The sequence below is a fragment of the Emys orbicularis genome, chromosome 3 (assembly GCF_028017835.1).
Source record: "Emys orbicularis isolate rEmyOrb1 chromosome 3, rEmyOrb1.hap1, whole genome shotgun sequence".
Classification (NCBI taxonomy): domain Eukaryota; kingdom Metazoa; phylum Chordata; order Testudines; family Emydidae; genus Emys; species Emys orbicularis.
The window spans coordinates 162,094,061-162,205,330 of NC_088685.1; the positions used below are offsets into that span (position 1 = coordinate 162,094,061).

At 45.6% G+C, this 111,270-nt stretch overlaps 1 protein-coding gene across 1 annotated transcript; it reads left to right on the forward strand.

The window, feature by feature from the left end:
* The first annotated feature begins 4,361 nt into the window (after positions 1-4,361).
* On the forward strand, positions 4,362-81,559 carry CAPN13 (calpain 13). Its single transcript, XM_065401481.1, has 20 exons — positions 4,362-4,598; positions 20,675-20,744; positions 21,725-21,843; positions 32,364-32,497; positions 34,324-34,498; positions 35,723-35,797; positions 39,118-39,203; positions 41,255-41,329; positions 42,466-42,632; positions 44,282-44,427; positions 44,756-44,767; positions 48,492-48,703; positions 51,818-51,854; positions 62,936-62,993; positions 63,927-63,994; positions 66,235-66,303; positions 68,116-68,194; positions 70,333-70,449; positions 71,025-71,135; positions 81,480-81,559. The coding sequence occupies exons 1-20, from the start codon at positions 4,362-4,364 to the stop codon at positions 81,557-81,559; spliced, it is 2,127 nt and encodes a 708-aa protein (XP_065257553.1).
* The last annotated feature ends 29,711 nt before the right edge of the window (positions 81,560-111,270 follow it).

Genomic DNA, 111,270 nt, shown 5'->3' on the forward strand with positions numbered 1-111,270 from the left:
ACTGGCCACCACATACAGCCCCCAGCCAAAACCTCTCCAGCACATCATCAACGATCTACAACCTATCCTGGAAAACGATCCCTCACTCTCACATGCCTTGGGAGGCAGGCCAATCCTTGCTTAGAGACAGCCCCCCAACCTGAAGCAAATACTCACCAGCAACTACACACCACACCACAGAAACACTAACCCAGGAACCAATCCCTGTAACAAACCCCGTTGCCTACTCTGTCCCCATATCTACTCTAGCGCCACCATCATAGGACCCAGCCACATCAGCAAGGGCTCATTCACCTGCACATCTACTAATGTGACATATGCCATCATGTGCCAGCAATGCCCCTCTGCCATGTACATTGGCCAAACCAGACAGTCTGTACATAAAAGAATAAATGGACACAAATCAGACATCAGGAATGGTAACATAGAAAAGCCAGTAGGAGAACACTTCAATCTCAGATTTAAAAGTAGCCATACTTCAACAAAAAAACTTCAAAAACAGAAACTGCAGAGCTACAATTCATTTGCAAACTTAACACCATTAATTTGGGCTTGAATATGGACTGGGAGTGGTTGCCTCACTACAAAAGCAATTTTCCCTCTCTTGGTATTGACACCGCCTCATCAGTTATTGGGAGTGGACCACATCCACCATGACTGAATTGGCCTCGTCAACACTGGTTCTCCACTTGTAAGGTATCTCTCTTCTCTTCATGTGCCAGTATATTTATGTCTGTATCTGTAATTTTCACGTCATGCATCTGAAGAAGTGGGTTTTTTACCCACAAAAGCTTATGCCCAAATAAATCTGTTAGACTTTAAGGTGCCACCGGACTCCTTGTTGTTTTTGTGGATACAGACTAACATGGCTACCCCTCTGATTCTTAATTACACGATCACTTATTATATTTTCATACGACCCCTGCCTATCTGACTTACCTCTTCTAGATAGCATCGTCTTTCCCTGTGAATCTGTGGTTGTCCATGATGGAGGGTGTTTCGGGATCTTCATAGTGCCATGCTTTGCTCCCTCCAAACACAGACGTTGGTTTGAAGAAACCTTCTAATGCTCAGAGTGAAATTCCTCCTTGCGGAGGGGTCCAGCACAAGGGGAACACAACACACGCAAGTCTCATTTAAACCCCAAGAGCCTGATTCACCATTGCCCTGCACCTTGCATAGTCTTTCACATTAGTGGAAAGCAATTGTAAGAAGCTGCCAGATCAAAATGGTGTCATTTTGTGCCCCCTCTGCACAGATGTAAATAACTATGCACAGTGCAAGGCAATAGAAAAACCGGGTCCGAGTGTCTGATCCTACGCATTGAAGTTGACTTCAGTGGGTGAAGGATTGAGTCCTGCCAGCTTAAGTGGAACTCACATGGTTCATGGGCCTTGTGTAGGCTCTCTTTCAGGGGTGAATTTCAGCCAGACAGAGCAATATCTTGCTTGGATATGCACATGCGCAGACATACATGATTCCCGCAAAGCTGATGAAGTTATTCTGCAAGAGGAGGGTAGTTTAACTGCCTTATCTTCTACATGCCAGTTGCTAAATTATTCCCAGTGTGTTAAACAATGTAATTAAACACATACACGCACACTAAAAACCCTTGTTCTCCGTCAGAAGAGAGAGAGAGAGCGTGCGTCAGCCCCAGCCTTCAAGCTCTGTTAGTTTTAATTTGAGTTGTGGAATTAGTAATCAGTTTTGCTGGAACACTGTTGCGGGAAATAGATCTTAGCATGCACAAGGCCTAGGTACCGTTTCAAATGAGTATTTGTTAAGGAGAAACCATTCCCTGTCGTGTTATGGTACATTACATGAGATTTATTTCCATTGTATTGAAAAATGCAAGCCAAAAAGGAATGTTCTTTCTCTATGTCAGCTGAGGGCTATTTCTGAATTTCATCTGATTTCTTTGAAATGAAATTGCTTTTTTAAATTAAATAACAAGACAAGACACTCCTAGTCTTTCCAGGGGATTGTTAAATCCCTAAGAGGAAAGGACTTTAACTACCTAGAAGGGCAATAATGCTGTCTAAAACATGGGGAAGCTATATTAGCAGTTTCAGTGAATCTAGATGAAGTTTTTAATAATCCTGTGTGAAATGTTCACAACAAAACCAGAAGCCAGGTTCTCATCTAAATATCAGTGCTTCTGCTCTCCTTACCCAGTGTTGGGAGTGTATCGACCAATAAAGATGATCATCTGATAATAGAAGTATCTTTCATCTAGCAAAAAAGGCATAACAAGATCCAGTGGTTGGAAGCCAAAGCCAGACAAATTCAGACTAGAAGTAAGATGCAGATTTTTAACAGTGAGGGTAATTAACCACTGGAACAAATTACCAAGGGAGATGGTAGATTCTCTGTCACCTGAAGTCTTTAAATCAACCCTGGATGCCATTCTAAAATATATTCTATAGCTCTAACAGAAGTGCCAGACGTTGTGCAGGAATCACTTGGGTGAGGCCATTTGGCCTGTGTTATGCAGGATGTCAGAGTAGATAATCACAGTGGTCCCTTTTTGACCTCAAAATCTATGAATCATCTGCCCAAAGTGACCAGTGGGCTTAAAAAACAAAATGCTGTGAATGAAGATGGCTGGAATGGAATTCAAGGGAAGGTGGGTTGTGTTTGTTAGAAGGGATAGGACTCAAAGGAACGTTCGGTACTTTTAGAGAAGGGTGAAATGGCTTAGGTTAAAAACAGAATGACACTGGGGTTAAAATGTGACTCAGAAATATGTGGCTTGGGATAAAAAAGCCCTTGAGAGCCTTTGTGAAGCAAGGGGCTCTCAGTAGGTTTTATTCCTCTGAATGAGTGTTCTTTCAATAACAGAAGGCCCCAGGTGACAGTGTGTGAATGCATGTTTGTGCCCACATGTGGCTTTGGGAAGGCCATGAGACCGGTACAAACAAAAATCCTCACACTCCGCTTTTGTGCAGAATAACAAAGTCAGGAACCAATTGCTCTTTAAAACTCTGGAGCTCTGGCAAAGCCTTGGAGCCTTTGAAACCTCTGCCCCCTCCCTCCTCATCTCATGGCCGGATCAGGAATGGAGCTGGAAAATGATGCAGAAGACCCGGGAGGATACTTGTTTGTCTGAGCTCCCATATCGGTGGATTCAGGGCTGGTAATATAGAGGGTTCTTCTGAGGTGGCCCTCAACCTTTCTTCCCTATCATTCCTGACTGTTGGTGATGCTTTCGCAAGCTGTTCTACTTCTGTGCTCTTTGGCAATCCTAAGGGGGAAGGGGCCCGCAGCAAGAGTCACGTCTACTTCAATTCTTCACCAGCAGCGGTGCTCAGTGCTGCATCAGCCCAGAAGTAGACAGAATCCCTCCGTCTAGCGTCAGGACTAGTCATTTGCATGCATCTGGCACATGACTGCAACCAATGAGGAGTCTCACCCAGCTGTGTGAGGAAGCGCTTTTCCCAGCTGACAGCTGCTCTTTGCGCAGAAGGAAAGGCACTCCTAGTTGAGATGGACCCAAACAACATGAGAACACCCCCAAATCTGGGCAGGGCAGTGGGTTTCCAAATCTGGATATGACTCTAAACTTCACGCTAAACCCTAACTCAGCTCTCCAATTGAATCAATGGATCTAAATCCCTCAGACTTTGGAAGGTGTGGATGAAATGCAGATTTTGATCTAGGTCTGGATTTTTGCCTCCTAGTTGTTTGAGAAATTGATCTTAAGACACAGCCATCCCTGAGTCTTTCCATTAACATCAACGGACTTTGCACCAGACCCCAAGGCAGGGCAATGGCTGGAGGGGTGTTTGTCTTGGTTAGCACTCTCAGCAGCACAGTGAATGGTGGAGCCGTATGCATCTGAATGTGGACTAAGCCACCAAACATTCAAAAATGAGTCAAAGAAGCTCAGAAAATAAAAGTAAACTCTCACAAAAATACACCGTGCACAAAAGTAACCAACAGCGGAAAGTGTTTTTTGGGCCCACTACAAATGCCTTAGGTTACCATGGCTTCTCATGAAACACCCTTCCCTTCCCTCCCCTCCCTTGTTGTCCAGCCCCCCACAACCCACCCACACACATACCCCATGTTCTTTTAGATTCTCTATATAGTAGTTCAGTGTTTCCCAGACAGTTTGCTCTGCCTGTCTGCCAGGAAGACTTAGAATTGAATCTGAAGCAATGGCAGAGCTGGTTTAAGATAAACCAGGTGGGATTTTCTCTTTCCCCAGGCGTTTCCAGCTAGGAAGGATTTTGTCACAACTACCTCCGTCAGCCTTGTGAGTAGCTGCTCCAGAATCCGCTCTGGGCACTCCCTGTGTGCTTGGAGGGCAGTTAACAATAGCTGACACTCTTTCTCCTTCACAGGATAGAGACATGATGATGCCTGCCCCTGGCCCGTATCAGAAGCTAGAGCGAGGCTGGCAAACCAAGGGGAGGACTGGAAGCCTTCAGAGCCCCCAGAAATTTAACAATCAGGACTTCACCCACTTGAGAGACTACTGCCTGAGCCGAGGCCTGCTGTTTGAAGATGACACCTTCCCAGCACATGTCAGTTCCATTGGTCCCAATCTGCTCTCAGAAGACAAGCTGAGCCGCCTACAGTGGAAAAGACCAATGGTGAGTTCCTCCGGATGGCTTTCAATAGCAAAGCCGATTTCCTGAGTGTAAAATACAACAGCTTTGATTTGTCTCGTGGCTGTTAGCTACATCCCTGCGTGGAGGGTTGTGCCCAGCTGTGCTGACCCGAGGGAAGCACTGGGAAGCATTGCGTCTTATGGACAGACCAAGGCTCCCAGGCCTGTGGGGAAGGGTGCCTGGTGTTACATCTCCATTAGAGGGTGAGGGGGTGAAACGTGTGTGCTTCTCCACTGGCCAGCGCACGGGGGCAATGAGCAGGAGAGCACAGGGACTGAGATCACAGCCAGCCCTTGTGAAAGGGCACTAAGGGAGGGTGTTCCTGGCATGTCCCCCCCCACACACATACACCTGTGCAGGGATCAGCCAGAATCTTGCCCTTAGTTTGAACCACTTCATTACAAGTATTTGTCCCAAAGCCCCATGGGATGGTGCCCTGCCGTCCTTTCAATTTATCCCACAACCTCTTCTCTGCCCTGAAAACCTCCCCGCCTGCTTTTAAATTAGTAGACGTCAATAGAAATCACTTAAGCTGAAGTTTTTCATTTATTTAGGGTTGTTTTAAGTATATCGGATCAGGTCCTCAGCTGATGCAAATTGATGTGGCGCCACTGACTTCAGCTGAGCGACCCTTGATTACATCAGCTGAGATCTGGCTCACTTTTAAGGCACATATTCAGATCATTGGTCAGCTTGCTCCATCATTTCCCTAAAACCTTGAGGGAAAGCTTTGCAATCAGTCCTAGTTCTGCAAAGCCATGGGGCCAAATTCTGGGTACAACTCCACTGAAGTCATAGGGCCAGATGTAGGGAATGGTGTAAATTAGACCCTTCCCTTTCTCTTTAACCTAGATATCTATGCACTCAGACTCTCTTCAAGCCTACTTCCACTTCTCCTACAGATGGGTAAGGAAGTCACCGGTGTTGTAAAGGGGTCTGAAACTGACAACATTTTAGGATTTGGCCCCTAGAATCACAGACTGTAGAAACGGAAACAGCCTGTTATCCACTCCCATCCCCATGCCAATTGCAGGATTGCCCCTACTTTCTAGTGCTTTGTCCAGCCTACTTTTTAAAAAAGTCCCAAGCAATGGGACTTTACCACTTTCCCAGGCAGGACTATTGTACACATCTTTCAGTCACCCAGTAGAGCTGCACCTTCTTGCAGCAAATGTGCCCCATGACTGTATTTTCTCAACCACTTTCCTTAGCTCCCCCAACATTTAAAGTCTGGTTAGAAATCTGACTGCAAAGAAAAATAGCACCTTGGTCCTATTCTTCTCTCCTCATTCTGTATCTTCTGAGTCACATAATATCTGGTTATTTAAGTGACAGATCATTTTTACTGCTGTCAGTGTTCCAGATCCAATATAGCAGCTGAGGAGCAAGCTGCCTTCTATTTTACCCTGTGCATCATCAAGAGAATTGCCAATTACATTCAGAGTCTGGGATCTTTGTATCTGGTGCTAATGTGCAAAGCAGAAAGAAAACAGCTTGATTTTCAGACACCAGGCAGTGGTGACAGTTAGAGACAACTTGTTTTGACTTGTAAAGTGAGCCAATTTGATATGGGAGTCCTTGAGGGGGAATAGATTAGGAGCACCACGATGTCATTTTTATTGTCGCTTTTCTTGATTATGTAGTAGCTGCACTTGAACAGTAGCTGTGAAGATTAAGGGCCATGTTTTCAGACCCAGCCTCTGGTTTTGTGCCCACAGAAAGGTGTGTGCTGTTATTTGCACCTTCAAAACTGTGTGTTCACATGTTCTACATGTGCAATTTCAAGCATTGTTGTTCTAAATAGGGGTGATTAACACTGAATTAGGCAGGGATCCTGTGGAAAAAATATGTGATTATCTCATTACAGACTCTCTCATAATTACAGCTGGACAAAAAAAATTGGCCGAATATTTTATTCACCAAAAACGTAGTTTCAGATGAACCAAAATTATGAACCAATTCATGTTGAATTCGGCAAATAGTTTTGGCAGAACAAATAAATACAAAATTTTTAAAAGTTGGAATATTTCATTTTAATTTTTTTAAATGAAACATTTTGTTTTTTCATTTTCAGACAATGTTTCATTTTGAAATTTGCCTAAATTTAATTGATCCCTCCCACAAAATCATTTTGGGTCAAACAAAGCATTTTGGCCAACTCCAAAATAATGTTGGGAGAGGGTTCATTTTGCCAAAAAAAAGTTATTTCAGGTTAATCCAAAACAGTTTTTGTTTTGGTTCAGGCAACAAAATGAATGTTTACTTATTTGCACAGCTCTAAGCGTAATACATATGCACAAAGAGGCTAAATCAAGATTGCACAGGCAACTTTAATTCTGGCATTTTCTGATTTCTGAGTGCTTGACTTTGCAATCTTAAAAACATTCTTTTAATGTAGGGTGGGTGAGTGAGTGTGTGATCATTATACTGCAGTAGTGCCAGGATGCTGCAACAGAGATCAAGATCCCACTGTGCTAGGCACTGCACAAACACCTCACTAAAGTCCATCCTTGCCCAGAAGAATATGCAATCTGAATAGAGAAGCCAGACAAAGGGCGGGTAGAGAAACTGAAGCACAGAGAAGTGAAGTGACTTGCCCAAGGGCACACAGCAAGTCAGTTGCAGAGCCAGAAAAGAACCCATGTATCCTGACTCTCAGGCAGAGCTTCTATTCACTGAAGAATGCTGCCTCTCTATTAGTATGTATCACTTGTATTGTAGCCAGCCCTAGAGGCCACATTCAGAATCAGGGCCCTCCTGTGCTAGGCATTGTGCAAACACATTTAAAGGCAATCCTTGCACCGAAAGAGCAATCTAATAGTCAGTTTAACTCAGGTTGAGTAGCACATTGTCCCACTGTTCACGAAGGAAGGCGCCATGCAGCATGAATTAGGGCATTGGAGTTTGGCCCTACCGTGAGATAGGACCAGCAAGTGGGTGTGCCAGGCAGCTGGAAGGGCTGTCTGGATGACTCAGGGTGGCAGCGAGAGACGTATGTGGTTATCAATACTAGCTCTGTGATGATTAGTAGGTTTCAGGTAAAAAGAATCATTTAAAATGGGTGACTCGGGTTTTCTCTGGTCACACCATCCCAGCCTCCAGATGGTGCTTGAGGCCCTTTGGGAACAAAGATTCCTATGGGCCTTCTCTCGTGTAACCTGCCTCCCTGTGCCAGAGGACCCCTGAAAGGGGGAGGTAGGGTCAAAGTGGGAACGGGTCACTCCTTGGCATGTAGCACAGAGAGAGCCCCCAGGCCGTAGGCTGACCCGGAGAAAGGCTGCAGAAGGAGAACGGGGGCAGAGGTGCTGCATTGTGCACATTGCCACACACCCAGGTCTCACTGATCCCTGGCTAACTGCTGCTACTATGCTGAGCACTGTGTAGGATGGGCCCAGCCCTGCTGCCTGAACAATGTAGCCTGTTAGTTTATGTTATTGATGATTTATTTCGCTCGTTGTGCATACAGGGCTTACCCACAGCGTTAGCTTTCCCACCCTCTTCCTAAATAAAGTGCCACCTTCGTTAAGAAACAATCTGCCCATTGCTTTTTTTTTTTTTTTTTAATCAGAGTTCTGCACCGGGCACAGACATAATTTATTTCCTGGAATTTGCAGGTGGAGGCCTGAGCGGCTAGCTACATTCACACCCAGAGACCACGTCTACCACGGCCACAGTTCTAGTGCCTGTAAAATCAGATGGGTGCTACAAATAATGAAGCCGGCAATATTAATGTTCACAATCCCTATGACCACCTAGCAGCGTGCCCGTAGCTTTTGGGGGGCATTTATCCAGGCACAAAATCAAAGACTGGTTTGAAGCCACCTTAAAAATGTGGCCCTAATACTGCTGCACGATAACCTGAAGAAATAAAATACCCCCCACTTCCTCCCCTCCCCCACCATTCACAAAAGAAGAATTCAGGAATTCGGAGTCTAATTTGAGATGCCCCAAGCTCCTGGGAAATATGGGAAACACACAGTGGCAAGGACTGCAGCTGTTGTGTGCTACCTGTCCTTCAGTCAGTCTACAGGGCTGTCTTCTGGTGTGAGCAGAGGCTGCTGGGCTGTTCCAAGCTTGGATATTTTTTTGGAGGGTCACAAGGGTGTGGAGCCTTAAGATCCCACTCAGTATTTCCGTTTGCCTGAAAAAGCAGCTTGATGATGTGGAAACAGCATTTCCACCCTGTGATTGTTTCACGCAAGAGGCATCTTTGCCTATTCAAGCTGATTGAATCAGACTGAGACTTCAGACTCAATTGATCTCTGGACGGGGGAAGCCACATGATGGACTAGTCTACGCTCAAAAATTTTGCCAGAACAGCTATACTGGCAAAACTCTCCGAGCATAGATGCGGTTATACCGGTACGAGTGTTTTGCGGGTATAGCTTATTCCTCTAGCCTTGGCTGCTTGTCCATAAAGAAAAATGGGGTACAGCCAAAAAGATCACATAGGAGACCCTAGATTTGGAGCAAAACAAAAGTGAAGAGTTGATGTATTAAATGCCTTTGTATTAGTGGGTTGCATATCTCACTGACCTCTCTGCTTACTAAGTAGGAGTGTAATCTATGTAGTGAAGTCCCACAGCTAACACAAGTAAAGGATTTAAGACCTCTTCTAAGCGCTGAATCTATGTTCTGACATGAGCTCACACATATGGCTGATGTGTTGTCATGAGACTGTGATTAATAACAACACTATATTTACTCTCTCTGTTTGCTGTTTTCATTCTTTTTGAACCTTGAACTGAGCAATCCAAACAGCCAGGTAAATATCTATGTGGAGGAGGGGGAGTCCTATTTTGTTTCTTGCATATCCTGTGGTTATTTGGCAGTAATTCTTTCTACAACACACCCTCTCTCTGGTACTTACATAATATCTGAGCACCTCCCAGTCTTTGTCCTCTGAGCTAGGGAAGTACTATTATTCCCCTCTTGCCACTCTTTCTTGGGGAACTGACACTCTCGGTCTGAATATTAAGTGACTTGTCTGAGCTTACACAGAGCCTGCAACAGAGCAGGGTCTCCCAAGTCCCAGGCTAGCACGTGAACTACCAAACAATTCTTCCCCGGCTAAGTGGCTGCTCTCTAGGCTTATTCCAAGATAGCGATGAGTAGTAGTAATGTATTATATATTGCAACTTTGGTGTGCATGGCACTCTATAAACAGTGATAGACAAGGACCCTGCCCCATGGGTTTTACGATCTCAGCCATTTACAGTGGTCTAAATCCAGAGTAACTCCGTTAAAGGCAATGATCTTACTCTGGATTAACATCCTTGTAGCTAAGAGCAGAATTTGGCCTTCCATCAATAGGCTCCTTTACAGCGACTCCAGAGGTTCATAGAATCATAGAAGATTAGGGTAGGAAGAGACTTCAGGAGGTCATCTAGTCCAACCCCCTGCTCAAAGCCGGACCAACCCCAGCTAAATCATCCCAGTCAGGGCTTTGTCAAGCTGGGCCTTAAAAACCTCTAAGGAAGGAGATTCCACCACCTCCCTAGGTAACCCATTCCAGTGCTTCACCACCCTCCTAGTGAAATAGTTTTTCCTAATATCCAATCTCCACTGCAACTTGAGAACATTGCTCCTTGTTCTGTCATCTGCCACCACTGAAAACAGTCTAACTCCATCCTCTTTCTAACCCCCCTTTGGGTAATTGAAGGCTGCTACCAAATCCCCCCTCACTCTTCTCTTCTGCAGACTAAATAACCCCAGTTCCCTGAGCCTCTCCTCATAAGTCATGTGCGCCAGCCCCCTACTCATTTTCATTGCCCTCCACTGGACTCTCTCCAATTTGTCCACATCCTTCCTGTAATGGGGGGCCCAAAACTGGACGCGATTCTCCAGATGTGGACTCACCAGTGCTTAATAGAGGGGAATAATCATTTCCCTCAATCTGCTGACAATGCTCCTACTAATGCAGCCCAATATGCCGTTAGCCTTCTTGGCAACCAGGGCACATTCTTGACTCATATCCAGCTTCTCATCCACTGTAATCCTCAGGTCCCTTTCTGCAGAACTGCCGCTTAGTCAGTCGGTCCCCAGCCTGTACCAGTGCACCGGATTCTTCCGTCCTAAGTGCAGGTTGATGGGAAATTGAGTTGAAAATAGAAGGGAAAGAAGTAACAGTAAACAAAGGAAAGGGCATACTGGTCTTTGGGGAGTCTAAAGTGTTCTGGGGGAGTTGAGGAATGACTCTTTTCACAACTCTTCCACAGCATCCTTTGGATGTATTTGCATAGGAGATAGATCTGTGTTCCTCTCTTTGCATCGCTGGTGATCATTTGCATGGTGTTTGCCTCTTGAGTTATTTTCTTGTTCCCGTCTGGCTTAGCATCATAACAATGTAGCTACAGCCGCACACGAGTAGATGGAAGGAGATACCCAGTTTAGTCTATAAAATCCAGGTAGGAGGAGCTGCTGCTCTGCAGACCCTGAATTTATCTGGACTTTGGGAGGCAATGTAAAACTCCGGTGGAGTGCAAAGATAAGGAGCGGAGGGTGGACACTACTAGTGAAAGTACCACAAGAAGTATCAATGGAGTTACTGCTGATGAGTGGATCCAAACCTCCCTACATCCCTATCTCAACAGTCAACCAACCACTCATCCTCGTCACATACAATCATCATAACTATATTTTAAAATATCTGTGTAGCTTCAGCGTTTCTCATGCTGGTGGACTGTGATGTCTGTGTGGTTTGCTTGGAAATGATTGGTTTCAGAGTAGCAGCCGTATTAGTCTGTATCCGCAAAAAGAACAGGAGTACTTGTGGCACCTTAAAGACTAACAAATTTATTAGAGCATAAGCTTTCGTGGGCTACAGCCCACTTCTTCGGATGCATAGAATGGAACATATATTGAGGAGATATATATACACATACAGAGAGCATGAAAAGGTGGGAGTTGTCTTACCAACTCTGAGAGGCCAATTCAAACTGTCTGTACTGGGCTATCTTGATTATCACTTCAAAAGTTTTTTTTCTCTTACTTAATTGGCCTCTCAGAGTTGGTAAGACAACTCCCACCTGTTCATGCTCTCTGTATGTGTGTGTATATATATCTCCTCAATATATGTTCCATTCTATGCATCCGAAGAAGTGGGCTGTAGCCCACAAAAGCTTATGCTCTAATAAATTTGTTAGTCTTTAAGGTGCCACAAGTACTCCTGTTCTTTTTTTGGAAATGATTGTGTGCCTTGCCACATTTTGCAAAATTCCCCCTTAAGCCATATTGATTAGCAAATTGCAATTGCTTGAGCTCTTTTGTTGTTCTTCTGTAGGGCACGCTGCTCAACATCCCACAACTTACCCTTGTGATATTTATGGCCTGATTGTCAAAGAACCTCAGCACTCAATGTGCACCCGGCATGCTGAGCTCTCCTGGAAAATCTGCTTCCTTAATTTGAGGCTTTATCCTGCCCCAGTCCAGTCAATGAGAGTTTTGCCATTGACTTGGTTGAGAGCTGGATCAAACCCTAAATAGGTACTGAGCCATTTTGAAAGTCTGGGCCTTTAGTCCTCAGTACAATATATCAGCCAAAGACTGCAGCGGTCGCTCCTCATTTCACCCACTGCCAACATGAGCTTTTCTTTGCTGCTACTATTGCCTCCTACTCTTCTTACGCCCCGTTCCAAATGTTTCCAGCATCCACCCTAGGCCAGGACAGTGTTGTGAAAAATGCAACCAGCTTTCCAGTCCCTCTCTCCAAAGCTTTTTGATACTGCCAGTTTCACTTTAGCCCCCAGGCAAGCTCCACTCTGGCTATGCTCAGAATTGCTAACTCTGTCATTACAACCTCACTCTCTGGTTTTGACCTCAGGGGACACAGTTCCGAGCTGAAAGAGGCTGCTATTATTCCAAAGGGAAGCATTTGCTTCCTCTCTGAGGTCCGTTAAGAGCTCCTGCTTTGCTGCTGTTGATAGATTCTCACTAACCTGAGCTTGTAAAGCTAATGCACAAGAAGCCTCTCTACTTCTCTGTTCAGTCTTCCCTTCCTCCTACATGCAGCTTTTCTAAAACACCTATGAGAATAGCACAAAATCCGTACCCCTCCCATCTATGGTACTTATAAGTCCTTTATTGACATAGTGTTTGAGAGCCTCACAATCTTTCATGCATTTATTTTCCTGACTTCCTCTGGGGAGTGCTGATCCCCCACTTTACAGATGGGGTACTTAGGCACAAAGAGACTAAGTGACTTGACCAAGGAGACATGGGAAGTCTGTGGCAGAGCTGAGAATTGAATCCAGGTCTCTGAGTCCCCAGCTAGTGCCCTAACCACTACACCATCCTCCCTCTCCTACACCATGTACTGGTAGGTGTAACACTTTAACTGTGAAGGGAGGTGAGGACATATACTATAACTCAAGCACCCTGGAAGAAGTGATCCCTTCTACTTATGCAATATTCTCAGTTAGATTCCTGGAGAGTATACCAAATTGGAGTTAGAGCTGAATCAGTGTTGGGTGGATTTTATTTTTAGAGTATTTTATTTTGCTTTTGTTTATTTTGTGTCACAATCACTAACCCATCTACAAACATGACTGAGGCATGTAGGTTGAGCTGTTTTCGTACAGTGTCTTTGTTTGGAGAGAATTACTGGTTGCCTCTGAGCGAGAAGCATCTCTAATGAGTCAGCCGAACTCTCACTTGAGAACCAAGTATTCTGATATCTCAGTGGGCTGCACTGAAATCTGCTGCTAAGTCCAATGAGTCAGTTTCAGAGTGAATCTCCATAATGTGCTCATATCATCTCTAGTCTTCTTGTGGGCTTTCTGGCTCCAATGTTAGTGTAAGCTCTGCTATTGTACTCTCCAACAACACTCAGTCCATTTCATTGGAACCAAAGAAAAGGCATTCCACCAGTTTCATACCCATAGCTATATCTGTTTATTTCACTTGCTTGTATGTGGTGTACAAGCAATGATCTGTAACAAATCCGTAGCTGCCTAGACTCCACAATTAGGATTATGCTGCCACGCCACAGCCCCTCATGGCAAAAATGGGGAAGGGGGAAACAATACAATGTTTAATTTATTAATTTATGGTTATTTTTAATTATGGTTCTTGGTCTCCCAGTAGTGCATTGGGGTCCCATTGTGCTAGGCACTATGCAAACACGTACTCAGAGAGACAGTCCCTTCCATGAATAGCTGACAGTGCAGATAGACAAATAGTGGGAGGGAGATGGAGAGATAAAGAAATGAGATTTGCCCAAGGTCATACAGCAGGCTAATAGCAGAGCTGGGAATAGAGCCCAGATCTTGTGATGCCCAGCCATGCACATGCTCTTGAATGGGAGGAGGGCACCCGCAGTGTTCCACGAGCCTGCAGAGTCTCACTATTAGGGGAGCCTGGGGGATTATTCACAAGAGCTTGAAGCACCAGTACTGGTGCCACGTACCATTGCTTGGGAAGAGCTGCTTTGTACCATCTCCCCGAAGGGGAGCTTTTGATGGGCTCCCGGGTGCTTTCAGTCACCATGAAAATGTTTCAGGAAGCTGACCCGTCTCACCGGAGTTCAACTCACCCAGCCACATGAGTCACGTCAGCTGCTAGTCTCATGTTTGTGCAGAGGGTTGTCAAATCAAGTGGGTGGGAGGGAGCACCCGCCCCAGCTTAAAGAAGAGCTGCTATGTTATTTTTTTTACCCCAGCTGTCAAATATTTTACACCTCTTGTGTCTTGTTGTTTCCTTAGGCGTTTTCATTTGCTTCTGCATTTAGGATTAAACACCATTTCAAAACAGACTGTCTGTTTTGAAATGGTGTTTAATCCCAAATGCAGAGGCAAATGAACATGCCTAAGCAAACAACAAGACACAAGAGGTGTAAAATATTTGACTCAGCCGGCAGATATTATAAGGGTCACTCGTACAGAAGACCCAGAGAGATATTTAAATGAGCATTTTCCTACCATAAATACTAAAATCCCATGGAATTATCTCTTTAATCCCAAAGCATCTTTACAGACCTAGGGAGTGGTACAGCATTGCCATTCATTCCTTTCCCTGGTTTGTCCCTCCAGTAAGCCCAGCCTGGTCATGTCCCTGCATACGATATCCCGCCGTCTAATCAATGGTCAGTCTCATGGTTGGACTGACTTCAGTTGTGTTTGCATTATTTCCCTGGGCGTCCTGTCATCTATTTGTCTTCTGCAGGGCCCCACTATCACAATCTTTTTGATTGTAGCTAATTCTGTACCCTGATTTCACATCCAACTCGCCTTATAACTTCGTCTTAAAATCATTCCCTTTTATACCTTCGGTTGTTCAAAAACACCCTCTCATCTCTACAGCCTCCAGCCGTCTGATGTCTCTTTCATTTAATGCAGCTGGTTCCAAATCATAGAGTAATACTGTTAGTACACTGGGCTTGATCAATTTTAACTTTGGTACCAAATAGAATGCTTTTATCAGTCCATAATTTTGTCAGTTTCTGTGCAGCCCTTGTAGTTAAGGGACATCCTCTTTTAAGCTCATCCTCGATGGACCGTCCCCACTGATCGAGCTTCCTAGGTACACATAAGATTTTACTTTGTTCTACAACTTCACCATTGCTTCATTTCAACACTTTATGGATTGTCCCTTTTCCAAGTTGTAACCACTTTGTCTTCTTAGCATTTACTTTCAATCCAAGTCGATTGCATTTCAATCTTCCAAGGTAGCAAAGAGTATCCTCGTTAATTCAAATGTGGCTGACAGTTGTATGATGTTATCTGCATAAGCTAAGAATCTTAAATCTAGCTTATCCAGTGTCACGCCCTGCAATTTGTCTAACATTCTTAATGTCTAGTTTAAAAACATGATGAAAAGCAATGGTGATTCCATGCCCCCTTGTCTTGCACCAAGTTTTGATTTGGAATTATACAACATTTAAAAAAAAATTAGGCATGCAGGGTTGAATTCAGAGGCTTTTGCTCTTTAATCATCCAGGCAGAACTCTTACTGAATTCAGGGAAGCTTCTGCCTGAGTGAGGCTTGAGTAAAAAACCAACAGTAAGGACTTTGGAATTTGGTCCACAGTAAATAAACCCTGCGTCCGTAGCTCCATTAACAGAAATGATGCAAAACAGCCCAGCCAGATCTAAATTAGGGATGTGTGACTCACAAAAGGCTCAGAGGTTTAGTCTGGAAAAGCATACACAAATCTGGATGCCTAGCCAAAATCGGGATGCCTAGCTAATGAGCTGAGCTTTCTGAGGCCCTCTCTACAGAAAGACACACCCAGGCCCAACTTCCTTTTCCCTTGGACTGATCCCAAGTCCCCCTACCTTCTGATTCCTAGATTGGAAGGCGTAAAGTTCTCCTCCAAAGCACGGGCATCCACTCCCCAACTCAAGGAAACAGCCTGGTTTGTTGGAGCTGCTCAATGCCCAGATGTCATGGTGATGAAGGCATTGAAGAACCTCACAGACTCTAAGGCCAGAAGGGACCATCATGATCATCTAGTCTGACCTTCTGCACATTGCAGGCCACCTAACCTCACCCACCCACTCCTGTAATAGACCCCTGACCACTGCCTGAGTTCCTGGAGTCCTCAAATCATGATTTAAATAGAAAGTCTCCCCCTCTTCCAGTGGAAGGCAGAATGGCTGTGGATGTCAGGCCAGGGAGAACGTAATTCTTCCTCCCCTTGTGAGAGGCAGCATGGTTTAGGGAAGGAAAGCCCGAATCTCTCATTTCTGTCTGCAGGTGGCCGGCAGCATGTGGAGAGCTCCAAGGTCTTTTTCTCACTCTCCAGGTGGCACAGTGGTTTCAGAGAGGTGATTTCTGTCCAGGAGGCTTAGAGGATGACAATAAAAATAACAATACTTAGCGCTTGTATAGTGCTTTCTCTTTGCAAAGCACTATACTAGCACTACATCATTCATCTGGACCAGGGGTCGGCAACCTTTCAGAAGTGGTGTCCCGAGTCTTCATTTATTCACTCTAATTTAAGGTTTTGCGTGCCAGTAATACATTTTAAAGGTTTTAGAAGGTCTCTTTCTATAAGTCTATAATATATAACTAAACTATTGTTGTATGTAAAGTAAATAAGGTTTTTTAAAATGTTTAAGAAGCTTTATTTAAAATTAAATTAAAATGCAGAGCCCCCCGGACTGGTGGCCAGGATCCAGGCAGTGTGAGCGCTGCTGAAAATCAGCTCGCGTGCTGCCTTCGGCACGCGTGCCATAGGTTGCCTACCCCTGATCTGGACTTTACCTCTGAGAAGCATCTGAACTTTTGGATGTCTGTGTGAAGCAAATCTCCAGGGCTTTTGCAGTTCTCCCATCACTGCTTTTAAACAGTCATGAATTTCAAATCACCAGGACGGTGAGGTAGCCTGTTCCTAGAGAAGGGCAGCAAAGGGCTGACAGGATTGTGATGATAAATAGTTGGCTAAGGGAGTGGTGCTATAAGGAGGGCTTTGGGATGTATGGCCACTGGGAGGCTTTCGGGGACAGACAACTGTTCTCACGGGATGGACTTCACCTAAGTAGGGAAGGAAATAGACTTCTGGGAGGGAGGCTGGCTCATCTCATCAAAAGAGCTTTAAACTAGGAATTCGGGGGAGACGGTTGGGAGATGTCCAGTTAATCTCCACGCCAGATTACAACATTGAGAAGGAGGGTGACGAGACAGGAACTGATATAGCCAGGGGGAAGAGATTGGACATAAGGAAGACGGGGGGGATGGATACTAGACTAATAGGTCATACTGGCAGTACGGTGTCTGTACCAAATTGGATAACTAATGTGAGAGAGGCTAAACGGCATAAATTAAGATGTTTATACACCAATGCGAGAAGCCTAGGTAACAAAATGGAGGAATTGGAACTCCTGGTCCAAGAAATGAAACCGGATATTGTAGGAATAACCGAAACGTGGTGGAACGGTAGTCATGACTGGAGTACAGGTATGGAAGGGTATGTGCTGTTTAGGAACGACCGGAACAAGGGCAAAGGTGGGGGAGTAGCATTGTATGTCAATAATGAGGTATTCTGTAAAGAAATAATAAGTGATGGAATGGATAAGACGGAGTCTGTCTGGGCAATACTCACATTGGGTAAAAAAACTACTAGAGCCTCCCCTGGGATAGTGCTTGGGGTGTGCTATAGACCACCGGGATCTATCCTGGATATGGACAGAGAACTCTTTAATGTTTTCAGTGAAGTAAATACTAATAGGAACTGTGTAATCATGGGAGACTTTAACTTCCCGGATATAGATTGGGGAACAAATGCTAGTAACAATAATAGGGCTCAGATTTTCCTAGACGTGATAGCTGATGAATTCCTTCATCAAGTAGTTGCTGAACCGACGAGGGGGGGTGCCATTTTAGATTTGGTTTTAGTGAGCAGTGAGGACCTCGTTGAGGAAATGGTTGTAGGAGACAACCTTGGCTCGAGTGATCATGAGCTAATTCGGTTTAAACTAAATGGAAGGATTAACAGAATTAAATCAGAGACTAGGGTTTACGATTTCAAAAGGGCTAACTTTAATAAATTAAGGCGACTAATTAGGGAAGTGGATTGGACTAACATATTTATGGATCTAAAGGCGGAAGGCGCCTGGGATTATTTCAAGTTGAAGTTGCAGGAGCTGTCGGAGGCCTGTATCCCGAGAAAGGGAAAACGGTTCGTAGGCAGGAGATTTAGACCGAGCTGGATGAACGAGCATCTCAGAGGCGTGATTAAGAAAAAACAGAAAGCGTACAAAGAGTGGAAGAGGGGAGGGATCAGCAAAGAAACCTACCTTATCGAGGTCAGAGCATGTAGAGATGGAGTGAGAAAGGCCAAAAGCCGTGTAGAGTTGGACCTTGCGAGGGGAATTAAAACCAATAGTAAGAGGTTTTATAGCCATATAAATAGGAAGAAAACAAAGAAAGAAGAAGTGGGACCGCTGAAGACTGTAGAAGGAGTGGAGATTAAGGATAATCTAGGCATGGCACAATGTCTAAACGAATATTTTGCATCGGTCTTTAATAAGGCTAATGAAGGGTTTAAGAATAGAGGCAGCGGGACAGAGGGGAATAAAGGAGGGGGGGTTGACATTACCGTATCCGAGGTAGAAGCCAAACTCGAACAGCTTAACGGGACTAAATCAGGCAGACCGGATGATCTTCATCCGAGAATATTAAAGGAACTGGCGCGAAAAATTGCAAGCCCGTTAGCGATAATTTTTAATGACTCTGTAAACTCGGGGGTGGTACCGTTGGACTGGAGAATAGCTAATGTGGTTCCTATTTTCAAGAAGGGGAAAAAAAGTGACCCGGGTAACTACAGGGCTGTTAGTTTAACATCTGTAATATGCAAGGTCTTGGAAAAATTTTTGAAGGAGAAAGTAGTTAAGGACCTTGAGGTCAATGGCAATTGGGACAAATTACAACATGGTTTTACGAAAGGCAGATCGTGCCAAACCAACCTGATCTCCTTCTTTGAGAAAGTAAAAGATTTTTTAGATAAAGGAAATGCGGTGGATCTAATATACCTCGATTTCAGTAAAGCGTTTGATACGGTACCACATGAGGAATTATTGGTTAACTTGGAAAAGATGGGGATCGATATGAAAATCCAGAGGTGGATAAAGAACTGGTTAAAGGGGAGACTGCAGCGGGTCGTACTGAAAGGAGAACTGTCAGGTTGGAGGGAGGTTACCAGTGGAGTTCCTCAAGGTTCGGTTTTGGGTCCGATTTTATTTAATCTATTTATTACTGACCTCGGAACCGAATGTAGAAGTGGGCTGATAAAGTTTGCGGATGACACAAAGTTGGGAGGTATTGCCAATTCGGAGAAGGATCAGGATATCCTGCAGGGAGACTTGGATGACCTTGTAAACTGGAGTAATAGTAATAGGATGAAATTTAATAGTGAGAAGTGTAAGGTGATGCATTTAGGGATGACTAACAAGAATTTTAGTTATATGCTGGGGACGCATCGGTTGGAAGTAACGGAGGAGGAGAAGGACCTCGGAGTCCTGGTTGATCGCAGGATGACTATGAGTCGGCAATGTGACGTGGCCGTGAAAAAAGCTAATGCGGTCTTGGGATGCATTAGGCGAGGTATTTCTAGTAGGGATAAGGAGGTGCTGCTTCCGCTATACAAGGCACTGGTGAGACCTCATTTGGAGTACTGTGTGCAGTTCTGGTCTCCCATGTTTAAAAAGGATGAACTCAAACTGGAGCGGGTACAGAGAAGGGCCACTAGGATGATCCGAGGAATGGAAAACCTGTCGTATGAAAGGAGACTCGAGGAGCTCGGTTTGTTTACCCTAACCAAAAGGAGGCTGAGGGGGGATATGATTGCTCTCTTTAAATATATCCGAGGGATAAATACCAGGAAGGGAGAGGAATTATTTCAGCTCAGTACTAATGTGGACACGAGAACAAATGGATATAAACTGGCCGTCGGGAAGTTTAGGCTTGAAATTAGACGACGGTTTCTAACTGTCAGAGGGGTGAAGTTCTGGAACAGCCTTCCGAGGGAAACAGTGGGGGCGAAAGACCTCTCTGGCTTTAAGATTAAGCTTGATAAGTTTATGGAGGGGATGGTTTGATGGGATAACGTGATTTTAGTCAATAGGTCAATAACGTGCCATTGCTGGTAATTAGTATCAATGGTCAATGTGGGTCTGGCTGGAGAATCTTGCCCGCACGCTCGGGGTTCTGCTGATCGCCATATTTGGGGTCAGGAAGGAATTTTCCTCCAGGGTAGATTGGCAGAGGCCCTGGAGGTTTTTTCGCCTTCCTCCGCAGCATGGGGCAGGGGTCGCTTGCTGGAGGATTCTCTGCGACTTGAAGTCTTTAAATCATGATTTGGGGACTTCAACTGCTGAGTCAAGGGAGAGAATTATTCCAGGAGTGGGTGGGTCAGCTTTTGTGGCCTGCATCATGCGGGAGGTCAGACTAGATGATCATAATGGTCCCTTCTGACCTTAAAGTCTATGAGTCTATGAGCACATAATGACCTCATAGGGTATCAGTTGAAAGTGACATAAGAGAGGCTGTGTGGTTGTCAAGGATGCACTGCTGGTAAGTGTTGGTTACTCACACTGGTCTTTACGTTCCCTCTTTTTCAGATGATTGAGAGAAATCCCCATTTAATCATGGATGGTGTTAGCAGATTTGATATCATTCAAGGAGAAATAGGTAAGATCAAAGGTCTGTTTCAGGGGGTAGCCAGCCTGAGCTGTAGACCGGAGTCCTTTCCTTTGCTGCTGTCTGAGAGCTTGGTTTGGTTTAGTGCACACATTCACAAATCCATAGGGAATCCATCCCAGATATTAAATGCCATTGTCTTTTACAGCGCCTTTGGGCCAAGGCACTTTGATGTCTCAATGACTCCCATCATCCTTTATGTCTGCAGAACTATGGGTGCAGAAGGGTAGACCCAGACCAGATAGAAAATGAAGTTCCATGGGCCAAATTCAACCCTCATATAAAGTGGGTACAATTCCCATTGTGTGCCCTCTTCTATCAGAATTGGATTTGGCCTCGTGACCTTCTCGTGACCCTGAAGTCCTTGTCTGGTGACTCTCAGCTTTTCTTTTCCACGCTCTTCTCTTTTATTGTCACTACTGACCTGCTTTTCTGATCCATGCATGAGGTATCTGTCTCTGTCCTGCTGTAGCTCCATCCCTTCCCACCCCCCACCTCCCCGATCATGTTTCCTTTTGAGAGTAACAAGAGTATTCCTCTTGAAGAAATAGCACTGTCATCAAATGGCTCATCCTAGCTCAGGGTCTGGCAGTTGCCTGCACCACTGCCTATCCTGTAGAACTAGGATACCCACAAAGGGAAGGAGCTTCTGTGTGATGCCCAGTGCCTCCGCACAGTGCCTTTGGCTCCCTCTTCCTTCATGGCAGTCAGATACCATAGCTATGGGTGCAGTATAGAAACATACATGGATGGGTGGCTGGATGGCAGCATGCTCCCTGAGGCCAAGTGTCTCTGAGTTTTGGACAGTCTGCCCACGTTTTTATTTTATCCAAACTGGTTCTTCCAGTCCTTCTGCAGTAACCCTGTTTCCTAAAGAAAAGTGTTAGAAAGATATAGACCCTGGCAAGGCAGAGGGAGATCATGAGGCAATACGTGTAATTGCATCTGGTTTGTTACTTGTCTCCCTGAAGGTGATTGCTGGGTTCTGGCTGCCCTGGGATCTTTGACATTACAGAGGCAATTTCTGGAAAATGTTCTGCCAAAGGACCAAGGATTCAAAGAGAATTATGCTGGGATTTTTCATTTCCGGGTATGTACTATGTGCGGTAGTGATTTTGCTCCACCTTGTTTGGGTGGAGTGTTCAGATGGTTCTGAACTACAACCCCAAATCCAAGCACCCCTGAATTTTGGGGAAGTTCAAAAGCTGATCCCCTGCACAGGATTTTGCAAATGGCCCCCTATTTTCTAATGGGCTGAACCAACCCTCTTGATCCAGACACCCACAATTGTCAGATTATTTGAACCTGGTTCTAAATGTTATGGTTTGAGCCCATTTCTAGTGAATGCTGTTCTTCTTATTAATTAGTGCAAATATGTATTTTTTACAGAAGTCCTGCCTCTGTTTCAAATCTGACAGTTGTGACTGATAGTAAATCTGGGTTTGTTGTCTAGTTGATCTTTTTATTTCTGTGTTCTGCAGCTTCACCTACCAGATTCCATCAGCTAGGCAGGAGTCGCCAGCCCTTTAACACTGCTCAGATAACTGGTTTTGATATTTTTAAAATGGGTCTGATTCTAAGGGACAAATCTCTTTGGGAAGAAACTGAAATTTACTAATCTTGAAATACTCAGAATCCCCCAGATAGATATGTTACTATTTTCCATTCATCACTTATTCAACTCTGAGAGATTGGATTGGGTGAAGGGCAAGTATCATATGATCTGTTCTTAGAGGAGTTGGCATAAGAGGGAGACTTTACATTGGAGTATCACAAAGTGCCAGAAACTAAAGATGGAAATGAACCATTAGATCACCTTGTCCTTTCCCCATACCCAATGCAAAATCGTTCTCAAGTGCATTCTCTTTTACTTTGTCCAGTTTAAAGAAGATGATGCTAGCAATGGCACTTACACAATTTCTCTTGAAAGACTATTCCATAGTGTAACAGATCTTTGTACTAGAATGTTCTTGCTAGTCCTTATGTTCCATTGCTCCTAGTAATACCAGGTGTTTCAATCCTGACTCATCTCCAATATGCAGAGGGGCATTATACAAGATAAACCAGCTGACCATACATTAAAATGAGGCAAACTAGAATTTCTTTCATGAGATTTCCCCAAAAGATTATTTAGGAGCAAACTTTAACTCTCAAGCAATACGAATACATTCCAGTATTTGAAAATATGTTTTCCCTGTCTTCTCACCTTCAAATCAATACACATCCTTCTCCTTTTCCTCCAACAAGCAGCCAAGACAACAAAAGACTGAATGAAAGCATCTCTTCGGTAATACCCTTAAATCATCTCACCAAAGATATTTTAGTGCTGTCCACATTGTATGTCTCAACATTCAGTTCCAAGTAACATCACAAACAAGGCATCACTTTCATTAGTAGATATAAACATGTCTTATCTTCCTATAGTGTCTTTCATCCTTCAGGATCTCAAAGCACTCTACAGTCCTAAGAGCTGCTGAAGGCCTCCTACCAAACGCTGAACCTGCCTCAACTCCCAAAGCAGTCAATGGGAGTTAAGGGGGCTCAGCATCTCACAAGGATTAGATTCTTGGGGTCAAATTTTATCCCTAGTGTAAGTACACTGAAGTTAATGGAGTTACATCAAGGATGAAATGAGCCCTTTGTGTGTACAGGAATCCCTTTACCCATTACAGAAGCACAGCTAGCCCTGGAGTGGAACATGGCAGCCATTAGAACAGTATACTGCAGCCCTGTGCAACAGCTCAGGATAAGAAATGAAAAAGTATTTCTTATCCAGTTGAAACCTCTGGAAGAATTAAGGTAGAGTGGAAGTGCCTGAGATGGAAACTAGCCACGGCACCAGGATTAATGTCCTTGTTCTTGTGAAAAGTTTGATGGGAGCTTGAATGACGACAAATGGTCAGAACTTCAGTTTCACGGTTCATCCAAGAAGTACCTCCTAACACCATAGTGGGTCACAACCCTGCCTACAGCGGAGAGTTCAATGGCATGAGATTTTTCTTCTTGGCTGCCCCTAGCTCCTGATCCTTGAAGTTTGCCACCTCTCCAGACAAATAAAGAAAGGACATAAAAAGGATGATTTTTTTTTTAACCAGCAAAATCTTTTTTCAGTTTACATGAATTGGCACAATAGTGGGTGCAGTCTGCCTCAACAGGACCCTTTTCTATTCAGTTCACAGTCACTTTCTCAGCTGCAGCACCTAAACTCCTCAGGGCTGCCTTCAAACTCTCAGAAATCCCACAAAGCCTGAGTCTCGGGCCAAAAGCCAGAGGTTAGGCCATGGTCACTGGTTCTTGGGTGGATTCAGAGGGCAGAATGCCCCTTATTGAGTGGTGAACATCTCTTCTAGCAGCATCCTGGGGTTTGCCTGGAGGACTCCCACCCAAGTACTAGCCAGGCCAGACCTTCTAAGCTTGTGAGACATGACAAGGTCACAGCCTGAAAGGGTATGGCAATCAGAACATCTGCAGCACCCTTTATCCAAGAGAAAACTAGCAAAAGGAAAATGTAATTCAATACTTGGATGCCCTCCTAGACTTTGTTAAACCCCAAACAGCAGGAAGAGTCATACTACATTCTGAACTTTACTTTTGTCTATCTGGATTCAAACTGCAGTAATCCCTCAGACACCTCCTTGTTTATACTCCAGAAAGACGTTTGCCTGCTATGTTTGCACATGAGGTGCTGCATGAAGGTGTGACTGATTCTCAAACCCAAATCCTTTGTACCTACAGGCCTGCTGCATGCAGGTTGGTTCTTGCAATGAGCTTTCCCCTGTTGAGCCAGTGCTCTTGGCTGTGGCAGAAAAGGGCTCCTCCTTTTGGAAGGCCAGTGCTTCAGATCTTCCAGGCTCTCTCACATCTGTGTCTTTCTCCTGTGCAGATTGCCTACATTAAAGATGGGCTGAACCCAGGGCCTTTTGTTCAGCTGGGCTCTCCTCAAACCTGGGTGGTTCAGAAAAAATAGAACCTGCATTCAAGCTGTCATAACTATAAAGGGAAGGGTAACCGCTCTCCTGTGTACAGTACTAAAATCCCTCCTGGCCAGAGACTCCAAAATCCTTTTACCTGTAAAGGGTTAAGAAGCTCGGGTAACCTGGCTGACACCTGACCCAAAGGGCCAATAAGGGGACAAGATACTTTCAAATCTTGGGGGGGGGAAAGGCTTTTGTGTGTGCTCTTTGTTTTGGTGGTTGTTCGCTCTTGGGACTGAGAGGGACCAGACATCAATCCAGGTTCTCCCCATCTTTCTAAACAAGTCTCTCTTATTTCAAACTTGTAAGTAAAAAGCCAGGCAAGGCGTCTTAGATTTACTTTGTTTTCTCAACTTGTAAATGTACCTTTTACTAGAGTGTTTATCTTTGTTTGCTGTACTTTGAACCTAAGACAGAGGGGGGTCCTTAGAGCTCTTTAAGTTTGATTACCCTGTAAAGTTATTTTCCATGCTGATTTTACAGAGATGATTTTTACCTTTTTCTTTAATTAAAAGCCTTCTTTTTAAGAACCTGATTGATTTCTCCTTGTTTTAAGATCCAAGGGGGTTTGGATCTGTATTCACCAGGGAATTGGTGAAAAGTTTCTAAAAGCTTCCCAGGGTAGGGAATGGTGGCAGCGGACCAGAACTAAGCTGGTAGTTAAGCTTAGAAGTCCTCATGCAGGCCCCCACTCTTGTACCCTAAAGTTCAAAGTGGGGATACAGCCTTGACATGGTGGCAGAGCGGTGGGATTCGTTTTAAACCCAAAAGCCAGTAAGATTTTTTTTTTCCTTCTAGCTGCTTAGAAAGCAGAGCTGAAGGTAGATGCATATCTTATCTCTCCTTGCCTGAAGGCAGAGGTGTTAAGTTTTTTTTAACAAGAGGCTTTGTTAAGAGAAGGGTTCAAAGTGAGCAAACTTTGACTGGTAAAGGCAATTTACAAGCTGAATTGTTTGTTTTTTTTTCTTTTTACATCCTCTTGAATAGCTAGTTAGAAAGTCTCTGTTAACTCAGCAGCAGCCAGAGCTGAGTACATCCCAGTTTCAGTCAACTGCAGAGGGGTGTGACCCAGCACAAGAAAACAGGAAAATGACTACCAAAGAAGAAAAAGCTAAAGAGGAGGCCCACAAAAGAGCTATGGAGCTGAAAGAAAAAGAGATAGAGCTGAGAGACAAAGAAGAGAAAGCCAAAGAGGGGGCCCACAAGAGAGAGATAGAGCTGAGAGACAGAGAAGAGAAAGCCAAAGAGGAGGCCCACAAGAGAGAGATGGAGCTGAAAGAAAAAGAGATGGAGAACAGAGAAAAAGAAAGGAAGCATGAACTGGAAGTAGCAAAGGCTAAGCCGGATACAACAGCCCATCCCAACAACCCCTCTCCAGGTACCACTTCCCATCCCAGAAAATTCCCCACCTACAAGGCAGGCGATGATACTGAGGCCTTCTTAGAAAATTTTGAAAGGGCCTGCCTTGGATACAGCATCGCTGCAGACCAGTACATGGTAGAGCTGAGGCCGCAGCTCAGTGGACCCTTAGCAGAGGTGGCGGCTGAAATGCCTAAGGAACACATGAACAGTTATGAACTTTTTAAAAACAAGGCCAGACTCAGAATGGGGCTAACACCCGAGCATGCCCGTCGACGGTTCAGAGCCCTAAGGTGGAAACCAGATGTGTCATTTACCCGGCATGCCTACCACATTGACAAAAATTATGATGCCTGGGTATCAGGAGCAAATGTTAAATCTCTGGAAGATCTGCTTTCCCTAGTAAAAATGGAGCAGTTTTTAGAGGGTGTTCCTGAGGAAATAGAAAGGTACATCCTAGATGGGAAGCCCAAAACTGTAACCGAGGCGGGGGAGATTGGAGCCAAATGGGTGGAGGTGACAGAAAAGAAAAAAGCTAGTAGCAGTTGGAGCGAATATCAGAAGGGGCAAGCCGAAACAAAACCTTATCACCGGGGACAACCCAAGGCCCCACCCACATCCCAAGGGAAACTCCAGACGCCTTCTCACCCCACCACACCAGTCTCCATCAACCAACATCGCCCCGGTGATACCTTAGCAGGGCGATGTTTTAAATGTAATGAACTGGGGCATATAAAGGCTCACTGCCCCAAGAACCCCAACCGATTACAGTTCATTACACCCCAATCACACCAAAGATCCCCAGACCCAGATGCCTCTCTCATACCCTCGGAGCGAAGGGAAACCTTGAGAGTGGGCGGAAAGAAGGTTATCGCTTGGAGGGACACTGGGGCACAAGTGTCAACTATCCACCAATCCCTAGTGGACCCCAAACTCATCAACCCGGAGTCTACAGTGACAATTCAACCCTTCGTGTCACAGTCTGTAACCTTGCCTACAGCCAAGTTGCATGTCCAGTACAAGGGCTGGTCAGGAATGTGGACTTTTGCAGTCTATGACAATTATCCCATTCCCATGCTGCTGGGGGAAGACTTGGCCAACCATGTGAAGCTAGCCAAGAGGGTGGGAATAGTCACCCGCAGCCAGGCTAAGCAAGCTTTCACCCCCATCCCTGTTCCTGAGCCGTCCACCAGGGCCCCGTCTGTGTTACCAGAGACCCAAACAAAGGTGGTGGAACCGGATCCCCTGCCAACGACTGCAACAGCCGTAGTGGATCCAATCCCAGAGACCCAGCCAAAGCCAGTCCCAGAACCGGAACTGGCAACGCAACCAGCACCAGAACCATTGCCAGCACCGAGTCCAGCGCTTGCAAGCCCGTCTACAACTCCAATGCCAGAGGGCACCAGCGAGTCTGAACTGGTGGAAGCAGCAGATAACCCTACCCAAGAGGCTCAGCCAGAGCCTGAAATACCACATAGTGCACCAGCGGACAGCGGTTCACAGTCAATGGAAACAGCCCCAGCACCTGCATCGCTTCCAGAGAGACCAAGCCCCAGTCCACAGTCCAAGGAGGAACTGATGTCTCCAGCATCAAGGGAACAGTTCCAGGCCGAGCAGGAAGCAGATGACAGCCTTCAGAAAGCTTGGGCGGCGGCACGGAGCACCCCACCGCCTCTCAGCTCTTCTAACCGATCCCGGTTTGTTGTAGAACAAGGACTTTTATACAAGGAGACTCTTTCTGGTGGGCACCAGGAAGACTGGCATCCTCAAAGACAGTTGGTAGTTCCCACTAAGTATCGGGTAAAGCTCTTGAGCTTAGCCCATGATCATCCCAGTGGCCATTCTGGGGTGAACAGAACCAAAGACCGGTTGGGGAAGTCCTTCCACTGGGAGGGAATGGGCAAGGATGTTGCTAATTATGTCCGGTCTTGTGAGGTGTGCCAACGAGTGGGAAAGCCCCAAGACCAGGTTAAAGCCCCTCTCCAGCCACTACCCATAATTGAGGTCCCATTTCAGCGAGTAGCTGTGGATATTCTGGGTCCTTTCCCAAAGAAGACACCCAGAGGAAAGCAGTACGTACTGACTTTCATGGATTTTGCTACCCGATGGCCGGAAGCTGTACCCTTAAGCAACACCAGGGCTAAAAGTGTGTGCCAGGCATTAGCAGACATTTTTGCCAGGGTAGGGTGGCCCTCCAACATCCTTACAGATTCGGGAACTAATTTCCTGGCAGGGAACATGAAAAACCTGTGGGAAGCTCATGGGGTGAATCACTTGGTTGCCACCCCTCATCACCATCAAACCAATGGTCTGGTGGAGAGGTTTAATGGAACTTTGGGGGCCATGATACGTAAATTCGTAAATGAACACTCCAATGATTGGGACCTAGTGTTGCAGCAGTTGCTTTTTGCCTACAGGGCTGTACCACATCCCAGTTTAGGGTTTTCACCATTTGAACTTGTGTATGGCCGCGAGGTTAAGGGGCCATTACAGTTGGTGAAGCAGCAATGGGAGGGGTTTACGCCTTCTCCAGGAACTAACATTCTAGACTTTGTAAGCAACCTACAAAGCACCCTCCGACACTCTTTAGCCCTTGCTAAAGAAAACCTAAAGGATGCTCAGGAAGAGCAAAAGGCCTGGTATGATAAACATTCCAGAGAACGGTCCTTCAAAGTAGGAGACCAAGTCATGGTCTTAAAGGCGCTCCAAGCCCATAAAATGGAAGCGTCGTGGGAAGGACCATTCACGGTCCAGGAGCGCCTAGGAGCTGTTAACTATCTCATAGCCTCCCCCATCTCCAACATAAAGCCTAAGGTATACCATGTTAATTCTCTTAAGCCCTTTTATTCCAGAGAATTAAACATTTGCCAGTTTACAGCCCAGGAAACAGATGACGCGGAGTGGCCTGAAGGTGTCTACTACGAAGGAAAAAGGAATGGTGGCGTGGAAGAGGTGAACCTCTCCACGACCCTGGGACGTCTGCAGCGACAGCAGATCAAGGAGCTGTGCACTAGCTTTGCGCCAATGTTCTCAGCCACTCCAGGACGGACCGAACGGGCATACCACTCCATTGACACAGGTAATGCTCACCCAATTAGAACCCCACCCTACCGGGAGTCACCTCATGCCCAAGCTGCTATACAAAGGGAGATCCAGGACATGCTACAGATGGGTATAATCCGCCCCTCTAGCAGTGCCTGGGCATCTCCAGTGGTTCTAGTTCCCAAACCAGATGGGGAAATACGCTTTTGCGTGGACTACCGTAAGCTAAATGCTGTAACTCGTCCTGACAACTATCCAATGCCACGCACAGATGAGCTATTGGAAAAATTGGGACATGCCCAATTCATCTCTACTTTAGACTTAACCAAAGGGGACTGGCAAGTACCACTAGATGAACCCGCTAAGGAAAGGTCCGCCTTCGTCACCCAGGCAGGGGTGTATGAATTCAATGTACTCCCTTTCGGGTTGCGAAATGCACCCGCCACCTTCCAAAGACTTGTAGATGGTCTCTTAGCGGGATTGGGAGAATCTGCAGTTGCCTACCTCGATGATGTGGCCATTTTTTCTGATTCATGGACAGAACACCTGGAGCACCTGGAAAAAGTCTTCGAGCGCATCCAGCAGGCAGGACTAACTGTTAAGGCTAAAAAGTGTCAAATAGGCCAAAACAGAGTGACGTACCTGGGGCACCAGGTGGGTCAAGGAACTATAAATCCCCTACAGGCCAAAGTGGATGGTATCCAAAAGTGGCCGGTTCCAAGGTCAAAGAAACAGGTCCAATCCTTCTTAGGCTTGGCCGGATATTATAGGCGATTTGTACCACACTACAGCCAAATCGCCGCCCCGCTGACAGACCTAACCAGAAAGAAACAGCCAAATGCAGTTCAGTGGACTGATGAGTGTCAAAAGGCCTTTAACCAGCTTAAGGCAACACTCATGTCTGACCCTGTGCTAAGGGCCCCAGACTTTGACAAACCGTTCCTAGTAACCACAGATGCGTCCGAGCGGGGCGTAGGAGCAGTTGTAATGCAGGAAGGACCGGATCAAGAATTCCATCCTGTCGTGTTTCTCAGCAAGAAACTGTCTGAGAGGGAAAGCCACTGGTCAATCAGCGAAAAGGAATGCTACGCCATTGTGTACACGCTGGAAAAGCTACGCCCATATGTTTGGGGACGGCGTTTCCAACTACAAACAGACCATGCTGCGCTACAGTGGCTTCATACCGCCAAGGGAAATAACAAAAAACTTCTTCGGTGGAGTTTAGCTCTCCAAGATTTTGATTTTGAAATACAACACATTTCGGGAGCTTCTAACAAAGTGGCTGATGCACTCTCCCGGGAAAGTTTCCCAGAGTTAACTGGTTAACAATTGTTCTTGGAATGAAACATATTGTTAGTTTTTATATAATCAGTAGTATGTCTAAAGGTACATGTGTCTTGTTAACTCTGTTTTCTCCTAGAACTCCAGGAAGAAATCACAGCCAGTGTGGAACCGAATGTCCAACACTATCTGTGATTTGGGGGGCGTGTCATAACTATAAAGGGAAGGGTAACAGCTCTCCTGTGTACAGTACTAAAATCCCTCCTGGCCAGAGACTCCAAAATGCTTTTACCTGTAAAGGGTTAAGAAGCTCGGGTAACCTGGCTGACACCTGACCCAAAGGACCAATAAGGGGACAAGATACTTTCAAATCTTGGGGGGGGGGGGAAGGCTTTTGTGTGTGCTCTTTGTTTTAAGGGGTTGTTCGCTCTTGGGACTGAGAGGGACCAGACATCAATCCAGGTTCTCCCCATCTTTCTAAACAAGTCTCTCTTATTTCAAACTTGTAAGTAAAAAGCCAGGCAAGGCGTCTTAGTTTTACTTTGTTTTCTCAACTTGTAAATATACCTTTTACTAGAGTGTTTATCTTTGTTTGCTGTACTTTGAACCTAAGACAGAGGGGGGTCCTTTGAGCTCTTTAAGTTTGATTACCCTGTAAAGTTATTTTCCATGCTGATTTTACAGAGATGATTTTTACCTTTTTCTTTAATTAAAAGCCTTCTTTTTAAGAACCTGATTGATTTCTCCTTGTTTTAAGATCCAAGGGGGTTTGGATCTGTATTCACCAGGGAATTGGTGAAAAGTTTCTAAAAGCTTCCCAGGGTAGGGAATGGTGGCAGCGGACCAGAACTAAGCTGGTAGTTAAGCTTAGAAGTCCTCATGCAGGCCCCCACTCTTGTACCCTAAAGTTCAAAGTGGGGATACAGCCTTGACACAAGCCAATCCTGGTTTTACTTTTGCAAAATCTAAAACACTGCTCCTCATCTATCTTCAACCTAAACTAAATGGAAGATTTGGGTTGAGAAAGACTAGGGAGAATTATCAAACCTGCATTCCATTTAGAACTCCAAGCTAGTTTGCCACTGAGGGTACCCACTGCAAATACCAATACTGTTCAAACAGAACAATGCATTCCTGTAATTTTTGCTCACACAGCCATGGAAATATAGCAATGCTGGGACAAATTTATCCCTGGCATAACAGCACAGAAGTCCTTAGCATTACTACAGGTATGGATTTGGCCAGTTGTGATATCAAAGTCCTGCTGCACTACATTAGTTTGCTAATGACTCTAGCAACAGTTCCGTTAGTTCATCCCCTGCTGATCACTCTCCAGCTGGATCAGTCAGAAGAACACCTGTTCTGTCCAGCTGTTGAAGTGGCCAATTGCCTCCTTTTCATTTGTCAAGCTGATGGATAATAGCCCCAACTGTGCTCTGCCTGTCCAGTACAATCCATGTCAAAGTTTAGAAAGATCTAGATCTAGAGAGGTTTCAGACACAGGAAAGAGAGGGAAAGGACTATCCAAAGACTATCTCTTGGTGAAGAGCATCTCTGAACCTGAGATGTACCCAAGAGAAGCTCCATATAGAGCTGAGTAGCGAGGCGTACCACTTTGTTTGGACACTTAGTTTTCTGCCCTTTTCGAAACACCTACCGTAGTCCAGTCATGGTAATACTTACTCACCTACATGTACTTTTCCTCCCATGTAATTCCAGAGCTCTTTGTGTCCAGAAATGACCCACCACTGAAACATAGCCACTTCTCAAATGAAATTCAGCACCTAATTAACAGTACACAGCAACAGTACAAAATAGCTTATGAGAGAAAGCAAAGAAGTTACTTACATTCCTGGTTTACATTCACTCTTGGACTATTTCTGGAGACTGTCATTTGGCAGCACTATTTATTCTTACAATAGGTTTTTTTTTTTTTTTTCTTCTTTTTTTCCAGTTCTGGCATTTTGGAGACTGGGTGGATGTGGTGATAGACGACCGGCTGCCTTTTCTCAATGGGAGGTACCTGTCTGTTCAACCGCGCAGCAGAAATGAATTCTGGCCATCCCTGCTAGAAAAAGCATATGCCAAGTAAATATACCCGCCAAGTCTGTCTTTCCTGCCATCGCTTAGTCTTGTGCTTGTGTGGCTATATGTTGTGCCAGCTGCTTTGGACAAAGTACCTTGTGTAGTGTTGTTCAGGACCATGGTCCAATATTTTGAGCACTGGATATGTAATGAACGGTGGTTGCACATTCTTGCAGATATTACAGGTTAAAGACTGTAGATTTTAAACTGAAGATCTAAAGTTCCCTGGTTCTCTTATGTGCTTTTCTTTCCGAGAGGCAGTATGGTCCAGTGGATAGGCCATTGGTATGGGACTCAGGAGACCTAGGTTCTATTTCTGGGCCAGCTACCAATCTGCTGTTTAGCCTTGGAGAAGTCACTTCACCTCTGTTTTCCCTCCCACATTTTCTCTATTTAGACTGTAAGCTTTTTAGGGCATGGGTTGTCTCTCAATGAGTGTTTGCGCAGAAAGGGCCCTCAGTCTCAATTGAGGCCTCTAGCTTCTACCTTAATACTAATAATGAATAAAACTACAGTCATCAGTGGGGACCGAACTTTGGATTCTCAGCATCAAAAGCAAAGTCCTGTCTTACTTGAGTTAAAGAAGAACACTTCAGCTGTGAGTAAGTAGCAAGTTGTTATACTCACTGAGACCTGCAACTAGGAGCTATGACATAAATTAAGTCAGTGTATTACCTATATAACACAGGGAGTGCATTAAGCACATAGTGGGTAGTTTAACGAATTCAGCAAGGAATAAGCAAATGTTAAAATGGTAACTGGGAGACACAGAAGTGGAGAATTTTGCCACAATGTACTTTAGAAAAGTTGACTCCGAAGTAGGTACCACTTTGCAGTGTGAGATTTTAAACAGAGCAAACTGAACCTCTATTCAATTGAAATTGCAAGAGTTGCTATTTTATGCGATTCCTATTGAGAAGTTTTCCCCAGCGCATATGGCAAATTCCTTTCATCAATGTAGGTCAAGGACATCGTTCCAAAATACAATTAGCCCTGGATTTCATTTTCTGATTCTCCAGTTTATGAAATTCACTGTACACTGTGGTTTTTAATGATGTATATATTCATGCTCTAACTACAGTACAGTCTAACTCGAGATTTTTTGCAATTGCAATGAAAGCACAAGATAAGAAAACACAGATCCTGCTTGCAATATGACCTGTGAGATCCCTAGTGCTCAAACATTGTTACTATCAGATGGCTCTTCACCTGCTGATGCACAACCAGTGGTGGTCTCAGTCCACTTCTTTGGGCATAAGTGGGATTGAAATGGTGCATGCTGGCACTCTACACAGTGGGGGATTTCCTTCTTTGTGCATTACACACTAGCCATGTGTGTGTGTATGTGCATATGCACACACACATTTGATCATGCTCCCTCCACTGGCTGATCCCAATGTCTAGACAACCTCATAAATTCTGAAAGCTAGAGGAATCCCTCTTTAGCTCAAGTGGTAGAGGTTTCTTCTTCTGGTGCTGAAGGAACCAAATTCAATCTAGGGGTTACCATTGTGTCTGCATGTAGGGTGACCAGATGTCCTGGTTTTATAGGGACAGTCCCGATTTTTGGGTCTTTTTCTTATATAGGCTCCTATTACACACACACACACCCCAGCTCCTGTCCCGATTTTTCACACTTGCTGTCTGGTCACCCTATCTGCATGTGCATTTCAGCCCCAGCTCATGACACATAGTACATTCGTAATATGTTTGTGCACCACAGAGAGTATTTAATGTGCATCCATTCAGTTAATTTCTTCTATGCATTGCTTACTTGGGTGGACCATAGGAACAAATCCATTTCCCCCTTCTTCTTCTTTTTTTATCAGGTTGCGAGGCTCCTATCAGAATTTGCACTGGGGTTACATTTCCGATGTGTTAGTAGACTTGACAGGTGGAGTCCAAGTGCAGTTTCCTTTACAGAAACCTCTTTCTGATCTGCAGGAGATAATAAAAGCAGCTGCCAAATCACAATGCCTGATGGGATGTACCACGCCAGGAGGGGTAAGCAGGAGGGACAGGCCTTCTTGCCTTTACCATATTTATATTACTTTTTTTTTTTTGAGGAAACCAGGAATCCATATCTACCCCTGTACAATAGGTACTCTGAGGGGGCCTGTAGTGTCCCTAGTGGTAGAGAAGAAATAATACTTAGCTGTATTGAATATAAAGGGATTTTTTTTTTATTGGGGTTGCTGGCCAGAAGTTTCCAAAGCTCTCAGACTGACTATGCTACCCAGCATCACCAAAGAGACTCTCACTAAATCCTGGCCAGGACTGAACCATTGTAGAAGGGATGACTACTTGACAGGGCTAATCAGCAAAGATGCCAGAAATCTAGGGCTGAGCTACTTGGATAGAAAGTGGATGCCGAAGCCCAAAGGAAGTTTTCCGACTCAAAAGTGCTTGATTCCATAACTATGTTTTTTTATAGCTCCTGATTGGCGCCTCAGACCAGCATAGAAAGTGGCCTTATGACTTCAGGACCAGAATTTGAGATGATCAGTTTCTAGGGCAGGAAGACCAAAAGGAGGTCTTTGGAGAAGACACCCAGTATGTCTGCTGCTAACAGCTATTGGGTATTGGCTGCTAGTTCAGTTGGTAGAATCGCAGGTTTACATTTGAATAAAGCAGGCTCCTCGTAGGCTGAAAACACACTTCTGAGATACAGGGAAAGAGATCATGCTGCTTGGTGGGACGCTGCTGGGCTGATGGGGCCATCATAAAAGCACTCCTGTTGTCTGCTAGTGTGCTGCAAAGAGACTTCCATGGATTTATACAGACTGTGCAGTGCGCTGGCAAAGTGTGTGTCATGCCGCCTCTAGTGTTTGGTTCACTAAAAAATAGCTGCCAACTGCTGCTACCCACTAACTGAATTACCCCTTTAGTTCAAGTGCTGAGACTGGTGCTTAGGTCAATTCCTACCAGTGACCCACCCCAGCTATTGTCACAACTGCATCTGCTGTGGAAATTGCTCCAACACTGGATCCTTATGGGCTTTTCAGATGTGTGATGCCTTTGTAGCTCCATTAACTTGGTTGGATTTGCTTGGGGCCATCAGGGGAACAAACACCAGGCACTTAAGCACTATAGCTGAGCTGCTGATGTAAGTGAAGTCAGCTCCATTTTTCTTTTTCCCCCAAACTAACCAAATAGCGGTTTGGGGGGCAAACAAACGTATGTTTGCAAGTCTTTCAGGGAGCTCATGGCTGTGCTTTCTCTCCGCAGCAATCCATTGGTAACGTGGAGTTGAAGAACGGACTCGTGAAAGGCCATGCCTATACTGTCACCGGGGCTACAGAAGTAAGAACTGGGACCTTTTCCATACCTATCGTTCTTTCTGTATTATTCCATGGCCGTCTCCTGATTAGCACACTGACTGCTGCTCCACTCACAGTTGCTTTCAGAGATTTTAAGGTCAGAAGGGATCCTTATGATCATCTAGTCTGACCACCCGCATAACATAAGCAATTGAATTTCATCTGTAATTCCTGCAACGAGCCCCAAATTTCTGCAGTCTAGGATTGTGTGTGGAATAAAGGGAATATGGTCAGCTCTCTATTTTCAAGCAACGTATCAAAGCGATGGAGAGTAGAGCCCATCGTTAACACTCCTGGCTTCAGTCGCCCACAGCCAATGATATTGCCAAAGGTACCTGTTACCAAAAATGCAAGACCATAAGCAAGACTTCAGGGTTTTCAAGAGACAAAACCAAATTAAATGCATGGAGACTCTTGTATGTTCAGTCCATGAGTTAATTTAATTCCAGGCTAGCAGAGGTAATCAAATTAAGGGAAATTATGGCCCATTATGTTATATATTGTAAGGTTCCCACTCAAGGCCTACATGATCTTGGTAATAGCTGCCACAACATGAAAGGTTTGAAAAGAAGCCTACTCTATACTGATGGTTTGTCCATTCCACTCATCTAAATTGTAGAGGTGAGGAGTGGGAGTGGATAGGTGGAGAATTTGAATGTGATAATGGGTGGGACATGTGAGATGTATGCATGGCTTTCAGGGAAGGGAATGCCTGTGATTAGGATATGACAGAATGGCAAGGCTGCCACTGTTGGGGACTTTGGAGGAAATTCTGCTGTTGAAGGGTCAAAAGTTCCTCTCTGTTTAATAGGGGGTCTGATAGTAAAGCTGGTTAGGAATTTCCAGATGGAAAATGCAGTTTCTGCACAATCAAAATTTTCTGTGGGAAAAATCTCAATTTTGCTAAAAAAATCTTGATTTTTTCCCCTGTGTTTTACCTGAATCAGAATATTTCATTTTGTTGAACTGATTTGAAATGTTTAGAATCAGTTTAACAAAACAAAGTTGTATTTTCCTGTCATTGCAATGTCTTATGGGAGTTGTAGTTTGGGCCCCACATTCTTCCTTATGGGCTGAACTCCCTGCAGGACTACATCTCCCATAATGCAATATGGATTTCCCACTGACCAAACTCTGTGTGGTGCATCATGGGAGTCACATGCCTCAGAGTGCATCATGGGAGATGTAGTCTAGCCAGGGAGCCTGGTACTTAAAGGAACCCAAAGTACAGCTCCTTAGAGGCAACGTGCCATAATGGGAAAATGTAGTTTAATATTGAATGGCTTGAAATGAAGCATTTCAGGGCAGTTCAACAAACTGAAACAAAACATAGATTTGGGAAATGTCAAAATGTTTTGTTTTAATCTGAAATGTCAAAATGAAAGATTTCAACCCTTGTGAATCAACATTTCTCACAATTTCTGTTCCATTAATTTTTTTTTTTTAATTTCATATTTTTTGTCAAGAATCTGGACAAAGGGTAATAAAATCCCATTAAGGGTGAGGCTGTAGCATCTTCATCTTCTGTAATCAAGGGATGTAGCTTGCACTTCACAGATCCAAGAGCAAACTTTCTCTGGCTTCAAACTGTGGCCTAAAGTCAGGAGTTCAGTGCTGGATAAAAAAATGACTTTCTCTACTTTTTTAGCCTTATCCTTCCTGCACACAACCTCCCCTCCTCCCCTGACCAAATATTAATATTGACTTGGAAGGGATATGGACCAATCTGGCACAACAAAATAATCCAGGAAAGCAAATGACTTACTGCAGCCAGCACCTTTTCTTGTGGAGTGAGGACAGAGCTCATCCCGAGAAGCTGTCCCGATGGACTCACCATCAGGATACATGATACAGTAGTTTTTATCCCAGGATCTCAAAGCATTTGGCAAAGGGGATTGTTTCCAAAATTTGCCTTTTTTTTGGTCTAAATGTTTTCAAGTTTGACCCCTTTAAACACACACACTAAAGTCCGCGTGCTTCAGGAAGGGCTTTTGGTCCTGCTGCCCTAACAGCTTTGAACTGCCAAAGGCCTAGCTTTGATTCCTAGCTCCCATCACTCCCTCCCTTGTGACTCACTCAGCAGTGACCCCTTGGGCTGATCTAAGCATGGGGTTGCTGGGCTCCAGGGTAAGCCCCATTCAGCTACCACCGGGTAAAGGTGGGTTGCTGTGACCCCGGGCCCTGTGGGGGAGAGGAGCGGGTAGAGGTGAAGCAGGGGAAGCATGAGAGCATGCTGATGATGACCACTTGATGGAAAGAAAGAGAGGGTGGGTGAGTGTCTCAGCTGGTGTAGCTCCACTGAAGTAAATGGAGCTGGGAAGATTTACACTGGCAGAGGAGCTGTCCCAGCATGGCTGCTGACTAGACCACAGGCCTGAGAGTCAGGAAACCTGGGCTTCTAGTCTCAGCTCTATCCCTGACTTCCTGTGTGGGCACAGACAAGTCCGTTAACTTTCTGTTGCCTCAGTTTCCCTTCTGTGCAAGGGGGAAAATAATACTTGCCTACCTCATTGGGGTGGAGGGTTGGGAGGTTTTGTGTTTCGAAAGCACTTTGACGCCTACCAGAAAATGATGCCTCTTTGCCTTGGAAGGTGTTCTAGCCACAGTGAGCCAGGCCTTCATTACTTCCAGGAACTCTTTGTATCTGAACAAGAATTGGAAGCCACACAGAAGGTCTGGTTTTCCTGTCAGTTACACCAGTTTACCCCACCCCCGCCAACTTTGGTGGAGTTACTCTTCAGTTACACTAGAGAAAGCAAGAAGAGACTCAAGTCCAGATGCTCCAATTTGTGCAGAACACACAAGCTCACCGCCTTAACAGGAAACACCAAACTGGGAATAGAAGCCAGGAGTCAGGGATTGGATTCCCAGATGACAGGCATCTTAGAAATATCACAAATAGCCAGACAGACAGGTTCCCCAGTCCCTTGTTCTCAGCCTTATGCTGCAGTGCATCTCCCCACTCCATATAGATACATTTTAATCATGGGCGGCCTTGTACTATGAAGTCCCTGGCTTTGCTGGCAGTCGTACAGAATTAGCATATTACAGTCATGTGATGTGGCAAGGCAGTCAGTGCTTCTGACTCATGATGCTAAGGAAAAAATGGGTGCAGTGTTCTCTGATGCTTTGTTTCTAATACAATGTAGCAAAGAGACATTGATTTTTAGCTGCAGCCAAATGAGGGCAGGAGTTAAACGAGTCCTCAAAGATATATATATAAAAAGATACATTTGTATTACTGTATATCCTGATCACAGAAGGCTGTGACTATGGTTGGCTTTTTATTCTTTTCCTTTACAGATACCATACAAGAATGGCTGGGAAGATATAATCAGAGTGTGGAATCCTTGGGGTCACGGGGAATGGAGAGGGCCTTGGAGTGATGGGTACAGCTTTAAAGATTTGATCTCATAAGAAGGGTGAAACTTTTGTGGGTTTACTGCAAGGAGGCTCTGTCCAGGGCCCACTACAGTGGAGTAGGCAACTCTAAATTAATCTGCTTTAAGCCCTTTTTCCATCTGCAAACCCACCTCCCTCTAGAACCCAATTTGAGATTGAAAACATAAATGCAATGTTATTTTTATACTTACTCCAGACTGGGTCTAGTTCAGACATCCCTCTTTCTCTCAGCTAACAATTTTCACAGTGGATAATTACAGGTAAATCTCAGACTGGATAGCTACTGTTTTCACCTAATACAGGTTCTGGACATGCCCTTATGCAATTTTCTGCTGTTTAATGCTCCACAGGCATCCAATATAGGGTGCAGCTTGTGTGCTGCTGAACTTTCTAAGGATGTCAATGCAGAATGCTCCTGCTGCAGTTTTACCTGGGCTGCTTTCCCCCTCCAGGATGTCAAATCTGGAAGGAGAGTAGCCAGCAGGGGGAGTGGCCATGATCGCACTGATCTATTGGATGGATGGATGCTTGCAAGCCAAGGGGCGGAGGTGGGGGTGGGGAGCGCTGGAGGTAGTGCAGAGGCATGGAGCGTCCATTCACATACCCCTTCTCTTGCATGGATCTTCTAGGACCAGCATGGATGTCAAGGGGTTAATGGGTTTTGCAGGCCAGACCTCCTGGTTGTTCCATTGGGGAGTCACCCTCCCCTCCAAGTGTAAGAGACTGATCCAGAGGAAACACTGTGATGACTTTGTTGCACATAGGTATCAAGCGGGGAATCCAGTTTGGCTGACTGAAGCTGGTGTTCTCCTAGCTAGAGAGTTGTACAGGTGCCACTACAACACTGTGGTTTAATAGCAACAATTCTCCTCCCCTCTGTGGATGATAACACTAATAACTCCTCCGCTGAGAAAATAAGTCTGGCACTTAACGTCTGGATGGGCCGGTGGGAGTGTAGTAGGTGATGCAGACATGTTTGAGGCTGGGATAATAGCTATCTGCTCAGACAGCATGTCCCACTTTTTGGAAGGGTGAACTATAATCCTCCCTATAATTGAAATTTCGGTGGAGCGTGCTTAAAGGTAAACTGCATAAATCAATACCTTATTGATTCATGCTCTGTTTATTTATCTTATGCTCTGCAGAAAATACAATTATCACTTCATTATAAAACTGCTGTTTGGAAATAACACAACCAACTGGCTAATGTGGTCTCTGTGTGGCAGGGGCGCTGCAAAATAATATCAATGTAAAGCTTCAGTAGTTCACTAAACATTCGGATACCAAAGGGTATGTGCAGGGAACTGGAAAAGGGATGCAGAACGTTTCACTTCTAGATGGCCATTCAAATACAGTAGCTGCAAATCATTGCCACATGATAGCTGGTTGTTGGCCTGTGAGAAATGGGTAGCAGTCCCAATCTGGTTCTCGGCAGACAGCTGTCCACATAGCCAGAACCATCACTGCTAATTCTCTGGTTTAAAAGTCAGCCCAAGGACTGGCTAAGCCCATGGGGACAGAAGTACCATTCCACTCACTACAGCTGTCCCCTGCCCCTGCCAGGGGTGAAGCAGGTGGAAGTAGAACTGGTCAAAAGAGGGTTTTTTGATGGAAAAAGTTTCAAGAAAATGGAAACTTTCACCAGAAAATGTCCATTTTTGGTAGCAATCTTTCAGATTTTTGTCCAAAAACAAAACAACCCACCCCACTTTTTTCAGTATTTTGGCAACTGGACATTTTTCAGTTTTTTCAACAAAAACCTGAAAAAATTCACAGAAAAAATTCACAGAATTTGCCAAAGGGGGGGGGGGGACTGACTTCACCACTTCAAAATGGCTGTGGCTGGAAACACACTGTGCTGTCAATGCTCCCATTGTATTGGGGCTGAATGTAGGGTACCAATCAGGCTCTCAATCCATCACTTTTCATGTGCACTCCTGGAGCTAGATGGGAGCGTGACTCTGGGATGGAAAAGGTTGAGAATCACTGAATGAAGGCCAGGGCAGACCCCTCATTGCTGTTCTGTTGCCTTTCACAGCTCTCCCCAGTGGGATCGAGTTCCAGTTGAATATAAGAGAGATCTCTGTGAAGATAAGGACGATGGCGAATTCTGGTACGTTCACATTAGTGCTTGGATATTCCGGATTTTCCTTTTAGAACCCTGGGGCCCATGGCTCATTCACTTTGCTTAGGCGTCAACTTGGTCTCTGCTCTGAGTCACAGTTTGGAGCCCCATTGTGCTGGAAGCTCTATGAACACGTTGTTAGAGACAGTCCTTGCCCCTGCTTGCAATCTGACAGACCGAGGGTGGGAAGGGAAACAGGCTCACAGTGGCGAAGGGATGTGCCCAACATCACGCACACCAGATCAGTGGCAGATCCAGGAGTAGAACTGAGGTTTCCAGATTCCCAGTTCAGTGCCCTTGCCACAAGACCAGGCTGCCCATCACAAGGTAGGTGACATGTTAAATAAGAAATACAAAATCTGAAGGATTAACTACCCACGGGGATGCTGCGAGGAGCAGGGTACAGTAGCAAGGACTCCAGCCATCAGAGTTTGGGCTTTCCTGACAGGTCTAGGCTTGTAGCTTTTCATGTATCTGGTCAGACTCAGGTACAGCTTTGCCGCAGTTTTTACAGACTCTTTAACCACCGGGAAGTCTCCCTCATTGCAGACTTGTGTGGCCAGGCTCAGAGGGTAGCAGAGCAGAGGGAGCAGCATGGATATAGGCTGTGGCTAGAGAGAGAGTGCAGATTGGGATGTAATTTGGATGTGGGCCAGGATGGTGCTGGAGAGAGCAGTGTGGGGCCTGTGCTAGGGCACTGGAGAGTGCCATGTGGACATGGGCTGGAATGCAGTATGGGTGGGGGCTGGCCTGGGGTACTGGAGAGTGGATGGTGATCCAGCGTCTTCCTTTCTGGAGACCAACCACTTCACAGCCAAGGCTTGCTTTTCTCACCATGGTAGGCCCTGATCCTGGAGCTGGATGTGTACAGGTGGATCCCATTGACTTTAATGGGGTTCCACATAGGCACAAAGCTCTGCCCCCAAGGATCCAGTTATAGGATCAGGGCTTTAGGTAGTACGAATGTGATCACTCTGAGACTTCGCATCTTCCACAAGGCATAGTCACGATCAGCTGAAGCCTGCAACACCGCATTCCTGCCTTGGCTACAGATCCACTTTCCCACACAGCGAGTGTAAGCGTTAGTATCCAACCAATGTATCAAACTTCTCATTTTTTTCCAGGATGTCATATCAAGCTTTCGCAGAGCAATTTTCCTCGCTGTTTATTTGCAATAACACCCCATCATTTCTGGACTTTGGAGATCAGCGTGGTACAAAGTGGTCCCTGGCCATGTATGTAAACCAATGGGCTCGAGGACTCACTGCAGGTGGAAGCAACTATCATAATGGTAATGAATGTCCCAGTCTGATCTCCTACCCCATCCCCATTATCTCCCCTCCCTCTCACCAACACACACACACACACTCACACACACACACACACACACACACAAATAATAAGCCACTCTGAGGACTGGATTGCAAAAGTATTGATTAAAAATGGTTGAGCTTGATGTTTTCCATCCTCGCACTTAACTCCAAACAAAACAGGCAGAACTGAGGAAGCAGCAATGGCCACTCAGTCAAAACTGATGATATAAAAACCCTGTACTCTCTTAGATCAAAACTCACTGGACCATTATATCGGGCCTGGCTGACCCAGGGCTAGGATGGGGCTAGAGAGTCTGAGCTGGCGAGAAGCCAGCCTGTTTTGCAAAGAAATAATATTACAGAACACATATACATGTGGAATTAATTGACTAGAATGCCAAAGCTCTGTTGTAGTAGGACAGTACTTTGGGTAGATGAGGCCATCAGCGTTGCTGCCTGTGCCCTGATCGTTCAGTTGTGCCGAGCTTCAGGTTTTTTTGCTGTTGCACCTCTTATTCGGTTTTGTTATTTTAATCTATGAGAGCATCTTGTGATCAATAAAGGGTTGCTTTTATCTTCAACGCTGTTCCATTATTCAGCAATAGACAGGCTTCAGTCGCCTAGTAACACTGATTACAATTTGTCAACGTATTGTAAAAAACAGAATGAGATACTTTCACCACAATGTGAGACTGATAGGCACGGCTGTGTTAAGAGTCCATGAACACGTCAGTGCTCGTGGCTGTCGGATGGCTGGATGTACTCTATTGGCAGTGGGTAGAAGGAGGCCACTTTCCATGGACGTATATTTTGCCATCAACCTTCTAGTATAGTTTGTGACTGAACATGCCGTAATGCAAAATACAACCACTCGTCAGCAAACCATCATCTCTGAAGCCCAAACCAACACAATCAAGTGTTTGCCCCTGTGATTTATTAATACTTAAGGTCTATTCTATCTTAAGAGAGAGCTCTCTTCTCAGTCTTGTGTGTCCATCTTGAAAATGCACATGTTAGCCCAGCTCTCTTTCCTTGAGGCCATTACTTACCACTAACCAAAACCTTGGCTCCATTGTCTGACTGGTCTCCAAAAGGCCTTTATCTTTAGAGCTGCATCATTGCTACTGATACTCTATATTTTTCTTGGTGAACAATAGCCCTCTGGGAAAAGAAGAGAATTTATTTGGACCTCCTCCTTTTCATGATTGTGCAGCTATGACCTCTAAGCCACAATCCTCTCCTCCATTAGAGTATCCTTGTCTACGTGGGTTTCAATAGAAACTGCCCTTACCGGCTTGAGAATGGATGAGATTGTGGTTAAGGTCCTGGGTTTGAGACTGAGGTGATCTGGGTTAAATTTCTGACTCTGCCACGGCTTTGTTGGGTGACCACTGGCCAGTTACTTAATCTCTCTGTGCCTCAGCTCGCCATCTCTAAACTGGGGATAGTAACATTTCCTTCCTCTTGCACTTGGTCTTTGTCTGGTTCAGTTGTAAGCTCTTTGGAGCAGAGACCATCTCTTACTATGTGTATGTATAGCAGCTAGCACAACGGGGTCCTGATCTTGGCAGGGACCTTTAAATGTGATGTACTGCTACTACCACTAATACTAATCATTTCACAGCAGGTGCATTTTCAAGGAACCCCCAGTACTTTATCCAAGTGGAGGAGCCTGACCTGAAAAACTATAATGTGGTGGTGTCACTGATGCAAAAACCTGTCAATAATATGACAGATGCACAAAAATTGTTCACCGGCTTTTTGATCTTCAGGGTAAGCAGCATCCACTGGTATGGGGGCAAAAATAACACTTTGGGTGGGGGGGGTTGTTTTTTGCCTCTGCATAGAGATTAAGGGCTGAACTATGTCCTCAGAGACGCATGATCAGCTGCCATTAAGTGGAGCTGGTGTGAGTGTGGATGAGGGAAGAGGAGGTGATGAGAAGTGGGGGGACTTGCATGAACTGACAGCTTTGACATTAGATAACAGTACCAAGGAAATTTTTGTCTAATTAGGGGAGTTGAAATAGAGTACAGAGCTTTAGATCAGCTACATGCTTATTTTATATTTAAAACCTGCTTTTCCCCTTTCTTCCCCTCAGGTTGAACCCGAGGTATGTGCATTTTCTTTTCTTTTTCTTTGATTGATCAATAATTACCAGAGCTGGATGCGGGAGGGGAATCATCAGAAATTGAATTTTCAAAAATTTGATCAACTCCAATAATTGTGTGTTTTTATATCGGGGTGGGCAAACTTTTTGGCCCAAGGGCCACATCGGGGTTGCCAAATGGTATGGAGGGCCGGATAGGGAAGACTGTGCCTCCCAGTCCCCAAACAGCCTGTCCCCAGGCCCCTATCTGCCCCTTCCCATTTCCCACCCCCTGACTGCCCCCCTCAGAATACCCGACCCATCCAACGCCCCCTGCTCCCAGTCCTCTAACCGCCCCCTCCCGGGACCCTCTACCCCTAACCACTCCTTGGGACCCCACCCCCATCCAACCATCCCTCCCTGTCCCCTGACCGTCCCCTCCTAGGACCCCCTGCCCCTAACCACCCCCTATCCAACCTCCCCCCCCCCCCCCCGCCCCTTTCGGAATGTGGCCCAGCGAACATGGGCGGAGGACTCAGGAGGAGCAGGGGCAGCTGCGCAGCCGCAGAGAAGCGGCGGTTTCCCCTTCAAAGCGCCGCTTCTCTCCGGCCGGCTGCGCGGCCGCCCAGTGCTCCTGCCGCCTGCACCTCCGCCTGCTCCCCTGCCCAGAGGATTCAGGGGGCCTGGGGCAAAGTGGGGGAGCTGCGGCGCTTGTACAAACCCGGCGGCAGTCCGGGTCTTCAGCGGCATTTCGGCGGCGGGGGGGCCACTTACCCCCCACCTCTGGGAGGCCCTGCCCCTGCCCCCGTAGTGCAGCCCCTCCCCCCGCTGGGGGTGCTGCCCGCACGATGAGCTGAGGCTGCGGGGGAGGGGGGACAGCAGGGGAGGGGCCGGGGGCTCGGGGGCTGGGCAGGACAGTCCCATGGGCCAGATGTGGCCCGTGGGCTGTAGTTTGCCCACCTCTGTTTTATATATTGTTTTAGCTATATCACATATATATTCTCATGTACACACAGTCATATATTTGCATTGCATTCTCCATGACTATCACAGACAACATGAGCATTAACATTCAGGTTTTTGCTGTATTGTTTTCTTTACATTTACTCTGATATTTTAGCAAACACTTCCTTTTCTCATACTAACATTTTTCAAAGTTTCCTTCCCCCTGCTGCACTGATAGTAGATCTCCTTGTCTGCTATTGCACAAGTCCAAACATTAACATGGAAATATTTTACTTTTATATAGCACTTTTGATTCCAGGAGCATAAAATATAGAAACATATATACACATGCATCACTGAAATGCAGCCTTCTCTGGGAGGGAGAGCAGTTAACAACCACACAGTATCCTGGTGTGGAGATAGGGAATTTTGGCCAAGACCTTCTGGGTAAACCTCTGCTCTTTTAAAAAGTGTCAGAGGACCTTAGATATCCAGAAGGAGCAGAAAAGGCCTTGGTTTTTGAGGTCTTATTTTAAAGACCTACTTGCAGCAGGCCTGATTCTCCTGTAAACTGTTACTTCTCTATTGACTTCAGTGGGGGTTCTACTGAATAAAGCCGCATGAGCTAAAAGAGCATCAGGGCCAGTACTTAGAGCAGTACACAATTTATCTGCCTGAGATGAGTGAAAGATTGAATTAATCCTGCCAAGCTCTGAACACAAGTGTCGAGGGAATCTAGATATTTCAAACATGATACTTAGCAGTCCAAAGGGATGATTTAGTGGCCTAAATCTGAAGATGCCAGACATATGCACAGTGCTGAAAACTTTTCTGATGTTCCTATCAAGGGACCAGACCCTCAGTTGTGCATATTGCGAAAGCTGCATTGTTTTCAGTAGACCTATGTCAATTTATACCCATGGAGGAGCTGGATGTTAGGTGTTTGATCTATCCCTCAAATTAACCTTAAATCCAGTCAGTGCATTATTCCACTATATCACTCATAATTCATTTCTGGAACTCTGTGTTCAGATTTGACTTAAATCACAAGTGAAATGAGTTTGGTGGTCTCAGTATAGTCTCCAGTGGACATTTGCCTATGGCTCAGATCTTATCAGAAATCTAGCTCAAGCATGAATACTGGTACACCTCAGAATTGCGATACAATGTAGGTCCTTATAATGGGAAGCTCAAGAATTGAAGCGAGGTTGCTACAAGTCATTAGCAAGGGGCAGTAACAGAACTGTGTAAGGCTGTGTGTCTACATAGAAAGGTTTTACAAGTTATACTGGAATATAATCCCCAATCTGAACATTCTTATACCAGACTAAGTGTGTCTACATTGGGGTTTATAGTGCTATAACTATATTGGTTTAGATTCACACCTTAGGTTATCCCGAAAAAACCTTCCCACATAGACCGGGCCTAAGAAGTTTACATTGGAGCTGCTGGCACTGGGTCTGACTATAGCATGTACTAACGTTTGCTCCCAGAACAAAGCAGCAATATCATTATTAATCTCTCGATACACTGTGAGACGCATCATATCGCCACTCTGAAGCAGAACGGATGTTATGTGTTGGCAGTGTAACAGAAGTGCTGTGCAGGGTATATATAGACAGACATGGAGGGTTAATGTTGTGTGATAGAGTTGGGTAAATATTTAGGGTCGGATTCTGATGTCACACCAGTTTCAGTGACGTAAATGGGAGATACTTCCACTTTCCACCAGCAGGAGTTCAGAATAAGACCCGAATGCCAAATGACACCTCCATTGATTTCGGCTTATGCTAACTGTGGATCTGTCCCCTAATGCCTTGCAGTCCAGACAGCTCCCATGTCCTCTGTAACATGGCTTGTCTGGACGAGCACTCATTTCACAGCAAGCTGGGGTGTAAATCTACCTCGCACTAGCCTGCCCTGTAACTAACTGTCCATGCGGACCATGGTATCACACACTGGACATTTCCTAGTGCACATTCACCTACTCCCATTTCAAAGCGGGGTAGATCAAAGTGCACTAAGGAACTTTTAGTGTGTGGTAGTAAGGTCCAGGCAGATTGTTAGTGCACAGCAAGCCAGTGCTGTGTAGATTTACACACCAGCTTGTTGTGCTCTAACTGCTTGTCTAGACAAGCACACAGTCTTTTCCCCTTCCCCAAGATAGCAGATTTATACTATTTTCTCCCAAAGGCATGGCTCATAAATAACTGTCACACTGTATAGCCATTCTACATGGAATTTATACACTCCAATGTATTTGAGGGAATTTGTTTAGTAAGGGGTTTTTATTACGCTATCTTTACATGTGATCATAGTAACAGCTGTTACATTATATTTATTATTTCATCTCAGCAAAAGTATTGGAATAACCAAAGAAAGATCAGGCTACATTATTTTCTTATGAGAATTGATGCAAGGATGGCACTGCTGCTAAAGACGCTGTCTTCTGGATGAAATGTTTAACCGGGGCTCTGAGCACTCATGTACGTGACATACCCCAAGGAAATTTTCACAGGAATTAGGCTATTACCCCCACTCTCTTGGCACATTCCAGATCAACTAACTACACTCCACCCACCTAAAATTCCCCCAGCTTTTTTTCACTTCCCTAACTGTTGTGTAGCGCTGCTGTGCACTATTAACTGCCATGTTCCACCCCAGAGATGACTGCATTGCAGTGGTGAGTGAAATGATTCCCATATATGCAAGATTGACTATGAGAAGCTATTTCAGATCTTTGTGGATGAAAGGGGCTGTGGGAATACAGGACTGCCGTGGTACAATTAATCATTTCCTTCAGTTCCAGGGCCTGAGGGACAGATTGCCAGTTGCATTTTTCTCTCAGTATAAATCCAAAGTTCTGAAGTGCGGTTTGAACGTGTCAGCCCGAGATGTCACCAATTACTTTTACTTGAGCCCCGGGACCTATGTTGTTGTTCCAGCCACATCAGAAGAAGGCCAAGAGGCTGAATTCCTCCTACGAATCTTTCTGAGGTGCCAAGACTCCAATGAGTAAGATCATTATACATACTGTTTATATGTACCTTTTTTCCAGCTTCCAGGGTTGTCTCTGAACACCCAAGACCAGGGCCATTAATGTGGTGTTTTATTTTAATGTTTTGTGGAAGCTTATTGCAAAGAGAGTGGTTAGTGACAAGGAGTGTATTGGCAGGGATGCTAGGAGTTCAGACTGGGCACACAGATGGGCACGCAGGAATTGCCATAGCTGAACAGAGGAAGGGTCTATTTAGGAGCATCTAGTCCAGTAATGATTCCAGAACAGAGTGATTCTATCCCCTATAGAGCACCAAACGGAGCAATACTATGCTATACATGTGTGGGAGACTTCCCTCCAGCTTGGGATGGACACCTGCTCTAAGAAAGGAAGGCTGATGGCTTGTATTAGTAGTTCTTTAATATTTATATTGCTGGCGCACCAATAGGCCCCAGTCAGGATCAGATCTCCATTGCATTAGGTGTATGCAAAGACACAGTGCCTAGCCCAAGGAGTTTACAATCCAAGTGCCTGATGTCTGATCCATGTGGGTGGACTTGTTGCATAGATCCATTAATTTCAATGGGGCTCCACACAGATGTACGGATCCACCCACAAGGATAAGATTGTAGGTTTGGGGACACAGGGTGTAAGTTTTATCCTAGTCAGCATAAATGCAGATGTTTTCATAGAAATGGCTAGTCTTCATAAAAAAAAATTCTAAGCCACAGCATTCATCCTTGACAAAATTGCCGTAGGTAATATTGCACAGTGGCATTGCCTTGGTATTTTCAATCTACCCTGTAGTGGGGTTCCACGACTTTTACATAGCATGGCTCACGGCTTAATTAATGAGATTGTCCTGTGGACACATCTTCTCTCATTTGTCATTGCAAAGCATCCCCAAGCCAGCTACAGCAATTGCTTCTTTCTGGAACAGCTAGCTTGACTTCACTGGGACTGTTCATGTGAATAACTGCCCATCCCTGTGAGTAAGGGAATCACAGTCTGGGCCAATGTATTTTGAGCTTCTTCCAGTGAGCGGGATTCTGCCACTCTTACTCGGGTTCAGTAGTAACGTCCTCCACACACAGTCTCATTCAAATCCTGGGAGTACAGTAGTAATAGTACCTAGCTCTTATATAGCACTTTCCAGCAGTAGCTCTCAAAGTGCTTCACAATCTTTATCCTTGTAATGCCCCTGCAAGGTAGGGCAGTGCTATTATCCCCCTGTTACATGGGGGAACTAAGGCACAGGGAGGCTGAGTGACTTCCCCGCAGTCACACAGGAACTCTGTGGCAGAGCACAGGGTTGCACCCAGGTCTGCTGTGTCCTTGGCTAGTGCCCTAACCACTAGGCCATCTGTAGTGAGTTGGTGTGGCTCCCCGCCGCCCCGGAAGGGGAAGAGCCCATCCGGAGGCCGGAGTGGGCGGAGCTAGGGAGTTCTGAGCCCGCCCCTCAGAGGGTCAGGCGGCGACCTGGAAGTATAAAGCCGGGCCCTCAGAACTCACTCAGGCCCCAGCAGCCGGAGAGACCAGACGTCTCCAGCCTAGCTCGGGGCTGGGAAACCTCCGCGGTCCGGGGTGGCCACCAGGAGCCGCCGGGCCTGCCCTGCGTCCGCTACCCAGAGGAGCCGCCGGGCCTGCCCTGTGCCTCCTGGATTTGCCAAACGATCCCTGGCCGGACGAACCCATGGTCCAGGATCCCCCCGAGGCCGACGCCAGCACCCAGGTAGGCCCTGAGGGGGAGTGTGGAAGCAGCCCGGGGGCAGCCGACCCCAGTCTGGCTGCAGCATTGCCAGAGCCGATGTCAGTGTGTTGCGGCCAGGATCCCCACTGACGAAGCAGCGGATCTTCTGCTGCTGCTAGGGCCCCGGGCTGGGACGCAGTGGAGTGGGAGGGCCTGCCTCCTCCCTGCCACCCAACCTGTGGGTGGCAGTCTCCCCCTCTCCCAGGCCTGCTGAGGCTTAGGCCTATTACTGTTGCTCAGCCCTGCCTGAGGGCCTGAGCTCTGCCACAGTGTTTGTTGCCCCGCCCTGACCTAGGGCCTGGGCTTCAATACTTTATTTACTGTTGCTCGACCCTGACTAAGGATCTGAGCCCTGACACAACGTTGGTGCCCGCCCTGAGCCAGGGTCGGGCTTCCTGTATCTTTCAGGATTGCAAGGGCTGCCAGGCGAGACCCTGCAGCCAGACAAAGCACCCAAGCCCCAGCGGATAGTGAGTTGGTGTGGCTCCCCGCCACCCCGGAGCGGGTCGAGCCCCGGCAAACTCGTGTACACCATCCTTTCTCTACCTGAGTAGTAAGTTACTACTCATGGACAGTAAGGGTAGCAACTGGAAAAGTGGAGGAGCAGCTATCATCATTTGACCAGGTAGCTCACCCTAGGGGCCACTGGGACCCCAGTCTGGGAACTGCTGCCCTATAACAAGCATAGGGTTTCATAGGGAATGCTGCAAAGCCTGAGATGAGCTTGTTCCTTCATCTAAGGCAAAACTGGAATGTTAGGAGTTGCAACTGTATTTGCCTCAGTAACATCCTGTGGCAGTGAGGTCCACAGGTTAATTTTATGTTGGCTATAAATGTGTGCTCTATTTTAAATTTGCCTTTAAATGTCCTCAGGTATCCTTTTGCCTTTTTATTAATGTCCATCTTGTATTCACGTGCTAAAGGAAAATTAGAGACATTTCATAATGTTACAGCTCAGGTTAAGGTAACCAGGAGATTTTGCTCATGTAAGAGCTGACTGTGGAGATGGACCCCCTAGTGCCTCCTGGTGGTGAAAGCTCTGCCAAACTAGTCCTGCTGTTGCACACACTGCCCTGGATTCTCCTCTCCCCTACAGTGGTGTAACTCAAGAATGATTCCAGAGAAGTCAGTGAACTTTGAAACAGTTTGAAACCAATGTGAGCAGAGAATCAGGCCCACTGTGCTTACTAATGCAGCAGGGATAATTAGACAGAGTTCAAAGGCCTGATTCTGAACCAAAACACCTGAAAAGTGTCAGCACAATCACAGGGTGATTGGGAGTTTTCTGTCTCTCTCTCACACACACACACCCCTCCCTCCCTCTGCAAATAAATGCTAGAAGGCTGTCTTTTTCTGATGTGACTCTTGTGGTGTTTTTTAGGGACCTGAAAAGCAGGCTCAGCCCAGTGATGCCAAAGGTAGGAACATGTGAAAAATGACAGATACCGGAGGTGTATGAATCAATATTATGGATCTCCTGGCACCAGCCACTAACCAGTCTCTTTGCTGCAACCCTCCTCTCCCCACCCCACCCTGGCTGTTGCTTTCTCTTCTGCCACCTGCCTCACATCAGAAAATATCATATTGCCTCTATATAAATCCATGGTACACCCACATCTTGAATACTGTGTGCAGATGTGGTTGCCCCATCTTAAAAAAGAATATTGGAATTGGATAAGGTTCAGTAAAGGGCAACAAAAAATGATTAGGGGTATGGAACGGCTTCCGTATGAGGAGAGATTAAAAAGACTGGGTCTTTTCAGCTTGGAAAAGAGATGACTAAGGGGGAATATGATAGAGGTCTATAAAATCATGACTGGTGTGGAGAAGGTAAATAAGGAAGTGTTATTTACTCCTTCTCATAACACAAGAACTAGGGGTCACCAAATTAAATGAATAGGCAGCAGGTTTAAAACAAACAAAAGGAAGTATTTTCACACACAATGCAGTCAACCTGTGGAACTCCTTGCCTGAGGAGGTTGTGAAGGCCAAAACTATAACAGGGTTCAAAAAAGAACTAGATAAGTTCATGGAGGATTGATCCATCAATGGCTATTAGCCAGGATGGACAGGGATGATTTCCCTAGCCTCTGTTTGACAGAAGCTGGGAATGGGCGACAGGGCGACACTTGATGATTACCTGTTCTGTTCATTCCCTCTGGGGCACCTGGCATTGAGCACTGTCAGAAGACAGGATATTGGGCTAGATGGACCTTTGGTCGGACCAGTACGGTTGTTCTTATGTCTCTGGGCACAGCTCTGCCACCTTTGTACTGAGCTATGAGAGGGAGTACTCTCAGAATAAGTAACTTGTCTATGTGAGGGACAGTTTCAGAATCAGGCCCTTAATCTTTAATTTGCATTTTTCCGATGCATTTTCATCAAGTAAATCGCTGTCAGCAGTAGAGCTGAGTTAAATTTTAGGGTCACCTGAAACTATTTGTGAATTCCAATCAAATTCAATAACTAGTTTTGGACAACAAAGGGGAGGGAAGATTGAAAAAGTTGAAGTGGTGTAGCTTTCCATTTTGAAATGTAGCTAGATTTTTATTTATTTACAAAAATTAAAAGGTAAAAATCACATGAAAAGTAAATGTAACCTGTCATTCGACTATAAACAAAATGTTTGTGTTTTCATTTTAGTGAGAAAAAACAAAATATTTCCACAACAATTTTTCATCTGATTCATTTTAGTTGGGCCACCAAACTCAATAATCACTCATTCATTCCACTCTAGACATTAGCACTGTCACATTCCCCAGCATGGCATTCTCTCCCCTTTCCACACAGGGATTCGTCCATCTAATATAAGGCAGGGATCTGCGGAAAGCGGATTGTCAGACTGGGTGACACAATTGGTCTTTGCAAGAGTCTAGGCCTGATTCTGAATTCTCTGGTTTGTACTAGTGTAACCCCATAGAAGTCAATGGAATTACACTTCTTAAACTAGCAGGAGCTCAGAATCAGGCCCAGATAATTACAGCCCAAGCACAGTATAACTGTCAGTCCAGCTGCAGAATTCTCTCTCTGTGAGCTATGACTCACCTGTCCTGGTGCATTCAACAATACAGTCCTCTTGTACTTTGGAGGTTGGGTACTGATTCTGCTCTCTCACAGTAGTGTAAACCAGGAGTGATTTCTTTGAAGTTAATGGTGTAAGTGAGAGACGCAAGCCATTTCTAGTCATTAATTTTCCAGTCCGCTATTAAGCCCTGTTATGGAGAGAGAAACCTATTGTTTAGTCTATTATCCAGTTATACTAACAAACTTTCAATTTCCTTAAATAATGTCACTAACCAACAACCTATATTTTGCCATATGTAAGTACAGGGCCCAATCCTGCAAACTTTACACAGGTAGGTGGTCCTTGGTAATCCCATTGGAGTCAGAGGCTACATGTGTGTTAGGATTAGGCCCTAAAGTATTAATTCACTGCTGTCTAGGCAATCTTCCTCTCAGGCAGCTCCCATCATTTCTCCCCTCCTCTTCTTGAATTTCTGCACTGACTTCCCGTTTCTTCCACTTCCAAAGCTGTCCACAACTCTATCCCTGCCTATGGGCCAGCTCTTCACGTGGTCTAAAATGGCAGGGAGCCATTGGTTTCAATATAGTGACATCAATTTGCACCAGGTGACAAACTGGCCCTGATTTCCTCCCATTTCCTGTACTCCACCTAAAATTCTCTACTCCTGGCTCCTCCATTTACTTACTTTTTGGCTTCATGTGGTTCCCTATGCTGAAAACATCTTCCCACTTAAGAGAGGCCAAGCTCACCCCCCTTCTTCAAATCCTCTGAATCTCCCCCCCCCCCAAAAAAAATATCCCTCATTCTACAAAGTTATAATATCCACACACCACTTCCTGCCTGATCACTATTGTATCTCTTCTTGCCTTTAGACTGCAGGGTCTCTAAGGCAGCACTGTACGCTTTGTTGTACATACCTTGTCCATTCTAAAGTACAGCTACAGAGCTATGTGAATAATATGGATCTAGCTCTGGCTCCCATGGCTTTTGTCACTAATTTGCATATGTACATGTTTTGCTGTGATCCAGGACATACCCAAGCAGAGTCAAGACAACTCCTCTGAAAACGTCTTCCTCAGATATGCTACACAGGTACCCTGAATACAGCCGATTACTGAAAAAATAAAAAGACAAGTGGAGTTGTAAAAGAAAAATCTCCTGTCTTGCTATCAATCCATGTAGAAAAATGTCTTTGGAAATGTGGGCCTATCATTCCTTAAGTGGATACCTTCAAAACAGCATTCATCTGGCTGCCAAAATCCACAGAAAAGTGGGAGAGAGAGCTGGAATAGAATGGACGGCTCACTATATTAGGGGATGATTGTTTGGGATTTATTTAAACAAGCAATTAGAAATAATCCTTGGATATTTTTTCCCTCTGATCAGAACTGTTTCCAGCTTGCACTTGCTGCATTTGGAAAGCAGACATCAGTCAGCATTTGAGTAATTGATTCCAGCTCTCTCTGAGCCAAGCTGTGTGTGTTCACAGGAGATGCTCTTAATGGTTTAATAAACTGTTATAAAAGAACTCCTTAACTTAGTCAAAATCACTGCCAAAAGCCTTTACACAATAGACCTCTCACAGTTAATAGTTATATCAATGCATAAAGGTGAAAAATGACACAGTCTGTCACACAGAATGCCTTGGAGGGCCTTGGGGAGCGATAGGGGCAGGGTAGGAAGATTTTACATGACTCATGAGTCGGGCAGCTGAGAGCTACAGCATCAATGTAGAGCAGGAGACAAGGAGCCTGATTCTCACTAGCTTTCACCAGTGCAAAAATGTACAGTAGTGTTGTCATAACTATAAAGGGAAGGGTGACAGCTCTCCTGTGTACAGTGCTGAGATCCCTCCTAGCCAGAGACTCCAAATCCTTTTACCTGTAAAGGGTTAAGAAGCTCGGGTAACCTGGCTGACACCTGACCCCAGGGACCAATAAGGGGACAGGATACTTTCAAATCTTGGGGGGGGGAAAGGCTTTTGTGTGTGTCCTTTGTTTGAGGGGTTGTTCGCTCTTGGGACTGAGAGGGACCAGACATCAATCCAGGTTCTCCCCATCTTTCTAAACAAGTCTCTCTTATTTCAAAATTGTAAGTAAAAGCCAGGCAAGGCGTCTTAGATTTACTTTGTTTTCTCAACTTGTAAATGTACCTTTTACTAAAGTGCTTATCTTGTTTGCTATACTTTGAACCTAAGACAGAGGGGATTCCTCTGAGCTCTTTAAGTTTGATTACCCTGTAAAGTTATTTTCCATACTGATTTTGCAGAGATGATTTTTACCTTTTGCTTTAATTAAAAGCCTTCTTTTTAAAAACCTGATTGATTTCTCCTTGTTTTAAGATCCAAAGGGGGTTTGGATCTGTATTCACCAGGAGTTGGTGAAAGGAAGGAGGGGGGAAGGGTCAATCTCTCCTTGTTTAAGATCCAAGCAGTTTGGATCTGTATTCACCAGGGAATTGGTGAAAGGTTTCTCAAGGCTTCCCAGGGAGGGAATCCATCGAGAATGGTGGCAGCGGGACCAGAGCTAAGCTGGTAGATAAGCTTAGCAGTTTTCATGCAGGCCCCTACATTTGTACCCTAAAGTTCAAAGTAGGGATACAGCCTTGACATGGTGGCACAGCGGTGGGATCGTTTTAAACCCAAAAGCCAGTAAGAGATTTTTTTTTTCCTTCTAGCTGCTTGGAAAGCAGAGCTGAAGGTAGATGCATATCTTATCTCTCCTTGCCTGAAGGCAGAGGTGTTAAGTTTTTTTTAACAAGGTCCTTTGTTAAGAGAACGGTTCAATAAGTGAGCAAACTTTGATCTAGTAAAGGTAATTTACAAGGTGAATTGTTTTTTTTTCTTTTTTCTTTTTACATCCTCGGGAGTAGCTTGTTAGAAAGTCTCTGTTAACTCAGCAGCACTCAGCAGGAGCCTGAGCTAAGTACATCCCAGTTTCAGTCAACTGCAGAGGGGTGTGACCCAGCACAAGAAAACCAGGAAAATGACTACCAAAGAAGAAAAAGCTAAAGAGGAGGCCCACAAGAGAGCTATGGAGCTGAAAGAAAAAGAAATAGAGCTGAGAGACAGAGAAGAGAAAGCCAAAGAGGGGGCCCACAAGAGAGAGATGGAGCTGAGAGACAGAGAAGAGAAAGCCAAAGAGGAGGCCCACAAGAGAGAAATGGAGCTGGAAAAAGCCAAGCAGGAGGCCCATAAAAGAGAGATGGAGCTGAGAGAAAGAGAAGAAAAAGCCAAACAGGAGGCCCATAAAAGAGAGATGGAGCTGAAAGAAAAAGAGATGGAACTGGAAGCAGCAAGAACTAGGCAGGGTGCATCAGACCATCCTAACAACTCCTCTCCAGGTACCACTTCCCATCCCAGGAAATTCCCCACCTACAAGGCAGGCGATGATACTGAGGCCTTCTTAGAAAATTTTGAAAGGGCCTGCCTTGGATACGACATCCCTCCAACCCAGTACATGGTAGAGCTGAGGCCGCAGCTCAGTGGACCCTTAGCAGAGGTGGCGGCTGAAATGCCTAAGGAACACATGAACAGTTATGAACTTTTTAAAAACAAGGCCAGAATCAGAATGGGGCTAACACCTGAGCATGCCCGTCGGCGGTTCAGAGCCCTAAGGTGGAAACCTGATGTGTCATTTACCCGACATGCCTACCACATTGGGAAAAATTGGGATGCCTGGATATCAGGAGCAAATGTTAAATCTACGGAAGAGTTGCCCTTCCTATTGCAAATGGAGCAGTTTTTAGAGGGTGTTCCTGAGGAAATAGAAAGGTACATCCTAGATGGGAAGCCCAAAACTGTAACCGAGGCGGGGGAGATTGGAGCCAAATGGGTGGAGGTGACAGAAAAGAAAAAAGCTAGTAGCAGTTGGAGCGAATATCAGAAGGGGCAAGCCGAAACAAAACCTTATCACCGGGGACAACCCAAGGCCCCACCCACATCCCAAGGGAAACCCCAGACGCCTTCTCACCCCACCACACCAGTCTCCATCAACCAACATCGCCCCGGTGATACCTTAGCAGGGCGATGTTTTAAATGTAATGAACTGGGGCATATAAAGGCTCACTGCCCCAAGAACCCCAACCGATTACAGTTCATTACACCCCAATCACACCAAAGAACCACAGACCCAGATGCCTCTCTCATACCCTCGGAGCGAAGGGAAACCTTGAGAGTGGGCGGAAAGAAGGTTATCGCTTGGAGGGACACTGGGGCACAAGTGTCAACTATTCACCAATCCCTAGTGGACCCCAAACTCATCAACCCGGAGGCTACAGTGACAATTCAACCCTTCGTGTCACAGTCTGTAACCTTGCCTACAGCCCAGTTGCATGTCCAGTACAAGGGCTGGGCAGGAATGTGGACTTTTGCAGTCTATGACAATTATCCCATCCCCATGCTGCTGGGGGAAGACTTGGCCAACCATGTGAAGCTAGCCAAGAGGGTGGGAATAGTCACCCGCAGCCAGGCTAAGCAAGCTTCCACCCCCATCCCTGTTCCTGAGCCGTCCACCAGGACCCCGTCTGTGTTACCAGAGACCCAAACAAAGGTGGTGGAACCGGATCCCCTGCCAACGACTGCAACAGCCGTAGTGGATCCAATCCCAGAGACCCAGCCAAAGCCAGTCCCAAAACCGGAACTGGCAACGCAACCAGCACCAGAACCATTGTCAGCACTGAGTCCAGCGCTTGCAAGCCCGTCTACAACTCCAATGCCAGAGGACACCAGCGAGCCTGAACTGGCGGAAGCAGCAGATAACCTTACCCAAGAGGCTCAGCCAGAGCCTGAGATACCACATAGTGCACCAGCGAACAGCGGTTCACAGTCAATGGAAACAGCCCCAGCACCTGCATCGCTTCCAGAGGGACCAAGCCCCAGTCCACAGTCCAAGGAGGAACTGATGTCTCCAGCATCAAGGGAACAGTTCCAGGCCGAGCAGGAAGCAGATGACAGCCTTCAAAAAGCTTGGGAGGCGGCGCGGAGCACCCCACCGCCTCTCAGCTCTTTTAACCGATCCCGGTTTGTTGTAGAAAAAGGACTTTTATACAAGGAGACTCTTTCTGGTGGGCACCAGGAAGACTGGCATCCTCAAAGACAGTTGGTAGTTCCCACTAAGTATCGGGTAAAGCTCTTGAGCTTAGCCCATGATCATCCCAGTGGCCATTCTGGGGTGAACAGAACCAAAGACCGGTTGGGGAAGTCCTTCCACTGGGCGGGAATGGGCAAGGACGTTGCTAATTATGTCCGGTCTTGTGAGGTGTGCCAACGAGTGGGAAAGCCCCAAGACCAGGTTAAAGCCCCTCTCCAGCCACTACCCATAATTGAGGTCCCATTTCAGCGAGTAGCTGTGGATATTCTGGGTCCTTTCCCAAAGAAGACACCCAGAGGAAAGCAGTACGTACTTACTTTCATGGATTTTGCTACCCGATGGCCGGAAGCTGTACCCTTACGCAACACCAAGGCTAAAAGTGTGTGCCAGGCATTAGCAGACATTTTTGCCAGGGTAGGTTGGCCCTCCGACATCCTTACAGATTCGGGAACTAATTTCCTGGCAGGGAACATGAAAAACCTGTGGAAAGCTCATGGGGTGAATCACTTGGTTGCCACCCCTCATCACCATCAAACCAATGGTCTGGTGGAGAGGTTTAATGGAACTTTGGGGGCCATGATACGTAAATTCGTAAATGAACACTCCAATGATTGGGACCTAGTGTTGCAGCAGTTGCTTTTTGCCTACAGGGCTGTACCACATCCCAGTTTAGGGTTTTCACCATTTGAACTTGTGTATGGCCGCGAGGTTAAGGGGCCATTACAGTTGGTGAAGCAGCAATGGGAGGGGTTTACGCCTTCTCCAGGAACTAACATTCTAGACTTTGTAAGCAACCTACAAAACACCCTCCGACACTCTTTAGCCCTTGCTAAAGAAAACCTAAAGGATGCTCAGGAAGAGCAAAAGGCCTGGTATGATAAACATTCCAGAGAACGGTCCTTCAAAGTAGGAGACCAAGTCATGGTCTTAAAGGCGCTCCAGGCCCATAAAATGGAAGCGTCGTGGGAAGGACCATTCACGGTCCAGGAGCGCCTAGGAGCTGTTAACTATCTCATAGCCTCCCCCACCTCCAACATAAAGCCTAAGGTATACCATGTTAATTCTCTTAAGCCCTTTTATTCTAGAGAATTAAACGTTTGCCAGTTTACAGCCCAGGAAACTGATGACGCGGAGTGGCCTGCAGGTGTCTACTATGAAGGAAAAAGGAATGGTGGCGTGGAAGAGGTGAACCTCTCCACGACCCTGGGACGTCTGCAGCGACAGCAGATAAAGGAGCTGTGCACAAGCTTTGCACCGATTTTCTCAGCCACTCCAGGACGGACCGAACGGGCATACCACTCCATTGACACAGGTAATGCTCACCCAATTAGAACCCCACCCTACCGTGAGTCACCTCATGCCCAAGCGGCTATACAAAGGGAGATCCAGGACATGCTACAGATGGGTATAATCCGCCCCTCTACCAGTGCATGGGCATCTCCAGTGGTTCTAGTTCCCAAACCAGATGGGGAAATACGCTTTTGCGTGGACTACCGTAAGCTAAATGCTGTAACTCGTCCTGACAACTATCCAATGCCACGCACAGATGAGCTATTGGAAAAATTGGGACATGCCCAATTCATCTCTACTTTAGACTTAACCAAGGGGTACTGGCAAGTACCCTTAGATGAACCCGCTAAGGAAAGGTCCGCCTTCGTCACCCAGGCAGGGGTGTATGAATTCAATGTACTCCCTTTCGGGTTGCGAAATGCACCCGCCACCTTCCAAAGACTTGTAGATGGTCTCCTAGCAGGATTGGGAGAATCTGCAGTTGCCTACCTCGATGATGTGGCCATTTTTTCTGATTCATGGACAGAACACCTGGAGCACCTGAAAAAAGTCTTCGAGCGCATCCGGCAGGCAGGACTAACTGTTAAGGCTAAAAAGTGTCAAATAGGCCAAAACAGAGTGACGTACCTGGGGCACCAGGTGGGTCAAGGAACTATAACTCCCCTACAGGCCAAAGTGGATGCTATCCAAAAGTGGCCGGTTCCAAAGTCAAAGAAACAGGTCCAATCCTTCTTAGGCTTGGCCGGATATTATAGGCGATTTGTACCACACTACAGCCAAATCGCCGCCCCGCTGACAGACCTAACCAGAAAGAAACAGCCAAATGCAGTTCAGTGGACTGATAAGTGTCAAAAGGCCTTTAACCAGCTTAAGGCAACACTCATGTCTGACCCTGTGCTAAGGGCCCCAGACTTTGACAAACCGTTCCTAGTAACCACAGATGCTTCCGAGCGAGGCGTGGGAGCAGTTGTAATGCAGGAAGGACCAGATCAAGAATTCCATCCTGTCGTGTTTCTCAGCAAGAAACTGTCTGAGAGGGAAAGCCACTGGTCAATCAGCGAAAAGGAATGCTACGCCATTGTGTACGCGCTGGAAAAGCTACGCCCATATGTTTGGGGACGGCGCTTCCAACTACAAACAGACCATGCTGCGCTACAGTGGCTTCATACCGCCAAGGGAAATAACAAAAAACTTCTTCGGTGGAGTTTAGCTCTCCAAGATTTTGATTTTGAAATACAACACATTTCGGGAGCTTCTAACAAAGTGGCTGATGCACTCTCCCGGGAAAGTTTCCCAGAGTTAACTGGTTAACAATTGTTCTTGTAATGAAACATATTGTTAGTTTTTATATAATCAGTAGTATGTCTAAAGGTACATGTGTCTTGTTAACTCTGTTTTCTCCTAGAGCTCCAGGAAAGAAATCACAGCCAGTGTGGAACCAAACGTCCAACACTATCTGTGATTTGGGGGGCGTGTCATAACTATAAAGGGAAGGGTGACAGCTCTCCTGTGTACAGTGCTGAGATCCCTCCTAGCCAGAGACTCCAAATCCTTTTACCTGTAAAGGGTTAAGAATCTCGGGTAACCTGGCTGACACCTGACCCCAGGGACCAATAAGGGGACAGGATACTTTCAAATCTTGGGGGGGGGAAAGGCTTTTGTGTGTGTCCTTTGTTTGAGGGGTTGTTCGCTCTTGGGACTGAGAGGGACCAGACATCAATCCAGGTTCTCCCCATCTTTCTAAACAAGTCTCTCTTATTTCAAAATTGTAAGTAAAAGCCAGGCAAGGCGTCTTAGATTTACTTTGTTTTCTCAACTTGTAAATGTACCTTTTACTAAAGTGCTTATCTTGTTTGCTATACTTTGAACCTAAGACAGAGGGGATTCCTCTGAGCTCTTTAAGTTTGATTACCCTGTAAAGTTATTTTCCATACTGATTTTGCAGAGATGATTTTTACCTTTTGCTTTAATTAAAAGCCTTCTTTTTAAAAACCTGATTGATTTCTCCTTGTTTTAAGATCCAAAGGGGGTTTGGATCTGTATTCACCAGGAGTTGGTGAAAGGAAGGAGGGGGGAAGGGTCAATCTCTCCTTGTTTAAGATCCAAGCAGTTTGGATCTGTATTCACCAGGGAATTGGTGAAAGGTTTCTCAAGGCTTCCCAGGGAGGGAATCCATCGAGAATGGTGGCAGCGGGACCAGAGCTAAGCTGGTAGATAAGCTTAGCAGTTTTCATGCAGGCCCCTACATTTGTACCCTAAAGTTCAAAGTAGGGATACAGCCTTGACAAGTGTAAATGCAGTGTATCCACTCTTATGCCTCGTGGCCAGAAAAGTGTGTGTGTGTGGGTGGGGGAAGGCACTAGTGTGCTCCTGCATCAGCTTATCTCTGGCAACAATCCCTGAAGATTGCTGACAGCTGGCACAAGATAAAGCAGACTTCAGGCTGCTCTAACTTATTCCAGGAACCTTACCAGTGCCCAGCCACCCCAGGGACACACAGGTGGCTAAACAATGCCTTTCCCCCACTCTCCTCCGGACCTTCAGACTTACACTGAGCACGGGTCAGCCAATACAGAGACTGACCCTTTGGCTCTAGGAATCAGCTACTCCTTTAGATGGCCCAGCTTCTCCATAACAAATTATCCACTACCAGTTAAAATAAAAATAGTCAGGCAGGAAGGATGGTCATGTAGCTAAACCATAGGATAGGGAGTCAGGCGACCTGAGTTCCATTCCTAGCTCAAGCACTGTCTCCTTGTGCGACCTTAACATCTCTCAGTCTTGGGTTTCCCTAAGAGAGTTGTCCATCCGTACAACACTGGGGATGATAATACTGCTCTGCCTCATAGCAATGATGGGAATGCTTGGGTTAGGGTTCATGGCCAGCACAAATTCTTGTTCTAAAAAGAAAGGGTGGTTCAGAGACTCAGGTGGTCTGATTCTGAGCTCACACCAGATTTGCAGCTGTGTAACTCTACTGCCATGAGTGGATTTACTCCTGATTCGCAATGGTGTAAGCAAGTGGAGAATAAGGAAAGGGGCGAGGGTAAGGAAGCCTGGTGCTTATAAACTTGTGTGCTTTGTTCTGCATTAGGGTTCAGACATCAATGCCTCACAGCTGCAAAGGCTCCTCAATGAAGTGTTCCTGAAAGGTAAAGCTCTTTATGAGCCAGTTAATGGTGTTTTCCTACCCTGGATCTAGTGTGAACTAGATGGAGCCGTAGATCTAACCAACCCTGATGGTCCTAGGAAAATGCTCAGTAAGATTGGTAGACCTCTGATAATAGAAAAACCTCTCTGGGATTCCCGTTATGCTTAATTTTTATTAAAAAATTAATGTTCACATGAAGGAAGATGTGAAACAGCCCAGCTCCAATCCAGGTCAGCACTTCGCCTTTCCTAGCACATTGAGCATACCGACAGCAGAGAGGCTGCTGCAGCTCAAGCTGCTGAACTTTGGCATGCCCCTGTGCCTCTACGTGCTCTCTACTGGGACCAGCAGCACCTTTGTTTTTCCAGTCCTGGGTCCCCACACAGCCCTGACCTGCGGAGTGCCCTGCTGGTCCAGGCCTGGATCACCACACAGCTCTGCTTAGGCCGCACACTTGCTTTTTTATGGGATCCAGTCACAGGTCCTCTCCAACCAGACATGCAGCACCCCCCTTACCTCTCTCACAGCTCTGCCATGTCAGCTCAATGCCCACCTGCAACACTCCCTGGTGGAAGTCTAGTCCTGGCCTTCACCACTCCCCCAACCTCTCAAATATTGGGTGCAGCATGTGAAAGAGACTGAAAAGGAGGGGTCAAACAGTAGAGGAGAGAGATCACCAAATTTGTATGGGACCTAGTTACCTTTGGGTTGCTGCTGAATGACATCCCTCCAATGGGGTCCATTTGAGAAGTGTGACACACACACACACACACACACACACACCCTTAGTCTAGCCCTGGGTGGTCCATATCCCTAAGATCCACCTCCCAACAGTGACCTGGTTGGAGCCCTGCTCTCTGGAGGTAGAGACCTAACCCAGGGCGGAGGATTTTTGTTCTTTGTCTGATCACTTTTGTTTTATCAATTCTTATAGATCGGCTGGCCAGCCCGGGCGGAGGATTCTGCTTTGAGTCATGCAGAGGCATTTTAGCTCTGATGGATGTATCCTTTCAGCAAAGGCACTAAACTCCCCCCTCGGTGCAGCCTATCCTTTCCTTCAGTTATGGCTCAGCTGAGCTTCCCCCTGGGACAACCTGCAAATAAGTATTGGCCACACGCATCAAATAATTTCCCCACAATGTATGCAGGGCTTTGCCATGCACACTCCCTCGGGGGGTGGAATCTGCTGTCAGGAGCTCGCTGGGAGCTATAGGCCCTTCCCGAGTTACTTTAAAACCTATTCTATTAATTACATAGTCCCCTTCTTCTGAACTCTCCATGCACTGTGGTTAACAAGCCTTGGCCCCAGTCCTGGACATTGCACAGCTTCCACAGGACTATGCTGGGATTCAGTAAGATCCACTGTATAGCTCAACCTAACACTACTTCTTCCCATCCTTCCTCTAAGACTGCAAACCTGGGCTTGCCTGTCAACTGGAACTCCAAGCCCGCTGCTCTAAGTTTATGTCAAGAACAATGAAGCTATGATTGCCTTTCCCCTGACATCAGCCAGGGCTGGAGTGGCCAGCAGCAATGTGTCACTGCTGAATCACAGGCGAACGCCTGGCAAACTATTCATCCTTTGGTATGTACCTCTTCTAGTTAGATGGATGGCATAGTGCTCCAACTGTTAACAAGACAACACTGGAAATGCATTGCTGGCCATTGTAAAACAAGAACGCTCCTTGATGAAAACATAAATTCTCCCCGCTGCATGCTCGCGTGCTGTCTTTTTGTTCCGGGCCTTGGAATAACTCTGAAACAGTGCCAGACCATTATAGATTGCAGCAAATGAATAAAAATGACCAGCAGCCAGTTGCTGTCTTTCCAGCTTTCCTGTTACTGCACCCTCTTGCCGTCTAAACAGGCACGGAATGCAGGACACATGGAGGGTGCTGACACAGCCACTTCCCCCCACCCCATTCCATTTTTATCCATTTTAAGATGGATTTTTTTCATTCACTACATTGGTACCCATCCCCTATACAGTGTGACCTATACTGGCCTTTAAGGACCGGCGCAGCCTCTTTCAGCCAAGTTTGACGGCAGCACCACCCACTTACTCTTATTTCACTGTAAGGGGGCTTTGCTTTCTCAGGGCTGTGGCAGCCACAGCCATGGTGCTATGAGAGAGGCAGAGGCCAGAAGCAGCCTCACCTGCAGAGAACAGAGCACTGTGGGAGGACACGTAGGGTCAGATATTACACCTCCTTCAGGGAGATGCTGTGTGTGTAAACTCCCCCCCCCCCCCCACACACCTTCTGGGTGTGGTGTTCTGTCCTAGCTAGTGGCAGAGGGAGATTGATTGATTGATAAGTCTGCTCTACAGCCTTAGCTAAGAGCCAGGTGGCTTTTAGCTCATGCAATAGAGGCTCAGGCACTAAGCTCCAGTGGTCCCAGGTTTGAGCCCGCCTGCTGTCAGCATTACATCTAAAGGCCTTGTGCCAGTGTAGGAGCAGGGTGCAACAGAAGGGAGGTCCATGGAGATCTTGGGGGCTAATACCACTAATGGGGCTATGACTACTCTACACCTTATGCTGAGGAGGCACTATCCTCCCCTCCCACCTCAAGCCTGTTCACCTCCCCAGTATGTTCAGAGACAAGATAGGGAGGCATACCCAAGTTAGCTTTAATCTAGCTCTTGTTACCCATGCTAACAGTGTAGATGTGGCAGCATGGACTAGCCACCTAAGTACCTACATGCACAGCAAGCCCACCCTCAAGCCCATGCCACCACATCTATTTTTATCAGTGCTGGCTACATTAAAGCCAGCACAGATGTGCCTACCTGTGCTACAATCAAGTTCAGTTGCAGTGTAGACATACCCAGAATCTAGCTACAGGTAATGCCCTGTGGTCCCCAAGCATCTTTTACTCCTCCCCAAAGGTGGCTGCATTTCCACAGGGCCACGGCCTCACGATCCATTGCTGCGAAAGGCACTATATAACTTTGCTGCTTAATGGCCCTCCGTTATATTTACAGTTTGTCGCATTTATTTTGTGCATTCTATAGCTCCTCACACCCCTGCTCGGAGCAAGGAATACCTTAGCCTTCCCCAGCTTAAAGCCTGACATTCCAACCTTCATGGGAGCAGGATACCTTTAGCAGGGCTCTTTTCCCACGGGGGGGGCTTCCTGCATCTGGTTTTCGGTGAGGCAAGCCATGGCCTAAATGGCATCCTGCTCCTAGGAAACCCAAGATTAGCTGCCACTAAACGTTTAAGCCTTAACCACACATGCAGCTCAAGTCTAATGGAAGACTCTCCCTGCAAGAATTTAAGCACCTCTGGAAACTCCTTGCTCAGTACAAGGTACATGTGAGCTGTCAGGAACCCATTTTCTTAGCTAGTGCTGCATTTTTAATCAAGGGGATGCAGACACTATGAAATTAAAATAGTGCAGGGGAAAGACCACAACAAAGGCTCGGACGATAAAGCACCTGGCTTATCATTCAAAAGTAGGGAGCTCAAATATTGGATTGAGAGGCCCCCATCAAATGTTCTGAATGGTAAGAACAGGTCTGCCAAGGATTAAGTGCTCTGCTCTTATGGCAGATCTTGAGGAATAGGTTAGAGAAGGTGTTAGGTCCCAGTCCTGCACTTACATACCCAGGAATAATCCCACAGGTCAATGGGACTGTGGTTGCTCATATGTAGTGGCAAGATGGTGAGTATCCCTGAAGAGTACAAGCACTTAGACTGGATTACCTATTTGTCGTCCTATTATCCACCACATGTTTCTGTGAAAGGCTATTGCCCTATTTCATGGCAGCCAGTCACATTGCACAGGATAATACAATCAATGGAAAGGCCATGCTCCCTGGCCAATACAGACTTTGGTTTTCCATTATGTTCTCTAAATAATGCAAATACTGTAACAGGGCTCCTTCTCCCCCTCCCCCACTTCCTTTAAGAGACTCTAGGACAGAGAAAGGGGCCCCAGAATTAGGAAAGATATTCTGGTACAGTCAATGTTCCTTGGTTTCACCTATTAGATCTGTTTGGGCTATCCTGAACAACTGTTCTCCATGCTTGCTATTTACATCCTACCACCATTTGGTGGTGGTTAGTATCTCACAGGATGGTTTTTGCCAAGCTAAACATACTAGGCCAGATCCTCATCTGTTGTATAAGTGGGCATAGCCCTATTAAAGTCAATGGAGCTGAGTACATAGCCTATTGTATTTAGAATATGGAGTGTACAGAAGGATGTCACCCCACCCAGTAAGGGGATGTCTCCCCTTGTAAGTATTTTCACACTTGCTTCTTATCAAACTGTCTGTACTGAACCATCTTGATTATCACTTCAAAAGCTTTTTTTTTTTTTTTTTTCTCTTACTTAATTGGCCTCTCAGAGTTGGTAAGACAACTCCCACCTGTTCATGCTCTCTGTATGTGTGTGTATATATATCTCCTCAATATATGGTTCACTCTATATGCATCCGAAGAAGTGGGTTGTAGCCCACGAAAGCTTATGCTCTAATAAATTTGTTAGTCTCTAAGGTGCCACAAGTACTCCTGTTATTTTTGCGGATACAGACTAACACGGCTGCTACTCTGAAACCCCACCCAGTGCCATAGAAATGAGTTCTGCAACTCTTCTTTCAGTTGAGTCATTATTGATGGGCTCTTTCTGTTGGCAGAGTCATGGAGATACAAGCTTTGGTCTGAATAAGTAAAACAGTGCAGGGGATATACACGAAAGGTCACAACTCTATAACCATTCAGACATGTTTACCCTGCAGTTCCACATCAATGCCTTCGTTGGCAGGGGGATATCCCAAGGTGATCACTGCTCCCCTCTGTCTTCTTTCTCCTCTTGTCTCAGTGCACTAAGCCAGGCCAATGCTCTGAAGGAGCATTAACATCAATCCCTCACTGCCCCCCCCCATCAGTAAGCCCCCTCAGTCCAGGAGCAAGGATGACCCAGCTGTTCTTTCCGGAAAGTTGTCTCTTATTCTAGTCCCCCTATCCGACGTTGCACTGAGTTTCCACTAAGCTAATTCATTAAGGAGAAAGTGAAATGCATTGGCAAGTGGTCAACATGCTAGGTCATAGCACAAGTTTGGTCCACTGACATTGGCTTAAAAGTAAGAAGCTGAACTCTTTCAAAATGGTTTCCAGGACATTTTCAGGAGGGTAGAGGGAACCGGTTCCGGATTCCTGGATGTCTCCGATTTGAGGAATGCAGTACAGAGAGCAGGTATGTTCAGCTGTGCTATTAGGAGAGTGGTGGAAAGATGAGGGTGGAGGGATTGTATGGAAGATCTAGTGAGCTCCTGCTCCTATCCACGAGTAATGCATCTCACAAGGACAAAGTGATCACTATCCATTCCCCGTGTAACCAAGCCAAAGAGAATGTTTCAGGAAGAAGCCATTTCCCCTGCTGAGTGGTCCTGCGGCACAGGAATGGAGTGGAGCATTGTTGAGCTGGTGCTGATGATGGATATTTGCCAAGTGGCGGGAAGGCCAATAACGCTCAGCAAAGAGGCCAAAGAAAAAGTTAATTTCCATCTCACTCCCTGAGGTGCTCTCTCTCTTGATCAGGGATGAAGCACCTGTTAGGGGAAAGGAGCAAGGAAGTTTGAACAGCCACTGCCCGGTTAATTCATTCAGTCTCTCTCCAGGACTGTGACTGGTTGTATAGGAGAAAGCGGCATTGAAAGACCTTTTATTTAGTTTGCACTGACCTCTGTTGGCTAGACTAGTGCTGCAATTTTAAGCAAGCAATCCAGTTTCTGTTGCATAATTGAATTTGTCTAGTTATATCTGGCTACATTTTGTATATGCGATAGGATATCCCAGAGGAAGCGCCTGTCCAACAAATCTGCGTTAGAGATCCTTCCATTTAGCTAAATGGCTTTTTAAGTTGCATTTGCCAGTAGAATATAAATTTTTCCCCTATGGGGAACTCTAGGCAAAACGTAATCAACGGAAGCCACAAAGTTGGTGGATTTTTTTCAGGAGGAAGATATAACATGGCCTCTAGAGACTGAAATTCCTGATGTGTCATCAGGGTGTAGCAAGCAGCTCAGAGTTCAGGGATCTGAAATGTATCGCTATTGTAATAAAGGCACAACAGTATAAAATACAGACGAAGATTGCACACATGCAGATACTGAAGGGATAAAGGGAATATTTAAAAATGGCAAATTCAGCACATTGTACCCTCTAAGCAGTTTTTGAAGGAGAGAGAGACACACACACACACACACCCCTTGCCTCCTCCCACACCATACAGCACAGGCCAGATTCTTCTCCCCAAGAGACTGCCTCCCTCGCCCCCTGCATGGGTTTTCTTACCTGGGGAGGTGGGGAGAGGAAGGAGAATAATCAGACCCAGCAATAGCATACAAGGGCCTAATTAACCCCAAGAATGCTGCTAAATATAGGCCCCAATTAAGCATGTATTGAAACATTTTACTGGAATCCATCACTAAGCTCCTGCTTTGCTGAATAACCTTAATTGAGGCCTTAATGTTTAGAAGGATAATAAGCCAGATCCTCAGCTGGTGTAAATCCGCACAGCTCAGTGCTCTTCTACACCAGATGAGGAACTGGTCCCAGCTCTTCATAAGCGTCAACCTGATGAAGTGCTTGGGATGCTCCGTGATGGAATAATTTCCAACCAGTTAAAATGAAAAGCCACCCTCTTAAGCTTTAACAAACCCAGCCAAAGGGATCTGAGCAAAAGGATAAAGAAAGAGCAGAGGGTAGGGAGTAAGGAAAGGCAACCCCTCTAGGGCCAACAAGTGAATACACTCATGCAGGCCTTTGCAATTAAAAGGGTAAGGGTATTTTTGAAAGATGGGGAGACATTGACAGAGATGGATTTCAGGGGCAAGTACATGCCATACCTCAGGACTGCCCACACCAAGCTCCTGACCACTTACCAGTTTAAGATGGGATGGTTGGAGCCTTAGACAGTGCCTAGAAGTCTTGAGGGCAGATTTCAACAAGTCTGGGCTCAAGGAGTGTAGCCAGGTCCTACGCATTTAAGGCTTTAATCAGAACACTCTTTACATGTCCACTGCCTGCGATGGATTAACAAAGGGGAATGGGATTAGTTGCTTTACTACCGTGATTCTTGCTCACCCGTACAAAGTGAAAGTGATCTCCAGACTTGAGGCTGGGAAGGAATTTTGACGGGATTTTATTTGTGAGGGCCCTCAAGGAGGGAGCTACCATCTTAGGGGACATTAAGCAGGGATGGATCACTTGGTAGGTGTATAAACTGGGCATACCTAACAGCCACAGTTCCCTGCCATTTCAGAGGCTGGCTGGACCTTGCTTCTTCCTGTTGCTATCACGTTCACTGCTCTTTATGCCTCTTGTGCATAGGCCTGGCTGTTGATGACCAGCTCCTCCATGTGACGGCTCTGAGGTACAGCGATTCCTTCATGAGAATCTGTTTCCCTGATTTTGTGTGCTGCATGATCCGTCTCAAAACCATGGCAAGTAAGTCATGCTCCTGGCTAACTAGAGCCCTGTGAGGATCTCGGAACATGGAAAATATGGGCTTACGCTGCATCAACCACCTATCACAATATCCTTAGAACTACAGGTTAAGGACAGTGCAGCCTAATGGCACTGGCTGCCTGCCAGGGTAGGGAATTCATTGTCCTTGCTGGAGATGCCCTTTTGTGGTCCTTTCTAGCCCTACATTTCTATGATTCTGGATCTTCCAACCAGCCTTGAGCTTTTTTTTTTTTTTTTTTTTGGTGGGGCGGGGGGGGGGCTGTCAAAAGATGTTTTGGTTACAGTTGGGCAGGAAGTAGACCTGTCATAGGAAATACCAGGATTTTAAAGTTTGTTTTCATTTTGAATCTGAACAAAGTGGCAATTTTTAAAAAAATGTTCTGGTCAATTGTAATGTTCCACTTCAACTTTATTTTAATACAAAATACAGTTTCAAAATGAAAAAAATCAATGTTACATTTCAGCCTTTGATCTTTTTTAAAAACAATATTTCACCAAAAATACCATGTTCCCATGGAACCATTAGATGTTGATGAATCAACATTTTCCTATAGCCAAACCTTTTGTTGGAAAATTTTTGACCACCTTTAGTTTTGACAACTACATGAATCGAGACAGCACCTGCAGTTACTACTTGATAAGTGTGCAGGACTTAATGATCACATGTGAGTTGCTTCAGAGAATACCGTGATCACCAGGAGCCAGTGGATGGTATGGGGGGGGGATTTCCCTCCCACCCCATTGTGAGATGTATTATGTATGTGTCATACCTAGGATGACCAGACAGCAAGTGTGAAAAATCAGCACAGGGGGTGGGGGGTGATAGGCACCTACATAAGACAAAGCCCTGAATATTGGGATTGTCCCTATAAAACTGCGACATCTGGTCTCCCTGTGAATCTTCAGGTATCAGCCAGTGAAGGAAACAGAATACTGGACTAGATGAAACTGGGCTGTTCCAGAATGGAAACAACTTTGTTCTTCTATGTTACAAGCTCCTCCCACCTCTTCCTATTGAAGTGAAGCTGTCTTTGTTCTCCCTAGGTGTATTTCGCAGTTTATCAAAGGATGGAAAGATTTGCTTCACTGCAACAGAGGTGAGGAGCCCTCATTGTGTTTGTGCCCTTTGCTGCCTTAATAGATTCTTGTTCTCCTCCTCAGATCCAAAGTGGAATCATTACTAGTGCCTTCTTCACTGAATCACTTTCCAAACAGCTAGCACAAGGGGTGTGGAAGATCTTCTTACGTAGGGTAACTGTGCATTCAGGGTGAAATCCTGGCCCCACTGAAAGTCAATGGAGAAACTCCCATTGACTTCCACGGGGCCAGGATTTCACTCTAAGGATGTCTCTTACGCGTGCACTGCAGTCATAGGTGTGGCTGCAGCATGTAGACATACATGAGCTAGCTTTGATCTAGCTAGCTGGGGACAATAATAGTGAAGCCACAGCAGCATGGGCTAGAAGTACATACTTGGGGCTCTGGGCAGGCTAGTACAGCCCCTGCTGAAGTCCGTGTGGCCATAGCTTCGCTGCAATTGGTACCTGAGCTAGCTAGGTCTATATGCTGCAGTCAGAAGTGTGACTGTGATGCTGACATACCCTAGATTAAAGCATACACAAGACTAAGTGGCAACTCCCTCCTTTCTGACACCTCTGATCTTCCTGGAGTACAAAGAACATAGCTCCATTAACTTACATGGAGCTAGGCAGACTTAGATCAGCTGAGGATCTTGCCCTATGCACATAGTGTTTTCTCCTCTCACTGACACCAGTCTTTTGTGGACGTAACTCCAGTGGAGTTACATGGAGTTTTCAGTGCAGTCAAGGCACACCTTCTTTTCCCAATGTTTATCTGTCATCATAGGAGTGTGACCATGACTGGGTTTAAAGAAAGAAACAGAAGACAAATGGGCACCTTTGCTTTTTGTCTTTAAAGCACCGCCAGAGGGGTAGCTCGCTAAAGTAGGCTGTACCAAACTTATCTCATTTTAAAAACACTGCCGTATGCTACAGTAATAATCCAGAACACTGCATCTTCCCCAGACTCTCTGGAACTATTACTGTAGAATGCTGTCATATTTTTCTTTTATGAAGTTGCCCAAATCTTATTTGGACTGTCCCCTAAAAACTACCCGGCCCCAATTTGGGTAGCTCAGTAGCATGGCTCTTAGTTAATTACATCTTCCCTGCACAGTACAAATGACTAATAAGAGTGCCTCAGCAGGGGTTCACAGCTTCCATTGTTGTGTGGCCCACAAGATGATCACATGTTAGAGCTATCTATGCTCTGATTAGCCACCATGCAGATCACCTCCTCTTCCACTTGCCGTCACCCACCATACTTGGCAGTTACTGACGTAGAAGAGTAACATTAGGAAAGTATTTAGTGCAATTTAGCAGCCGGAAACAAGGAAAATGCATCAGCATTATGTCACCGGCCTCCTCCCCATGGACCACAGCATGAGAATTGCTGTGCTCCAGTATTTACGTTCTAAGTTATTATGCATCTGCTACTTAGATTTCCTGTAACTATCTAAATGCATTTTCTTCATTCTCCCAGTGGATGATTTTTACCATGTACTGCTAAAGCAGCGATATGGCTCTACATTGCTGGTAAGGAGTCACTTCAATCCTGTACAAACAGAGGAGAAGAGTTCCTAGCATGCTGTGACACACCTGTGCTCTAATACACTGTCGAACAACCGCAACCACCTGCACTGGGAGACAGTGTGCTGTGATCATAGGTAACAGAGATGAAACAGGAGGCAGTCTAGGCTGATGCTTAGAGAAAAGGGACTAGGAAGAAGCAGAAGGCTCCTGAGTTCTTGTTGCCGCTTAGCCGCTGACTTGTTGTATGACTTTGGGCAAAGTCACTTGATTTCCTTATCAACCCAGCTGGAAAGTTGAGCTTAAAACAAACAGACAAACAAAAAGCAGGAACTTTGCTGAAACGCAGAAGCTGCATCTGATGTGAGCCTTCCTCGGGGAACGGAATTATAACAAAAAAAATCTGATTAAAAAGAAGCTGTGATGGAATTCCTCCTGCCTCTCTCTCTGTTATTATTGACATACTGTACTTAAAGTGAACACAAAGTACATTGAGCACAGAGGACTCAGAACTATGACTGATGGGGTCTTAGCTTGTCCTGTTATGTTCAGCAGAACCACACCACTTCCCCACAATCACAGAAGAGGGGGATGGATTTGCTCCAAGTTATTACCTGTACTGTTAGTTTTGCATGCCCCAACCCTGTGTCTGCCCATTCAAGTGGGCACTTCTGTACAAAATCAACTCAAATTTGTATGTGTAGAGTGTGCATTTGCATGCAACTGCATGTTCGAAAATCTGGCCTGTCAAAGTTTCCTGGGTGAGAGCCCAGGCGGAGGCACAAGCCCTTTGCTGGAGTGTGGTGTCGTGGTGCAATGAAGCTGCCTTGTGGTGATGTTCATATAGCAAGAGGATGGTGTTTGCATTACAGCTTTAATACATCCCATCACAACATATCCTCATGTGAATAGCACACCAGGTTAATAGGAGAACCTTGCCCTGGGGGAGTAAAGTTGGTTGAATTATCCATTACAAATGCACCAATTTTACTCTTTTCTATTCAAGAATCATTCATCAACTGATCCCAACTCCTGCAAATATCATGAATTATAATTTTCACCTAATAATTTGATTAATTAAATTCAGCCTATGGGGTGCTCATGAATTGTTCACTTTAGTGACTCATTAGCTGTAGCATGTGACTGGTCACTTAGGTCACACACAATTGTTTCTGATCTCCACTGAGTGTGAAACTCTAAGCCCCCAAGAACTGTGGGGATTTGTGAACGTTTTCTCAGATCCCTGCTTGTTGTATCAATCCTTGTGAATAAGACATAGGATGCCACGGAAACACAGCAAACTCATCTGTGTACTCTGACTTGTAAAACTTTTCACGAACGATTCTTTGCTTTATGGTTACATCCTAAACCCCCAGTCATGAGTGGGACCCTACTCTGCTTAGTGCTGTACAAATTAATCTGATTGCAGGTTGGGGAGGATCGTTTGTATTTAGCCAGCTACACAGAGAACCGAGTTCAGAAAGAGACACCCCATTGCTGGCCATGGGAGAAGATAATGTACCAAGGTACCTAGCTCCTGCAGAAATCAAGTGGTGAATCTGGGCATGGGTTCTTGTGCACATGGTTTCTCAGCAGGCCTTGCAGTACTGCAATGATCTAGGAAGGGGAGACACAAATAGTATCATGATTCGTTTTTTAATAAGACATTGCCCTCTGGCTGCCTCTAAGAGGCCCTTCCTCCCCATTCTATGCAGCTCATATGCTAGCTTAGTGGTTTGAGCATTGGCCTGTTGACCTCAGGGTTGTGAGTTCAGCCCTTAAGAGGGCCATTTAGAGAACTGGGGTAAAAAAATCTGTCTGGGAATTGGTCCTGCTTTGCACAGGGGGTTGGATTAGATGACCTCCTGAGGTCCCTTCCAACCCTGATATTCTATGATTCTATGATGCAGCCCAAGTGCCTATCAATGTGGCTTTCAACAAGCCAAGCAGCGCTGATTGATGAGCTGGGCTTTCTTGGACCAATAATACACAATTAGCGGTATTCATGTTTGTGAACATGGACTCTTTCTTAGACAAGCTGGACTTCATCTGAAGAAGTAGGGAAGGGAATACTAAAAGATGCTCATGGAAGAAGACAGGAAAGCTTTGGGAAGAACATATTTGCTCCCATTTCATCCATGGATAAGGGATGTTTGGAAGTATTGTCTGCAAGTGGTCTCATGATAGTGTTCCTGATCAGCCTCACAAACTGGAGTAAATCAGGATTAACTCCATGTACACTACTGTAAAGCAAATGCTAGCAGACTCGGGGCCTGTATTTTTAGAGAGAGCTCACTGTTTAATGTAATGGAAAATGCTTGTGTGTAAGCAGAATTTTTCTGGGTTTTTGTTTGTTTTTTAAGTCTAAATGCCAGAACTGTGCTGTGAGGAAATGAATCACATATGCAGATAAAACCAGGACTTCTTTTTTAAATTAGTTTCTTTAAATGTGTGTAAGTGTCTAAATTGATCAGAACAGGGAGATACTGGTTGCCAAAACAAAAAGGCAGGTTGGAGCTAGTCAATAATATTGATCCCCCTCCCAGGACAAATTCAGTCAGAACTGGTAGCAGGCTCATCGCTTAGAACTTCTAGAAATGAGACTGGACACTGCATTAGGAAATTGACGATAGGGAACAATCTTGCTTGGCAGCAAGACAGACTGGATAGCCCAATAGATCTCTTTCCAGTTATTAGCTTCTGTGCATCAGACTGGAAAGGAACAAGTTTATTTGAATTCCATTCTCTCTCTTTGTCCTGACGTCTTAAAACATGGGAACTAGTTTTTCTCCAAAGGTTACAAAACAACCATGGACATTCCCTAGCCTAGGAACAAGATCTGCTCATCCGCTCTTATCATGATGATTAAACAAACTGATGATATTTTATCTACCACTTAAAAAAAAACAAACCTCGCCCTTTCAGGCTCTATTTGTGCAAATGCCAAGAAGGATGCAAATATTGGTGTATGAAGGCTATTCAGTGTTGTCATGGCAATATCATTCTCAGAGTACTTCAACAGAACCTACAAAACAAGTTTCTTTCAGACTTTGTGTGTGCAAGCAATGGATTTACTCACGGACATTCCATGCTGGAGCAGCTAATATGTTAAAGTAACTCCAAAGTGTCTCTCATATGGAGCATTCAATAAGATACAGGGTTAGTTGGGGTTGGTCCTGCTTTGAGCAAGGGGTTGCACTAGATGACCTCTTGAGGTCTCTTCCAACTCTAATATTCTATAATTATATTTCTAGAGCAGCGATGGCCAACCTGAGCCTGAGAAGGAGCCAGAATTTACCAATGTACATTGCCAAAGAGCCACAGTAATACGTCAGCAGCGCCACCCCTCAGCTCCCCCACCTGCTCCCAGTGCCTCCCACCCACTGGCAGCCCTGCCAATCATCACCTCCCCCTCCCTCCCCGCACCTCCCGATCAGCTGTTTTGTGTTGTGCAGGAGGCTCTGGGGTGGAGGGGGAGGAGCGAGGGCATGGCAGGCTCAGGGGAGGGGGTGGAAAGGGGTGGAGTGGGGGCAGGGCCTGTGGCAGAGCCAGGGGTTGAGCAGTGAGCACCCCCCACACATTGGAAAGTTGGCGCCTGTAGCTCCAACCCCAGAGTCGGTGCCTATACAAAGAGCCGCATATTAACTTCTGAAGAGCTGCATGTGGCTCCGGAGCCATAGGTTGGCCACCCAGGTTTAGAGCGTACACCCACAAAGCATTAGTCAGACAGGCAGTCTCATTGATCTCAAATAAATAAAAGTTCATGAAGACTTAAAACTGTTCTGTTTCAGTAGTTTTCTAAGCAGACCAATTCTTCATTTTTCAAAGTGTGACTAAGCTAACCCAACCAAAATTGGCAACAGAAATTAATTCCTCCAAACTGAAAAACAAAGCCAAAAAATGGTAAAAAAAATAATAATAAAACCCACCACTGCACACAGCCCTTCTCCCCCTCCCCCCATACATGTACATAATACATGTAGAATTTGGAGAAAATAAAGATTTGTTTGCAAAAAGTTAATTTTAGTAAATTCATTTCAGAAAAATAGCTACACTTAATTTGCTCTAGGAATGCAAAAATAAGTTGACATTTTGACACTCCAGTTACGTTTTCCCCACCTGTGTTACTCAAGGGTGTGTTTTTTTAAGTCAATTTTTCTGACCAGGATCTGTGTTACATGAACTAATCACTTTTGCAAAAGCAATTGAGCTATCAGTTCTCATGGTCAGTTCACCAGGCATGTGTAGTATGGTTTAAAAAGAATTAAACAGCAATCTCTTTACTTTGCTACCATTACACAAAACTGCATTGGTAAAGAAGGCAATGTTACATTTGATGAAAAGCCTTCCCTCTAATAACACAGATCAAAACTCAGCAATCTATGGCAAGTCTACTTAAAAAGGAAATAAATATAGGAAGTTCCACGACAAAACTGCATTTAAGTACAGGAATAGAGATCTGGGCTTTAGACATAAACTTCCATTAAATGTGTCCTCTACACTCGAAGGGCCAGATTTCAAAGGTATTTAGGCACCTAAGGATGCAGACAGACACCTTGCGTGATCTTCAAAAGCACCTAGGCAGGTTAGGCACCTAGGGACGGATTTGCAGTGGAACTCAGGATGCTAAAGCCCAAATTTAGGCACCACTGTGAGCCACAGAACTACAGCTTGGCTGCCACCAGTGCTTAATGTGTAATGAAAGAGGTGCCATGGCTCAAGCAATTTTTTTTTTACATTCATAACTGATGCAGCAAGTCCAGCGGGGCCGGGGCTCTGAACTGCCCGGCCCAGTGGTGCTGGGCTCAGCCCTAGAACAAATTAAGCGTCGGCTGCCACCTAATCCTAAATTCACTCAGTGCCTGAATATGTGCAGTAAAAGTTCCCTAGACACCTGTTTCTGCTTTTAAACGTGCACTGCTGTCTCAAGCAGACATCTGGACTATCTCCTGCTGCCTCAGCCCCCATGCACTGAGAGAAAACAGGCACGCCTCTCTCTCTCTCTCGCCTACAGGGGGAGACACACTGGATTTGGTGGGCATGCTCAGAGGCCACCTCACTCCCCACAAATGGTGTTGGCGGGGGAAGGAGGACTGTTCAAACCCCTTCTCCTCATCAGGCAGAGAGGGGAACTAGATCAGGGTCTCCCACATCCCAGGTGAGAACCCTAACCACTGGGCTAACGGGTAGAAGGGAGGCCTCCTTCACCGCCCCTTCTGGAGGTTTTGCATGGAGTGAGACAGGTGCCTAACTCATTCTCTCAAGAAACAGCTTAGGCACCTAAGCCACCTGACTCTGGAGAGGGGTTCCTGGCTATGGGTTGTTGCAAGCAAAGGCAGGCACCTTCCTGCAGCTCAGACTTAGGCGCCTAACTCTGTCAGTGGGGCGGGGCTTAAGACACACCCCTCTCGTTGTTAACTTGCATTGGCTAGCTTATGTGGGGAGCCACCTAGCTTTTGTGGGTCCTTCTCTTACGCACCTCTCTCTTGCTCTCCCCCCACATTCGTTGTCCAGATCGCCTAGGCACTTAACAGCATTTCTGGATCCCATTGTTGTTCCAGTGATTTTCAAGATGCCTAGAAGTGAGGCCTTGCAACGCCTCAGTCCCTTTGTGGATCGAGGTCTTATGGCCCATTGAAATTGGCCTCTACATGTGACAATCAGTGCCAGTTGTACTGGTGGAGGGTTTGTAATACTAGGAAGCAAATGGTGTAACTCCATACACATAGGCCACTGAATAGGCCCCAGGTAGTATTGACTTTTGGTCATTACTCAGTCTGATGTTGGCCAGATTCCACTTGGTATCTAAGGCCCCAGGCCTGAAAACAGTTAAGCAAGTCAGCACTGAAATCAATGGGTCTACAAACACACAGCGTTACACACATGCTTAAGCCTTTGCAGGACATGGGGTCTTCAAAATGAATTTGCAGTCCCTTTGCTTTTGTGGGTCTGAGGTGGCTCACCCATATGGCTATGTGGCAGAAGCTAATAACTCTTTATTGTCAGGCTCAGCATGGCTGCCTGGCTGTAGCTTTAAAAGAATTGGTATTCCACTTGATTTATACCTCCAACAAAGCCAATTAAGCAATAATTCAGGAAGAATCCATCATCCTGACAGCCTTGTTGATTAACTATCCCAAAAGCAGCGTCAAAGGTGTTTAGTATCCTGAAAAAAAATAGGTCAATAATGAGAACAACAAGAATTTGGCCGCAGTACAGCAATGATTATGTTTTCAAGAACAAATAGAGGCATAATATTATTTTCACACGCAAGCTGCCTTTAAAGTCAACATTTGTCAATAGCTACAACAGCTTTCCCCTTTGCTGTAGAATGGGGGTATCTCGGTATGTAGTTATCTTTGCCCATTGCTGACTTTGTAATGTTGACCACTCCTTATATGTAAGTGCTCAGCCAGCGTCAGCAATCTCCTGCGATTTTAATCACAAGCTGCATGATATCTGGGAAGTTACATGAACCCAGGAGATGTGGCTTTCAGAAACTATGTGGTAATCTCTGCTTACATTTTAGAATGAAAGTTTCTAGCCCTCAGGGTTGTGGAGAAAAGTTTGAAAACATGACCCGTAAAGGATCCACCACCAGAAGGCAAATAGAAAGAGAACCCAAATGGTCTGTAAGATCTCATCATTTTACAGCCAATCTCAAGGTTGTTGTTTTTTTAAATGCATGGGGCTGGTGAAACTGGATTCCATGGTGAGGGCATGGTATAAATACCTAGAGAAATTAGACAGCAATTTACGACTGCAGCATGGCAAGAAACTATCTGAGGTAATGGGGCAATGTCTGTTTTCACCCACTAATCTACAAGAGCTGTCTCTTCATCAGCTCAGGAAGCTATTTCAGCAACATCTAGCTTCTTCCCAGCCCCAGTCACAGGGCCATTGCTAGGCACTAGACCCGTGTTACTCGGTGTGAGCAAGTGAGCGGCATTAAAGGGATAGATCTCACACAGACACACACTGTCCTGGCTGGTGGGGAGGGGGTAGCTGGTCCTGTGAACCACACTAATGCATCAGCTACTGGCTGCCATTGCTACCTTCAGTGATGCAGGGAGTTGTCCTTAAAGGGACAGCGCCCCTCAAACTGTGGGGAGGGCAATGGAGCAAGAGTCACCCCTAAAAGTTAAGCACACTGAGCATACATATATATAGTCTAAATTTAGTGCCAGCCCTACCCAGGCACCACAATCACCATTTTATACCAAGCAGTGGGGTTATAATAGCTGCTCCTCTTTGGGCACCGAGAGGAAAGAGAAGGTACCGGACTTTTCTGAACAAATTTAACAGTGCCCTCTGCCCAACACTGCCATCACCTGTCACAGAGGCACTTTCCAGCCCTCTGTTGTCTGCCACTCCCTCCCTTGCCTCACTGCTACCTACAGCATTCACAATCAGCTGCGTTTCAGGTATTTTTTTCAATTATGGTGTTAGTGTAAACCCAGTTAGATTGCAATGATCCGCTGTTATGTGTGGAGTGAGAGTGACACCTAGGGGCTGCTTAGACTAATCAGCTGCTGTCTCTTGATCCATATACTGTCTTTCCAAGCAGAAGCCTTTCAGGAGGCTCTTGGATCTTTAACCTATGAAATGTTGTGGCCTAGACAGTCTATTAAATCGGATGCAGAAACACACCACTGTTACCTATGTGAGGAGAGGTTAAATTACTGTAGACAAAGTACTCCTTCCATCCAGAAACCCTGCAATATGATCAGAAGGGCTAATTACTCCATCACATACAAACAATATTGTTCTCACCCCCAGACAACTACAAAGGGTATCTGTGTTAGCAACAACGTGAGTAAACTCTTTTATAGCATCTTACAGAAATGAACAGTACAAAATGTGACCAGGCACAAGGCTGTTTCAGAGAAGCTGACTCAGATGCCTTCCCTAAAAGGCAGACTCTGGACCATGCCTTTATGATGCTGATTAGGCAGCATGTAAAATATACTGCCTGTGGAAAAGTTATCTCCCTGCTTTACAGGCAGTACTTTATATTCACTTCAATCTGGCCTCAGAGCGAAAACTGCTACAAAATGGAACACAACTCAACCTGCGCATCATTCTATCGACCGTAAGATTAAAAACTAATATCAGGCCAATCAATTTCTTCCAGTGGGTCAAAGGATTAAGTGCAAGCAAGGGATTAAAGTGTATAGTGTCAGCCCTACCCTTTTCACAACCAATTCATCATCTACCTACTCCCCTGAGACATTCAATAGCCTTGAGGTAAAATGCCTACCATATAGAGATGGCTGGATCATATTAATGCCCACATAAGAATGGCCTCCTAAGAAACTTGTACCCACGAGATTAATACGGCATTGACTTGCAAATCGGTCTGGAAAAGAGATCTATGCTTAGATTCTCCTTTGTGTTCAGGCTACTTTGTGCCTCCTCATCAGCGCAAAGTGCCTGAAATTCAGCACAGCCAGCCAAACGAGGCTCTTCCAATTGTTTAGGATCTCCTCCTGCAGCACAAAACCAGCATAATGGCTCATATCCCACTCCAGACACCCTACAGCTGGCACAGGGGACATGTCCAGGAAAAGGCAATGTGGGCAGGCCTTCCTTGTACTTCAGGGATCTCTGGTTGTCAAAATTGCCTGTTGGAGTCACTGGTCGCTACGGTAAGTTACTGCAACTTTCAAGAGGACCTGAGCAGCCAGGCCAGGTTCAGGGGACCAAAGAAGTGATTGTGAACCATTATGGTGCAGACACCAAATATCTCTATTCCTCTAACCATACTGTCTGCCAGATCCCTCTGGACACATGGTCAAGGGCATGATAGAACAAGTATCACTTCCATTTCACCCAGACTGAGTCACAGTCGGTCATCTTCAGCCAAATCCCTCTCCCTATCTCTGTTCAGCTAGCCACTCATGGCCATGTTTCGCTGGCTGTTATACCCATGTAAATCTAGAGTAACTACTGGAGCTGGTGGAGTTGCTGTGGAGTAACACCAGTGTAACAGAGAGCAGCATCTGGCCATGGGAGGATGAGGCTGTAGAATATGCTTTTGATTAGATGTAGAGTGGGCTGGGTAGAGATGGAAAACGATTCCCCCACATGAAGGCTGTTTGGTTGTCTGTGGAAATTGAGTTAGGTGGCCAGGCCCAGCTCCAATAGAAAAGCATCCACAACCCAAAACCACAACTGGCACTAGTTGCCACCCCTTGCTATCATGATAAGCAAAGAAGCCAAGGTCTGCCTAGGACTTGGAGAATGAACTCTCCCCCACCCTCCACCCACCTTCTAAATGAGGTTGGGATCAGGGGTGAAGAAACCTTCCATTGCTTCTGCCAATCCTGCATCACTTCTGTGGTCAGAGGCTGGGAGAATGGCACCATCCACCACACTAAATTCACTTTAAAAATGAAAGCAAACATCATTTTGAACGTTGGAAAACAGCCAGAGGAGAGAACCTTCCTTCTGCCACCAAATCCTTCATCAAGATCCTTTCTCTTGCTGCACAAGGGTGACTAACAGAGGTACAGTGGGAGGGAGTCACTGCTGCTGACTTTCCCCGCCACATTGCCACACGTAAGCTGTTGTCTGGTCATCTCCTGGGCACACTTATGATTGAAGGAAGTTTCTCAAAGTGCTGAAATATAAATGAAGCCAAATACCTCCTGGGGAGAGGCTGGAAAAGAGGAGAGCCATCACTGCCAGAGTATTCAGATGGCTCTCAGCTCAGACTAAATTCCCTCCCCCACACCCATTATTATGTATTATATCCTATAGTTTTGTTTGACTGAAAGAGAAAGGAACCCATAATTATAGCTGCTGGCTTTAGTGGAAGGAACAAACAGAGATTAAGGGTATGTCTACACTACGGGATTAATCCGAATTTATATAATTCGAATTTGGGAAACAGATTGTATAAATTCGATTGTATGCGGCCACACTAAGCACATTAATTCGGCGGTGTGCGTCCATGTACCGGGGCTAGCGTCGATTTCTGGAGCGTTGCACTGTGGGTAGCTATCCCATAGCTATCCCATAGTTCCCGCAGTCTCCTCCGCCCATTGGAATTCTGGGTTGAGATCCCAATGCATGATGGGGCCAAAAACATTGTCGCGGGTGGTTCTGGGTATATCCTCCCCCCTCTCCAGGAAGCAACGGCAGACAACCGTTTCGCGCCTTTTTCCTGGGTGAACAGTGCAGACGCCATACCACGGCAAGCATGGAGCCCACTCAGCTCAAGACAGCAGTCATGAACATTGTAAATACCTTGCGCCTTATCGTGCAGTTTATGCTGAACAAGAACCTGGAAAACCAGGCGGCGAGGAGCAGGCTACAGCAGCGCGGCGACAAGAGTGATGAGGATATAGACATGGAATTCTATCGAACCGCGGGACCCGGTGCTTTGGAGATCATGCTGTTAATGGGGCAGGTTATAGGCATGGAACGCCGATTCTGGGCCCGGGAAACAAGCACAGACTGGTGGGACCGCATAGTGTTGCAGGTGTGGGACGATTCCCAGTGGCTGCGGAACTTTCGCATGCGTAAGGGCACTTTCATGGAACTTTGTGACTTGCTTTCCCCTGCCCTGAAGCGCCAGAATACCAGGATGAGAGCAGCCCTCGCAGTTGAGAAGCAAGTGGCAATAGCCCAGTGGAAGCTTGCAACGCCAGACAGCTACCGGTCAGTCGGGAATCAATTTGGAGTGGGCAAATCTACTGTGGGGGCTGCTGTGAAGCAAGTAGCCAAAGCAATCACTGAGGTGCTGCTACACAAGCTAGTGACTCTGGGAGATGTGCAGGTCATAGTGGATGGCTTTGCTGCAATGGGATTCCCTAACTGTGGTGGGGCGATAGATGGAACCCACATCCCTATCTTGGCACCGGAGCACCAGGGTACCCAGTACATAAACCGCAAGGGGTACTTTTCAATGGTGCTGCAAGCACTTATGGATCACAAGGGACGTTTCACCAACATCAACGCGGGCTGGCCGGGAAGGGTTCATGATGCTCGCGTCTTCAGGAACACTACTCTGTTTAAAGGGCTGCAGCAAGGGACTTACTTCCTGGACCAGAAAATGACCATTGGGGATGTTGAAATGCCAATAGTTATTCTTGGAGACCCAGCCTACCCCTTAATGCCATGGCTCATGAAGCCATACACAGGCAGCCTGGACAGGAGTCAGGAGCTGTTTAACTACAGGCTGAGCAAGTGCAGAATGGTGGTAGAATGTGCATTTGGCCATTTAAAAGGTCGCTGGCGATCGCTACTAACTCGCTCTGACCTCAGCCAAAGAAATCTCCCCATTGTTATTTCTGCTTGCTGTGTGCTCCACAATCTCTGTGAAAGTAAGGGGGAGACCTTTATGGCAGGGTGGGAGGCTGAGGCAAATCGCCTGGCTGCTGATTACGCGCAGCCAGACACCAGGGCGATTAGAAGAACACACCAGGAAGCGCTGTGCATCAGAGAAGCTTTGAAAACCAGTTTCATGACTGGCCAGGCTACAGTGTGAAATTTCTGTTTGTTTCTCCCTTCATGAAAACCAGCCCCCTTTATTGACTCATTCATTCTCTGTAAGCAACCCACCCTCCCCCTTCCCCCAGCTTTCTTTCAAAGGAAATAAAGTCACTATCGTTTAAAAATCATGTATTCTTTATTAAGTGATTATAAACATAGGGAGAGAACCAAGAAGGTAATCTGGGTGAGGTTTGGGAGGAGGATAGGAGGGAAGTAAAAGGCCACTGAACAAATTCAATATAATGACAGCCTTTTGGTTGGGCTGTCCACTGGGGTGGAGTGGGAGGGTGCACGGAGCCTCCCCCCCCCCGCGTTCTTACACGTCTGGGTGAGGGGGATATGGAACATGGTGAGGGGGGAGGGAGGTTATACAGCAGCTGCAGCGGCACTCTGTCATCCTGCTGCCATTCCTGAAGCTCCACCAGACGCCGGAGCATGTCCGTTTGCTCACGCAGCAGCCCCAGCGTTGCAGCCTGCCACCTCTCATCTCGAGCGTCCCTCAAGACCTCACGTTCACTGGCATCTTTCCTAAATTTAGATACAGTGTCCTTCCACTCATTCAAATGAGCTCTTTCATTGCGGGTGGATTCCATTATTTCTGTGAACATGTCGTCTCGCGTCCTCTTTCTACGCCGCCTTATCTGAGATAGCCTTCGGGACGGAGGAGGGAGGCTTGAAAAATTTGCAGCTGCTGGAGGGAGGGTTGAAAGAAAGGAGAGAAGTTTTTAAACTGATACATTTTACAGAACAATGCTTATACACTTTCATGGTGAAAAACACTATTCACATTACATAGCACATGTGATTTCAGTACAAGGTCGCATTTTCCAACTTAATATTCAGTGCCTGTGGCTTTGGTGTTAGAGATCACAGACGCAGGTCCGGGCAACAGAATTCAGCTTGCAGGCAGCCATGGTAAGCCATTGTCTTTCGGCTTCTGCGCCCTCCTTTCCCACATACCAAGCAAAGCCTGTTGACTGCTGCGGTTTTCCTGTTAAACTTCAGCAGCAGAAAACAAACTAACCCCCCCACCATCCAATTCTCTGGGATGATCGCTTTATCCCTCCCCCCACCGCGTGGCAGGTATCAGGGAAGATCCCTGCAGAAACCAAACTAACCCCCCCGCCCCCTCCCCCACCCGCCATGAATACCCTGGGATGATCAATGTACCCCTCCCCCGACCGCGTGGCTGGTAACAGGGAAGATCCCTGCTAGCCAAACGCGAAAAGCTCAGGGCCAATTCCCCCCCCCCCCCCCCCCGTGCTTGGCTAACTGCAGGGAAGGATTTCTTTTCAGCCACAGGCAAACAGCCCAGTAGGAACGGCCACCTCTGTCCCCTTAATTAAGTTCCCGTATTTCAACCAGGTTACCATGAGCGATATCACTCTCCTGAGGATTACACAGCAAGATAAAGAACGGATGTTGCTTGAATGCCAGCAAACACCGGGACCATACGCTGCCAGGCTTTGTCAGGCAATGATACCAGATTACTTGCTGCAAGCATGGCGTGGTCAAGTGTCCTACCATGGAGGACGGAATAAGGCTGCACTGCCCAGAAACCTTGTGGCAAGGCTTTTGGAGTACCTCCAGGAGAGCTTCATGGAGATGTCCCTGGAGGATTTCCGCTCCATCCCCAGACACGTTAACAGACTTTTCCAGTAGCTGTACTGGCCGCGAATGCATCCCAAGTCCTCAGGGCAAATTAATCATTAAAAAAAGCTTGCTTTTAAACCATGTTTTATATTTTAAAAGGTAAACTCACCTGAGGTCCCTTCCATGGGGTCATGGTCTTGGCTACTGGCTTGGGAGGCTTGGGAGGGTACTTCAGTCAGGCTGAGAAAAAGATCCTGGCTGTTGGGGAGAACGGAGTGCTGGGTGCTCTCTGCAAGCTCGTCCTCCTCCTCCTCCTCTTCCCCATCCGCAGAATCCTCAGGTGTAGCTGATGAGACTATCCCCGACCCGGAATCCACGGTCACAGGTGGGGTAGTGGTGGCGGCCCCCCCTAGAATTGCATGCAGCTCGGCGTAGAAGCAGCATGTCCGCGGCTCTGACCCGGAGCGACCGTTTGCCTCCTTTGTTTTTTGATAGGCTTGTCTGAGCTCCTTGACTTTCACGCGGCACTGATCTGAGTCCCTATTGTGGCCTCTCTCCATCATGCCCTTGGAGATTTTTTCAAATGTTTTGGCATTTCGTCTTTTCGAACGAAGTTCTGCTAGCACTGAATCCTCTCCCCATATAGCGATCAGATCCAGTACCTCCCGTGCGGTCCATGCTGGTGCTCTTTTTTGATTATCAGCCTGCATGGTTACCTGTGCTGATGAGCTGAGGTATCTGTGGTTTCTGTGGTCACCTGTGTTCTCCACGCTGGGCAAACAGGAAATGAAATTCAAATTTTCCTGGGGCTTTTCCTGTCTACCTGGCCAGTGCATGCGAGTTCAGATTGCTATCCAGAGCGGTCACAATGGTGCACTCTGGGACAGCTCTCGGAGGCCAATACCATCGAATTGCGGCCACACTAACCCTAATTCGAATTGACAAAATCGATTTTGGCGCTACTCCGCTCGTCGGGGTGGAGTACAGAAATCGATTTTAAGAGCCCTTTATTTCGAAATAAATGGCTCCGCTGTGTGGACGGGTGCAGGGTTAATTCGATTTAACGCTGCTAAATCCGAATTAAAGTCATAGTGTAGACCAGGCCTTAAGTGAGAACTGCTGCTGTGGAAATCAGCCTTCTACATTATCCACATGTATCAGAGGCTAAAGAAGCCTCTTTATTCATCTGTGATGGACAGAAGGTAGGTTGACCATCCATGGAATAGAAAGGTGCGTCATTTACTGAAGGGAGCTGGGATCTCAAAGCCTTAAAACAGTTATTTGTCTAAGGATCCGCTTGTGCATCTTATTCTCAAGACTCAGACTCCATGTTGTCTCAGAGGCGACAGGTAGCAGACACGGGGAAAAAGTCTTAACTGGAACGGTCAAGTTGCCTTCTCAGGTTTGGCGTTAAATTGTAGGGTTAAAAGAGAGGGATGATCTCGACTAGGGCTGGTTGGAAAGTTTCCATAATACATATTTGGTCAGAAAAGGATTTGACAAAACTAAACTAAACTAAAGTTTTCACAGAAAGCATCTGCTTTCCTCAAAGTTTTTTTTCCAGATTTTAGCAGATGTTTTAAAGCCATGCTTTTCTTAAATGAAAAGTCCTCTGAAAATTCTGACACCCCCCTCCCCCAAAAAAAGTTAATTTTCATTGGCATGTTCTGTAAGGCCGGGGGAGGGGGGAGAGTACGTAGGCAGGGGAGGGGAGTGAATAAAAAAAAACCCCACCACACCATTTTCCAGCCAGCCCTAATCTCCACCTTCAAAAGGACAAAGCGGTTTGCTGCTATTTTACAAACTCAGTCACATACTATAGCTCTCAACCTGCCAAGGACCAAGTACAGGTCTAACATGTGACAAAGCCCCAGACTGAGGGCACACAATTATTCATTCAGAAAATGTCAAATGCTGGGGGATTCCTTCTCTTTTAAGTTTCCACCATATATCAATTCACCAGTCTACCGCTCTAGGCACAGATACAATTGAAACATGGCGGGGAGGGGGCAGAATTGCATTAACCAACAGCTTGCAGACCCAAGAGGTTCAGAGAAGCAGCTAGATTTTGGGGTTATTATTCCAACCAGCCCTCCAAGGCTTTGGACTCACCCATCACTAATTACAACACACGTAGCATGCAGCAATCAAGCCATTCCATTCTCTACCCTCTCATGCTTTTCATTTCAGCCATTAAAAAGAAGCCCATGTAGGTATAAGTCTCAAACAGCTCCTGGCCTTTCTTCTATAAAGAGAGTCAGAGACCTCATTCTAAAGCATGCCCTTAGCCTCAAAACATTCTTCGATAATAACTTCCCCTGCACCTTTGCCATTTGTATCTTCCATCCAATCTCCTGAGCTCTCCTATCTCAGTGACCATGGTGCTCCGGTTAGATAAGCTGATAAATATACACATCCAAGGAAGAAAGTCACACCAGAGCGTTTCATTAGAAATCAAACTAGAGAAGGCAAAGGGGCCTGATCCAGAGGGGAAAGCTCCTATCAATATCAAGGGGCTTTGGATCAAGCTCTGAAGAGAGTTACAAAGTGCTGTTTAGCGATCAGAGCATGAAATGAGGCATCAGGACTCATGGGTTCTAGTCCTGGATCTGCCAATCAGTTGCTAAATTACCTTATGAAAGTCCTATACATGGCTTTTCCAGAAATGCTAAGCACTCACAACACCAGCTGAAGTCAAAGGGAGCTGCAGGGGGTCTGAACACCTACAAATCAGACCTTTATTCTCTGTCTTTTATCTGGATATAATACTTTACCTCTCAGGGGGTGGGAGGGTTCTAAGTATTAAGCAAAGACTATTTGTTTAAAGCTTTGAGAGCCTCCAGTGAAAGGCACTATAGAAATGTTGACTGCTGGTTTGTTTATGCTTCCTTATTTAGTATTAAGGGAATTCCAGAAGTGGCATAGGAAATTATACATAGTGATTGTGGAGACAAATCACCTTAGTTTACTGGGCTCTGCTTTCTAGAGACCAAAACAGCAGAGAAAATGGACACTGGGGCTTAGAGAGGTCAGCTCACACTCACCACTTTCAGGTGAAGATCAGCAAGATGGAGTTGGAAGGACACAGGTGAGCTGTTTACCAATGCCATCCCTGCATTCCCAAGCAGCCTAGCCTATATGTTTTCTTGGGGCTGGTCCACACTACCCGCCCAATTCGGCGGGTAGAGATCGATCTTCTGGGATCGATTTATCGCGTCTCATCTGGACGCGATAGATCGATCCCAGAAGCGCTCCCCCGTCGACTGCGGAACTCCTGCTCGCCGAGAGGAGGAAGCGCTGTCGACGGGGGAGCCTGCCTGCGCTGCGTGGACCCACAGTAAGTAAATTTAGTTCGATCTAGGAAACGTCGACTTCAGCTACGCTATTCTCGTAGCTGAAGTTGCGTTTCCTAGATCGATCCCCTGCCCCAGTGTGGACCTGCCCTTGGTTAGCAATTCCATGAATGCACTACTACATGTCACAGCTGATCAACGCTGCTTGTCAAAACTTGGCCAACCAGGTGTCATGGGTTGCTGAGCAGTATGAAACGTGAGGATTATTGTATAAGCACCAGCTAAACCTGAAGAGAACCGAGGAGGGATCAGGAAGCAAGGGGAGTGGTGTCGAAATAGCCAAGATAACAAGAGAGAGACAGCTCAGGCATGTGTCTGCTCTCACGCACTAACGCCATTGGCTTCACTGGAGTAACTACTGTAAGGAAGAGGAGAATCAGGTGCCATTCCCAACCTGCTCTAAACAAAGCTTACACCCCGTAGTTGGGGATTCAAAAGGTGCAAAACTTAACTCCCTTAGGTTCTCTTAAAGAGCCCAGCCCCTGCCTACAAGGTCAAACTTACTCCCTTCCTCAGGCTAGGATTTATTGGCAAATCAGTAATAATAGAGCACAAACCTTGACCTGTTCTGAGGGTTTCCTAGAGCATCCATCACTGCCCCAGCTCTTTTTGAAATCAAACAGTCATGCCCTCCTCTTTTTCAATCTGTTGGAATCAACAAGCTACACCTGCCACAATGAGTCAGCAGAATTTACTCAACAGCTTTATGCTAACAGGGTGGAGAACCGAGGAGATCTTATGTGTGGTCAGAAATCCTGCCATCCTGTTACAGGCCCTGCAAAGAATATCTACAATGTGACAGAGCTGCATGGCAAGTGGATAGAGGCATCTTCTGCCACCAATCTTTGCTGCTTAGACCTTTTACTTCTTTTCCATTAAACAGCAGATTATGCAAGTTAAGCATCTCCCTAACAGGGCTGCAGGAACATTCTTACATAGGGTAACATGCTTTTAAAGTCAAATGTTCTGAGTGAATATAAGCAGTGAAATTTGGATGTGATATAAAAGAGCAGACCTGAACCCTTTCCATTAAATGGCCCTTTTGTAAAAGTAGATGTGTCAGTTTCAGCAGGCTTGATGCATTCTATTAATTTAAATCCCCCTTCTACAATTTCAACTCAAGAAGGTATTTTCACTTCCTGTCCCAAACTCAAGCAGGATCACTGAGTATGGTGAGACACACCCCTAGAACCTCGACCAGGGGTATTCTATCTGCTACCCAAGATCCATAAACCTGGAAATCCTGGATGCCCCGTCATCTCAGGAATTGGCACCCTGGCAGCAGGATTGTCTGGCTATGTAGACTCTCTCCTCAGGCCCTATGCTACCAGCACTCCCAGCTATCTTCAAGACACCACTGACTTCGTGAGGAAACTACAATCCATCGATGATCTTCCAGAAAACACCATCCTGGCCACAATGGATGTAGAAGCCCTCTACACCAATGTTCCACACAAGGATGGACTACAAGCCATCAGGAACAGTATCCCCGATAATGTCACAGCAAACCTGGTGGCTGAACTTTGTGACTTTGTCCTCACCCACAACTATTTCACATTTGGGGAAAATGTATACCTTCAAGTCAGCGGCACTGCTATGGGTACCCACACGTCCCCACAGTATGCCAACATTTTTATGGCTGACTTAGAACAATGCTTCCTCAGGTCTCGTCCCCTAACGCCCCTACTCTACTTGTGCTACATTGATGACATCTTCATCATCTGGACCCATGCAAAAGAAGCCCTTGAGAAATTCCACCATGATTTCAACAATTTCCTCCCACCATCAACCTCAGCCTGGACCAGACCACACAAGAGATCTACTTCCTGGACACTACAGTGCTAATAAGCGATGGTCACATAACCACCACCCAATACTGGAAACCTACTGACCGCTATACTTACCTACATGCCTCCAGCTTTCAACCAGACCACATCACACGATTCATTGTCTACAGCCAAGCTCTAAGATACAACCGCATTTGTTCCAATTCCTCAGACAGAGACAAACACCTACAAGAGCTCTATCAAGCATTCTTAAAACTACAATACCCACCTGCTGAAGTGAAGAAACAGATTGACAGAGCCAGAAGAGTACCCAGAAGTCACCTACTCCAGGACAGGCCCAACAAAGAAAGTAACAGAACGCCACTAGCTGTCACCTTCAGCCCCCAACTAAAACCTCTCCAGCACATCATCAAGGATCTACAACCTATCCTGAAGGACGATCCCTCACTCTCACAGATCTTGGGAGACAGGCCAGTCCTCGCTTACAGACAGCCCCCCAACCTGAAGCAAATACTCACCAGCAACCACACAACAAAAACACTAACCCAGGAACCTATCCTTGCAACAAAGCCCATTGCCAACTCTGTCCACATATCTATTCAAGGGACACCATCATAGGACCTAATTACATCAGCCACACCATCAGAGGCTCGTTCACCTGCACATCTACCAATGTGATATATGCCATCATGTGCCAGCGATGCCCCTCTGCCATGTACATTGACCAAACCGGACAGTCTCTACGTAAAAGAATAAATGGACACAAATCAGACGTGAAGAATTATAACATTCAAAAACCAGTCGGAGAACACTTCAACCTCCCTGGTCACTCAATTACAGACCTCAAAGTGGCAATTCTTCAACAAAAAAACTTCAAAAACAGACTCCAATGAGAAACTGCAGAACTGGAATTAATTTGCAAACTGGACACCATTAAATTAGGCTTGACTAAAGACTGGGAGTGGATGGGTCATTACACAAAGTAAAAACTATTTCCCCATGCTAATTTTTACCCTACTGTTGCTCACACCTTCTTGTCAACTGTTTGAAATGGGCCATCCTGATTATCACCACAAAAGTTTTTTTCTCCTGCTGATAATAGCCCACCTTAATTGATTAGTCTCTGTTAGAGTTGGTATGGCAACACCCATTTTTTCATGTTCTCTTTGTATATATATCTTCCTACTGTATTTTCCACTGCATACATCTGATGAAGTGGGTTTTAGCCCACGAAAGCTTATGCCCAAATAAATTTGTTAGTCTCTAAGGTGCAACAAGGACTCCTCGTTCTTTTTGCTGATACAGACTAACACGGCTACCACTCTGAAAACTGTCAATGTGAAATCAGACAACTATAATCTACTTGTTTGTATTGTGGTGAAGGAAAGGTTTGGGTAACTAATGCATGCATGCAGATCCATCCCAGCTGGTCCTCTCAGTAAGTGTTCTCTGTATTGTTGTGCCATGCAAAGTGTTGGCACATGTTCAAGAGTGACCCAGTTTACAGGGATCCATGAGTCACTCTTGAAAAATCATCTTTATGATGGCTAGACTGCTTCCTGTGAGGTCAGGGTTTTTTTTCCAATGAGACACTAAGAAAGAACTACTAGAAGTTATAATACATGCAATAATATACTTAGCTCTTTCATAACAGTATCCATCCATGGATCTCAAAGCATGTTCAAATGAATTATCACTATTTTAAAGATGGGGGAATGGAGGCACAGAAAGGTGACATAGCCTTCTCAAGGTCGCACAGTAAATCAGTAGCAGAGCCAGCAATAGAAACCAGGGCCAAGATTTCCAAAAGTGACTAAGGCTTGGTCTACACTTACCCCCCAAGTCGAAGTAAGGTACGCAAATTCAGCTACGTGAATAACGTAGCTGAATTCGACATACCTTACTTCGAACTTACCGCGGTTCAGACGCGGTCCACACGCGGCAGGCAGGCTCCCCCGTCGACTTCGCGGTACTCCTCTCGTCTAGCTGGAGTACCACAGTCGACGGGGATCACTTCCTGGTTCGATTTATCGCGTCCACACCAGACGCGATAAATCGAACTCGGAACTTCGATCCGCAGCCGTCGAACTACCCGGTAAGTGTAGACTAGCCCTAAGTGACTTTGGTTGACTAAACTGAGATCCTTTAAAGAGGCCTGATTCTCAGACTGTGGGTACTCAACAGTTTCTGAAAACCAGGGCCCTTTAAGATGTTTCAAGCTGGGCACCCAAAATCACTAGTCACGTCTGGAAACTTGGGCCACGTTTCCTGATGATACAGCTAGTTGGATTATCCATCTCTCCAGAAAAAGCTGCCCAAACATTTTTGCGTGGGAAAGGGTTCATGGGTTGGGGGAAAAAATATGTTCTACAGCATTTATGGTCAGAAAATTGACCACGGGGAAATGACACCTCCTTATCAAACTGATTTGCTCCTTCTTGCATTTAGAGTCATATCTGCTTATTTTACCAATTAAAATACGTTGGATGCTTTTTACTCTTGCAGAGTCCATGATGTGGGAGAGTGAATAGGCTTCTATTCTGTTTCATGCCAGATCAGTACAATTACCAGCAACACTGCATGAGTCAGAAAGCACATCAGTTGGATTTCAGATCTCAGGTTGAGCTTGCAGGGCTGGGATGTTGGAACGAACATTTTAGTTTTACTTGTACACTGAGCAGATTCGGTTTGAGCCACTGAGAAACAAAACCCAGAAGCCTATGATGTCACTTACATGTCTCAGGGTATACCCTCACTTTGATTGTCTTCCATAAAATGATAGCCAGTTATTGCTGGTGGATACACAGGTGGCTAGAGACTGTCCAGGATCCACAGATCTTGTCACAGTTGGGACAGACATTTCCCGGCAGAAGGGGCAGATCTGGATTGGTGAGTCGGGCTGCGGCGCATTCTTTCCTCCTTTCCCATTTTTCCATTTCCTGTTGTTTTCAAAGGTGATCCCTCTGGATGCAGCTGTCCAGTCAGGAGATGGCGAGGCAGACTCTGTTTAGGGCACTTTTTCTAGACCCCTCCCTATGTGGGGTGAGCAGTCGGTCCTACAAATGGCTGCTCAGTCACAGTTGCAGCAGCTGAGTTGCACTCGTGCCTCTGTCCAAATGACCATCTGACAGCCTCCGCTTGCGTGCCAGTCCGCAACGACGAGCTTCCGGTCAGCACTGTCCCGCCCCCAGCGCCACAGGACTTGGACAGGAATATGGAAGACACCTGTGCATGATTTTTTTTAATGTGGAGATACTGTTGCGCACCAGTGTCCACACAGTGCTTGACAGAATGAGGATCATACTCCAAAGGGACAAGGAAACACTGTTTGCTTTATGATTGAAATGGTCTATGTGTGTTTCATCTCTCCTTGTGCATTTGCCAGGCAAACGATTATTTTTTCAGCATATACAGTATACGCTCGTTTTAAAAAAACAACAAAAAAACCTGTATCTCCCCCCTTGAGCATTTTAACACCAACACTTTCTTTAGAACAAATAATGGCTTGTTTAGGCTAGATTCAAAAACCTTTGGCAGTTCAGAGATGACCTGCAGATGGCAGAATTGAACTGCAGAGTCAGTGCCCAGATCCCGTTTGGTCTCACAGCAACTAACAAAATACTTTCAACAGCAACAAAAACATGGGCAGCATCTCCTAAACTGAGCAGTGAGCTAAGCTCAGCACACCCCTCCCTTTGGCGATCTTTAAATCCCTGTGAAAAATATATTATCTAAGCACAAGGGACGCAGGGTTACCAACTCTCATTATGTGTATCATGAGCGCTACGATAGTTGATGTTTTTCTTAACATCCGAGCCTCTGGAGTCAAGTGATTACATGAGAATCTCAGCTTTCAACCATTAATGGTACCCGTTAACCGGGCCTGTGCCCCTATTTAACCAGACATTGCTGTTCTTTCTGCAGTGCTGTGACAATGCAATCATTAAAATAAATAGAATAGGAACTGCAACATCTCACTGAAACATTCTAGCTGGTGAAGTGACAAGGTTGACTAACTATTGGCACCATTTTTTTGTTGCTAACATCCTGGTGCCATGGATTAGATACAATGCAGGTGACTGTATCACTGATTGCTCTGGTTTATCCACTCTCTGGCATTGGCCAAAGACCACTTGCAATTATTCGCATATATTTGACTTTTTTTTTTTAATTAAAGCTGACTAGGTTTCCAACCCATTGTCCCCTGGCTGTTCTGATGAATATGCACATCTCGTGCATGGATCAGTTATTCAAGGTTTAATGTAAGGAATGTGCAAGTATTATGCCTTGTTAAGGACACATTTGCTTATTACATGCATGGTTTGTGCGTCATGCATGAGTAATCCCAGTGCTTTGGCTAACAAAGTTGAGAGTCGTTCACAAACTTGGCCTTAAGAGTCCCAGAAGTGGTGCATGTTAATTATGACATGCAATGTCTGACACGCAGCGAGAAGGGCCCTCATTTCTGACCCTGAAGGAGGTGGAATCAAGAAAGAGGTAAAGGGTTAAGCAGTGCTCAGAGGTGAGAGATGTGTATGGCCCCTGCTCACTAGGTGTTGCTGGCAAAGGGAGAGTCTAAAGACCTGAGGGGGTAGAAGGCCTGGTAACAACCAGCTTTCCTCCCACAGGAGTAAAGAAACATTCCACAGAGCAACGCTGGAGAAGGAAAGGAGCGGGGCAGTGTCCAGCCATTTCACATAAAGCCCAGGACAGTTATTTTTAGGCCCAAATTCAACTAAAAAGGCACAGAGGCCTAATGACTAGAGCATGAGACTGGGAATCAGGACTCTCTGATACTGACTCACTGTGTGACCTTAGGCAAGACTGCTAACTTGTCTGTGAATCACTTCCCTTCTTGCGTGCCATGAGAATGAACTGTTTTAATGTGCTGTTTGAACCACAGGTGAAGGGCACTATTAAAGGGCAAACCATTCATATTTATTCATTAGTTATTACAGAAAATTAACATGCACATACACAGATATTTCTGGTCACTTCACTCTGGTCCAACTCTGTAAACTAATACTGAGCCAGATCAGCTGTTTCATCTCATTCTGTACTGTAGCTAGAGAAAAAAACCCACATGGTCAGAAAACTGTCAAGAAAAAAAAAAGACAGGCTTGATTCTCATATACCCTCAGGCCCCTTTACACAGCTTTGGCAATGGAAAGGGGCTTTTATGCTCACGCCAACTTCATGGGCCCCAAGATAAATAAGAATTGGGCCAAACTGATGTTTTCTTTTTTCTCATATGCTCTTGGGCAGAGTCCAGTAGTTTCATCTACACTCCAATGGGGAAAGAGGCCCAGTCCCTTCTCTAGTCCAGCCTTGGCCTTCAATGTTGGTCCGGTGCTGACTCGGCACTGAAGGAACTCATGGAAGCATTCTGACCAAATCAAGAAAGCAAAGAAGGATTTTTCCTTTTGCGGAATGCACTGGCCTTTGTCCAGGTCCTTTATAATCTCCGCTGTCAGGGCCCAATTTTCCATTATCTTAAATTTACTCAAATCCCATGGCTAATCCTTTGGGGGGGGAGGGGACAGAATTCTATTTATTGAACTACAATTTTATAATTGCATTTGTCTGCAGCCAGCATTCTGATCCTGCAGTCCCAAAATCTCTCATAGTCGTGTTGAAATCCATATACAGCTGCCTGTGTAGGGGCATGTATGTATAAGAGCAAACATGTTAGCATTAGTGTACTGGTCAAATTCTAACTCCAGTAGCTACGTTCCTCCTGGCTAAATTGTCCCACAATTTCAAATGGGTAAAGTATTTCAATTCCTGTCCTAAACGGTCATGGAGCATGGCTGTGTGTTGTTAAACAGCTACCATATTCCATCCTAGAGGCTGCTGCATTTTTCATGGTGAGCAAATGTATTTCTCTACAGAATACCCCATATCTACCTCCCAAGGTGGTATATAATGCATGTTTGTAAGCCACTTTCAAATCTCCAGATAAGAGGCATTGGAGAAGAGCCAGTTAATTGTTATTAGTGTGCAGGTGTAGACTTGTTTCATTTTGATACAGTATTCCAATACACTGCACTTCAGTCCTGTCTGCAGCACATGAAAAGCTGTAGTGTACACAGACTAGATCTGGGTGAATTCTTCTCAGCAAATAGCAAATTTACCCCCCCAAAAATGCATTTTCCTGAGAACAGAACCTACTTGTGAATTCAGCAAATAGTTTCAGCTGGAAAATATTTTTTTCAAAAAAGTCAAAAGTTCATTTTGATCATTTCCAAACAAAACGTGTTGACTTCACATTCCAAAACATTTCATTTAACTAAATATTGCTACATTTGCACACAAACAAGTAAGAAAACACCCCAAGCTTAAATGAAATGAAAAACTGAATACAAAAAATCCCAAATAATTTGTTCGGTTTTGGTGAGGGGAAAAAAATCAGTTTTGGTTTGAACTAAACCAAATTCAGAGGGAGGGGGGATTTTTTGGTTCAGACCCTAAAAACTAAATTATTTGCTCAGCTTTAGGTAGGACCAAACTGTCTCTGGAATCATGTTAAAAGCAAAATGTTATCCACCTTTGAGATACAGTTAGGTCCCATTTAACTACAATTTTTAATCATACTGGGCCGGCTCCAAAGCCTTTTGAAGTCAGTGGATCTTTGGCTCAGGCCCATTGTAGTGTAGGCAGAGTAAGTTATCCAGAGATGGTCTCTCCAGACTAGGGAATATGGACATCAAGGGAAGTTTCTATGTCTGGTGCCTAGGCTAAACCTCTTCTACAGATAACCAATATCTAGCTCTTCTATAGCACCTTTCATCATCTGCGTATCTCAAAGCACTTTACAAAGGAAGTCAGTATCATTATCTCCATTTTACAGAGTGGGAAATGGAGGCACGGAGCAGTGAAGTGATTTGCCCAAGGCCACGCAGGAATCCAGTAGCAGAGCTGTGACTATAACCCAGGTACCCTGCCTCCTAATCTGGTGCCCTGTCCATTGCATCATACTGCAGTGTTTATGGAGAATTCATCCCGTGACTCATGCTGAGTTGTTTTGTCTGGTTGGTTGTTTTTAGAGCATTGAGTATAGCAGCTAGGTCATGTTAGTCCATTCCAGGCTTTGGGTTTTTATTGGAGTTCAGCTAGTTATGGCCCAGGAAGGTGCGTGCTGTGTTCTGCGAGTTGCAGGATTAAATACGTAGTCTGAGGAATCTTAATTTGAAACTATTTACAGTGCCTGTGTGATTCTTTCCAGAAGCTCCTGCTCAGTTAGGACACAACACACCCTGCCCTAAAACACTCCAGGCCCTAAGTCTCCATCCCCTTTATGCTGCTCAAATAGCATACAGTGACTTTCAGGTGGAAGCACATTATGTTTACACCCCTTTAAGGCTGCTTTGCACAGCCAGAGCAGTGTAAAGGGGCCTGTGTAGAATGAGAATTCAGGGCCTCGGGCACTGGCGCTATCAGTCCAGCATCTTCCTCATGCACTGAATCTGGTTCGCACATTAAAATAAAACCCACTGATCTCTGCAGGAATAAAATATTTAAAGGGGAAAAAATCTGCAGGCAACAGGTTCTGGGCTGGTTCCGGCCACTGCTCAAAGAGAGAAACGCAAAGAACAATTCACCAAATCACTGCCAGCCCAGGAGACATTTTTAGACATGGCTTCTTCAATCCGAACATCAATCATCTATTCATGCTCTGAATACAGATGCTTTAAAAAAGGTAAATTACTGAGTGGCATCTTCCTGGGAAAGCGTGTCTGGGAACAGTTATAATTGTCCTTGTTCGGTGTCACTTTGCCTGCCTACTGCAAACGGAGGGGTGGAAATATACAGTCTGTAAAATGCCACGGCATTCAAAATGAGATGTTGCTTGTTTGCTTGCTACCTGCTGGTGCCAAGACAACAAGGCAGCTGCTGCACAACACAAAGCTCTGAGACACTGCAGGCCATGAATACTTTATGCTGCTCTTCCTGGGGAATTGCGTGGCTTCTAGGGTGATTTGAGGACTCATGGATAGGGTTATATTTGGTGCCAATCCTCTCCTCCAAAGGGAACTAGTTTTCTCAGGCTATCAATGCATATGTAATCTCTCTTTGATTTAATGAGCGGTGGGCTCATTGTTTCAGTGGGAGTTGGTCACCTAACTGGTTCTTTGTGCCTTTGAAAATCTCCCTTTAGTGATGGATGAACTTCAGAGAAGTGTCCCTAAAGTTCAAGAGCACATCTGAGTCTCTAAAAAAAAAATTAAAAAAAAAAATGGGCCAGGGTCTTTCATGGCCAAACATAGCTAACCAAACTTTTCTGATTCAGTTCGAGGTTTGGTTGGTCATTTACAGCAGCCCTTAGCTGCATAATTGCCAGCCCCTGCTTTGCTGCATACTTCCAACCCCTTTGATCTAGTCTGACCATGGGAATAACTCTCAGCGTTTAGAGCTGATCACAGGATATGCTGCTGGATTCTTCACTAAAATAACCTATAACACTGCTGTGTGGGGCTGGGAGCTTGTCAGATAGCCCCAGCTAAGCAGTGGTAGATTGGGTCAGGACTTAGGTGGGAAAGCATCTAATATTTCTTCTGGCAGTGGTGTTGCTGCGTAAAAACAGAAGGCCAGAGTCTGGTCTCACTTAGCCTGGTGTAGAGTAGGAGTAACTCAGTGGAGTTACACCAGTATTAAACAGATTTAAGTGAGATCAGAAGTAGTCCCAACTCTTTGATTTTGTTGTTGTTGTCAAAAACGTGGTAATTAATTGCTAGAGAACCTCCACTCTCGTTAGAAACTCACCTTCAGGTTGAGCACTGTTGGCCTAGAGGAATCCATACAAGGCTCTTAGTGCTAATGTTGCTGAATGTCTGAGTTCTGCCTCCGAATGTCCATTGGAAGCTTCCCAGGAGTGAGTTTGTTATTCCCTGACTGGTTGAGGGAAGTGAAATGAAATTCAGGTGCTGCTGACAGGAGTCACCATTACTGGTATATAAATCACACTCATGAAGACTTGGGACTGGATCCCTTTTCCTACGATAGCAAAACTAAAGCCCTCTGACACTTCAGCTAGAAAAGAACCTCTCTACCTGTCAATAGTATCCATGCTGCGATCGCTCACTCACACAAAGCCATTCCGTGCCAGTGTATACTGGCAGCAGGGGACTTGCTGGGTTGCGACCTGGTAAACAATTACCACATTGCACACTAGAAGGGCTGCCTTTCATCACTGAGTGATTAATAGTAAGATCAGTTTAAGCAGTGTGGGATCTGTTAGGAAGGGTGTGACATTGCACTCCATATGATTTTATGAAAATATGCTAATGAGTGTGAATATGCGTCATGCAAAAGGTCTCTTGTAAGACTTACAAAGCTTATAATCTACTGAGTGTGTTTATCCTATTTGTATGAATGTATCATTCTTGTATCTAAAACTAGAAATATGAAATATAACTCTGAGGTCCTATTGTAATTATGCAAAGTGTGAGCCATTAATGGTGCTTTGGAATCTTGATGGCTCCCATTAACCAGGACAATTGATGTAGATGGCTCTTTTTACTTGCAAGCCTTCCTGCTGGTACTGGAATCCATCTTAAACCTGGTGCTTTACCATTGAGAAGGAGGGGTGGGGATCCAGAGAGACAAAAGATTCCCACTTTGTGCCAAAGCTATAAAAGGGGGTGGAACAGAACAAAGGAGGTTCCAGTCATAAGAAATCCCCCAGCTACCACCTGAGCTGGAACAAGGACTGTACCAGGGGAAAAGATTGGGCCCAGACTAGGAAGTAGTCCAGTCTCTGAAAGAAGCTTATTGGAACATCTCTAAGGGTGAGATTTCATCTGTAATCAGTTTCTTAATGCATTAGGCTTAGACTTGCATGTTTTGTTTCATTTTGCTTGGTAACTTACTTTGTTCTGTCTGTTATTACTGGGAACTACTTAAATCCTACTTTTTATGCTTAATAAAATCACTTTTTGCTAATTAATTAACCCAGAGTAAGTAAGTAATTCCTCGGGGAGTAAACAGCTGTGCATATCTCTCTATCAGTGTTATAGAGAGCGGACAATTTATGAGTTTACCCTGTATAAGCTTTATACGGAGTAAAACAGATTTATTTGGGGTTTGGATCCCATTGGGAGCTGGGTGTCTGGGTGCTAGAGACAGGAGCACTTCTTAAGCTGTTTTCAGTTAAGTTTGCAGCTTTTGGGGGACATGATTCAGACCTGGATCTGTTTGCAGCAGGCTAGCGTGTCTGGCTCAACAAGACAGGGTACTGAAGTCCCAAGCTGGCAGGGAAAACAGGCTCAGAGATAGTCTCAGCACATCAGGCAGCAGTCCCAAGGGGGTCTCTGTGATCGAACCCATTACAAAGGGAAACCATGATATAAATATAAAGCTATCTTGAATGGACCCGGGTAATTGTTAATATTAGAATTGTGATTATTGAAGTTGAAACGGTCAAAGAATTCACCATCTGATAAGGCTTATAGAGAACAGTTAATATAGGCTGAAGGGCTGGTCACTAGAAAACAAAAGGTTCTTTAACTGACAGCAGAACAGGTGAGAGTAGCCTAAAAAAAGTGAAATATGGCTGTGAGGCCAACTTGGAGCCAGCTTGCTTTTCTGCTTATAAGAGATCAGAAGCCATGAAAGCTACAGACTCTTTACCAAGTCCTCATGTTCTGCCTTCCGATACCTATGAGAATCACACCCATGTATTTAAGATCAAAATCCATATTCAGCCAGAACCAGGGGACAGAGCTAATGATTGCTGTTGTTTAAGGAGACTTTAACAGACCTTTCTGCAAGTCAACATGCTGAACATTATTATCTACAGCCAGTAGAAGTCAGGGATAGAACATGGACCCTCTCGCCAGTAGACCTCACAGTGATATTCCCCAGCATTGGCTCTTAGACAGCAGCTACTGCTGTGATTGCTCCAAATTCCTGCTGTTCTTATACCAGGCCTAAGCAACAGAGGTGCTTCTGTTAAAAATCACATGTCAATGTTGTGAGGTCTCCTTTGCTTCAATTCATCCCCAGGGTAGCAACAACATGTACTGAGGAGCTTCTAAAATTGGGGGGGGGGGGGGAGAGAAATGATCTATTAACTAAAGCCTCATCTATGAAAGGCAAGTATGGTGTTTACAGCTCTTATTCAAGCCCCTTGATTACTTGAAAATCACTTTTGCCTTATCTGCACTACACTTTATTGGGAAAGCTTCCATCTTTGCATTGACACCAGTGCATGTGTATTGCTGGTAGCAATAGTGGGAGCACTAATGTAATGTAAAGGAAAGAGAATCTGGGTGGGCTGGGCCAGAGTAAACAGAGCTTGCTCCAGTGATGGCTGGGGACAAGAATAGGCAGGGCGGGCAGTGTAATGATATATTTACTACAATATATTATTCAACCACTAGATATCTTTATGTGCTGTCTAGAGTTCCCAGCAAGTAGTGATCCCTGGTAAACAAAGGAGACAAAAGCGGAACTCAAACTGTGTGGAAACTTTGTTTGAGATGGGAGGCTGCTTGCTTCAGAGCCAGTTCTTTTGCAATCCTGCTTGGCTCCTGTCCTGCCTGAGGGAGGGAGTCAAGGTGACCCGGTCTGTACTGGGCTGTGAGGAAAACTGTTCTCTGCCCACACAGCTAGACATCTCTGTAGTGAGACACCTGATAAGGACGTGAAGCAGGAGACAAACTTTCCTTTTGCCTCTGGCTTGTCTCAGCCTAGTTCTCTCCCTGATGCCTGTAGGGGCACCAACCACTAAAAAAGCTTCAGAAGGGGAAGCAAAGCTGGCGGCGGCGGGGGGTAGAAATCGCTCCAAAAATCAAATGCAGCCCTGGGACACAGCAGGGAATTAGACACATTATTGAACTGAATTGTTAATCTAAAAATTTGAAATCCAGTTTGGATTTTCCCTCAGAGAAGCTCTGTAGCTGGGAGGCCTGGCTGAGCCTCCAGCTGCTGGGGAGATAGAGGAAACTGGAAGGACTCCACCCTTTGGATTTTACACTGAGCCCAGCATAAGTTAGAACAGGACTTTAATCAGTGTTGTATGGAGGCCCTTGCAGTTTCAGTGCCTTCATTTTAAGAAGCTCCCATTAACCAACAATACAGCAAATAGCCTGCATTTTTCAGCCAGAGGAACCCCAGAACTCAATTCAAGTCAGGGATCAATTCACCCAGGACTAAAATGCAGCCACCTCTGAGGTCAAGTGTGCTAGCTGTTTAACCATCCACACATCAGTGCCGCCCAGGGATCACTTTCCCAGTGCTGGAATGCAGACATCTCTTTGGTGACATATGGCAATTAGCAGCAAATCCATGCAACAGTTTAGGACAGGACCAGAAGAAGGACCATGTATCTACTTATTGCAGGACAGGGTGGGACAAGGAGTTTTAGGAAGGAATTATCCCAATGGGAATTGTGCACCTTGTCACCTAATCTTCAACCTCTGCAATAATGGTGTGACAGGACTCTTGCTCTCAGTCCTGGGACCCTGTGTTGAGCTGCAGGGCTGTTTTGCTGACTCACACTGATAGCCAGATATAGGTGAGTTTTGTTCTCTCCAACTCAGGACTATAAAAAGGTTTGTATGTTTCTCGTAAGGAGAAGATAACTAGGGATGACAAAACCCCTGTGCCAAAACTGGGACTGTAACCAGAATATCCTGATTCCCAGGCCTCTAATCACTAGATCACACTCCCTCTCAGAGCTGGGAATAAAACTCAGGAGTCTTGAGTCTTAATCTCCTTTGCTCAAACCACTATACCACACACATTCTCAACACATGAGTAGACTATAGTCATTTGAAACAAGGCAGCAGTGAACTCTGTTTAACAGGTCAGAAATAGGGGATGGGAGACTTTTAAAAGTTCACGTCCTGCATTAAAAACAACTGGTTTAAAACGTTGCTGATTACTGATCATATTGAGCCATTGTCCTTGTTCACTGCTCCAGCCACGAGTTGTAGTCCTGGAATGAAAGTAGAAAGTGCTCTGATCACTCTCCTGGATCATGCAACATGCCACTTAAAAATTGGGTGCATCCTTTATGGGCAGCATCTAGCCAAGTGTCCTGTGAGTGATACACAATTGCATTCTGGCCATATTTCCAGACTGCAGCAGTAACATTCTCCCATCGGGGCTCAGTGTATGAGCAAGGAATTGCCACACAGATGCCTTCCAAACCAAACAGAGGCCCTGCTGGATGTGTTACTCCTCAGCATAGACAGCGGCTGCCTGTAGAAACAGCACAACAATAAAAAAGTCTAATCCAGAATGTCTTTCTTGTAAAAATATCTACTACCTGTATGTTCTTGTATTACTACAGCATGTAGCCTATAGAGCTAGCTTAAATGTATTTTGTATGACAGTAACACAAGGAACCTACAGGGCTGTATCTCTGAGGTATAAGCTTAAGCAATTAGCATACTATTTTAAGGCCTATGAACTTTGGTGCAAATAGATGGCCCGACAGTCACTCTAAGTGTTGGGGAACTGGGCAAGGTATGTTTAGGGGTTTACCAAATAGCCACAAGGACATTGAACTGATACCAGCTTTTGGATATTTTAGGATAGAAACATCCACAGATATCTGATCACAAGAGTGCCATGGTAACAAATTGACATATGATAATAAGTGGAGGTCATTAATAGATCTAACCTATGGGCTAAGGGCACCCCAACATTAGTAGGGTGAGGAAATACAAATAAGGGAAGAGGAGGAAACCCCTGCTAAATATACATTAGGCATAGTGATGCCAGTATAATGTATTATAAAAGTTGTATCCCAGCCTGTGTGCTTGGGGAGAGAGAGATGTAGCCCGTGCAGGGTGGGGGGCAGTGCCAGGATGACAGGCACTGGTGATGAGGAAGATAGTGACTAACATTTCAGGTTGTTCTGCAAGGGCTGGAGAGAGTATATGGCTGTTGAGCTGTACATTCTGTATTTGCTGTATCTGCCTTGATGGGTTAGAGTGTTGGTGACTCTGTGAACTGTACTAATAAACTATTACAAATACAAAAGGGTTTTCCTAAGTGAGAGTGTTGCAACTATGCACATTGGGGTTCCCAACTGGCCAATAATTTTAATACTGGGGCTGATCTTGGGACAAGAACCTATCCAACCTCAGAGTATTAACTGGGAAGTCTTAAGTAATCAATACAACTAATACACACTCCATAGATCAGGCAACAAGCATACCAGAGAAACCATGTCCAGCAATGAGAGTGCCTCCTACCACCACACCGGTGCACTGGAGTCAGAGTTGGAAGGTGTGTAGTGAATGAGGCTGGGGATTGCAAGAGAGACAGGGTGGTCTCATGATTAAGGTGACTGAATGACACCATTGAGGACTAGATTCTATCCCTCTCTGACATAGAGTTGCTATGTGGTGCTAGGCAAGTCACTGAAACTAAAATGTTTAAAGGGGGTCACTAAATGTATGTGCCTCATTTTCATGTGTCATGTACACAGTAGGTTGAAGGGCTGCCACTAGCAGGTCAGACTCATATACCAGAGCTTCCTTTATAGAGAAATATACCAGTTGTCTCTTCCAAGAGATCCTTAAAGCACTCCTGGCTTAGCTAGTATCAGCTCAGGTAAGGTCTGTGACACATGACACCACCTAGTGGTGGAACAGGATAATACTGTTTCGCATTCTGTTACAACCTCCAAGCCATCACCCGATTTCTTTTATTTATACAAACTAAGTTTCATCCCTCAATTATTGTGAGGCAGACACTGTACATTAAACACCAGCAGAATCCCTGATCTATGCAGGATATTGTTTTTGCAAGCATTAGATAATCTGATTTGTCTGATGTATTTGCTCCATGATTGATGTGATACAGACAAAGAACAGACCCAGATAACATATCTGAGCTTCATAGCACAAAAAATGGGATGGGGCCGGGAAGGGGGTAAGTGTCAGGTCCCCAGGGACCTTTGCTGAACTCCATTGTGTGTGAGATCCTTGTCTGAGTGCAGCTGTGATACTAGGGGCCCTGAGCTTGTCTGATCTCTCAAGCTAAAACACTGATGGGTTTGATTAGAGTTTAGCTGAGAGAGCTGAGAGAGCTCTTACTGACCCCAATCAGGACCCCATATGTTTCAGGGAGTGTCTTGGGCAGAGCCTGATTTTGCCATTACTTCCAAGGGTTAGAGTGGGATGAAACAATTGCAGAGGCCACTGGTCTACACTAGAAAATTAGGTCAATTTAACTGTGTGGGTCAGGGATCCACACGCCTGGCCTACATAGTTAAACTTACCAAAGCCCCTGTGTAGACAGAAGAATTCTTCTGTTGCCCTAGCTATCGCCTCTCAGGGAGGTGGATTAACTACAGTGATGGAAGAATCCCTCCCATCAATGTAGGTAGCGTCTACACTGAAACATTACAATGGCGCAGGGGCAGTGGTGTATGTATACCATTGTAGACAACCCCTTACACTACCACCACCACCACCCTCCCCTTTGTGAGGCCAAGAGATTTTATATGCCTAAATCCATTGCTGGGGAAAAAACACTTACCATGTGCTTCACCCCTTTTATTCTAAAATATCTCAGTTTCCAGGAGGACTGTGATGATGGCTTGGAATGGAAACATGGGCTGTCTCTTCACTGCCAAAAAAAAGTGGATTTTTTTTACTGTAAAAAGTCCTAGTGGAGACAAGGCACAGGAAGTTTTTACCAGAGTGTAGCTAGGTGAGACCACCACTATACCCCCTCCTCCCGACTTCACCTAGCTACACTGCAGGAAAAACTACAGAACCTTGTCTCCACTAGCAATGGCACCCACAGCTTTATGCATGTTCTGCACGGTGCATACCATTGACAGAAGCAAGGCAGCCAATGTGTCAGGGAAGGTAAAGGGGTAATTTGTGACCTGGATTACTGAAATTTGGTCCTGTGGCACCTCCATCACAATGGAAGGTCTGCTAGGTCAAGCCTGAGTGATACTGCAACCCCATGCAGCAGGTCATAGTGCTACTCACTGACATTTGGCCTAGCAGCCCCTATGTCACAATGGAGGTGTAGCCAGCTCAAACCTGAGCAGTGCCATGCTAAGTCAAGTGAGAATGGTTCAGCTGTGTGTTCCATATGAACCATTTCTGGGGATGCCCCTGTCACCTAGGATTTTACAGCAAGATAGTGGTTAACAGCAGGATACCTAACATGTAACACACCCATTTTGTGGCAGTGAAGGCCTAGCCACTGTGGCCATACAAGAAGGTCAAGGCCAGGCTCTCACTTACCAGTGTAAGGAAGGTGTATGTGAGTAATGCCTAGACATGGACTGAGGGGGCAATGCTCAGATTCCAGATGAAGCTGAGTCAGGGCTAGGGTTCAAATTCAACCATGCCAAAATCTTATCCACTTTCAGCACCACATGGTAGACATTTATGAGACTGTAACAGCATGTCAACCACCTCTTATGAGCACCTACTTCCGGTCAGGTGTGTCTGCAGTCTTTAAACAGGCCCAGCCCTGGTATCAGGCTGTACCCCCCAGGACTTCCTTCTTGGAGGCAATGGTTTCACCATCTCTGGTCTGTTCTGGCCCCACCTTTCCAGGTGGGCTTCTTAATGGCTCAGATCCCCTTCCAATTGTAGGCCACTTCCCCAGTGGCCTATATGGGGGACCCAGACCCACCCACTACTCCAGGTCCCAGCCCAGGGACCCTAAGAATAGAAGCCACACACCACCATGTCCCTTTAACAAAACTGCTTGCAGTTCCTTGGGCCACTTCCAGCCTTCACCAATGCTTCACCCTTACCTCAGAACTCTTATATGTTCAGGTCCAACAGCCAGCCAAGAGCTCTTCCTCGCTCCCCCAGTCCCTGCCAGCAATGAGCTGTCCATGGTTCTGCAGTTCCCTTTGGTCAGCCAGGAGCACCATATACACTCCTCTGACTCCAGCAAGGAACTGCCTACCTTTGGCGCTGCAGCTCTTTTTTATATGGCCCTCCTGGGCCCTGATTGGCTGCTCCCTGCAGCCTCTCTGATTGGCTAGCCCTTTGCAGCCTCTCTAGACTGCTTGGAAGACTTGACTCCACTGCTTCTTTCCTGGGGTGGGTGTGGCAGAACCCTGAGGCCTCCAGCATGGGGCCTCTGGGTTTAGTCCACCCAGTCACAGAGACCAACCCATCTCATGAGATTTCTGACATAGGCTTCATATAAACTGGAACCATGTTCTCATTTTAGATCTAATCCCAAAACAAAACCTTATGACCAGGTGTGGGTTTGGGTAATTACAATCCAAGCCCAGTTCTCTTCAGACCCCAAAATGCAAAGGTGTGTCTTACCAGAGCACATGCAAGATACAACCCTGTGGTTATGTATATTATTTTACAATTGCTTTGTATTGGAAGAAAAAGGTCTTGAAACATCTCTGTGGTACAATTTAGCTGGCAGTTCTATGCCTGGGCATCACAAAGACTTTGGGGCATGAGAGTGACCTCATCTCTTTGCTCCAGAGAAAGGTAGGAGAAAAAATAAAATGACCTGATTGGGATAAAATAAGAACGGACTCAACCTTTACCCTAAAGTCAAACAGGACCTTTTCTGAGGTTCAGCAATTTTCAAATCACTTTTTTTAACATTATTCATATTGTGCCTTCCTGAGTCCTAGCCAGGCCTGGGAGCAGCATTGCTAAAATATCATGAAAGCTTGCTGAAATGAGATTCCTAGTGCATTGCAGTGTGAAGCTGTTTGGATGGTATGGATAAGGATCCAGAGCTCTGGATGCTTATCTGAACCAAATCCCCAAACCTTTGAAATTCAGCTGATCAGTAGTCTTTGCTAACAGCCCGGTTTCTCTTTTACACCAAAGAAGTTCATGGCCTTGTTCTCAGAGCCTTTCTCACTCTTTCAGACATATCCTGCTCAGTGTGGGAAACTGATGGCTCGGATTTGTTGGTTGTGCCACTTGCTGGATTGCAAGCTGGGCTAGGATGAAATTTTATTTTCATCCCTGACCTTTTCTCTTATGTTAATGTAATCTTCATCGCAAAGGGTCACAACCTGAATTTAAGATGAAAGGGAGGGAGGATGCAGTTGTTTTAATTTGCAGAACTGCAGCTTTGCATTTTTGTAGGCTCAGTGCATTGAAGATGGGAAATGTCAGCATTACCGTATGATTCTCCTTGAGGGAAGGGGGTTTCAAAATGCTGGATGAAATCTGTCAGGCTACTGGGGACAGGAAGGCAAGAAAGGAGGAAACAAAGAGGTTCATCACCACTTCTTGGTGTCACAAAGAACCACAGCTTTCTTGACATCCTAGAAGATGTTAGAAATGGAATCTTGTTAGAGAGGGACCTGCATTGAAACCCTCAGCCATACACCTCCCTGAGCTTTGGGGGAAGTTCAGAAGCTGGAATCGGATCCAAACTTTGCAGGTGTCCCAGAGGACCAAGCCCAACTCCCCAGATTTTGGGAAAATCCTGACTGGATCCAAATGCTCTGTCTATCTAGCTGCTGGTATTTAGTGGTCTATCAATATCCCCCCCCCCCCAATATATACGTACCTATCAGTATTTACCCATCTATCTACAATAGGGCCCTTCAAAATTTACCATTTGCCTAAGATAACAAAGGAAGTATCTGAAGTACTTGAGGTATTTTCTGAAGTTAGTACAGAGAAGTATAAAGGAATGCGGCAGAAGATGAGGTAGGTGCCTTTATCTATATCTTAGGTAAAACTGGCATGTGTTTTAGGGTCAACTATCTAGTCTATCTGGCCAGTCTGGTCATATGTATCATGGGTCTATGCTCAGTTGTAGCTTGTTCTAGTGCTGAGTTCTGACACCATCAAGGACTAATGACAAGCCCAAATTTCTCCATGTTTAGCTTTAAACCGGAGAGACAAACATACAAGCCAAGGGCTGGATGTGGTCCACACTATATATTTATGTGGATCACGTGACCTATTCAGATTCACCTGAATCTAAGCTTTCATTTAAAATAACAAGTAAATTTCTAACCCTCATGGCTACAATGATGACCTTCCAAATGCGAACCAAGTGTAACCGATACAGTGATATCTGCCCGAGTCTGCAGACAGCCTGAAACAATGACATAGAGGGGTGAACTCCCCTGTCCCTATACATAGGGGGAGTTTATAGCCCTGCAATTTCACAGACCATAATTAAACACAGAATCTGTCCCCCTCCTCCAAATGAGTTTGACGCCTCTGTTTTAGGCCAGTCCTCTTTGCACTGCCATCTTCTTCATGGTAACGTGAAGCAAACAAGGCATCTCACTGACTTTTCAGGTTATGTTGAGTAGGACTTTCAGGTAAGGTAACTGACTAACTCTTTGCCCCTCATTAAAAACACCTTTCAAAATTACCTCAGAATAGGAAATGAGCTCAAACCACAACTCTCACTCAGCTAGGAGTGAGTGGCACCCTGGGTATTTTACAAAATCCTTTTGACTCCTCATGTCACAGCAGCTTCTCCCTTAAACTAGGCCAAAGCCTCTTGGGAACTTGTCTTAGGGAGAGGTCTTTCACTTCCCCTTTTCTTATTACACTGCCTACCTGCCTTGAAAACAGGGGAGACCAGCCGGATCATGGGTTTATATAACAGGTAGTGAAGAGGAGATTAGTGCCACCTGAATTGCCTGAAGGAACTTTTCCCCAGTGAGAAGCAGGGCAGTGAGGTTTAGAGCTTGAAACAAGCAGAATGTAATTAGAGAGAGGAATCCAATGCTTCTGCTATGAGTACGGTGCTGGTGTGAGAAAGGGAAGGAGGGAGAGCATTGATTTTCTTGAAGAAAAGAGCTACCATTTGAAGAGAGTGAGTCAGAATGACCTCAGTACAAAAATATCCTGACTCGCTCTCTCTCATGGACAAATATAGACCTATATGTTATCTGAAGACAGCTTTCAAACATGTACGGAATGAGCAGCTTGGGAGGTAAATAACTGCCACTTGCTCTTACCCTTGTTTTCATCTTTTATTTCCCCAACTCCTTTCATCTTCACCCTT

Bases quoted from the DNA above. Each gene is read 5' to 3' on its own strand.
- CAPN13 (XM_065401481.1), top strand. From the start codon at position 4,362: ATGCCTGCCCCTGGCCCGTATCAGAAGCTAGAGCGAGGCTGGCAAACC. The intron at 32,498-34,323 runs GTAAATATACCC...TTTTTTTATCAG, and splicing joins CTAGAAAAAGCATATGCCAA to GTTGCGAGGCTCCTATCAGA. The intron at 63,995-66,234 runs GTATCCTTTCAG...CCACACATGCAG, and splicing joins GCATTTTAGCTCTGATGGAT to CTCAAGTCTAATGGAAGACT.